This window comes from Furipterus horrens, unplaced genomic scaffold, assembly GCF_987537825.1.
Source record: "Furipterus horrens unplaced genomic scaffold, mFurHor1.1.pri manual_scaffold_5, whole genome shotgun sequence".
Taxonomy (NCBI): domain Eukaryota; kingdom Metazoa; phylum Chordata; class Mammalia; order Chiroptera; family Furipteridae; genus Furipterus; species Furipterus horrens.
The window spans coordinates 13,160,246-13,304,424 of record NW_028327175.1 but is presented as its reverse complement, the minus strand read 5'-3'; the positions used below and the strand labels follow the sequence as shown (position 1 = coordinate 13,304,424).

The window sequence follows — 144,179 nt, the reverse complement described above, 5'->3', positions numbered from 1 at the left end:
TAGGAATTTATGATCAGATCATCCTGTGAGGTTACTTTTGGTCACTGAACTTGTCCATAAACCCGAGATGTGTTTTATTCTTAAGTGCAAATTTTAATCATGCTCCTGTTTTTCTTTCAAGTTAAAGAGGAAAAAGCAAGTTTCTTCAGAAAAACCTGTAAAGAAGCAAAAGACGGGTGAAACTTCAAGAGCCCTGTCGTCTTCTAAGCAGAGCAGCAGCAGCAGAGATGATAACATGTTTCAGGTAAAGTTGGCTATTTTCTTAGATTCAAAGGGTTTATTATCTGGCCTGATCTGAAGAATGATGAAAGTGCCTTAATCTAGCAATGCAGGATCTATTTTATATATATTCTAGTTCTCTTGACTAAGGATATTCATTGAAGTATAAGAACAAGTTAGTTGAAATGAAAGTAATTTATATGATGCTGGATTTATCTTTTTATCAGTTTAATTTGAGCCAAATTGACAACATACCTGGGAACAAGATTACAAATGCTCCCTATATGATGCTAGATCGTTAAAATCTAGAAGCCTTTAGTTTTGCTATATTTAAAATAATGTGAATATAAAAACTAGAAATCCCAAAGAAGAGATTGAGAATTGCACATAGTAGTTTGGAGGAGGTAGGTCTAGTATTGGGCTCTGAAGTATCCCAATGTTACGGGAGAGGGAGCAGCAATAGAACCTGCCTAGTTTGGGCTTGATAAGAACAGAAAAGGTGAGTGGGTTTATTAAAATAGCCCTCTGTGTATGTACTGTGGAGAATAAGGTGGAATAGCGAGGTAAGGCGACGGAAGTTCTGTTCTTGGGTGTCTTGTTTTAGGGAGACTTGTGATTGGCATCACTGTACAATACAAGAAGGTGCTGTGGGGAGAGGCGGTGGGGATAAACGAATGCAGGTGAGATATCTTGGTTCATTAATTGTAGGTATTAATCTGTATATGAGGTGATGGGGGCTTAGATGGTGTTTCCCAAAGAAGAAATAGTGGTGATTATGAGTTACTGATGAGGAAAAATGGACTAAAGGAATGAAACAGTCAATGAAGACTGATTTTAAATTTGAGAGACCATAGAAATGCAGGTTTAATCAATAGAAATGAGGAAAAGAAATTAGTTTTAATAGCAAAGGTTGTTAAGTTTGGCTTTTTGGACCTGATCATAAATGTGATAAGCAAGAAAAGAGGCCTGTGGCACTTGGAGGGCTTTGTTGGGGAATGTTCACAGGCATGGATCATCGTTATAGTTGACGAAGTGAGTGTAAATCAGAGGGAGAAGAGGAGGGGACTGAGGCTGGGTCTTGGTGGCTGATGTTCAGGAAGGAAGGAAGAGGGATGTAGGCCAAAGGTGAAGGAAGAACAGAAGAGCCTAGTCATGAGAGCAAGAATAGGATAGGGGTTCCAAGAAGGGGGTCTTCATAATTTGTTGAGGCCAAAATGTTGGACAGAGTGAGAGTGCAAACATTTGATAGAAAGTGAGGCTAGTGTGCACAGGCGCACACAACACACACACAGGTATGATGTGTATTTATCTCATTATACACACAGACGTTTACACAATTTTCTGAAGGTCTTGAAAGAGTGCCAGGACTACGGTGAGAATGGGAAAATAGAAGTTTGATATTTTTACTTGCTTTGCCGTGTTGCATTGTTACATGTCTGGATAAAGAAGATAAGTCACCTGATTACTTAGTACTGAACACTGGAAATATGCTAAGAGTCCAGGTGCATTGATCAAACACCAAAAATGGTAACAGTGAGGAGATGATATGTTCATTATTTGACTGTCGTACTCATTTCATGATGAATGTATCAAATCCTGTTGTACAATTTTTATTTAAATATATGTAAAAAATACATAATGCAGATGAATTATTTAGTTATGGGTTTAGTTCTCTGACTTCTGTATACCTTACAAGAAGTAGAAGCAGACTAGGTTAATTTGATAGAGAACATAAGTTGCTGTTTGAGAGAGTTATGAAAGAGTCCTGTTTCTTTACTGGATAAAAACTGGAATGCTTGCTGTATTTCATTCAGGCCTTCCTAAGTTCTGGATACGCACCAGTGAACCAAGTAGCTGGGGGCTGTGGTTGCATGGGATTTATGGGGATAAAAGTTACACGGTTAAACATACGTGCAGTCCTACCTTGGTATTCGTCAGCTTCAAAACTCATCAAACCCTGTACTCTTTACATTTTGACAAGAAAAAAATGTTTCAGCGCTCTGCTTTTGCCCAGGACTCTGCGCTTGCTTGGACTTGTATGAGTCACGATGCTGCCCCACAAGAGAAAATGTTTCATTGTTTGGTACTCGTCACAAGTTCTGGAAAGAATTAACGATGAGTACCGAGGTACCACTGTATAATTAAAACCACGAGGGCTGCCCTGGCTGGTGAGGCTCATTTGGTTGGAGCATTGTCCTGTACACCAAAAGGTTGGGGGGCTTTGTTCCTGGTGAGAGCAATTATCTAGGTTGTGGGTTCAATTCGCAGTCGGGGAGCATACGGGAGGCAACCAGTCCATGGTTGTGTCTTGTCTCTCTGTCTCTCCCCCTCTCAAATCAATAAACCTAATGTAAAAAATAAAAAACAAAACAAAATCACCTGATGCCCTGACTGGGTGTTTCAGTCGTTTGGAGCATTGTCCTGTGCGTCAAAAGGTTACAGGTTCCATCCCTGGTCAGGGCACATACCTCGGTCACGGATTCCATCCCCGGTTGGAGCATGTATGGGAGGGAGGCAACTGATGACATGTTTATCTCTTCTCCTTCTCTTTTTCCCCTCTCCCTTCCTCTAAAAATAAAATAAAATTATGAAGGCAGAGAAGTAAAAGGGCAGATTATTATGAGAGAGAAGGTGCTCTGGGAATCTTCTAAGGAAGTGGCATTTGACACTTAAAACAGGAGGATCTCAGGCCAGGTAGCTCAGTTGGTTAGAGTGTGGTCCTGATACACCAAGGTTGTGGGTTTGATCTGGGTTTGATCTGCTCAGGGCACATACAGGAACCACCCCCCACCCCCTTAAAAAAAAAAAAAAAAAAGGAGGAGCCAGTCATGTGAGGTGTATGGGAGAGGGACTTATTTTCAAAGTAGAGGAAATTGTGCAAATACCTTGAAGTAGGAAGGAACTTGGAATGTGCAGGAATTGTAACGCCCTGGTGCCTGGAGCCCTGAGGGTCGGGTGAGGGTGCAGATAGGAGATGTAGTTGCTAAGGAGGGTGAAGGGCCAGACCTTGAAGGGCTTTCCTATTGGGAGGCCATTTTTAGGAGTTGAGTTTCATTCACAGTGCAGTGGGAAGCTATCTTAAGGGGCAGAATGAAATGTAAAATCTGCAAAAAGAATATCCTTTTCTTTTATACACTTTCCTCCTGTGTAGAATGAAGGGCTGCTCTGGAATATTTTAACTTAATGTTTGCAATGCAGGTAAAAACTTTCAGGTATTTGGGCAACTATGTTGGGCTTTTCTCTGATCAGTTCTGTTCACCGTATGCTTACGTTTACCTGTATGATAAATAGACCACCTCTGGCCTATTAGCGGCTTTTATTTTGTCATTCAACTCCTAATTTTATACAAAAAGAAACCCAAGACCCACACTTAGAGCTTTTATTCTATTAGAGCAGATTTGGGAAAACGAGATCTATTTTAAGGGGGTGGTTAGCTCACCAAAAAAAGTGAGTTCAACTCAATTTGGAAATCTTCCCGTGCCTGATAAGGCTGTTAGACTCCTTACCCTTTTGAAAGTCCCTCTTGGAGGAGCATAGGCTTCATTTTTAAAGTGACTTTTCACAGACCTAGTAGGGTAGACCTTCTAAGAGAATATTTTTAATTTTGTTGCCATTATAGCTTTTTCCTTGAAATGGTATTTTTGCCATAGAAAAGTATTTTGGTCATAATACTGAATTTTAATTAGCCTAAGAGCACATTAGAGTACATTGTTTATATATTATAAAATAAGGACTTTATTAGTACTAATGGTCTGATAATTAGAGAGATGAAGGATGGGACTTTTGGAAGGAAAATCAGTTACTGTTCATTTTCTTTTGTAAAGTGGGTTTTTATTTGTTTTGTTTTGTTTTTGTTTTTTTAAAATAGGGGTATATATTTTCTATACTTTTTATTTACCAAGGAAGAAGTACCTTGAAGACAGCTCCCACAGGAGCTTTTTAGACATTGCTAGATACCTGTAGGTTGATACTTGTATATGCAATTATCAACTTACACATGACTGGAGATCAAACTTCAACCTTGGCATATGGAGATGATGCTCTAACCAATTGAGCTACCCGGCCAGGGCCTCATCTACCTGTTTTTGAAGACTCTGTTCAGGTCTTTTGCCCATTAAAAATAAAAGGTCATTTGATTTGAGTTCTAAGAGTTCTTTATAAATTTTGGATACAAGGCCTTGGTCAGAAAGACATAATTAAAGTGAATATTTTCTCTAGGTCTGGGATTTGCCATTTTATTTTAAGTATCTTTAAAAAGCTTTAATTTTGATTAAGTCAGTCTTTAGCAATTTTTCCTTTTTTGGTTAATACTTTTTGTTTCCTATGAAGATAGATTTTCCTACCTGAAGGCTGCAAAAATTTTGCCAGTGTTTTTTTCCTAGAACTTTGTAGTTTTTAGCTTTCATGTTTAGGTCTGTGATCTGTGTAGAAATAGTTTCTCTGTGTATGGTCTGAGATAGGGGATGGCACTCACTTTTCTCTCCTGTGTACAGACAACTGATTGTTCATTGCCATTTGTTGAACAGACTGTTCGCTTTCCATTGTATCATCTTGGGTCTTTGTAATGAAAATCAGTGAATATGTAAAACAAGTATCTATTTCAGCCCTCTGCTCCATTAATTTATGTTTGTCTTTGGCATTACACTGTCATAACTACCATGTGTTTATAGTAAGTTTTGAAATCAGGTAGTATAAATTCTTTTGACATTATTCTTCACCTTTAGAATTCTTTTTGCTATTCTTTATATTTTGTATTTCTGTATATATGATATTTTAGAATCAGCTTGTCAATTTTTACCAAATAGCCTACTGGGATTTTGATTGGGATTGGGTAAAGCCGAAGATTGATTTGGGGAGAATAGACAACTTGACAATATTGAGTCTTCTACTTAAAAATATGTACAGGGTAGCTCTCTCCATTTATTCAGATCTTTTTGAATTTCTCTGTTTTGTCATTTTAACTTAGAGGTCTTGCACATCTTTTGTTAAATTTATTCTTAAGTATTTTGTATTTTTTTGATTGTATCATAAATGTATTAATTTAATTTTCCAGTTTATTGCTAGAAAAATATGCATAATACATAACATGTAAACATCGTCATTTATATATTTACTTTATAATATGTGTTATGTATGTATTTTTTGAGACGTCTTAGAACTTTATGTGTTGATAACGATTATGTCTGTTGAGTTACATCATCCTTTTCATTCTTTCATTCTTTTTTTTTTTTGCTTTATTGGTATGATTTCCAGTACAGTATTGAAAAGAAAGTCGTGAGAGCAGACATCCTTGCCTCGTTCCTGATCCGAGGGGCAGTCCTCCTCCTCCTCCTTCCTCTAATGCCGCTGTTGCTTAAACTCGGAGTGAATGTACCTACTGCTGTGGTTTTGCTTCTCTGCTGTGGGAGAATGAGTCGTGGGATAAATGGCGCATTTTTCTGTATGCCCCATTTTTATCTGGGGATTACATTAAAACTTCATGTTACATAAACACTGATACCTTGAGCGACAGTGTACAAAATGCACAGTAAGCTTTCGATTATAAGTGACTCAGATTTTGGTGGAGCAGCAGTTAGTCTGTGTCTCTAGATTTTCCCTTCCTTCCGAACCCACAGCTGGTGTTCTCTGGAATGTTACCAAATTTTAGTCTTAGTTTACTTACCTTATCCCTTTTTCTACTTTGAATAGTTTCTTATCAGACATAAGTCAGTTGAAAGTGATGAGGGAATTCAAGTTGTAAATTCACATAAAGTTTTGAGTAGTGGGTGGTCAGCCATGTTTGGGAGGAAGAAAATGCCTCTTGTTATGTTAGTTTGCAGCAAACAAAAAATATTTACACATTATTGAAATTGTGGATGAGGGCACTTCTCAGAAGTTTCTAGAGAGCAAGGGTGAAAATTAAAGTAGCTAGCTACCTTTCTTGTGTGTTTAGTGTGTTGTATACTATGCGCTTTACATGAAAAAAAAAATGGAGTGCTTGCTACTTCCAATTTAAGACTGGTAAATGCCATTAATATACTTAAAATGTGCTTTTTAAAAAGGATTGCTTGCAGTGTGGATTTTTAAACTGCTTTTCTGAGATTTTAAAGATTTAATCCTGTTGTTTACAGGTTTTGGATTTCTCAGTAATATGAGCCTTGCAGAAGAGAAGCAGTAGTAGTATGCTTTTTTTATTTTTATTTTTTTTGTTCTTGGTCTTTGTTTTGTTTCTTGTTCTTGGTCTGAGAACCTATAAATGCCTCAGAATTTTCTGGTGGTATTTCAGGTCCTCTTCAGCACAGCTCAGTCTAGTCAGCCTGTCCTTGAATATAAGTGTTGTATCTGTCTGCTTTCTCCCTTCTATGTTTTTGTCACCTTTTTTCTCCCTTTTATTTAATTATCAATCATTTTTCAAGGTGAAACCTTCACCATCTAAAGTCTCTTCCACTTGCTCAAGCCTGCACTAAACCTGACTTACATAATCAATATTATTTTAGCAGGTTTTTAACATTTTAATTTTATTTTTTCAACAAGCTCTTGGGCTTATTGTAAAAACCAAAATAAAAATGTTTTAGTTCAGTGCTATAGCTGCCTAAGATACTTGAATTTTTAAAAAATGTTAAATCAATGTTAGAAGTCACTGTTGACAGTTTCACTATGACGATTATTTTGGTCTGCCTCAATTCATTTATTGAAACAGTTTACCTTGACGCAGTGTGATAGGTGTTAGGGGATACAAAGAAGACTGAGTGAAAAACGGGCTGTTAGAACTGACAGTAAAATCACGGGCGGCAGTAGAGAAGGCAGTGGGAATTCAGTTGGTAGAAACAGCAGTTCTCCTTTCAAAGTTTAGCACTAAGGGGAAGAAGGAAGCATGAGGAGAGTTGTAAAATGTAGGTTAGGGAAAACGCTGTATAGAAGGAGGCGGGGACACATGTTTGGAAATGGGGGAGAAGAGCCATTGGAAAGGGAAAGAAGGCATATGCCAGGAATGGGATATGAAAGGGAAAGAAGTAAGAATTGAGGACAATGTGGGTAGATGCAGGGAAAAAAGATTTGAAGGCACCTACCTGTGCCTCAGACCTAAAGGACTTGACTTGCTCCGTAAAGCGGTGGCATGCCCCGGAAGTAGAGGGCACACCAGTGGGACAGGACTTACTTGAGAATGGAAAACTAAAGGAAAATGGGTAAGACCAAGCTGAGACAAGCAGCAGCAGTCTAAGGGGATGTAGGCAAGGTGGAAGTCCTGAGTGTGGGCTTGAGTCCTTGGCACAGCTGTGACGGCTGCAGCAGCGCTTGGTGTCCCGATGAAGCAGTGTGATCATCAGAGACCCAGGTTGTAGGGAAGGGACACAGCCAAGCACAGGGCTTTTACATGATGCTGTGTTTTAAGTAAGCACAACAATCACAGCTAGTTCTAAGTAAGAGTAAAGAGTAGGTTTAGAATGAGTAAGACAGAGGTAAAGGAATTAGAGGTTTTGATCAGAAAGTGTGGTTTTGTAGTTGAGGTGCGACAATGTATTACAGTGTTAAGACTTCCTGCAAAGTGCTTACGGGACGTTGTTGAGTAAAGCCTTTTCCATTCCTTTGGAATTTATAGTTTGTGTTAAAGAGCAGTATAGTTTTTGAAAAATAAGTTTTCTGTGGACAGTATTAAGTTCTCATATAGATTGCAAGTGAAGTGTATTAAAGATGTTATTTGAAATGAGTGTCTAAAGGGAAAAACTTTCTCTTGTACCTGCTGACTCTGGATTCTTATATTCAGAATGATTGTTAAATCCAAGGCCTGTGGTTTCCTGTGGTTGTAGTTTATACTGCAAGAGTTTGCTTTTAATGATTTTTACTGTAAAAAAATCTGTCATAAGAATTTATTATCATAACCATGTGTTTATAGTGTTGTGAAACAGATCTCTAGAACGTCTTCATCTTGCAAAACTGTTACAGAGTTAAACATAACTTCCCTTTTTGCTCCTTGCCAGCCCCCCCTGGTAACCACCACTCTGTATTTTGTCTGTGAATCTGACTGCTTTAGGCGCCTTGTGAGTGGACTCAGGTATATATCTTGTGTCTCTTTTGGTGACTACTTGCTCTGTCACTTAGCATAATGGCCTCAGGCTCATCTGTGTTGTAGCCTGTGACAGAACTTCCTTTTTTTAAGGCTGAATAATATAACATTGTAGGTGTAACATTTTTATTCATTTATCAGAAGATGGACATTTCAGTTGCCCCATCTTTTGGTTATTATAATGCTGCGGTGAGTATGGATTTGCAAATAAATATCTCAAGATCCCGCATTTAATTCTTTCAGACCTGTACCTGGAAGTGAGGCGGCTGGGTCATTGCTGGATCTTATGTTCTGTTTTTCTGAGGAACCTCCATACTGTTTTCCATAGCAATTTGCACTATTTTACTAATATTTCTTTTAATATAAAATGATTGGAAATGTGAGATGTACTTTTAAGTTAGTTACATCTTTTTAGCAAGATTTCTTTTTAATAGTGACATTTCCTTGGTTGCAGTTTTGATATTGAGAGTAGTAGTTATTTTTGTGACTGAAAATAGAGCAAGTATGCCGTAAGTTATGAATGTAAATATGGACTGTAGAAATGAATACCTTTTAATATCTTGTTTCTTTGCAGATTGGGAAAATGAGGTACGTCAGTGTTCGGGACTTTAAAGGAAAAGTCCTAATTGATATTAGAGAATATTGGATGGATCCAGAAGGTGAAATGAAACCAGGAAGAAAAGGTGAGATTTTGTTACAGAACAGGAAGCTGGGGTGCTGTTGCCCGCCGCCACCCTCTAGGCAGAATTCCAGAGGCAAAGGTTTGGTGATAAAGGAAAGGAGTCTATTCAAAAGCTGTCACATAAGCCCATCAAGTCATAGCTGTAATTACTTAAGCCCATCAATCAAGGCTAAACTCCTGGGTTCTCCTATCTTTTTCCCTGTTAGTTTCTATAGGGTTAGTTTACAAACTAAGACAACATAATACACAAAAGCTACACAATTTTGGAAGAATGACAGGCTTCTGCCTCAGAGGTTGTCCCTGCTAAAACACCCAAAGAATAAACGTGCTACCCTCTGCCAGGCCAACCTGACCCTAGGCTGTGCCCAGAGTTTCTTCCCATCCAAAATACCATCCCTTGGGAAATGCAGGCAGCTGCAGCCTGATCATCCAGGCATCCTCAAGGACAAAGAGCCTAAGAGCCTGAGCCAGAGCCAGAGACTGAGCCAAAGAACCAGCCCTCTTTTTATTTCCATTGGCTCAGACGGCTTCAGCTTCTCAGCCAATCCCATCTGAGACTTCTTCCATCGCCTCAGCAAACTCCTCCTATGGCCCCTCCTATGCCTCTCCAGTGATCTTGATCAGATCTCTCTGTATCAGTTCAATTTCCTGAATTTGGTCCTAATACTGAGACTGAATAAGAAATTAAGTGACCTACCTTGTTTGAAATGAAATCTTTGCAGTGTACTAGGAGGAGGTCCTCATTTGGTTGGTTGACTTCTGTAGTCTTTTCTTGGGTATGACACTTAGCTTTTTCTTTTAATGAGGTGCCTAAAATATAGTTGTTGGAATAAAACCCAGAAAAAATAGTACTGGTACTATCATTCCAGTTGGCTGGAATTAATTACATTAATTCTGAAGTAGAGTAGGTATTGTCTAGAAGCTGTAAAATCAGGAATGGAAAATCCTGGTTCATACAGTGTTTCCTTTCGTATATTCTCTAGGCTGGTGTTCTTTAAGTGAGTTTTTGTCTTCCTTTTTGCTTCATCTAGCAGTGTAGAAGTATGCTTTAGTAATTCACCAAATAGCTAGAGAACATTGTGCACCAACATAAGTTTGTTTATCTGGGTAGTTAGCTGCGTTAGGTTGATCCTTAGCTAATGAAAAAATACCTCCTTATTTTCTTCTGTTCTGCTTGCTTGCCATTATGAAAGGGAGTTTGCGTCATGTATTTTTTAGGTTTATTAAACTTAACCTTTATGTTTTTATATTCTACATTTTCTTGTTCAGCCCACTTCTGGATGGGTCATTCCAGTTGTTCCATTGTGGCTAATACCAGAGTTCATTCTTGTTCCTGCACACATTTACTGAAACAATTGGATGAGCTTTAAAGTTCTTCCTAGGTGTTGTCCCAGTACATTCTCTTCCTTCCTCTCAGGTTCATGGCCTCTCAGTGGTTTTCTAAGAAATATATTAATTCTTCAATCGTAGTTTATTTCTCTTTGTATGGGTCAGATATTAGACTACTGAAAATTTAAAGTACAAAGTTCTTTCTGTGTATAGTTTTATAACTTATATATGACAGACATGTCATTAAGCTAATAACATTGTAAGTGTTCACTTGTGCCCAAAGATCTGCTAAGCTTTTAATTCAAGTCATCTAATTTAATCATACACAACAACACTTTGAAGTATAAGTACCATTTTAATGGTGAGGAAACTGAGGCTCAGAGGTGATGTAATTGTATTAAGGTCTTGTAGTTAGTGACAGTGAGACTGGGATTTGAACCCTGTGACAGCATGACTTCAGAGTGTACGTTCTATCAAGTCCTTTGCAGATCATATCCCAGGGGTTTTCCAGAGTGAAATGAGTGCTCCTGGAAGAACTCAGCACAAATCATTTGCCTAGAATGCCTGTGGAAATTGTGAGCAAGTGTTGGCACCAATGGGATGTAGAAATGGGGTGTCATACCAAGTCTGGGCCTGGCCCCCTAGTTTGCTCATTTGCAAGCATTTGTGAGATACATCCTTTAAATCATCATTTGTTCTCCCTGGGTATAATGCGTATCAATATCCTGTAGGATGCAGTGTCAAAATAAAACTGGATATAAAATCGATCTTCTCAGGTAAATGTGATGAATCTGTGATTAACAAATTAAAGAGAGTTTATATCAGTATTATACCATTGTACCATACAAAAACGGTCATTTTGATAAAACAGTATTTTAATTAGAAGTATGAAAATCCTTAAGAAAGCTTAAATAGATTCTCAACTTTTGATTTTTAAAACCTTTTTTTAGGTATTTCTTTAAATCCCGAGCAGTGGAGCCAGCTGAAGGAACAGATTTCTGACATCGATGATGCCGTAAGGAAACTGTAAAGTCAGAGCCACACGAAACTTGTACTGTTCTAGCTGTTTTAATTTGTCTTTTTACATTGGCTTTTGTTTGCTAAACGTTTTTTCCCGAGCTATTGTATATTTGGATTGCAGAACAATTTGTAAGAATCCTTTTTTTTAATGTGCATTATTAAAAATGTTCTGAATGAAACTCATTGTCAACTTCCTTGAGGAGAAGATTGCTTTGTGCCCACCATCTAGTGTAAAATAAAATCAAGTGATACAATCTTAACTGTTGTGGCCTTCTTTGAGCAGAAGAATTGGTACTATTTAAGGCCAAAAGTTCATAGACCTTTTTATTTCAGACTTTTACATTGAAAAGGATTTGTATTGTATTGAATTTATTATATACTTTTGATTCGTAAAATCCATAGTTGATCTGTCTTCTTCTAAACAAATGTCCAGTGATACTTCACTTTCCCCTTTTTATCTTAATTTTCCTTAATATAACTTGTCATGTTCAGTTTTCATTTTATTTTTGCTCTTTTTCTTGACTATATTATGCTAATCTGGAAAGTCTGTGAAACTGTCAATGTTATCTCAATAAGGTACTTGTAATTAAAATATTATATGAGAACTACAATCAGTAATTCTACTGTATTAATATTAGGAGATATAGTTTGATAAACAACATGGCTTGTATGAAACCTGAGCAAGTAAGTATATGTCATTACCTGTAGTGTTCTGTGTAGTAGGTATCTTATTGCTTATGCAGAAAATAATGACTTAGATGTCTGATTTGTTTTCACTTATTAAACATGTTCATCATAGGATGATGTCTATAAAATCAGAAATTGTTAAATTAGACTAGGATTTAATAAAAATTGTCAAAGTTTCCTGGCCTAACATTTTATTTTATAACATTGAGTATGGATTATATATAGCCAGAGATATCACTGAGCTTTACTGTTATAGTAGGTAATTGGTCAGTGTTTAGGGGAAAGAGCATATACTTGTGTTTTTTGGCCTCTGCTTCAGTAGACTTAGTTCTTGTTGCAGTTCATCTACTGGACTTAAATGTTACGAAGTGTTAGCAGGCACTCTGGTAGCATTCTCATTGAACCATGATTACAAAGCAGACACAGACAGAGGCATAGATTTCAGGGGCTTGGCAGCAATAAATAGGGCGTGGTGTGGCCTCAGGAAAAGAATGTACGGGAACTCTTGCTGAAGTTAAAGATGGCAGTGAAGATGAAGTAGTTCCCTTCACACTAAAGGATATTTTGATCACTTAGGACACAATTCTAGATAGAATAGTAAAAAGAAAGGTATAGACTAGACATGTAAAAATTTCTTATTGACAAATTATTTTTTGGTAGCTAAAATACAATTTAAAACGATTACTGTCATATCAGAGAGTTGCACTACTGTACCAAGTTGATTACTAACTATGTCGAGCATTTTATAGAATCGTCAAGGACTTGATTTCAAAACCATCTGCTGGCCACATAGTTACGAATTTTTCTGGTGGCTATTCTAAGTTTTTTTAATATTACATTTTTAGGTGTTTTTAGTGTTTTTAGCAGTAATCCTAATTGGGGTGTAATTGAGGAAATAAATTCTCTTCTAGTATTTTAGCCTTCATCAAATAGTAGGTACTAAAGTGTGCAAATAACTTTTTTATTGATAACTTTACCCGTTTTTGGAAACGTGTGTTCTGTTAACTTAATTTGGCAGATTATAAAGTATTCCCTATATATACAAAATGGGTAGTTAGAAGACAGAATACTGATTTTGGTGTAGATGAAGGGAGAATAATGGTTGCATTTCTCGGTTTAAATGAATTTAAGGGGTGTATTTTGCATTTTGAAACAGTCTACTAAATAGAGAGATGGTGCTGAAATCTATTATTACAAGGCATTTTCTAGCTGTTTAGCTTATTTCGTTCAACCCCTCATAATGTTCTGGCAGAATTTGGTAAGTCGACTGCTAAATTCATTTAAATAATGTTACTGGATATGCGATGTATAGAAATTATTAATCTTGTGTGTAAGAAAGGATGAGAACTGGGTTACAGTAAGAGCCAAGTTAACTTGTACTGAAAGAAAGAGTACTTCTGTTTTCTGTTTCACTTTATGTTCTCGGTAAGATTTCAGGAAGAAAGCTTGGCATTTTGGGGCAGCCATTTCTTCCCTTGTAATGTCAAAATTAGTTTAATTAACACCAGGCCTTGCATGGACTCCACAGTGGGGCCTGTCTAATGGAGTGTTACTCTTGGTCTTTTTGAAATACAAGCAGCATTTGACCAATTTCCAGTGCTCTTGGTGTATTGTATTAACAGAACAACCACTAAAAAAGAAATACTGTATATAATGTGATCTCTTTTGTTTTGCTTCATAAATGCTTAAGAACTTCTTTTGAAGATTGTTCCTACCTCATTAGCTAGTCCAAATGCCTGTGGTGATCAACGTATGCTACATACATAATGCTTTTGGAAAAAAGACTTATGAAAATAAAAAGTATGTACATCTTGGCCTTGGCTATTGAGAGGAAAAGAAAAAGAATTGAGAATTATCTGTTCCTGACATGGGTATGATAGAAGAATACTATACAAGCTTGAAATATTAAAGTGCTGGCTAATATTTAGGTATTTCTCTTGTTATTCTTTGCTATTCACTTTTTATGGAAATCAATCCAGTGAAACACTCAAGGTTTTTTTTTTTTGTTTTTTTTTGTTTTTTTTTGGTGTGTGTGTTTTTAAGTGGTTTTCCAGATAAATTCTAAGGGGTAAACATTTACATAGTCACAAATACGTAATTCTGTAATTGTGGAATACCTGTGCTTTGTTTGGTATATCTTCCATGGAGATGTCAATGAATATAATACTCCATCTGTGAATATTTTAAATGTTGAAATAAAAAATAAGAAGAACGCCCTATGTGTCATCCCAGTTTCACAACCCTGAAGATGAATTGCTAAGTCATCTGTTGAATGGGTTTTAGTAACACAGAATGGCTTCCTGTGTGAATGCTTTTGGAAATGTGTATTAGCCTTAGCATGCTATCTTCTGAGTACCTCTGGGACTGGACAGTCCACCTAATCCAGATGGAAAAATGCAAAGACCAAGGAGTACGCAGCCTCCCCCCCCCCCCCGAATGTTTTGTAGTCTGATTCCTTGGTATACTTAACTGTATAATGGACTTCTTTGTGTATTTCAAATTTACATATTCATTTATAAAGTGTATTTTCCCCTTCTTGATTAGTGCCTTTGCTTAGTTATGTATGGAGGTCTCATTACTGTTTAGATTTCTGTCTAGGGAAACTAACACAGGTTAAAAAGGTCCGTGGATCACCACTTAGGACTTATGTTACCCCCTCCTACTGAACTGTCAAACATCGACTCAAAAATCCAGTCCAAAAAAAAAGTATTTGGAATCACTCACTTTACACTTCTGTAGTATAGCTCCAAGGTGTAATGGGGCTACAAAAGGGGTCTTAAAAGCATGAAGCATTTAAGAATCTATGTAAAATTATTTAATGTATAATAGTTCACCCAAGACTTAATGTCCATCTGAGTAAAAGATTCTGTTACTCAGAACTGCCCCCTGTCCGCAAGGGCTTTATATGATCATGTTCAGACCTTCCCAAATATGCTTTTTATAGCCATTTTAGTTCTAGATTAACAGTGACCTGCTGTTTCTGACCAAAGTGAAGCACATCCTTGCTCTTCTAATTTCACTCTGGCTTTTGGGAGTTTTAAATTACTTTCTGCTGGATAACTTACTTCAGGTGAAAAGTGATTTAGGCCACTTCCATTTTTTAACTGCCAGGAAAAAAATCACTTATCCTGAATTTCAACACTTGGATATTATAACCACTGTAACCTTTCTGGGTAAGAAAAACACTATACAAAGTGCTTTTCCTAGGACCTCCCCAATTCAGAATTTACCTAGGATTGTGTGTGGAGTAGCTCATGTGTCTTGGAAGGTGATACGAAGTTCCACTTTGGCCCACTTCCTAAGTAAGCCGGTCTTCTGACAGCTCCCACTCTGGCCTTTTTTTTTTTTTTTTCTTACAAATAATTAGCCATTGCTGGACTGATACAGAGAACTCCCATATAACTCTTCACCCAGAGACCCCATTCATATTCTGCCAGTTGTCCCAACAGTGTCTACTGCAAAAGCTTGCAACTCACGTGATTGTTAGTCTTTCTAGTCTTAAGTCTGACACTGGTCCTCAGTTTTTCCTTGACCTTTACAACCTTGACATTTCAGAAGGTTGGTCATCCGCAGGTCACTGTTGACAAGGGCGGGAGGGCAGAGTCTGAATGGGGGAAGGACCCAGCAGTGTGGTTGCGAAGGCTGCAGAGGAGTGGGTTGGGAGCTAGGGAAGGGTGTCGGGTCTGTGGCTGGGCCTGTGAGTTAAGCGCAGTGTGTGGTGTCTAAGGGACAGTGCAGACTTGGCTGTGCTCCGTATGGGTTTAAGTTGACCTTGGTGTCGGCCACAGTTGCAGTCACTTCCCACTTCTATATACTGGTTGTCTTCCTCAGTGCCACCTGAACCATGAGTACTTTAAATAATTTTAAAGAAAAAATATATACCTACTTCACTGTAACATCAAGGATCAGATCATTTTGGTTCTCAAACCACTTTTCCCTCCTACACTTGAGCTTCTCAACGTTAGACCATGGACCCGTCCAATAGTGCGTGTGCGCAGCAGCGCAGGCGTAGGGCACGAGCCAGTCAGGAGCCTCCTGTTTCTTTTTCGAGGCCTGAGCCTTCTTTCTCTACTCACCGTTGGCGTTGGAAGGTGAAAAGAAGAAAGAACATTTTCATTTATTCACACTAAAGTGACAGAAAAGGAGGAAAGGGTAGTGATAGAGTGCATGGCAGAAGTCTGAAGATATTGAGGAATTTGCAGATTTTAGCCTCAGTTCAGGATCAAAATTAATCTGATGTTCAAGTTTGAAGACTAAACCTTTATTAACTCAAAAATAATTTCAGAAGCCTTATGGGTTTCCTTAAAATTATTTATTCAGAAACATATGTTTTTTGGTATCCAAGCAGTCCCAAGTAGCTCTTTTTGATCTGTAATTTTTTCTGAGTGTGGAGAGGGGCTTCTCGCTCATACAGAGTCATTAACTGGTAGGCAGAGCGCTTAGAAACAATTGAGAACATTTTCAAAACACTGAGTTCCTGTAACGCTGCTGCTTGTATTTTGAAGTGGAAGGGGCAGCTATTGCTGTAAGAAGTACTCAAAGCAGTGTTGCCAGCAAGCCATTAGAAAACTGCCTCCAAAAGGTTGGTCGGTGTGATACATTTAAAAGAAATTTAAAAATGCATTGAAGTCTGGGTTTTGCAACACTTCCAACTCTAGCTACCTGCAAGGGGAAGAAGTACTTAACAACTCTTTAATGTAAATATCAAAAAGTATTTGGGTTAGACTATCATCTGGAAATTGTATGTCAGGAAAGGTAGAAGCACTGTGCTATAAGTTCCGTGAGAAGGTGCCCCAGTTCACATTTTACAGGTGGAAACTGAGGTTTCCGGAGAGTAGTTGACTTGGTTGTAGCAACACAAGTGGCAGAAGCAGAATTTGAATCCACATCTGGCCAACTTCAAAACCCGAGACAGTATTTACCTCACTATGTGCCCATATTACAGACCTTAGACAACGGACAGTTTTCTCTTGGTTCATTGATTTAGCAAGTACTCTCATCGAAGTACATATTTCCTCACTTATCGCGGGTATTGCGTTCTAGACCCCGCCCCCCCCACCCCCCGCGATAGGTGGGAATCTTACATTTATTTTAGTATTTATATATATTTTAAGGCTTTATAAACCCCACACACTTATAAACCGTTCCCAGTCCCTTATTAACCTTTTCCACACTCTTATAAACACTACTTATGTTCTTAAACATATTCTACACTCTTAAACCTACGTAACTTTAACAACATACATATACAGTATTGCAAAATCCTGCGATAAATAATTAAATATAACTTAAAAAAAAAATCCCATGGTACAATGAGGCCGCGATAAGTGAACCACGATATAGAGAGGGACTGCTGTAACCCTCATTCTCTGGCATCATAAACTAGGACTAGTGTCTGACCCAGTAACTCTTGTTCAGAATTTCTTAAAGCCACTTCGCCCCATTCCCTGCAGCAGTAGAAAGGGCAGTTGTCCACACTTGCATTCCCAGCACGTGGCTGGGTGACTGCCAAACCCTTAAATCAGGGCTAAACTCTTAAGAATGTCTGCTGGTTTTAACAGTTTGATTTTGCCACTGGCCAAAATTCCTGAAATAGAGGTTCAATTATTCTTGACTTTAGGGACTAGGATTTTTTCTTGGCCTACTTTCTTATCAACTTCTAGGTGCCATGGGTGGGCCTCCAGTTCCATAACCAGAATTAGTCCCATTTCCTGTTAGAATGACAGGGCCTGGCCGGCTCCAGGAGGAGAGCCTATAAACTAAGGTATTTTAGGACTTCCCCAATCTATTGTAGGAGCCAGAGAGCATTTGTGGGAGGAGTTCCTAAGTGTGTTAGACCAATGGGTCATAGATGGGTGTGGGCTCACATCTAGTAATCACTTGAAGAATGTTTGCATTCCATCTTAGTGACCTTGCACTTGATTCCCCTCACCACATATTTTGAAAAATTATAAATCTACAGAAAAGTTGAATAGTAAAAGAAACACCTTTATATCTTTCACCTATTTTACAACTTTTTTTGAACTGTTTGAAAGTAAATTACAGATACATACATATACATATATGCATACATATATAAACATTCACACATGTATACATAATATACAAATCTTTTTGGATGAACTATTTGAAAGTAAACTATAGACATTATTTCAGTGCTGAGTACTTGAGTATGCATTTCTTAGGAATAGTCATGTTAACACAACACTTAATGGAAAATACCATATTTTTTCGAAACGAAAAAGTTAATCACACTATTTTATATATTGCCAATCTCTTTAATAGAAATTTTTGGATTCTCTTATCTGCTTCTGCCGATGACATTTTGTAATACATTATTTGGGCAGAAGTATGTGAAGAAAACTCAGCCTCACAGAAACATGTAGTTAGAAACAGGAGGAGTGTTTTAAAATAGGCTTTTCAGATAGTTGTGGTTATTTTTTGATAACCACGAAACTCGACAAGTGATAGTTTCTTAAGGGTTAGTTGCACTATGTGACTTGCTTGGAAGGTCAAGTCCCACCATTGACAACAAAAGTTGTCAGTTGTCTTCCCTGAAGTGACAGGCTTGGTTTGTTCCTTTTTGAGAAATGCCTGCCAAGTCCACATGTCTTAACAATCATAGTTTGTCAGTCATTGCTACAGGTAAAGATGGTGCTCCATGGAAAAGAACGAGAGTTCAGTTCACAATCCAAACAACTGGGCTTATGCTTTCCCTTGAGGCGGCCATTGAACTTCAATATACCTTTCCCAAGAGTAGAGACTTCCTTCTACCTACCCTCACAATTATCACAACTTGAGAAAAATTCAGTAATTTTATCTCATATTCAGTTTATATTTCAATTTCCCCAATCGTCCCCCTAAATGTTCTTTGTTTCTTCCCCTGATGCAGTATCTGATTAAGGTCCATGCCCTCCGTTTGGTTATTAGTGTCTTTTAATCTAAAGTAATTATCTACTATTTTTGTTTTCCATAACACTGACTTTTAAAAAAGAGTCCAAGCCAAGTACTGTGTTCCACAGTATGGATTTGTCTGTTTCTTCATGATCCAATTCAGGTTTCATGTCTTTTGCAAGAATACTACAGAGGTGAGTTTTGAAAAAAAAATCTCACCCTAGGACATTTTTCATTGCTTTTAGAGAGAGGAAATCAGAGGGGGGAGGGGAGAGAAACATTGATGTGATTGAGAGAGAAACATCTATTGGTTGCCTTTTGTACGTGCCCAAACCAGGGATTGTATGCACCCGGACCAGGGATCGAACCTGCAACCTATGTGTGTGCCTTGATGGGAATCAAACCTGTAACCTTTCTGTGTATGGGACAACCCTCCAACCAACTGAGCCACACTGGCCAGGGCCAGAGGTGCGGTTCTTACTGCATGAGACCAGGAAGCACATCAGGCCAGGCTGCTTCATCCTGTTTGACCACTAGGTTAGCTAAGGTGGTTTTTGCCAGATCTCTCCTTTTTAAAGACACCTTCCCTCACCCTTTAAATTTAATTCTTTGAAAAGCATGTAAGTTTTGGGGACCCAGGGTGGAAGGGAGGAATGATTCCAATGAATTTGCAGTGGAAATGGCCCTTCGGCCATCTTAGGCTTCTTTGGCCACTGAACCAATTGGCAGGGTGTTTGAACAGACTGAGATGATTGATCTGGATCATCTGGAGGAGACTGGGCTGTGGAGAACTGTGTTTGAAAACCAGGGGATTTATTGGTGATCTTTTTTACTCCCTTGATCAGTTGCCATGGTGAGTGAAAAACTGCAACAAGTCACAAAGAAGACTTCAGACTCCCCATCTGGTAAAGCCAATATGCTGGGAGAGGTTCATGGGTCCGGAGAATGGGCAGTGTGAAAAGGCAGCTACAGTGACCCTCACAGACCTCTGAGAAAGACATAGCTGTGTTTTAGATTTTTTGTCTCCCTCTGTTTTCTTTGAAATAAGTTATATGGATAACACCAATGTTGGCTAAAGTTGTAGAGGTGAGAGTATGAAAAAATCAATACCAACTTGCAGTGATGTGGTAGGTGATAGTGTTACAGAGAGAAAGGGGGTTCTTTCACGTGGCGCCGTGGTGTAAAACCCAACAACCAGGGGTGAGGAAAACAGGTCTTTATTTACAATATTCCAACCCGGGGAGGCTGGGAGCATTTCAGCTCAGAGCCCTGTTCTCCCACGGGACCCAGCACTTCCCTTGCTCCCCAAAAGGCTATAAGCCAAAAACATGCCCAGAGTTCCCAATCTCTTATCTGTCAGCTGTCTTCTTCAGGACCTGGGGTATGATGTCATCAGCCTCCGTATAACAGTCCAGGAAAGCCTGTGCCGTGTTTCACTGGATCATGCATGGTTCTCTCTGCCCTTTTGAAGCTGCATGGATTTCTTTCTTTCTAAAACTGTGTGGTTCTACTCTCCAAAATGGCTGCCGCCTTATTTTTAAATTCCTGACTGAGGCCTGTGACACAGTGGGCGTGGTAACTGGTTCTGACCTTCACGGAACTTGCACAGACTCCATGTGCTCTTTCCTTACCATTCTATGGTCAAAACCCCTCCCATCTCCTTGGGACCTTGGAAGAACCAAAGCCATTTGCATAACTAAGACACTAGCTACCAGCTATAGATATGCAAAGGCATCTTGAAAGAAGCCCCCTTCCCCCTAACCTCCAACCTCCAGGCTCTGGGGATTTTTGGTGACCCCTGCTCTGTAACAACAGAACTTCATGCTCACTCTGTGATGGAGACTCAGTCCTTCCACATATCAAAGACCAGAGAAGATGCTGAATGCAGTAAGGCTTGGGCGGTGCCTTGTATATACTCTGTCTTTCCCTCCAGACCCATCATACATTGTCCTCTGTCCTTGGAGGCTGACGTGTATGGATTGTACCCTTGGGCTGTGCTCTAGTTTCTTGCTGGGCTTGGTTCGTGGTGAAAGAGTGACGTGGAGCAGGGTCAAGTCAAGCTGGCTGTGTTTCCATCTCTGCCCACTGAAGGTGACTTCTGTGTGAATTTCTTCTTTTGTGTTCTACTAACTGCTCCTTTCCCTTGCCTTTTGGCTGTGGGATGGTCACAGTTCTTCCATTATTACTACCCCAGGGAGATAGCATGGTTACCCTAAGCCTTTGTTCACATCTTTGTAAATAGCCTATTTTAATAAACATACTCTTTTAATTAGCTTAATTTGAGTAAGTCTTTTCAAATTGGGAACCTGACTGATAATGGGGTAAGCAGGATTAGCAGAGAACTATTATTGGGATGAGAAATCTGTTACCTGGCTTTGAAGATAAAGTCAAAGGAAGATCAACTGAGTGTATCTTCTAACCTGCTTTTGGCTTTGCAAAGGACTTTGTTCAGCTATTTAGTGTTTGTTCTTTTTGCGCTATGTGGCCTCTACAACCAGTCATGGTAATGTAGGGATACTGTCTTTCTGTTGGCTGTGGATATCATTAAGAAGTCTTTGCAAGGCATCTGGCCTCTTGACTGAGTCTGTTCTATGGGCTGATTTCAGTCAGTTTGTTTTCAGACTTCTATTCCGCCATTGCACTGCCCTGCAGATTCGGGGAGATGTAGGCATTGAAAAAGATTTACAGACTTCCTTTGTAATTTGGCCTGGATTAGTTGGCTCATTTCTTTATTATTGGACAAAGGATCTCAAATAGAGTCTTCTCGATGGTAGTAGTACTAACAGCTTTGGTGTAGATATGCCTCTATTCATGCGAGAAGCCCATAGACAATTAGCAAAATATCTTCATTTGTATAAATCAACTTCAGTATTTACAGATGTCTCATTCAAGGGAGACTGAATTGCCTTCTCTGTGGGCTTGACAAATAGGAAAGGTATGACACCAGACCACTCTGGAAAAATTTGTAGGGTAGGAAGTGTCTCATTCTCAGTTGGAGATGCCATTCCAAGTCCTGCAGGCCAAGTTCAGGAGAGGATCTCTGGGCACCACCTAGTGGCCATCTAGGGAGCAGCAGAGCTGCTTAAATTATCTGTGGTCGGATGTGTCTCATTTCCAAACCATTGTGGACAAATACTTTTGTAAAATACAACAAAAAATTATTAGAAAAGTTATATAACAAACAAATACACACATAATAGAAGTCTCAATTTTTATTATTAGGTTCAACAAATAATAACATTTTAATAAATATAATCAGAAGAAACAACATGTAGGGAAAAAGAAAAACTGCACATCATTCATTGCAAGTGCAAACAAAATCAAACTTAAAATTAGAGTAAAATAGCTACTTCCCCATATTTAATGCCTAGTTACAGTTTTGAACAAACACCGTATGTACCAATATGTTTAGGTTTCGTACCAGATATTTGTACACATATATACCAATATTTCATTTATGTAAAAAATTTAAGTTTTTAATGTGATAAGTAACTGTTCTTGCTTATTAAAACAACTAATGTAGATTGAATTAATAAAAATGTTGCAAGGGATAACGTTTTGTTTTAATAACATACAGAGTAGAGAAACCAGCTCACAGAGGTCTATTAGTGGGAGTGGGAGAAGATACTTTAAAGCAATCTCAGCATATTCAGGATATTAATTTAATTTTTATGTAAAATTAAGCAAGTAAGGTTATATTTTCAAAAGTCATCTTTGATCTTTCATAAATAGTCAATTTAAAAATTTATCTTGTATTGTTATAAATTATCTTTTGATAAAAGAAATAAATTTCAGATCCATTTTTGGCTATTGATAGAAAATAAATTCAAAACATTCTATCCTGTATCAAAAGTATTGGTAATTGTTGTTAAATTATGGTAAATGTTATTACAGTCTAGGTATATAAGTTTTGCCTTTCAAAATTATAACTTCTGTTTTTGCCCTTAGATCTAATTTGCCATTGGAGAAAATATGGTTGAACAAGTAACATCTTTAAAAAATAGGAACCAACTTTTAAACTAAGAGTTTGTTCCTGGGTTCAAACATTCTCAGCAGAATTCCCTTCTTAAGTAATCACTGTACCTCCGCAAGCGAGACTAGTTGTTTATGATCGGCTTCTCTATTAGCACATATTAGAGAGAATATTCTTTTTTTTAAGTATATTTTATTGATTATATTGTTACAGTAGTTGCAATTTTTCCCCCTTTGCTCCCCTCTGCCCAGTACTCCCCTAACTTCCAGCAATCCTACCCCCCTTAGTTCATGTCGGTGGGTCGTGCATATAAGATCTTTGGCTTCACCCTTTCCTATATTATTCTTAACATCCCCCTGTCTATTTTATACCAACCGATTATGCTTCTTAGTCCCTGCACCATTTCCCCATTTCTCCCCCTTCCCCCTCCCAGCTGATCACCCTCCAAATGATCCCCATACCTATGATTCTGTTCCTATTCTGGTTTGCTTAGTTGGATTTTGTTTTTTAGTTTCAGCTGATAGTTGTGTGTTTGTTGTCATTTTAGTGTTCATAGTTTTGGTCAAGCTGTATCGACTCCGTCTTTCCCTTGGACCCTTCAGCTGCGAAGAGAGGGGGGGTCTGCTGCATGGGCAACAGCAGACCCTCCATATTACCCTGCCCAGGCTCTGTAGCTTCAGCGTCATCGCAAGATGTCGATTCAACACGGGAGGAGACAGATACCATGTCACTCCCGAGTCGGACTGCACAGCCATTCTCGGCGGTGCAGATAGACTGTTAAGAAGCTACACCATCGTCTCTCGAGACGGACGGCTGCCGACGAGTTTTGGTCTTCTTTTTCTTAAGTAAGTCCCTTTGACATTTCATATAATAATGGCTTGGTGATGATGAGCTCCTTTAGCTTCACCTTGTCTGGGAAGCAGTTCCTCTGCCCTTCCATTCTAAATGATAGCCTTGCTGGATGGAGTAATCTTGGCTGCAGGCTGCTTTTCATCACATTGAATACTGCTTGCCAGTCCCTGCCTGCTGCAAAGTGTCCTCTGAGAAATCAGCTGATAGTCTTATAGGCACCCCCTGTAGGCAACTCTCCTCCTCTCTGTTGCTGCCCCCAGGACTCTGTATTTATTTTTCACCTTTGGCATCTCAATCATGATGCGTCCTGGTGTGGTCCCCTCTGGGTCCAGCTTGCCCGCGACCCTCCGTGCTTCCCAGACCTGTATGTCCATCTTCGTAAAATTGGGAAGTTTTCCTTATTTTTTTCAATTCTTGCTTCCTCATTCTGTACTGGTTGACTGTTTTTTTCTTTCTTATATTCAAAATAATTGATTTGAACCCTGGTTTCCTTCTCTTCACCATTGGTTTTGTGTGGATTTTCCTTTGTTTCACTTAGCATAGCCTTCACTTCTTCTCTTATGCGTTTGCCATACTCAAGCATATCTGTCAAGCCTGTGAGCATCTTTATCACAAGTGTTTTGAATTCTGTGTCTGTTAGGTTGTCTATCTCCTCATCTGTTAGGTTGGCTATCTCCTTGTCACTTAGTTCTTCCACTGGAACATTGATCTGTTTCCCCTTTTGGGCCATACTTCTCTGTCTCCTCATCCTGACAGGCTCCTGTGTTTGTTTACCTCTGTGTCCCAGGTAGAGCTGTCACTCCTGTTACGTTGTAAGGGGTAGAGCCTTAGGGATTCATCAGTACAGGGTGACCTGTTTCACCACGTTGTGGCGCTGTATGTCGGGGAGGGGTCCAAGGGGGAACAATGCCACCTGCCCAGTACTCACCCCTTTTCCAGGCACCTCTCCCACTTCCGCAGCAGATTGGAGCCCCTCTAGCTGTTGTCCTGGCCGTCGTTCCCAGAGTGGGTGGGTCTGCGAACATTCTAGGACTGAGGGGGCCCTTTAAACAAGCGGACTCTGCTGAGACCGGCAGTTTCTGCTTTCATTCCAACCCCCAATGATCTGCACAGTCAGAAGCAATGAGGTTTGATTTTCCCCGGTGCTGGGACAGTGAGCTGCGAGGTCCAGTGAGGAGCTGGGAGCACTCCCCAGGTGTCCCTCCTGACTTTTTAAAACGTGTGACCGCACTTTCTGCCAGCCTGCTGCTGTTGCCACTGCTGATGGCACCACACCTCGTCCTCTCTGCCCCGGCTCCACCCCTCCTACCTGTCTGGATGAGTATTTCTTCTTTATATCTTTGTTTGCTGGACTTCCATGCAGTTTGATTTTCTGGAACTTCTGGTTGTTTCTAGTTTTGAGGTAGTTGTATTTCTTCTTAGTTGTGGAGGGAGACGCAGTGTGTCTGTCTACGCCTCTGTCTTGGCCGGAAGTCGAGAATATTCTTGATGTCAAAGCATTAGCTGTTATGTCATTCACAGTATGTGTTATGTCAAAAAACCAATAAACATTATGATCATCCAACTTTAAAAAAATAGCAAGAGTTTCTTAATGAAGAAACTACCTTGTATTGATTTGCAAGGGGAAATACAAGAGAATAAGAGATAAAGAGGCATTGATCTCCAATGATTTAGGGAAAAATAAGGCAGACAAAATTATAAAGCAAACTGGTGAAATGTTAAAAATTGGTGAATCTTGGTTAAAGGCTATGTAAATATTCTTTGTACTATTCTTGCAACTCTTCTGAAAGTTTAAAGTTATTTCAAACAAAGAAAATTTAAAAAGTAAAAAAAAAAGATTATTCAAATAGGAAATAACCAGACTACCAAAAGCTTATGTCTACTATCATGATTGTGAACATTATTAAATCCCTTAATACAGTAAAAAAAAAAAAAAAAAAAAAATATATATATATATATATATATATATATATATATAAAACTTTTCTACTTTAGCTGGTAGTATAAAAGCATAAATTAAAAATTAACTTGCTTACAAGTTAAAATAAATGTGAAAATTACAGGTTATAAAAAGGAAAGCTTACTTTTTCTAAGGTTTCTATATGCTTTCAGTCATAGTTGATAAAGAAATGTAAAACAGTACATATTGTGATGTGGTCCTGCTGTTTATGCGTCCTCCTTGGTGTGCAGTTACCATGTGAGTGGGCAGCACCTGAATGGACTATGCAGTTTGTAACAGACCCCATGCTTTGAAGTTGTACCAATGTCAAGTTACTATAGGTGTTTCTAGATACATTCCCTCAATTTCTGTACTTTAATCATTCTGGACCATACCACACTTAGATCAGCACTGGTGTAAAGGATACTGTAAGGAAGAATCCTATTTTCCTTCTCTATACAGAACACTGAGTTCTCCACATATATGGGTTTTTTTCCCTCACACCAAGCAATTCTCCAATTCTCTGGGAATGCCAACGAGGCATCATATAATTAGATTCAGTCCTGACACTACAGAGAGTTAGCATCAGATACCACAGGTTAAGGGCTTAGTCCCTCAGGCCTAACCTGCCCACCCTGGACGCAGGCAAGTCCAGGTGGCCACCTGTGCTTCTGTCAGACTGGTTAGAAATCAAAGGTTCAATAATTTGGTGGAATGACTCACAGAACTTAGGAAACTATTTACTACATTACCAGTGTATTATAAAAGAATACAATTTGGGAATAGTCAGATGTAGGGCAAAGTATGGGGAAAGGGGCTTGGAGCTTCCATGTGTTTTCCAGGTACGCCACCCTCTCAGCATCTTTACTACCTGCTCACTGACCCAGAAGCTCTCCATACACCTTCAATTAGGGTTTTTAAATATATTATTATTTTAAATGAAGTCTTCATTACTATAGGTGAGATTGATCAAATCATAGACCAATAGCGATTAATTCAACCTCTCCCCTCTCCCTGGAGGTGCGTGGAAGTGGGGAAGTTTGAGAAATGGGATGTAACAAATTCATGGGATGGAGACCACAGAACTCCATCCATGAGCTGGCCTTACTGTTATGGACTGAATGTGTCTTCCCCAAATCCTCATGTTGAAGCCCTAACCCCCAGTGTGGCTGTATTGGGAGATGAGGCTTCTAAGGAAGTAATTAAGATTAAACGAAGTCACAAGGGTGGGGCCCTGATCTAATAGGATTAGAGTCCTTATAAGCAGAGACACCAGAGAGCTCTCTCCCTCCGTCCCTCTCTCCTATCTCTTTCAAAGAAGAGGTCATGTGAACACACAGTCAGCTGCCAGTCACCTACAAGCCAAAGGAAAAGGCCTAAGAATGAAACCTGTCTTGCCAACCTTGAGCTTGGACTTCTCAGCCTCCAGAATTGTGAGACATAAACGTCTGTTGTTTAATCCATCCAGATTATGATTATTTTGTTATAGTAACCTAAGGTGACTAATACAACTGCCCTAGCTGTCCCCACACATGACCTTCTTGACTCAATACTGTTTATATTGCACAATGAGGTCTTTTTTTTTTATAGTGAGTGAATCGTCGTCGGCAGCCGTCCGTCTCGAGAGACGATGGTGTAGCTTCTTAAGAGTCTATCTGCACCGCCGAGAATGGCTGTGCAGTCCGACTCGGGAGTGACACGGTATCTGTCTCCTCCCGTGTTGAATCGACATCTTACGATGACGCTGGAGTGTCCTCTCCAGTGAAGCTGAAGCTACAGAGCCTGGGCAGGGTGATATGGAGGGTCTGCTGTTGCCCATGCAGCAGACCCCCCCCTCTCTTCGCAGCTGAAGGGTCCAAGGGAAAGACGGAGTCAATACAGCTTGGCTTCAGGTGCGCCGCAGGAGTTGCCGGTGTTGACTACAACGTCAAACCGCCTTAGGGACTCCGGCTCCGGATTTTCTGTCGGGGTTTACTCCCTTAGCCTTTCCCCTGAAGAGGTATGCCGCAAGGCAGCGGAGGTTTTTTGGAGTCAGAGTTTTCCTTCTCTGATGTGCCCTGACTGGAAGATCGAACCAGCGACACTTAGCTCGCAGGCCGACGCTCAATCCACTGAGCCAAACCAGCCAGGGTACAGTGAGTGAATAAAATAATTTTATATTATATTTTTTCAATATGTGAAGATTTTGTTACAGGATTGGTCTATGTATACACCAGGCATTCTCACATATACAATTTCTATATTTTTATATTCAATAATTATATTTTATAATAATATTTTTCCTCTTAATGTCAGTAAGAGGGTCCCAAAACCTTGGGTGAGATTGTCAGGAGCTGGGAGAGGAGTTATTCACTGGAGACAGACATCCGCAGCACTCATGTGCTCCAAACACAGTAATTAGTGCTCTGACTTTTAACAGTGGCATTTAGTTTTGCCTGTGTGGTTTTTAATGACATGTAAATAGCATTGTACAGCATGCATTCTTTTGTATCAGACTTCTTTTACTTAGCATTTGGTTAATGAGATTCATTCATGTTGTGTGTGGCGTTATTAGAAGTTGCTCACTTCCATTGGTTTTAGTCTTCTGCCCTGCCCCATTTCCCTGCATATTGTTTATGTTCCATGTGGGTAATTCTATTCAAACCTGTTTCCTCTTCTGTGGGTGAATAAATCCTCCTTGATGTCTTGTCTGGTTTAGGACCCATTTGTCTGGCTCCCTTGGAACGGCAGTTTAATGGCTGGGTATCGCTTTTCCTTCATTTCTCTGTACACTGACAGTAGGAATTTTCACTCAGAATTTTTGCTCCCGGATTTTCTGCTTATTTTCTTGGCCACCATTTTGTTATTTTAGTGCCACTGCTGAATGTTGGGTGCTAAAAACATTAAAAAAATTATTTCTTCAGGTAGTGGAGAAGGGAGACTGTGTTCTTGTTTTCCTCTGCTATCTTTGCCTTTGGACAGCTTTTGTTTTTAGCCACAATAGATGCAGGTGAGATAAGTGTAGAACAGGAAATTTGAAAAGTTGTGGATACTCATTCTCCTCAAAAATCATAAGCTGTTCATTATTTTGCCAGAAGGTGGTAGCAAAGTTACAATCAGACCTTGGGTAAAAAATTTTAGTGTCAACACTTAGTGAAAACCAAAAAGAAAAAATGACGAAACAGGAAAACAATGAAATGTCACCTGTTTATTTAATACTTGATTTTTATCTTGTAGAACTCAGTATTTTTTTAAAATCAATGACCAACTTCTGTTATTGTGTGTTAAGTTTTTCATCTGTGCATCAAATCACAAAGCATAAATAGATCTTTTTCCTTTTATCAGTCCTTTGGGCACAGTGGGTACTGAACACCTTGCTATCTAGAATGTTGCTTTAGGAGTTCCAAACATCAAAATAAAAATTATGAAGAGGCAATCCCCATCCTGTGGCTCTAGTCCCTTTGGTCCATGGGGGCTGGTTACCTCTTTTGGTAACAGGAAGATTAAATTGCTACAAAATGGGGAGAAAGCTGCCTGTGTTAGCTTAACTACAAACGTAGGACTGAAGACAGTCCAGGCTCCTGCATAGAGAAGTCTCCCATCTGAACTGCATACTGAGTGGGCCAGTTGGTTGTGAGTTCAGTAATATACCCTCTAATGACGAAAAAAAAAAGTATTAAGTTTCACAAACTCTTTGTACTCAAATATATTTTCTCAGTTGAAATCCTCAGCTATTTTATTGAGTGGAAAGTCTTGAACTGAAAGGGTTCAAGAAGAATAATATTGCATTTCCTTACATCTCAGGAAACACTTTTTATGGGAACTTGTCAGATTGTCTATTAACAAACCCACTTTATTAGACATTGATAAAGTCTTTTCTTCATGTGATATTTTACACAAGAACATTTCAGGTATGTTATTAGATGTGACTGATCTTAACAAATCCTATTACATTTGTATCAACTAGTTACACATTATATTCATAGTCTTTTGTGAATCATCGCCTTTTTGTTTAAAAGATGGCCTATTTAGAGCCTTTGTATAGGTACATTCCTGTTTTTGTGACAAAAACCTCTAAAACTGTCCCAACTGAAAAATAATGGTTATCAGAAATGTTTTGTTTTAGTGTGAGTAACCGTTACTGTATTTGCTTATTGTAAAGATGGGCATTTAGCATTCAGTGCAGTTTTCAATGAAAAATAATACAAAATAAATAAAAGCAAGTTACAATATAGTAGGTACAGTATTATACTATTTTTACATAAAGATGTACATGATATGTGCATAGAAACAAATTTAGAAGGCTATCTATCAACTATTAAGAGTGTACAGTAGTGGAATATTATAATCTTTTTACTTTCTGATTTAAAATTTTTTTTCTAAAGATACACAAATATTTGATAATATTCTTTTAAATGAAAAAATGTTTAAAAAATTTGTATTTAGTTCTCTAAGCCATTCCCCCAGCTCCATTAATAGGGCATAAATGCTTTGGACCAAAAGGAAAAAGAAGAAAATTACCAAGTGTTAAGACCTATGATTGGTTGGGCATGTATCACATGCATGATCACAGTTGTTCCCATTTTTATTGTTGAAAAAACTGAGTGTCAGCAAAAATAAATTGCACTTGTGCTTGAAGTCACACAGCTCGTGACAGATCCTGCCCAACAGGTCTGCCCAACTATAAGTTCTGGACTTTCCGCTGAATCACATAGTAGAACTCAGTTTTATTAGAAAAAATAAAAAATAAAACAAATGATTGTTACTCCTCAAGTTTGATGAAGTGAATGATTATTAAAATTATTTAAGATTCCAAGCCTCTTTATCAAACTAAATTTCTACCCTGTTAATATTACTCTCTATTGAGTTAAGAGGTCAAAAATAAAATTAAAATTAATGGTAAACTAATGAAGTCCACTGCATTCAATAAATTTTCACAACAGTATGCCATCTGGTGTCAAATTGCAACATTCAACACATTTCCAGCAGGAAAACGTTGGGAAAGAGAAAACCTTTTATGGCATAGTTGTTTCAAAAAGGAAAAGAAATAATCCAAGAAAAAGATGAAGATGAGGACTGAGTAAGGAAAATACGTTTGTCTCTTCTTCTTACACATGTCTTTGGGGAGAGAAAGATACGGATGGGCTGGAGCAGAATGTTAATACACCCAGCATCTACCAGCTGCGATAGAAATTCCTCCCTGCCTTTGGAGGGAGTGGACTTGGAATGTTCTGTTCAGTCTTAAAATTCTGTCATTCTGTTTCTATTGAACAAAATTCCACAGACTCCTCTGGCAACAGAGCCTCTGTTTGCAATGTCTCACCAGTCTCAGAGTCAGGGAATTTCGTGGAAGTGCCCCAAAACGTTACAATACATGGCGCACCACCAAGAGTGTGTACAGGGCAAGGGGTTTTCAGTGAGCTGGGTTGTGGGCTGTGAGAACCAAGAATTACAGACTGCTTCTCTGCATCGGTGAACTCATGAAGTGTGAATTCTCACCCCAGCAGTGCCACTGTTAAGGGAAGGACCAGAGCTCAGGCACTGCGTGTGTTTTGCCTCAAGCTGCAGGGCCCCCCTGAAGTCTGCATTGGCAGACTTAGCTGCTAGGGATTTCGGACGCCGTGTGAGAGCCCAGTGGTTAGTACAGAAGCCACACGTCCACCTTGGTGCATTACATGGATCAAACTTGCCTTTCAAGACACCAATGTGTCGTTGAATGCTTTATGACTCATCTGAATAGCGGCACTGGTGTTTGCTTTCAGAAGTGGCTCTGTGTTTTACAAGAGGTTGGCTTTGTTTGCTTATTATATAGTGTCGTCTTCTTTAACGTGTCCTCGCCGGAACACAGACAGGATTTGGAGACAGGAGACCTGGATTTCAGTCTTAGATGTGCCACTCGGCAGCAGGGGGGCCGTTGTCAAGTTGCTTAATTCCTCGGAGCCTCAATTTTCTCATCTGTGGAAAGAGGATGGCATTGGTGATGGCGTGGTTGATGGGAAATGAATGTTTTCTCATATGGGAGTGTATGTGGGATTACTCTCTCTTCTGCTTCTGGGAGCTCAGGACAACATAGAGAGTCAAGCAGTCATCAAAGCAGCTCCCTATTCCCAAACGCGCTGGTGTTCAGACCTTGTCCTCCAACTCCGTGTCGGCTGGAATTTGTTTTATAACCACCCAGAAGAAGGGTGTGCAAGGAGCCAGACAGGTGAGGAAAATGCGTGGGGAAGGCCCGGAGGGCTACCGGGGCGGTGGGGACTGGGCCAGCTCCGGGACAGTACTCTCTGTCCAAAGCGCAGTGGTCACCGCCTTCAGCCAGTTGTGGCGTTTGGAAATGCAGGCTCAGGAGTGCCAGATTGTTCCTTTCTTCTCAATATCGGTCGTGCACTTTTACAAATTCAACACTGCATAGGTTAAAAAACAACAAAAGCCAAAAACATCTCCCCAAATGTAAACACATTGGAGCCTTGACATGGCCCAGGGACCGTCGTCGGCAGCCGTCCGTCTCGAGAGACGATGGTGTAGCTTCTTAAGAGTCTATCTGCACCGCCGAGAATGGCTGTGCAGTCCGACTCGGGAGTGACACGGTATCTGTCTCCTCCCGTGTTAAATCGACATCTTGCGATGACGCTGGAGTGTCCTCTCCCGTGAAGCTGAAGCTACAGAGCCTGGGCAGGGTGATATGGAGGGTCTGCTGTTGCCCATGCAGCAGACCCCCCCTCTCTTCGCAGCTGAAGGGTCCAAGGGAAAGACGGAGTCGATACAGCTTGGCTTCAGGTGCGCCGCAGGAGTTGCCGGTGTTGACTACAACGTCAAACCGCCTTACGGACTCCGGCTCCGGATTTTCTGTCGGGGTTTACTCCCTTAGCCTTTCCCCTGAAGAGGTATGCCGCAAGGCAGCGGAGGTTTTTTGGAGTCAGAGTTTTCCTTCTCTGATGTGCCCTGACTGGAAGATCGAACCAGCGACACTTAGCTCGCAGGCCGACGCTCAATCCACTGAGCCAAACCAGCCAGGGCTAACCCACAACATTTCAAATTGCGCAGGTGGCCCAAACCAATTGGTCCGGAACAGCTTCTGTGGAATGGGCTTCCAGGCGGCGCTGGGCGGCTGTAGGAACGCTGGCTGTAGGAGGACAGAGCCGGGGTGTGAGGCTCCAGCAATGGGCAGACCAAATAAAGAGGACTGTGGTAAGAGTAGTAACACAGCGACAACAAATCCTTGCTTTTTTTTTAAGGGTCAAAAGTCAGAGACCTTTCTAATATACACGCAGGCTGATAGAGAGCTATGGCAGGGATCGATCCCCAAATATGGCGACCCTAAGTAGAGGCAATGATTTCCCCCAGGTTTTAAAGTTTCACTGTGTCAACATTCCATAACTGCTCCAACTCGCCCGCAGACGAGGAAGAGGAAGTGTTTCCACAGCCCAGTGCACAGACCTTTGTGAGTTGTCCCTAAAATTTCATTGTGTAAATGCAAAGTTAAAGCATGGAAGACACCTCAAGATAACAATACAAACGTTTCCATCGAAGGAATGGATGTGTGTGGAATGGTGTAGTTTATTTATAGAAATGCCCATTATTTTAATGAATGATCATTCTGGTATATCTGTGATGAAAGTTATTGCATATCCAATTCAACCCATTATTCTGACTTAGGTGGGTGAGAGACAGCTTTAAAATGATCAAAAGTAAAGGGTATCATGCAGAAAGTATCTGTTTTACTAATTCAACACTACCAAAAAAACCAAAAAAATCACTATATCTTAAAGTTCCAGTCTTTTTAACCGTCTGTATGTCTAGGTTGCATTTACTGTGTATTTTTGGTTCAGATACTTCAAGAAAAAAAAAAAAAAGGTTTATTTGCACTTCAAATTCCTGGGTTATGTCTTAGTCATGACTCATGTTCTGCTGATTGTCTTAAAATTTCTGTTTTATAATGTTTTTCTGACCGCATGCCAGGAATGTTGTAAAGAATAACCAGATTGAGAAACCTTAGTCAAACTGAGGCAAACATGAGCAACCTTCATCCAAATGAGAAAGAATTCAGTTTTCAGCTGAGATTTCAAGTGGCTGGGCTTTTGTTTTGTTCAATTTCATGACGTAAGCTAACATCTACTGAGTGACTATTGCATACCCTCTATGAAGTGCCCTTGGGTTGGGGTGTAGAAATAAATTCAACCCTCTCATCTTTGCCCTCAACAAAGTTGAAATTCAGAAATATAGTCATTGATAGCTTTCTTTTGAAGTTTAACTCAAGTTGACAAATAATGGCTGGGGACCTGTTGTGTTCCAGGCTACAAGCTAAGCATGTACGAGTCCCTACAGGGTACAAACGAAATATATAGCTTACTGAGTAAGACTGTAGGATACCAGCGAAGTGTTTACAGTCTTGAGAATTAGATTCTCTCTGAGAAGGCGGATGCTTTCTGGAAAAGGAAATGCTGTCTTCCTTTGATCATGGAGTCCCTGCCCTTGCAGCCTTGGATGTGCACTGTACTTTGTTCAAACTGTTAGCAGTTGTATAGAGATGCCTTGTTTCCCAGCATGGTCAGTCCTTGGACACCTTGCTCAGCCTGTGAATACACTGACTTTTAGCATGCACCTCAGCAAGGGGCAAGACTGTCCAGGAGCTAGGGGCCTGGCCTTCTGTATTAGTCTGCTTGGGCTGTTGTGACAAAGTGCCACAGACCGAGTGGCTTAAGCAACAGAAATGTATTTTCTCACAGTTCTGGAGGCTAGGAGTTCGACATCAAGGTGCCATCAAGATTGTTTTCTGGTGAGACCTCTCTTCCTGGCTTATAGACGGCTATCTTCTGGCTGTGTCCTCAGACGGCCTCTTCTCTGTGGGCTGAGGGAAAGAGATCTCTCGTGTCTCTTCTTCTAATAAGGACACCAGTACTATTGAATTAGGGCCCCACCCCTGTGACCTCATTGAATTTCACCTCTTTAAAGGCCCTACCGCCAGATACAGTTACATTCGGGAGTTAGGGCTTCAACATATGAATGTTGGGAGAGCTTAATACAATCCATAACAATTTCTTTTATTTTACGTATCAGATCATTTTATCTAGGAAACAGTAGTGCCTGTAAGTATCCTCCACCCCCAATTTTATAAAAAAACAACAACCAGATCCTTCAGTGTGAACACTGAAAAGGTACTTCTCTGGAGAGGAAGAGCAGCTGGATCCTAGAAGTCCTGTTTGGCCCCCAAGTTCTACAGTCCTAAGGGGGATCTCTCAGATACCCCTGCCACCACCTCCACTCAAGGTGGCTTCAGGGTGGGAGTGGAGAGTATTGTTTCCCTTTTAACAAAACCGGCCTTGGCAGGGAGGCATGACCCTTCCACTCATGACCTATATCACAGCTGAGTCAAAGTCAGGTCATTTCAGAAGGCTTTCTTAAGAGCTAAGAAGTGGCAAGAGGCAGAGAATTACTTTCTGCCATAGAAAGCACAATAATCCTTTGGCAAGATCTTCCCTGTGTATGGCCCACTGCATGTGCTGCCTTGCTCCTTAGTTCCTAGGGTATTAAAGATACCTAAACCCTCCATGCTTTACCCCAAGAGAATTCCTAAGCTCCTTTTTCCTATTTATTATTTCCTCCTACCTGTGGTCCCAGCAGGGACCCCTTCTCTGCAGAGAAAGTCATGCAGGCAGAACCCCAACATGATAACCATGTCACAAAACCCCTCAACATTTCATAACAGGATGGCCCTTTGCTGATTGTCAACCACGGGCATCCACGTATCTGGGGATGTGGCTATAGGGTGAGTTACCTTTAACTTTTCAGTGCTCCAGATTAAGCACCAAGATGTGCTAGGCGCCCTTCGTGGTACAGATTACTCATGTGTCATCTTTCCTTCTGGGTCCTAGTTGATCTCTGTCTGCCTTAAATGTCGATATATTCACCAGAGCATCATCCTTCTTTCCAAATGACAGACGTATGATGCCCCCAGTATAGAAGTCAAAAGAGATGAGACCAAGTACTTATATCAGATATTGGAGAGTTTATTTCTCATAATTGCTATTCAGCCTCAGACAACATGAAAACCTATCCTAAGACCTGACAGGCTCCCCCCAAGTCACACAGCAGTCCTGAAAGGACTAAAAACCACATTTACACCTAGACATTAGGAGCATCAAATCTTTGTGAGGGTACGTTACAAAAATACCGTTTTACACACACGCATTTTTATCTACCAAATAAGAGTTGATAGAAAACATTTTTGTCTAGGAAAGGAGAATTTTAGCAACAAGAACCAAGGTTTCATTTATTTTCCTAAATTGGTTGAATCTGTAATTCTCAGCTTTCTGCCATCACTCTTGAAAACAGTGCCTGGGTCTGAGTTCTGGGACATGATGCCAGTCCCATACCCAGCTCCTGATTCTCAGCACACAGGGCTCATGACCCATTGGATGGATCCACTTGGCATCTACAGCAGTCCCTCTCTATATCGTGGTTCACTTATTGCGGCCTCACTGTCTTGCGGGATTTAAAAAATATTATACTTAATTATTTATCACAGATTTTTCACTATATCGTGGGATTTTGTGGCACTGTATATGTATGTTGTTAAAGTTACGTAGGTTTAAGAGTGTAGAATAAATGTAAGGTTCCTACTTCACGGGGTGGGGGGTCTAGAATGTAATACCTACGACAGGTGAAAATCTGCGAAGTAGGAACCTTACATTTATTTTAGTATTTATATATATTTTAAGGCCTTATAAACTCTACTCACACACTTATAGATGGTTCCCAGTCCCTTATTAACCTTATAGCGAAAAATCTGTGATAAATAATTAAATATATTTTTAAAAATCCCGCGATACAGTGAGGCCATGATAAGTGAACCGTGATATAGAGAGGGACAACTGTATTTGTAGATTGACTTCAGCACTCCTGATTTGCTTCTGTAGGTGTGGTCCTTGGACTTTTCCTTTGAAACAAATTGTATCATCTTACTAGTTCCCTTAGTTGATGAGTTAAATAGACTCTTGACACATGTTCATTTTATATCTGTATGAGAGTAATAAACTTAAGCCCATTTCCTCAAAGAAAAAAATTATAGAAACTTACAGAAAGTTAGAGCACTGTCTTGTGATCTTTGTTGAGACACATTCAAAAGGAGGTGTGTGTGTGTGCGTGTTTTTTTTTTTTAATAGACAAGGATAGAAAAGACAGGAAAGCAGACTCAATTTTCTTTGAAAAAATTTAATTTCCATGCTTCTAATTTTTACTACCATGGCATTGTGGTAGCTATGAGCGAAACCTTTTCAGTCCACTGATGTTCTTGAATTAAAACAAGCGTCTCAATCATCCACCATAGAATAGGCATTTTTCAAGGTCCCCCTGTATGCACAGCAGTGAATCAGGTAGTCCTGAGGGATGCGGAGGTGGGAAGTGACGCGCTCCTCACCTCCAGAGGGTGAACAGTCAGGACCCCCAGTGGGTTGAACAGTTTCTGCAAGGAGCCCAATTCAGTAGTGCAGCCAGCTTGGTGGCCTTGGTGAGGAGAAGGGGGACTGTGAGGTTTAGAGTAGTTTGGAATGAGTTGGGCTGTGTGCCTCTTAGGACCCGATCTGATGGCTGGTTTACACCTGTGGGCTCCCCACGTTCAGAAGGAGATGCCAGCAAATTGCTTAAGTGACTCAGTGAAAAGAAGAGCTGGGAACCCAAGCTTCTTGATCAAACATGGCTCATTTGCAGGAGGATGGGGCAGGGAGAGGAGAAGTGGGTAGAAAAGCAAATGTAGGAACATCAGTACAAGTGCAGGACACTCTAATGGACCAATGGAATTGATGTGAAATGGAAATCTCAAGGTAAGTGCACCGGTGAGGACAGAGAGTCTCTGGCACAGTGCCTGATAGATTTAGAGCATTTCCCCTGGAAATGACTCAAAAGACTTCATGAGATTATGAAGTTGATTTTTATCATGTATAATGCTCTATAGCACTTTTAAATCTCTGCATTCTCACTTCTGCTATTAATCTCTCCCCAGACCATCCATGGGAATTTCCTCCCCTCATTTAACCTGCTTTTGAGTTTTCCAAGCTCAGCTCATTCTTCTTTGATCTGTAAGGTGGCAGTGTCTAACACAGTCAGTAGATGTCACTGTCGAATAGTTAAGGTGTCCACCCAAACCAAGCTCTTGGGTGGGAAGCTTCAGGTTCCCTCTGATGGATTTGCTCCCTACTTGGTGGGCTCTGCAAAGTCTGAAATCTGTGCATAGTGTTTACTTCAGACAGTGCTGTGGCCACCTTTCCATTTCAGATGTGATGCTAGAGACAGGTTTGTGTGGAGTCTGTGCTCGCCAGCTTTCTCCAGCGCTGGAGGCAGCGCATTGCCTCACGCACCAAGAAGCCACAGCTGCCCTTCAGGGCTGACTCAATGGCATTTAATGGTATCTGCCCCTGGCCCATCGCCCTCTGGACTTAGATCTTTAAGTTGTAGCCAAAATCTTAGCTGTGAGGATGGAGACAGGATCAGGTACCGCATGGTCCTGAGCGTAGGAGACAGTCTGAAAGTGTCCTGTCACTTGATAGCAGACAGACACTCTTCATCAGCTACTCAGGACTCCAGGCGCCAGGAAGTAAGTTGAGGTCAGGGAGTTTGTTTTATCTACTGATTTGGAAAAATATTTAGCCTCCCTGGAACAGGGATGTGCATTCCGTATGCCTGAAGCCATAAAATTTGGCAAGTCCCATATCAGATGCCGAAAACTATTATACAACTCAGTCTAATTTAGATTGTAAGGCTGCCAGAGTGAACCAAGTCTCTCCCTTGGTCCCAAAGTCCCCTCTGAAAAACTTAGGGCCCAGTAATCAATATCCATCCATAATAATAATGATGATGGGGATAATAATAATATCCATTGCCTAGATTTGACTTACAGTTCAAGAAATACAGCCTTGGACAATCAGAAGCTAGAATTGGGCCCAGAGGGACATGTGAGTACTTGTGCAACAGTTTGGCCAACCTGCAAATGAAGACGAAGGCATTTGACAGTGTGAATGTGAATGAAAACATCTCCCAGCCTTGTGTTTCTTCCCCAGTTGGCTCTGGCAACCAGAAAAGCCACATTTCTTGTAATTTTTCAAAGAAGAGACCATTGCATGCCTCAGATAATTTGTATTCAAATTGCCTTTAATTTTGTGTGGTGTATGTGAATCTTTAAGAGCAAGCCCTTGAAAGGTTGTTCTCTGGGAAAGTAACACTTAAAAACAGATAAGCAAACTCAAAATCAGTATGCCTAATACTTGCTTTCCAAATGGTTAATAATACCTGTATTATATTTGCGGATATGTGTATAGAATTGTGGGAAGAGCATACGTTCCCAACTTGTCACTCAGCAGATCCTTCGGTCTTCTCATCTTTATGTTCTGTTCATCACAACAAAGTGTATTCTGTGGAACACTAGTTTTGTATGCTAGGAAAAAAAGGTCCCGAGAAAGAAAATGGGAACTGAGATTAAACAGTATGGGAAGTGCTAGGCTGAATAAAGTTCAACTGGCTTTTTAGTTGTAAGGTCACTCAGAGACTTGAATATATTAAAGTCTAATGATGCTATCAAAGAGGGAAGCCATATAAAAATTAAAACACTGAATATCAAAGAGTTGCCCAAACTTATCTATATAAAATTTTTCTCCTAGAGCATCTCATGGAATTCAGGAATTTAGAGAAATAATGACTATATTCCTCAGGACTCTTCAGATTGCAAGTAATAGAGACCAAACAGTATTTATGGCAAAAAGAAGAAACCATTTGCTCAGGTAATCAAGTCAAAGGCAGGACAAGGATGAGGATAGCCTTGGACAACTGGAGTAGCTTATAATAGTATTTATTGTGCAATGACCACATGACAGGCACCGTTCAACATGCTTCACATGCATTGATTCGTTCAATCATCACAAGAGCCCCATGAGTTAAGTACTATTATTATCTTCTTTTTACAAAAGTGGAAACTCAGGTTCAGAGGGGTTGTTTCCCAAGGTTACCCAAGCAGTCTGACTCTAAGCCCACACTTGGAACCACTATGCATTGTGTGTCTCCAGGGACTTAAATGCTGTCAAAGTTTATTTTTTCTGTGTAACTCTTGTCTCTTCAGGTCTATTGCATTCTCTTCAATCAACTTTCCCCATGAGATTTGAAGCCTGGCTCCCACCTCTTAGTTTGCCCCCTCCCTCCTTCCTGGGAAGGGCTCCTCCCACTTAATGTTCTATTTAAAACATTTTTGAGAAAGGCTATGATTAGCCCTTGACTGGAGGTCACCTGCCCAATCTTGGTGCACAGATGGGCATTCTAATCAGCTCAGTTCACATATCACTACAGTGGCTGGGGAGTAGAGACTAAGGATTAGCTGCATCTACTATATCGCCATGGTCTTAATGGGGTCATGGGGAGCAGTTCTCTGAAAGAAAGAAGACATGTTTTCCAGAAGGGGCCTTGGGCACTGGTATTCCAAACTCTGACGCAGCCTGAAGTCTTTTAGGATTGAATAGGATGTGTATGGAGAGCTGTCAGTTGGGTGCCTGGCCCAGGAGTAGGTTGTGGATCCATCGTGGCTACTCTCTTCTTCAGGCTGCAGAAGTGAAAGAACTTCCTTTTAACAGGAGTGCAAAGCTAAGCAGGTGGAAGAACTAGCTAGGAAGTGGGCTTTGTATAAAATCACAGTTAGAACAAGATGTGACTATTAGGGCAAGGTCTAAGTCTCAGTGGCCAGGCCAAGCTGGATGCAAACAAAACCAGGTCAGAAGTCCAGGGAATAGGGCAGCAAGATCTAAAATTGTCATAAAGCACAGACATGCTCTGATCCAGAGGGCCAGTCTAAGTGAGAGGACATAGGCAGGAGTCCAAACAGGCAGGAGGTCCAGCCTGAAGCGAGGTCTGCATGGACCCACTGGGGCTGGAGAGCGGGAGCCCAGCTGGTGAGGTCAGGGAGAAGTCCTGAGATGTAGAACCGGAGACAGTAAACAATGCCTTGGATTCCAAACTCAGGGACTGACTACGGAGCCAAGTGATGCCAGAGAGAATTTCCTCCAGTTCCTAGAAGGGAAAATCAACACAAACAGCACACTGATTTACTTAACCAGTTATGCCTACACATTCTAAGGTCATCTCTGACTGTTTGTAGAAACAGGTTGTCGTTGTCATATCCCAAACGACACCACACTGATGTCATTGGCTTTGGTTCTGATGGGCAGTCTTCTTCGGGTCATTCTGCATGCCAGCTGGCTTATTCTCAGGGTCAGGGAGGCGTGGTGAGCCTCCTCTTTTGTGATGACCCATAAGGGGGATCCTCATTACCTTTGTTGTTGTTGCTTTCATACTGCTACTGTAATAAATTACCAGAAACCCAGTGACTTAAGACATATATGTATTATCTCACAGTTCTGGAGGTCAAAATTTAAAAAATGGGTCTTGTTGAGCTAAAACCAAGGTGTTGGGACACCTGCAATCTTCCTGGAAGCTTTGGAGAGGATCCCTTTCCTTCCCCTTTTCTGCTTCTAGAGACCACCTACATTCCTTGGTTCATGGCCCCCTCCTCCATCTTTGCAGGTGGCAGCCTAGCATCTTCCAGCATCTCTCTAACTGATCCTCCTGCTATTTGTTTCATCAGGACCGTTGTCACTTCAGTGGGCCCCATTCGCCTTCCAGATAATCCAGGACAACTACCTCTTCAGAAGGCCCTTAATTTAATCACACCTGCACCATTCCCTCTGCCTTGTGAGGAAACATATTCATGGGTTTCAAGGATTAGATTGGGAAATCTTTCGGGGGCTTTTCATCAGCCTACCCAGCTGCCATGTTCACCTTTGAACCTCCAAACAGCTTTAGCTGCTTGTCACGTGCACAGATTATTTCCATGATGTTTCCTTCGGTCTGTTCCAGATGTTATAAGCACCTGCCTGGGTACCTCCAGGGTGATAGCTGCACGCCTTGGATGTATCAGCTCTCCTCATGAAGGATGACAGGGCTGTTGCCCCCACAAGGTGGGCTTCTATAAGGGTTGTCGCAGATGCTGGAGGCCTCAGTCATCCAGAGAGCCCTACCAACCGTTGCATTTTTCTCCATGAGGGGAAGAGCTGCTCAGCAACCTCGAGTCCCTGGTTACAGCCGAATAAACCCCCTATACAAATGGGATGGTATGTCTCTCTGGAAAAACTCTCATACCTGTGCTCCAGGAAAAATGCAGAATATTCATTACCATCTTGTTTGTAATGGTGCAAAACTGCCAACAACTAAAATTTTCTTCATGAGTAGAATGGATAAGTAAACTATTGATAGATCCTATAGAAAACAACATGGATGAATTAGAAGTATGTATATTGATATGGAGAAATATTTGAAATGTAGTATTACGTGAAAAAATAGAATTATATTGTTTATATATACAGGATGTAAAAGTGTAACAATGTGCTTGGGATGGATGCTCCAGCTTCAGATGAGTTGGTTCTGTCCCTGGACTGGAGGGATGGGGAATGGCATAAGGTAAGGCCACAGAGAGAACAGCAGCCACTTCGGTAAATTTCACTTTTAGAAAAAAAATGTTGAGGTGAATATGGCAAAATGAAGATATTTATTAAAGCTAAGTGGTAGGGACTAAGTGTTTATTATATCATTCTCTGTACTCTCCTGTATATTTTGAAATATTTAATAATAAAGTAGTAATTAATTTAAAATTATAAGCATAAGATATAGTGTAGTTATTTGGATTGTTTAAAAAAGCAATTGTTTTCTATAATTTAATGTTAAAAATAAGTTGGAAGTCGTCCCATTATGGAGTCAAAGGACATACTGCATGAGTTATAGCTTTTCCATACTGTGCCTTAACTAAACATTGACTTAGCGCTCAAACGTCAAGCTCTGCAATTGTTATGGAATTAGTAATTTGCCTCCTTGTCTTTCTAAACAGCACGCTCAGTGAGAATGTATTCTCTTGTTTTCCTTTTATACAAATGTCACTAAAAAAGGGGAGAATGGGGTTTTATACTAACATTAATTCTTACTGAAAACCTCTCTAGTTGGATAATTTCAGCATGAACTTGCAGGGTAAAGTCAATGTTCCAAAATTCCGCAACCCCCCCCCCCCCCAGGGATTTATGCAACAGACATTAATTTTCTCTGTGGAACTAGATGGAAACCCGTGCTAGGTGAAATTCTTATAATGAATACAGAGTTACCGTTTCACTACATTAGTATCGAATATCCAAATAATGATATGAGAATCCAACTTCACCAGGCCTACATTTCTGCGTTATATGTAATCTTATAGGCAAGTTTAAAAGTTACTGTCATTTAGGAATTTAATTCAATCCTCCTGCCCATTTTTTTCTGGTCACCTAGTACTTTGTGCAGTCTTTACTCTTAAGTATCACCTTGTCCTTTCTCCAGGCTCTTCATCTGCATCGGAAATCTGGGTCTATTGTCTCTACTTTATTTACTCCTCTGCTCACCCCTCTGTATGTAACCAATCTACCATTTTTGTTGCCCTCCCTTCCCCTGCCCAGATGTCCTTACTCCTATGGTGCTGTCACTATTTGCTGGGCTGCCTTCCCTCAGAGAGATGCTTCTCACCTCTGCCCCAACCTCCCACCTAGTGTGCCCCCTGTGGGGACACCCTCCTCTGCATGGTAGCACGCTGACACCCCCCCCCCCCCCACTGGGCTGTCCCCATGTGTGAACACTGTGTCTTCCTTGCTGAGCTCTGACACCCAGCTCTGGCCATAATGACTCTTCCCTCTTGTGGTGCCGAAGTCTACCTTGTTCTGCCCCACCTGATTGCTTTAGGACTGAATTGTTCAAGAAGAAAAGAGAAGGGCAGTGGAAGGAGGAGGACAAAGGAGCAGGAGGATGTGGAGGAGGAAGAAGAGGAAGAAGAAAGGGAGGTAAATGAGGAGAAGGAGGAGGAAGTGAAGAAGAAGGTGGAGGAGGAAGAGGAGGAGGTGGAAGAGAAAGAGGAGGAGAAAGAAGAGGTAGAGGAGGTGGAGGAGAAGGAGGTAGATGAGGAAGAGAAGGTGGAAGAGGAGGGGGAGAAAGAAGGTGGAGAAAGAGGAGGAGGGGTAGGAGTAGGAGGAATTATATGTACTTTTTAATAATAAAAAGCCCCTAACCTTAACCCCATTAAATAAATGTTGAGCCGTTTTTAAAAATAGCTTTTTGAAAACATGCTACATTGTTGGTCTTCTCTGGAATCCCTGTGTCTCTGCTTCGCCCTGGCTGTCAAGTCCTCTTATGTATGTCCTAGTTCCTTCCTTCTGGGCAGTCCAGAGTACAATCTCAAGGAAGTAGGCTTCTCTCAGCTTCCTTTATCTTCCTCAGTCTTCATTGTAGCAATGTACTATGATTTACCTTCATTTTCTATTTTCAACAATCCCACTTCCACCCCGGTCTTCTTTTTCTAAATATGCGTGTCAGGAATAACATAGGCTTACCGGAATAAAAATTCTCAGGCTTGCCAAAAAGATGTATAGCAGTCTAGGTTGGTTGCTAGAATTTGTTTACCAAGAACTTATGGCTGAATGTCTATACATGTTTATTCCTGAGTCTGGAACTCTTTTCCATAATTATTTTTGGTTGTATGACTTGGCATCGTACCTGGCACAAAACAGCCAAATCAGTGTATGTTTGTGGGATTGTAGCAAGTGGTGCTGATGGCTATTATACTCCTCAACATTTGAACACTTGAAGATCTGTGACTAGAAAAACTGTCATTTCAGTCTGCTGGTTTTTAAGTTATTGAGTAGGTTGTTCCTTTGTTCTGGGGGAACTAGTCAGGACAGGCCTTCAGTAATGAAAAGTGGAGCAAAGACTGCCTTCTGGGAGGGAGAGGTATGAGCCAAGTGATTTGTGGAGTTCCGTACAAGGGGCCACCCCTTGTTTCTTCTTTCTGTTCTGGTTGAATGTTTATTTCTTCCTTATGTTTTGAGTCATTGATTTGAATCTCGGCTTCCTTCCCTTCACTGTTGGTTCCCTGTGGATTTTTTAAAATTTCACTTAGTGTAACCTTCACTTCTTCCCTTATGTTGTTGCCATACTCAATGAGTTCTCTGAGCATCCTGATCACCGGTGTTTTGAATTCTGCATCTGATAGGTTGGCTATCTCTATTTCATTTCGTTCTTTTTCTGGAGTTTTATTCTGTTCTTTCATTTGGGCCATATTTCTTTGTCTTCTCAATTTGGCAGCCTCCCTGTGTGTGTTTCTGTGTATTAGGTAGAGCTGTGTTGACTCCCTGTCTTAGCACACCTATTAAGTTGTATGGAGCAGAGCCTTATGGATTTGCCAGTATAGGGCAACCTGTTTTACCTCTTTATGGCTTTGTGTGTGGGGAGGGCTCAGAGAGGGGACAATGCTGCTGCCTGGCTACTGGAGGTTTGTCTCACACTCTTCCACTTCTAGTCATTTCACTGCCTTCCCATATGCAACTGGCACCCTTCCCACTGTTGCCCTGATGCTGAATGCCAGAATGGGTAGGTTTGTGTACATTCTTAGTCCACGTGGGCCCTTTAAATGGATTCTCCTGAGAAGCCAGCAGTTTCTCTCACTGCCCCAACCCCCGCTGGTTTCTACAGCCAGAAGTTATGGGACTTTATCTTCCTGGCACTGGAACCCCGGGCTGTGTGGTCAGGCCTGCGGCTGGGATTTCCTGCTCCCAAGGTATCCCTCCTGATTTTTATCAATCACATGTGAAAGTGAGATTGCCCATTCTGCTGTCGCATCTGCCTCTCCCCCCAATACCACGACTCCTTGCCTCTCCACCCCCATTCTGTGTCACTGCCCCTCTTACCCATCTGGATGAATGTGGCTTCTTTAAAGCCTTGGTTGTCAGACTTCCATGTAATTTGATTTTCTGGCAGTTTTGGGTGTTTCTTGTTTTGAGGTTAGTTATGATTGTTTTTGTGGTTGCACGAGGAGACAAAGTGTGTTTACCTATTCCTCCATCTTGACTGACAATTTCTAAATCAAAATCTTTTATTAAAAAATTTTTTTTCTTTACATGAGAAAAAAACGAGATGGCAATAGAGCTCCCTAAAGGAAAAGCCACATAGTTATTTTTTTCCATCAGTAAGAACTTAGAAACTAAATGTCAATGTACATGTAAATTATAACACATAACAGGAAAAGGTGTCCCAATGCATAGCAATGTTAGCTAATATATAATGGATAGACTCTATTTAACTTTGTTCTATTTTTAGACAAAAGTTTCCTGAATGATGTCAATAAAAATTTATATTTGTTCTTTAAAAAGAAAAACAACAACAACTGTTTTCTAAATGCTTTGGACCTTTCCTTTAAGAACTGCCTTATGGTGCATTTCCTTGAATACTTCCCATAATAGAAACCTTTCTCCTCTGGTTACAAATGTGTTAAAGTTATCATAGCAGGTGTTTTGTTTTTGCCTGCCTAGCACCCATGAAGCCTTCTTTTGGTTACTATTCCTCTGTTTTTCTTTCTTGAATGTATGCCTGAGGAAACTGTGTATCGTTGTGCCCCATCCCTGCTTTCGCTTCATCCCCCGGCCTAGGGCTGGACAGTGTGGGGATCCAGATGATGTCAGTCAGACTCTCACTGGAATTTGAGGCTTGAAGCAAAGTGACACAAGGACTGAAAATAGTTGAAGCTGATTCATCCCCATGGTAGAGGCCCAAAGAGGCTGTCTCCTTCCTCCTATGTTAGTACTTCGTTTTACCTGGATCCTGTCTTTCTCAAAGGCTGATCCACTATTGCTTTAATTCTGTAGGCTAATCCTTATCTTTCAACAGATCCCTTTAACTTTCATTAATTTAGCCAGAGTCAATTCTGTTACGTGCAACCATTGATGGAGTCATGAGAGTGCAGCCCTGTTAGTGACAAGGTCAGGAAATTTTGTTTGGGGTCAACAAAATAATGTATAAATCAAGTCATATTTGTAGGATTTATTGGGACTCCTCGTCTGGCTATTCATTTTGTAAACACTTATTGAAAAGAGCCATGGGGACTAGTGTCTTTAGAGTCAGAGATGGTTCTCTACTTACCAGTAGAGAGCATATTACTTAAACTCGAAGCCTCAAGCTTCCTCACAGATAAATTGGGAATAATAATAGTAATAACACAGGGGAACAATTTTAAACATGATTCCTGTTGATTTCAATTTTTTTAGCTGCTTTAGACTTAAATGGGCATGCTGATTTCAAAACTGCAGTTAGTTTTCCTCTATCACATCAAGTCTTTTCTGTACAGCTTATCTTAATGCGACCACTCTAGGCTGGATCAAGCCTGAATCAAGGGAAGCACTAGTGTTCTCCTACTGGATGAGAGCAAACCTCCCTCAAGTGGGGAGGGGTTGGGGATGACCTTGGACACCAGCGACAGGTTCATACTTGCCTAGGCTACTCAGTTCCACATGAGACAGTGTCGTAGAGGTTGCGTGCCACTCTATATAGTGAATCATATTCCAAAGTGTAGTCCAAGTTCTTGTCTGTATACAAGGAGTTAGCAGAATTTATTCTTTTATTTACATACACACTTATTTTCTTTTCTTCAGATTATATCTGCCTCTGCTATTTCTCATCATAAGTGCCTAAACAACCCTGATTCATTTTGTTCTATCTGTGGCAGTTTTACCATTCCCAGTCAAAGGGCAAACATCAGTGCATTTGTCAGGCAAGCCTATTTTGCATATTTTAAAGTAAAACTTGGGGATCAAGATAAGTCTTGGGCCCCTCACAAGGTGTGCAAGCAGTGTGTCGATAGTTTATGGATGTGGACAAAGGGAACATGTGATAAATTGCCATTTGGTATACCTATGGTTTGGCAAGGGCCCAGAGATCATTCAAGTGACTGTTACTTTTGCATAGTGAAAATATCAGGATAGAACAAGAAAAATAAATGTAAAATAGAGTATCTTAGTTTACCATCAGCTATATGCCCAGTGCCTCATTCAGCTGAAATCCCAGTGCCAGTTTTCATTGAACTACTCTCTTTCAAAAAACAGGAGTATGGTGAAGAACTAAGTGACAGCAACAATGAAGATTTTGAAATAGAAGATGACTCAGTTTGTAAGGGATTTGATCAGCATGAGTTCAATGATTTGGCACAAGATTTGGGACTATCCAAAAAGGCTTCAGAACTCCTACCATCAAGACTGCATGAGAAAAACTTGCTTGAAAAAGGAGCGAAGGCATCCTACTTTCGATCAAGAGAAAGTGCATTTCTGCAGTACTTTCGAAGTGACAGTGGCTTTGTGTATTGCGTAACATACATGGTTTAATGGAGGAATTGGGAATTCTGATCTAGAACACAACTGAATGGCAACTGTTCATCGATAGCTCAAAGCAGAGCTTGAAGTGTGTCCTCCTCCACAAGGGCAATTTAGTTGGGGCAGTCCCAGTTGGCCATTCAGTTTGTTTTCATGAAGAATATGAGACATAAAGAGAGTCATCGATCTGTTGCAATATCACAAGCACAATTGGATCATCTGTGTTGACCTTCAAATGGTCTGCTTCCTTCTTGGTCAGCAATGTGGATACACCAAGTATCCCTGTTTTCTGTGTATGTGGGACAGTGGAGCTCGTGAGAAGCATTGGGTGGAGTCGAATTGGCCTCCGAGATCTGACCTTAAACCTGGTGATCCAAACATTCTACATGAGCCATTTGTTGACAGAAAGAACATTATATTCCCACCTCTGCAAATAAAACTGGGTCTCATGAAGCAATTTGTTAAAGCTTTGCCAACTGAAGGAGACTGTTTCAAGTATCTCATTTTGGCATTTCCTAGCCTGTCTGAAAAGATAAAATACCTTAACATGTTTGTTTGGTAGCAGAACTTTACTACTTGTACACAATTTGACTCACAGTAACAATATATAGCCTTTATATGATTAAAATAACTCTAAATAAACAGTATATTCAGGTAATTTTTTTCTTTATTTTCTTCTGTATGTATATTTTGTATGATTTTTGGGAGAAAGGGAGGGTATCCTGTACCTTAAAAAGTTGATGTGATAAGAGAAAAACTGGGGTCATTTTTGGATTCAGATGCCAGAAGTTAGTCAAAAACAAGTGTCAGATCTAACTCAATGAAAATTGTGTTCCCCAGTGTAATAATTGTAGTTTAGCAGATCAATGGGGGGGATTTACCCAGGCCAGTCAGCTACAAGAATTGTCTGTGACCACTTACCACCAACCTCCACATAAAAGAAGAAGTTACATGACTGGTGTGGTTCAGTGGTTTGGGCAGTGTCCTGCAAAGGAAAAGGCCATAGGTTTCATTCCCCATCAGGGCACATACCTGGGTTGCAGGTTCAGTCCCGGGCCAAGCACGTATGAGAGGCAACTGATCGATGTCTCCTTCTCACATCGCTGTTGCTCTTCTTCTCTTTCTCCATTCCTTTCCTGCTCTCTAAAAATAAATAAAATATTTAAAAAAAGAAGAAACCAATCCATTATTTTACTTTATCTCTTTGAATAGAAATAAGAGGTTCCTGGATTTTATATGATGAAAATATGTCTACGCTACCCAAATGTAAATTTTACCCACTGTGACTCTTTCCCCAAAGTCCAGTAACTGGACATGTGACAGATGTGTCAACCAAAGCATCTGTTGATCTGCATAGCTCTGGCAGCTTAAAAATAACTGCTGTTGAGAAACAGAAGAGTGCCTGCTCACAACGAGACCGGGACACACAGGGACTTCTAGGAAAATGAGTGATTCACCAGGAGAGGATAAATCAAATAGAAATAGAACCCAAGGGATTAAGTACATAGTAAAAACATTTTTTTTTCCTGCAAAATAAGTGTGGTTGATTTTTTTAAAGAAATGACTTAATAAAATGCTGAATTTAGAAAATTTAGAAAATTACGTCAAACATTAAATGATCGTTGAGTAGCCCTTCTACACACTTCAGGCTCAGAACAAAATTCCAGAAAGTTCTTAACATAATGTATTATAACACAATAACATATATCATACTGAGGAATGACAGAATCATGATGCCTTGGTTCTTGGCTTCACTTCATTTGATGGCAATGGGCATTCATTTAACTTTGCAGGCCCTTCATCCATGAAATGAAAGAATTGGACTGGTCAGATTCTTCTAGTTCTAAAAATCTAACATGTTAACAATGTACTTGGTATTCTTTCTATGACTATTCAAAGCCCATCTTTAGGTCTTCAAATAGACACCCCCATACAGACCTTTCCTCTTAATTTATTAACACTACTTAATATTTTAAAAAAGATTTTATTTATTTATTTTTAGAGAGAGGGGAAGGGAGGGAGAAAGAGTGGGAGAGAAACATCAACGTGTGGTTGCCTCTCACATGGTCCCAACTGAGGACCTGGCCCACAACTCAGACATGTGGCCTGACTGGGAATCAAACCAGCAATCCTTTGGTTCATAGGTCAGCAGTCAATTCACTGAGCCACACTAACCAGGGCAGTACCTAATATTTTTAATGTGTCAAAATATAGACACATGTTCTTACATTTTATAATAGAGAAATGAAAAAACAATTAATGGCTAAAAGGAAATCTCTCTGACAATGGTTTCTCCATGCAAGGAGGGCGGCTTGTGTTCAGCACAGTTACAGAGCCAGGGGCCACCCTCTGGGCTGGCAGGTTGAGGCTCAGAATTGCTCTCCAGTCTGGGAGCAACAGTTGACATGGGCAAGTTCAACCCTCATTCAATGTGGTCTGACCCCATGTGGAAGGAAATATTTTTTATATGTGGGAAAGAGGATGATTTCTATCACATGTTCATTTTTATGTCTAATTTAGCTGAAAGGAAAAGAAACTAATCTTGGAGAAATAACAATGAATTATTTGATGTTTAATCGGGTGGAGATAGCATTTGTAATTGTCTAAACAGATGCTGGCAAACCAAACAGCCCCTGGAAGCTGTCATGCAATTATTGACTATCAAGTTATTTCTCCAGATAGGAAATATTTTAGACTTTTCAGGCTGTGCAGTATCTGTCTCAAGTACTTAACTCTGCCATCATAGCATGAAAGCAGCCGTAGACAGTCCATCAAGAGTGGATATCTCTGTGTTCCAATAAAATTTTATTTACAGAAACAGAAATTACAGAACTGTTGTGGCAGACAGCGGAAAAATAGAAGGCTAAGAGAAGAGGACATGCTAGAGCGGACATGCACTCTAAGGCTAGAAAGTCCACAGGCTAATTATATTCTGGGGAGGGCCCAGTGGACAGACATTCATCAATATATTAACAAATGTTCTGGTCAGAGTCACTAAGATTCTCATTGGTATTTGTCCCTGTAGAACAGGGCCGATGAGAGGAGGTGCTGACATCGAACTGGGCTTCCTGATAACAAGGAGATAATAGGATTCAAAGATAATGAAGATCAGCTGGTCTTTAATCATCAGAAGCAATGAGGCTACAAAATTGGAGTGACATGAGGGTGAGTGGATCTGATCTCTAAGAAGGCTACCCAATTGGTTAATAGAAAATGTCTAGAAGCAAGACAGATGGCAGGCACTATGGGTATTGCCTACTTTATGCAATCAAGAGAAATCAAAGGTAGATGATGAAAAGGCTGAGCGCAGCCCAAAAGTCCTGATCCCTTGCTCAGTTTGTAGACCCAAACTGTTTTAGGACCCAGGACTTCTGAATTAAGGAGAGGCTCTGTCTCCAGGAGGAAGAACCCTGGAATACCATGGCAAATGTATATGGTGACAATTCCCCTGTCCTTTCCCAGAGAGATTTATGGCCATTTACTAACATAACCAATCAAACATTTCAGCTGCTCTCTGGGGACCCAAAGTGTTTTTGTGGACCACATTTATCCTGGGGGCAAATGGGAGACCGGGTAATAAATGGAGTCCTGACTCTGGTCCATAGTCGGTCTGCAGGGTTTTTAGACGCCCCAGTAAGAAAAGTCTTTAAAATACCTTTCTCTGTAACAGGAACAACAAAAGGAAAATACATACCAAGTTTTAAGAAGCCACAAACAGCCTAAATTACATATTACAAGTTACTCAACCTACCTTGATGTGATAGAATTAGCTTTGGATGTATTGAACAAAAACTCAAAAGGATGGTGTAAAAATATATGAGTTTATTCACTTTTGTAAAAGAAGCCTGCAGTTCTATCATTAGGGACTCAGACCCCAGTTTTTCTTAGCCTGAGGACTCTGTCCCCAAGTACCTTTCATGGTCTAATATTACTGCTATAGCTCCAGCCATCATGTACAATTTCCAGGAAGGTAGAAAGAAAGGGCCAAGGGACTCCCTTTAAAGAGACTCCTAAAATATTTTTAACCAACAAATTACACTTCCATTTGATTAGCCACCCTTAGTTTCACATGGCCATACTTAGGGTCAAGGGAGGCTAATGAATATAGTGCTTTTAATAGAGAAGATTGTTGCCTTGGGTAAAATGGGTTCTGTTGGTAAGGTCAAAGGGGAGAATGGGTACTGGATAGGTCGCTAGCCCTCTTCGTCACAGACTGCTTCCATGACTCAGAAGCCCCATCCAGTAGTTGCCCTCCAGCTCCAAAAAGCCGACAAAAGCTCAAAGCCACACTGCCTGTGTTTTCTCTGTACCTCTGTGTTGTCTCTCCAGTTTTCACGTGGAAATGTCATTGTAGAGCCCATTACCTTGGTGCTCCATCTCTTGGGCTTGCTCAAGCCAGAAGAGCCAAATATTTCTCTGGACTTGTAGCGCTTGGTTTCAGTTTTGGCCGGAGAATCATACCTCTTCTCTAGGTGACTCAGAACTTAATCATTTTAGTACAGTATGCTGTGGGTGCTCCTATCAAAAAGATAAAAGGTAACACATTGTTGGTGGGAATGTAAATTGGTACAGCTATTATGGAAAACAGTGTGGTAGTTCCTCAAAAATTTAAAAATAGAGCACACATATGATCCAGCAATCCCACTTCTGGGTATATATCCAAAGGAAATCGATCAGTATTCCAAAGAGATATCTGCCCACCCAGGCACATTACAGCATTATTCACGATAGTAAAGATATGGAAACAACATAAATGTTCTTCAGTGGATGAACAGATAATGAAAATGTGACACACACTCAATATAATATTACAATGAATATACAATGAAATATTATTCAGCCACAAAGAGAAGGAAATGTTGGCATTTGGGACAACATGGGAGAAACTGGAGGGTATTGTACAAAGTGAATTATGTCAGAGAAAGGCAAATACTGTATGGATCACAGATGTGGAATAAAGAGAAGCTGATCTTACAGAAACAGAGAATAAAATGGTGATTGCCAGGCACTGAGGGAAGAAGAAACAGGGAGATGTAAGCCAAGGGTATAAACTTTAAGTTATAAGAAGTTCTGAGGGTCAGTTGTGCAGCATGGTGACTATAGTTAATAATATGACCTTGTATACTTGAAAGTTGCTGAGAGCAGATTTTAAGCCTTCTCACTACATACACACCAAGAGCTAGCTAACTATATGAAGTGATGTGTACGCCAGTTATCTTGATCTTGGTAAATACTCCACAATGATATCACATAAGTTCTGCACTTTAAGTATGTACAATTATATTTGTCAATTATTCTTCAATGAAGTTTGAAAAAAAGACTACCAGTTCAAAAAATTAAACAAAACCAATGTAATAATGTAGAATTTTCACATAATAATTAAGATCTATCCATGTCATTCTCTGTGAAAATAAGAAATAGTGTAATACAACTTCTATATTGAAATAACATGCATGCACAAGAAATACTATTTTTTGGTAATTTAGGCCCATCTATGGCATATATTAAAAACAACAAGAGAGTCTTATGGAGTAAAAGAAATGTGAAGAGACAAATGAAGGCAAGAAATTAAGGTAAGACAAGAACCTTGCAGATTGACACTAAAAGTGCCAAGAACTAAGGATATGATTAATTAAAAAATTTGTACCTGAGATTAAAAAAATCCCAAAGCAATTCATGAGAACACAAATGATTTAGATATTGAGATAATTTGTACACTTGAATATAAGAAACTGCCCAAGTAGAAAGTCATTTCCATGTCATATCTCAAGACTTCTAAGAGTCTGTAAAACAACAGATTTGAGTTAAAATAACTCTTACCACCCCCCCGCCCCGGCCCAGGTAGTTAGTACAGTGAAAAAGAAACAAAGGCCAAAAAGAATATTTTTGTAGGACGGAGGAAGAGCAAAGAACATTTAATGCCAAAGGAGTTACCAACAATTGAAAAATAACAATGATGGGGGTGAGGGTCTGGATGAAAAAGGTGAGGGCATTAAGCAAAGAAAAAAAACTCATACAACAGCCAACAGTGTGGTGATTGACAGAGGGAAAGAAGAGGGTAAATGGGGGATAAATGGTGACGGAAAGAGACTTGACTTGGGGTGATGAACACACAATACAACATACAGATAATCTATTATAGAATTGTACTTCCAAAACCTATATAATTTTATTAACCAATGTTACCCCAATAAATTCAAAAAATAAAAAAAAATAATTAAAAAAGAAATGTTCATAGGTCTTCTTTAAGAAGAAGAAAAAAAAATGAATAATAAAATGGCAATAAATACATAGCTATCAAAAAAGAGTTACAGCCAAGATGGAGAGGCCTAGGTAAACAAGCTATACCTCCTTGCACAACTACAGCAAAAATTACAACGAGATTACAAAACAAGTATCACCCAGATTCATCAGAAAACTGAGCTATGTGCAAGTGTGACAACCAAGGATTTAAAGAAGCCACACTCATCCAGATGGGAAGGAGGAGTAGAGACATGGAGAGGCACAGAGAGGAGAAGAGGCACTGAGATGGTGAGTGGTGTAGAGAGATGGTGGAGTGGGCAGTCCCACACTCATGTGTGGTGGGTAAAACTCAGGAGGGATACCTCAGGAGTGAGTAATCCCAGCCCCAGCCCAGACCACCCAGCCTAGGGGTCCAGCACCAGGAAGTAAGTCCCCATAACTTCTGGCTGCAAAAACCAGTGGGGGTTGGGGTGGTGGAAGAAACTGCAGGATTCTCAGGAGACTCCTCTTAAAGGGCTGACAAAAGTCTCAGGACTTACACAGACCCACTCGTTCTGGGATTCAGCACAGGGGTTACAGCTGGAAGGGCACAAGTGGACTAGAGGGAGAAAGTGAAGTGGCTGGCAACAGGGCAAGTGCCAGGAGACAGCTTCCTCCCCGCAAAACTCCAGAGGCCAGGCAGCTTCATTGTCCTGTCTCTAAGCCTTCCCCCACACAGAGCCACAAAGAGGTGAAATGGGTAATAGCTGTGCCCTGGCAATTACCTAAGGCTGTGCCACATAAACTTATAGGCGCACTTTTCTACAATAGGCCATGATACTAAGATAGGGAATCAGAGCAGCTCTACCTAATACATCAAAACAAACATAGAGATGCTGCCAAATTGAGGAGACAAAGAAATATGGCCCAGAACAAAACTCCAGAAAAAGAACTAAATGAAATGGAGATAAGTAACCTATCAGATGTAGAGTTCAAAAGACTGGTTATCAGAATGCTTAAAGAACTCATTGGGTACTGCAACACCATAAAAAAGACCCAGGCAGAAATAAAGGTTAGGTTAAGTAAAATAAAGAAAAATCTACAAGGAACCAACAGTGGAGAGAATGAAACCAAGAATCAAATCAATGATCTGGAACATAGGGAAGAAAAAAGAATTCAATCAAAACAGCAATAGAAAATAGAGCCTCTGGGACATCGCCAAACGTATGAACATCTGAATCATAGGGGTGCCAGAAGGATAAAAGGAAGAGCAAGAAATTGAAAACTTATTTGAAAAAGCAATGAAAGAAAACTTCCCTAATTTGGGGAAGGAAATAGACATACAAATCCAGGAAGCACAGGGAGTCCCAAACAGGTTGGACCAAAGAGGACCACCCCAAGACACATCATAATTAAAATGCCAAAAGTTAAAGATAGAGAATCTTAAAAGCAGCAAGAGAAAAGCAGAGAGTTACCTACAAAAGAGTTCCCATAAGACTGTCAGCTGATTTCTTAAAAGAAACTTTTCAGGCAAGAAGAAACTGACAAGAAGTAGTCAAAGTGATGAAAAGCAAGGACCTATATAACCTAGATTACTCTATCGAGCAAAGCTATCATGTAGAATGGAAGAGCAGATAAAGTGCTTCCCAGATAAGGTAAAGCTAAAGGAGTTCATCATCACCAAGCCATTATTACATGAAATGTTAAAGGGACTTATTTAAGAAAGAGAGGAAGATCAAAGCTATGAATGTTAAAATGGCAACAACTTCACAACTATCAACAACTGAATCTAAAAAACAAACAAGCAGAACAGGAACAGAATCATAGAGAAGGAGATCATTTGGAGAGTTATCAGCTGGGAGGGTGAAGGGGGAGATTGGGGGAAAAAGTATAGGGAACAAGAAGTATAACTGATAGGTACAAAATAAACAGGGGAAGTTAAGAGCGATACAGGAAATGGAGAAGCCAAAGAACGTATATGCATGACCCATGGACATAAACTAAGGGGAGGAGGATTGCTGGAGGGGATAGGGGTACTGGACCAAGGGGGGGCAAAGGGGAAAACTGTGACAACTATAATAGCATAATCAATAAAATATATTTAAAAAAGAATCACATACAGAAAGAAAGAAAGAAAGAAAGAAAGAAAGAAAGAAAGAAAGAAAGAAAGAAAGAAAAAGGGAACAATGTCAGCTTGATGAAACAATTTTCTCCACTACCGTCAGGATGAAATTTGATGTTAACAACATGATCACCAAAAATATGAGAGGGCAAATGTTAAGAATTTTTCTGATGTTTTCCTCATGGCATTCTATTCTATTTTAGTCTCATGTATCAGCTATCCAAGATTTAATACCTAGTGGAATATACTTGCTGGGAATTAAAAAAATGAATCTTCCAACATTGCACATGGTGGTAACAAAATTTTTTCTCATCACCTTTAATTTCTGCTTATAGCATTACAAAAAATAATATACTTATTTTTTTTTACATGACATTTACCCACTAGCCAAGAAATAATCAAGTATATTAAGTATGAGTGATGAGTGCTGGTATATCAATATGTTAAGACCTCAAAGTTGATATTTAGGATCTTTGGCTTTTTATATTGTTTGTATAATCACAAGATGGTAATAATTGAATATTCTGAAAATTATTTTAAAAGTTTACATATATGAAGTAATGTATATATGCTAATTTCTCTTTTGGATTTGTCACTGTTGAAATAAAAGTTTAAGTGCCTACCACCTATATCATTCAAGGAGAGAATGTAGGATTAAAGGAGAAATAACCCTCTCCCTCATGGAGTTATATTCTAATGGATTAGTGCTGGTTAATTTAGAGCATGAAATGTTCAATATTGTGATGTAGTAACACCAGGAAAATGATTTTTATAAGATGTTTTTGAAATTAAATATCTTTTTGTCCTGCTCAATTGTCTGTTATAACATGATTGATTATCTCAAAAATTCAAGTATAGCAGGTCAAATCATATCCTCAAGCAAAACAAATGAATGTCTGGTACAATAGGTTTAAGCTAGAACACCATAGTTCTTGACACACTGTAGATGTTTAAAAGGTTGAATTAAACAAGAGCATTAAGCCGTGGGCCTTACATCTTTATAACCTGTGTATTTAATACATTAGGATACATTTTATTTTTTAATCATTATTAATAATACCCTTGATCTAGAAATTAAATACATTTTTTCCTGTACAATCCTCTTTTGCTGCCATACAATCTACATATTCCTCCCCTCAGCTTCAAAGTTCTGCTCCTTTGCACAGCCACTTCTAATTTTTCCTTTAAAAAAAAAAATCATATCCCTGTCTCCCCTTGCTCCTTTAAGTTCCCTAAGGCTGGAGGCAGCCTGAGTTTTTGAAGCCTTATAGCTCTGATGGGAGCTTTGAGGCAGCGAGCCAAGCTCCTGTTATTTTTGTGGAACTACATAGTAAGAGGAAAGAATATTGAACCAGCTCTTGTCTCCAACTTACCAGGAAATATCCAAGTATGGGAATGCAGGGCCAATATCAGAGTAATTGCCAAAGCGGTTCCCCCAGGAAAGCCAATGTCACCAAACCAACATTATTCAATAAGGCCTATTGTGATTAGGCAACAGCCAATTCCAAACAACACATACATAGCCATACCATTTTGGGTTTTCAAGGATTCCTTTATTTCATAAGCATTTATTGAACAGTTACTTGATATATAATACTCTTTACCAGGCATTAAAGAAACTATAATATCAAGAACTGCCATGTAGTCATTTCCTACTCTATTTGAAGCACTTCGCACCCATCATTTCTGATCCTTACTTCTGCAAGAGCAGGAGGATATTATTATCTCCATGTTAGAAGGAAGAAAATTGAGGCAAGTGAGTCGTCGTCGTCGGCAGCCGTCCGTCTCGAGAGACGATGGTGTAGCTTCTTAAGAGTCTATCTGCACCGCCGAGAATGGCTGTGCAGACCGACTCGGGAGTGACATCGTATCTGTCTCCTCCCGTGTTGAATCGACATCTTGCGATGACGCTGAAGCTACAGAGCCTGGGCAGGGTGATATGGAGGGTCTGCTGTTGCCCATGCAGCAGACCCCCCCTCTCTTCGCAGCTGAAGGGTCCAAGGGAAAGACGGAGTCAATACAGCTTGGCTTCAGGTGCGCCGCAGGAGTTGCCGGTGTTGACTACAACGTCAAACCGCCTTAGGGACTCCGGCTCCGGATTTTCTGTCAGGGTTTACTCCCTTAGCCTTTCCCCTGAAGAGGTATGCCGCAAGGCAGCGGAGGTTTTTTGGAGTCAGAGTTTTCCTTCTCTGATGTACCCTGACTGGAAGATCGAACCAGCGACACTTAGCTCGCAGGCCGACGCTCAATCCACTGAGCTAAACCAGCCAGGGCCTAGTGAGTAAACTGAAGGTTAAAGAGGCGAGGTGATGTTGGTGAGGCTTCCAAATGTGTGCTGTTGCCATGGGATACTTCTCCGAAGACTGCATCTCCACCCAGATGTACCTCCCTGTAAATGGAAAGAAGATTGAGCGTGATTGGTAACTCTGTGGAAACTCAGATTGGGGAGGAAAATGTTGCCCAGCTTGGAACCATTAGGAAAGGCTTGAGGAATAAAGTAGGATCCAAGAGACCAGGACCCAATGGTTGCATTTTGCCCTGAGGAAAATGTTCTAAAATCCCATTTTTTAAATGTACCTTCTCAAATCCTTTCTGGAATAATGCAGTGTACAACCAAATAAGCCGATTAAATACAGTCAATTTTGGTGTGTGTGAAATTTTAATTCAGATTATTGGCGTTCATTGATTTTTCTCCCATGTCTTGAATGGTCCCTCTAAGATGCCAACTGTATATTTAAAATAAAATCTCAACACTCATTACATTATAGAAATGCTCTTGAGTTATGTGTAATATTCTTTCATCTTTTCTGCCTCTAGGGGGAAGTGTGTTTTCAACAATTTGGTCCCCAGAAGGTATTTTCTTTGTAGGCTACAGGCTTCACAGGGACATTCTCCAGTGTGACTTCAGGGATGATTTTACAGGGAGAAGAGATTCTCTTTGAAAACCTGCAAGGGCTTTTGCTTGAGAGTGGCCACCAGGATTCTGAGGGAGAAAGTCATACAGTCACAGTTGGTGGAGAAAACTATGACAGCATTTCTAACACATTTCAAAGAATCACATGTTGAGATTCCCTATATAATGATGTTTTTCCTGGTAGCAGAGGGATAAATATACACTGGTTCCATTTTATAGAGCTAAAAAACTAATAATTGAATACTTCATAGAAAATGTGCCACCTTATTTTAGGAACTTAAAGTTTAAAAAATATGGTTTGTGGATATGGATGAAAACATTTCTAAGTCTTATAAAAAGTATTAGTTTCTGTCACATCATGTTTAGGGCTAACATTGTCTTTAGGCTTTCATTTGGCTATTTTATCTTGCAGCATTACTCTGTAATTCTTTTGTTTTCATTCAGCAATCGTAGCCTGAAAGAATGCACTTAGTGAACGGGTTAGCAATTCGTTGAGTGTTAAAAAAAGTGTCCCCTCCTTTTTTTTCCATTTCAGTATTTTACAGATTGGAAAGGAACAGTATTTTAAAATTGAGTCTAAAGGATGAGTTACTTTCTTTTTTCCCTTTTTTCCTTTCTGGGTTTTACTCATTTTCATGATTATAATGTTTAAAAATTCTATTATAAAATATTAGCAATCTTACTGTGTTGTACATTCTGAAAACTTCACACAAAAATAAAATTTTGATATAAAGAATGTTATTACTTAAAGAGAAAATTAGCTTTGTTCCCTCTTTTACATGGTGTAATCGGTGGGACAGGCTTTATTTCGAATCCAATTCCACATGACAATATTCTCAGGAGATGAAGAATGATTAAAATACCATTTATATTCTTTGGGCCTCAATTCTTTAACTAGAGAGTGCTGGGTGTCAGGCTGGGTGACTCCTAAAGTCTTTTCCAGCTTTAAGATCGCAGAACTCCTGACATTCATAATATTTACACAAACTTCCAGCTGCTTGGGAAAAAAATCTAAATTGGTGAGAAGTGAACTCATAATATTAAAACCTGTATATTTAGATTACTTGGTGGGTCGTCTTATACTCCGTTGCCCATTTTCATTGAAAAAACTTCGGGAGAAAATCCTAATTTTTGCTTTTTGGAAGATTTTAAAGGGTGATCTGAGCACCAGCAAGAGCAGTAACCTGGCGTTTCTGGTTCTGCTGTGCAGTGGTGCAGGGGCTCTTTCTGTCCGCAGCCTGGTTTGTCGGTGCTCTAGAGTGACAAGCTGGAAGAACTCTAATCCAAAGGCCACCGAGAGGCCGATACCCAAACGTCAACTCACTGCCCTGCGTGTGACCCTCGACTCCCCGGGCAGCGCCTGCGAGGGGGAGAGGCATTCCAGCCCAGTGCCACCGAAATCCCAGACTCCGGAATAAGCCCATGCTCCCCAGCGTGCAGAATCGTATCGCCATTGGCCGGTGCTCCTCGGACACATGGCAGAGCCCGCAGTAATAGGAAACCCTGGTTCCTTGACGTTTCCTGGCAACCAGTTTGCAAATCCACTAAAACCCTTGGATTTAGCCATTGTTCTCTCTCTCTCTCTTCCTTCCTTCCTTCTTTCTTTTCCTCGTTCTCTCTTTCCTTCCTCCTCTCCCTCCCTCCTCTCTTCCTCTCTTCCTAGGAGTTCAGGGAGGATTTAATTGCTGTGAAGCTCTAAATTTCAGTTTCCACGGTGTGCTTATTACCTTGTCCCTGGATTTAAATTTTGTACAGATAGATGCCTCTTTTGCTCCTGGTTAGCAGCCCTAACGAAATAAATGAAAGTTCTCTTACGAGTCAGAGGTTCCTACATCAGGAGTCACAGTGCAAAATCTGAAGTGTAAATGATCCAGAGGATAAAAAGTTAGCCATAATTACATTTTCGGTTCCAGAAAGACCTCTAAGGAAGGTTCTAGTAACGGCGGTGGGTGCTGATGCCTGAAATTGCCACATCTCTGGAGACCCCAATTTGCCTATTCACGGCCATGAACGAGAGCCAGGGCGACTGCTCTTTCGGGCCTCGGCGTTTAAGCAAACAAACAAACAAACAAACAAACAAACAAACAAACAAACAAGAAAATGCCTGGGACTGGGGCACCAGGGATAACAGTTGGGTTCAAGTTTCTGCCGAAAGAGGGCGTTAGTCTAAGACTAATACATACTTGTTGACACAACGCCCAGCAGTCAAATGAAAGACATTTTAAAACATTTTCAATTTATTTTAATTTGTGGGGCTTAAGTTTCAGAATTCTGTCCAATGTAGCACGTTCACATCGCAAATGGCCGTGTGTTAGTTACCACATTGAGAGGGTCAAGTTCCATTCGGACCTGCCCTGCAACGCGGCGGACTCCTCTGGCTACGGACCTCTCGGCGGCCGTTTCCACCCTCGTCTCCACTGCGGCTGTGGCTGTGACCAGTGGCAGGACTGGGTCTCGGAGGAAGGACCTTCCCGGGCACTGCAGAATCCAGAGCACAGTCTCGCGCGCTCCCGAGGAGACGCTGTTGGATTTCCGAGCGTTCGGGTTGGAGCGGAGCATGCGCCTGCACGCAGGGGACTCTCGGGGTAACAATTTGGGGAGGTCTCTTTATTTAGTTACCTGGTTTAGCAAACAAAGCTCGGCGGACCTCTTGGAGATGCTTCTCAGGCTTTTTGTCACCTCCAGAAGCCGAACTTTTCACTCGCCTTTGGGAGCAACAAGTTTCGCTTTTCTGCTCGCAGTACGCCTGCAGAGGGTCTGTGCGCCGGGACACGGGGATCCCCGCAGCGCAGTGACTCTAGCACTAACCCTTGCTCCGCAGAGGGAGGGGGCCAACGCTGGGCTGGGGAAGAAGGGGTGCGACTAACGCCCCAGCAAGCAGGGCGTTCGAGGTCTGCGATCTAGCTTCCCGCACAGGGTCCATGGTCCGTGTTCCCTTACCTTGCGCCAGGGGACAGGGAAGGTCGCGTGCCTGCCCCGAGTTTGCGCGTCCGGAAAGAACGTGGCCTGACTGAGAAAGAGGTGAGAGCGAACCGGACCTACGGATTTTTGCACCGAAACTACCAGTTTTTAGGACCACCCCTTTCTCTAATCCTGTTGTTTATTTTTGCATGATGTGAACGTGCCTGCGCGCATTTCTGTACTTTCGAAAGCATTTCCTTTTTAAAAGCCCAATGCTGGAGAGAGCGTTCCTGTGTTGGGCCAGGGATAGGCGGGGACCCCGGAGGCGGTGCGGTGCAGTGTGGTGGGCTCTCCTGTGGGTGCAGACATGGGCTACTGTGGCTTTAAGGAAAAGGCCGAGGGCTAGCGAGGAGTAGGGATTAGGGACAGGGGTGGGATGGGAAGGGAAGGGGTGCGGGGAGGAGCCCTGATGTAAGAATGTTAATGAGAGGCTCCCCCAGCCCAGCCCCCACCACTCCCCACCCCCACCTCCCCACCCGCTGGAAATACAGGCCCGTCCTTGGCGCGCCATGTGTGGTAACATGCTCCGCCGCTGCCACGCTATTTAAACGCTGGTTATGGATCCAGGAACCGGCGCGAATCAATGAGATCAAACGCGAGGGAGATGCACCGTCAATTACAAGCACTTGGACAAGTCTAACTTTTTTTCTTTTACAAATATGCTTTCAAAAGCTACCTTAGCAACGCCCAAATAGAAGCAACCTCTAAGCAAAATAGTATATATAAAGGGAGGGCGAATATATATATTTATAATAAGTATATATAAATATTTACAGGAGTACAGGTTTACACCCCGTGAACTTTTTCTTCTTTTTCTGGTCTTTCTTTCCTTTTTTTTTTTTTTTTTTTTTTTAAACGAGTGACATTGTAAAGAAGGACTCTTCTCTATGTTTTGGCGAGTTAGAGAAGGGGGTATTTTATTTTCTTAGAGCGTCCAAGGGGGCGCAGGGACCTCGGAGAGAAGAGTGGGGAGGAAAAAGGAAGGGTGGGTGGGGGGCAGAGGACGAGTCGGCAGTGAGGGCAGGCACTTTGCTGCGGCACGATGCCGTCCCTGCTGGTGCTGACTTTCTCCTCGTGCGTCCTGCTTGGCTGGGCGTTGCTAGCCGGCAGCGCGGGTGGCGGCAGGGGCGAGGGCCCGGGCAGCGGGCGCCGGGAGAGAGAGGCGCTACCCCCGCAGAAGATCGAGGTGCTGGTGCTGTTGCCCCAAGACGACTCGTACCTGTTCTCCTTGGCCCGAGTGCGGCCGGCCATCGAATACGCGCTGCGCAGCGTGGAGGGCAACGGGACTGGGCAGCGTCTTCTGCCACCCGGCACTCGCTTCCAGGTGGCCTATGAAGACTCAGATTGCGGCAACCGCGCGCTCTTCAGCCTGGTGGACCGCGTGGCAGCGGCGCGGGGCGCCAAGCCCGACCTCATCCTCGGGCCGGTGTGCGAATACGCGGCGGCGCCGGTGGCCCGGCTTGCGTCGCACTGGGACCTGCCCATGCTGTCGGCCGGGGCACTGGCCGCCGGCTTCCAGCACAAGGACACGGAATACTCGCATCTCACGCGCGTGTCGCCCGCTTACGCCAAGATGGGCGAGATGATGCTCGCCCTATTCCGCCACCACCAGTGGAGCCGCGCCGCGCTGTTGTACAGCGATGACAAGCTGGAGCGGAACTGCTATTTCACCCTCGAGGGGGTCCACGAGGTCTTCCAGGAGGAAGGTTTGCACACATCCTCCTACAGTTTCGATGAGACCAAAGACTTGGACCTGGACGACATCGTGCGCTACATCCAGGCCAGTGAGCGAGGTGAGCGGGAGGGGACTCTGGGCCCCTGCGGGTGGTAATCCAACCACTCTCTGTGGCTCCCCCTACACACCCATCGCTCCTGTGTGGACCCCACTTCCCCTCTGCGGCACCAAGGACTGGGAGGGCGGGTGTGTGGGGACTCGCCCGCGTGTGCTCTGTCAGGCTGCCACGACCTTTAATCATCATCCATCGCTGCCCCGGGGTGTACGTAGAAGGTCCCGGGGACGTGATGGAGCCTGGGGGAGGGGCGTCTTACTTGCAGCTTCGACAGGTGCTGTCAAACCGCCTGCGTTTTTTCTTCCTCGCTCCCCCTTGCCTGCACCTGGCTAGCGATTAGGGGCGCACTCCCAATTAGGGGCGCAATCCCGGTGCCCTGCTCCGACTAGGATCTGAAAGCATGCGGAGGCCGAAAGAACTTGTTGCCCTGTCCTTTCCAGATGTGCGCCCCCTCCTAGCGCGGAAGCGTGTGTGCGGACTCACTACAGCCCGTGCGCAACCGAACGGCTAGCTTGGGTCTCCGGGTTTCCCCAGCTACTCCTTCCACAGATTCCAACTTTCTTTTAAAGGCTCATTTACCGCCCTTCTCATTCCTTCCACGGCCCCTCCAGCCTCTTATGAACGAGCTTCTGTGGTTTCCACTAAAAATGCCTTGCTGTGTCTGGACTTAGGCGACACTCACTTCCCCGGGTGTGTTGGGCATCGCGGTCTCTAAAGCGTGGGGAAGGAGGCTCTGCGGGAGCTCGCTCTGGAGAAGCGGGTGCTGAACCTCCTTTCCACGTGCTCCCCAAGTTTTCTCTGCGGGTCTGTAAGGGTTTGACTAAGCACCAGACTGGACGAAGAGCTCAAGGTTGAGGGTGGTGGCCATGGCTACGGGGAGTGGGAGGAGAAGCGGGCAGTGGTGGATACATAATCACGAAAGCCCCCAATGTGGTTCATTTCACTGCAGAATAGATTGCGAGAATGGCGGGATGAGATCACAGCAAAATGCAGTTCCCTCCCTCCCGGTGTCAGGTTTGGGGTGCACAGAGCTGGAGGAATCCGCCTTTGCTCCGGCTGGCGCCTGGATTGTGAATAATGCAATCGCAGCAGAACTCCCCACAACCCCACGCCGGGAGTGGAGACCGAAGTGGAGAGGGGCTGAGCCAGGTGCGGGGCTAGCCCACGACTTGGCAAGGCAGGGGAGCTGGGCGCTGGCTGCGAGAGAGAACGCAACCGGAGGCTGAAGGTATCAGGAACAGGTGAGAGTGGGCAGGGGAGCCCTGGAGGCTGGCACTGCGGCCACCTCGGACTCGTAGTGAACGCACTTTGCCGAGCGAGGAGGCGGGAGGTGTTGACAGTGGAGATGAGTGGCCAAGTTTTGAGCTTTCGAACTCTAGGCTGTCTGCGCCGAATTCCTGCCAGCTAAGCAGGCGGGGCGCGCGGGCTTCGCTGATTATGAAAAAGGGTACTTGTATCCAACGGCTGCGGATTCGCCCCGCCCCGCCCCACTGAGAAACCCTCATGTACTTCTTATCCCCTAGTCCCCAGGTTACTGCAGACCCTTGCAGACCTCGGGTTGCTCTGGCTCCCGGAACCCGAGGTTTCGGCTCTGGGCTTTCCAGGGCCCTGGGCTAGGAGTTGGAGACTTCCCAGGGCTAACTGGGGATGGGGGTGTGTCCCCCTACCCGCGAGATCCGAGGTCTGCCAACGCGTCTGTGCTGCTGCTGCTCGGAAGGGCTGGGATCAGGGCCGAGGGGCTCTGTCATTTCAGATGAGGGCAGATCATGGCCACGGCCACGGGGCCCCTCAGCCTCACAGAGGCGGTTGAGGGGAGGGAGCAGGGAGGGCAACGTTGCCCCAGGGAGCCTGGGGCTTCAGAGGGCTGGGACGATAGTCTGCTGCTGCAGATTAGTTTTTAAATTCCAAAAGCCTCTTAGATGTTCCCAGTCTCTTTGATTTTTTTTTTTTTTCTTCCAAGTTTGAATTTAGTGGCAAAAGTTTTCTTGGCTGACCTGTATATTTTACAGGTGACGAAGATTACCATTCCTACTCTAAAGAATATTTCCAACAGTGACTGGGCAGACATTCAGAAATACAAAATAGTTTCTCCCCTAAGTCCTCCTTTCCTCCCTGAAATTACCTAGCCTCAGGAGAAGAAGTTGCTTAATAACACAGTTCTCTGTGGGGATCTTTTACCTTTTGCTAATCACTGATACTTTACTATAAGCAGTTAATGGGTTAGATTGGGGTTCAGTGGAGTTTGATTTCCATTGTCTTTGTTCTGGCTCAGGCATTCACTGGAGAGGGAGCTTGGGCTGCTACTAAATCGCATTTCTCCAGGATCCTCAGATAAAGTGGGGGGTAGTGGGGACATCCCCATCTTAGGGATGCTGGGAGGATTAAAGGAGCTAACACATGGAATGCGCTGAAACAGTGCCAGGCGCACCAGTGCTCAGGAAACGTGTGGTTTTATTAGAGTGGTTATTAGTTTATAGATATGAAAATCACCTGTACTAGAAGGTGAGGCCCTGTCCTGGGGAAAGAACCCTGGGGAGAGAAGCAGACGTTCTAGATTTGGCACCTCCATTCAGCAGCTGCGTGGCCTGAGCAAGTCACTTACCTCTTCTGAGGCTCAATTTCCTCCTCTGATAAACAGTGAGTTTGCATGAGAATCAGACCCCTTCAGACTGATGTTCAATGGTTCTGATCTGTGCTCACTCAAGTGTAAAAATGTAATTGACTGGGTTTTTGTATTTTAAAATTCTATATTAAACATCATAGAGAGTCTCTACCTCCCCTTTTGGAGATAACATTTTCAGCACTTTCTTGAGACTTAAGTTTGTGTTTGAAATCAGATCACAATTTTTTAGAAAAATTTTATTTATTTATTTTTAGTTAGAAGGGAAGGGAAGGAGAAACAGAGGGAGAGAAATACTGATGGATGTGTTGCCCAACAAGGGACCAAACTTGTGACCCAAGCATGTGCCCTGACCAGGAATCAAACCAGTGACCTTTTGGTTTGCATGCCCAACCAACTGAGCCACACCAGCCAGAGCCAGATCACACATTTTTGAATCGCTGAAAGGGGAAAAACTGAGAATGACACTGTCTCAAATAGTAATATGACTAAAAATTCATTTGGCTTTGTGTTGTACTGCAGAAAGAAAAACTAAGGGATATTAACTATTCTTTCATTTTAGGGGTTTACCATTGAAGTCAATAATTAAAAAATTTTTTCTCTCATGTCTTTAGCCAACATATAATATCACTGAAATACCCACATCTGAACATGTTATTTAAAGAAAAAAGATCTTTTTTTTTAAAATCAATTCAATTATGCAGTCAACTAACTACTGCCCTAAATATTCTACACTCAGTGATAAATTTATTTGTAAAAAGGCAAGTTTAAAAATATTTTTTCAAGCAACAAAAGTCAGCAGTTGCTTTGTCTATATATGATACAGAACTAGAAGTGTTTTACATATAACATTTTATGTGAAGAACTGTAGAGTTACCTTATTATTTATTAATAATGTCATCAATATGGGCCTGCATAACAATTGTAGAGATATGAGTATAGAGTCACTTATTTTTAGAATTAGGCTGGGGGAAATGACCCAGTGGTTGATCAGCAGAATTTTAAAGCAAAGAACCCATGATTAAGTGAAATAATTAACACACAGAGGAGAAAAAAGCAGCACTGTAGGCTGCCCTGTGGAAATTCTAAAAATCTTTGGAGTAGACAGAACTTTATGAACAACAAAAATAAAGGTGCAACCTCTATTCTGCAAAGAAAACCCCTTGCTATGTAGTGTAGAAACAGCCAGAGAAATGGTTTTTCTTAAAAACAGATTTTATTTTTATGAAAGTTATACAGCTATGTAGTTTAAAAAGAAAATTACATGTGTCATTAGGAACAAGAATTTCCCGTCTCCTACTCCCCATTTCTCACTTCCCAGAGACAACTATTTTTCACTTTTGTAGCTGTTTCTGTAGGCATTTGACCTCATACCTCTAAATCACATGTTAGTTTTGATTTTTTCAGTTTTAGGTTTTATCTCTTGCCATCCCAGTGGAAGATGCTGATTTAGTTCCCTTCTACTCCCTGTTAACCACACACTCAAGCTTTCCTTCTAGTCATCCTTCCAATATGATTGTATTATAACTTTTGGTTAGCTCAGCACTATTTAGTGTCTACATTATTATTACTTTCTAAATGCTATTTGTAGTTGAGCCATATAGGCTACTACGATGACATTTCCTTTCTTGCCCTACTTGTTTTCCTTGGGGTTAAAAAAGTCTATTTTTGTTTGTTTGCTTAGTTTCTTATGGACATATAACTAAATCATCTACCAATGTTATATTTTAAGTCTCCTGAGCTGCTCCAGTTTAGTTGTTTTCTAAACATGGCTGCACAGTTGTAATTCTGGGCTCTTTCTTCAACATCCTCCTACAACTTCCACCCCCCTCTCTCCAACTAGATTCTTCTGTGTTGTTTATTGGTTCATACTCTTGTTTTGATGGAGCACATCCTCCAGGAGCTTTCCCAGAAAGGATAAATGAGAGCTAAAGTTTCAGACTATCAATGACTGAAAATTTCTTTATCTGACCATTATATGCAATTATAGAATTCTAGGTATGAAATTATTTTCTCTCAAAATTTGAAGGATTATCTTTTAAATTCTAATGTTGCTATTAGGAAGCTAGAATTGATTCAGCTTCTTTACCTATTGTTTATTGTATTTTTTTTCCTGGAAATTTTAAGACTATGTTTGGTGTTTCCAATGTTTTTACATTCCATTGTGATATATTTTTATGCCAGTATTTTATTTTACACACTTGAAGATATTGAAGGGTAGGCCTCTTCAATCCAGAAACGGATGTCTTTTAGTTCTGGGAAGATTTCTTAAATTATTTCTTTTTTAATCTTATCCCCTTCATTTTCTCTTTCTAGAATTTGGTTTATTTGAATGTTAGATCTCCTGGATTGACACCCTACTTTTCTTATCCCTTTTCTCCTATTTACTCCCTGTCTTAAAAGATTTTTTTTCTCCTACTTAGATATTTGACTGTTCCCAAAGTGACTATTGAGATTTGGTTTTTCATTTCTGCTATCATAGTTTCAATTTGCAGAACATGGCACATCTTGCTTTGCTCCTGTATAGTCACATCCCCTTTCTCTTCCAGGTTTAGATTTAAATGGAAGATGGATGTAGGAGTCATACAGACAATATGAAAATACTGTTTTTACTCTTGATAAAACCTATTAAGAGAACATGGAATTAGATCTGCTGCCAAAGGGGCTGCTTGTTACTTTCTCTCAGAATTAGGCAGGTTCATTCACCAAATTACAGATCAGCTGTTCAGCTGCAGATCCCCCTCCAGGACAGGCCCCTTACCATATGACACAAATCACCCATACTGTATGCTTTCTGAAAGCAGACACATCTCAAAGAGAAAGGAAGAAGGGCTGAGGCCAGTGTGCCCAGTTTTTTCTTTCAGACTCACCAATCAGACAGTTCACTCATTTTCCTCTGGGGAGTGGGGGTAGGGAGGGGTAAATGAAGGCACATTGAGAGATGAGTGTCACCTTTTTAGAGGTTGCTCCAAATGGAAACCTGAGACTGGGGAAAGGTATGCATACCCCCAGCTCGGGTATGCTTCCTGGAATGATTTTGGGTTTCTGAATTTACTTTTATAGCCACCTCTGCACTTTTCTCTGCAGTTCTTAGAGTGATGGCAAGAACGTGCTGCAGGAGTGAGAAGCCTCTTACAGAAGACACTGGGGGAATCAGGTAGTGGAGGATGACAGGGAATATTGCAAGTTCTTTGACAAGTTGGAGAAAATAGAGCAGAAGGACAAAGTCTATTCAGAAACCTAGAATCAGACCACTCCCTTTTAGAATTTTAGCAAATTGAGCCCCCAATTAGTATTTATATGTTTAAATACACTTAAATACAAATGAAACTGTCTTCGTCGACATCCACTTAAGCAGTTTCTAGGATTAGCTGGTGCTCTTTTCTCCTCTAGAACCCTTATTGACTCTTGGTGAGTTCTGGCAGGTAGTTCACTTCTCCTGAGTATGACTGCAGACCTTTCACACTTGTCCACATACTTTCCAAGAGCTGTCCCCAAATCTGTTTATGCCAGTTGTGCTTATTTTAAGTATGCAGTTTAATGAGTTATGTAAACTGATGAAACATGAGTAGGAAGAGAATGCTATTTTAATGAAAACTATTTTAATCTTCTGATAGACTATATCAAGGCAAGTAGCTAAAAATACTTGCTGTTGAATTAGGCTTGAATGAAACAACCGTGAGACTAGGGATTATCCTACAAATCCAGAAGGATTCTACACTCTGATTGCATCGTCAGCATCTTTAAGTACTTGCTCCAACTTAAACTGAACCATAATGTGCATTATGGGTTTGTTTTATGCAAGGAAAACAATACCCTATCCATGAACTTGGAAGTTAAAGACTCCTTTTGAGAGTTAAACCTCATGGTCAAAACACAATGGATAAGGTCTAAAATAATCAAAGTCTGCTCAGATAGACACAATGCCACTTGGGTCACTCTTGCTCAGTCCAAATAGGTACTGGACTTAAAGAAAGAATGTGTCAATCAGAGGACTTGGTCTTGATAGTGATAGGGATAGAGAGATGGAGGTGAACCAGGACTGAAAAATTAAAAAAAGAAGTGACAGAGAGGCTAGTGTTGGACAGAGCCCAGCCAGGACTTAAGGCAGCTTGTGCTCTGGCCTGAGGACTCAGCCTGTTTGGTCCTGGGCCGGATATATATCTCTTAGATGGACGCTTAGGATTGTCAAGCCCTGATGCTTTTAGATGCCTGAATCATTCAGCTGACTTTCCTGATTCTGATTTCATTCTCACTAACACCCCAATCCTAGGTACATGCTGACACAAATAAAACTCGAGAAATTTTGGTCCTCATTGAATTTCAGCAATCTGCATTTTAGATTTTCTAAAAATATTTGAGTTATGTTATTGGGACTTTGTTTTCAAGCAATGACTCTACTATTTATGTGCTGACAGAATGAGGTTCTGTGTCTGGGGATTTAGAGGCAGACTTTGGACTATGATTAATTGATCAAAAAATGATGACGGCTGCCTGGCAGACCATCTGCCCGAGTCTACTGGACCCTCCTGGAGATGCCCCCTCTTGGAATCCACACTCTTCAAACTTGTCCAGCTTCTGCCCCTTATTGGCTATTTTGTGGGACACCTTGGCTCTTTTTAGTTTAAGGGACTAGAATTAAAACAGTGCGAAAACAAGGGTCTAAGTCCTAATGAGTAACAAGGCATTTCTTGGAAAGCTTCCTACTGAGCTATCTTGGAATTTCATTATGTAACCTAAATACATAACTATATTTCCGGCCACAAACAACACCTACTCCAGCAGTGATAGCTCTTTATGAGTTTTGTATTGTTTGAAAACAAATTTCTCCAGAGCTTTTGGCCTGTACATGGAGCTCCTTTGCACTAAGGAATGTCAGAGTCATGATCTAACACTAAACGAAGGTTGCAGTAAATGAAACATCAACAAGCCCTAACCCTCCGCGTGGGTTGCCAAGACAGCTTTGGCACCACGTGAAGTTTGCTTTATGTCTTTCAGCACCCATGCTTTTACAAAGAGCATACACATCTCCGAGAGCTGGCATGCACTCTGATAACATGGGTACAGCACCCAGGCCTCTCCAGGTCTCTCCTCCGTGTCTGCAGCAAAACACCATGGTCCCCGGCATGGGGACAAGGGTCATAAACAATGATCAGATTAATTGGGTTAACGGCCAGGTCCCCACTTCACTCCAGCCTGTTGAAGCTCTTATGAGGCAGGCAACAATATTCTGGGGCTGCTTAAAGCCTGTCAAACCCGACAGTGTGGCTATAAACTGAGAGAACATGGGCAGGGACCCGGAATTTCATTACTCTTTCCCTATGTGTGCTGAGACAGCTTGAGAGAAATTTTCAGAATTAAGACAGGAGAAAGCCTGTGCCACTCACTGCGTCTTCTGATTTGCTAAATGAAAGGTCTCCCTAAAACCATTCAGTTTGCTTTTTCAGGAAAATGTATTTACCCTGCGATTAAGTAAAAAAGCAGTTGACACTCCTCACTGTCTTATTTTGGGCAAATCTGGTGATTCTTACAAAGTATTTTTGAAAACTGTTTTAGACTTTTGGAAAAGATGTAAGAAATTATATGGAAAAAACCTCTGTATAGACGTCACCCAGATTTTTATCAATTGTTAACATTCTGCTTTATCATTCTAAACCTCTCCCTTCCCTCTCCCCTCCTCTCTTTTCCCCTCCCTTCTCTTCCCTTCTCCTTCCCGCCCCTCCCCATCCCTCTCCAAATATATGCACATATATATCACACACAAATATTACTATCTTTTTTATGAACTTCTTGAAAGCAAGCACAGCCATCATGCTCCCTGACCTCTAAATACTTGTGTGTCTCCTAAGAAAAAGGATATTCACTTATATATCCACAGTAGAATTATGAAAAGCAAAAATATTAACACAAATGTAATACTATTATCTAATTTACAGACCTTATTCAAATCTCTCCAGTTGTCTCAATAATTGATAGCCATTCTTTTATTATTATTTTTTTAAGGTCCGGGATCCAACCCAGGATCACATATGGCACCGAGTTTTCTGTCCCTTTAAGTGTCTTTTAGTCTAGAACATTTCCTTAGCCTGTCTTTGTTTTTCATGAAATAGACCATTTCAAAAAGCACAGGCCAACTCTTCTACAGACTGTTCCCAAGCTGGATTTGCAGTTGCATCCTCCTGATTAGCTTTGGGTTGCCCATTTTGACGGTTTTGGTCCTGGGTGTGTGACATCAGGAGACTCAGGAATCTGTTCCCCTGGTTGGTAACACTGGCTCCCGTCCCTTGCTTATGGTGACATCCACTAGCTTTCTCCACTGTAAAGTTACTCTTCGGCCTCTGCGTAGCTATTGTAACATGTAATTTGTGAGGATGCTTTAGGATGGTTTAAGTACCCTGTTCCTTGTCAGCCGCCCCCCACTGGTTTCAGCATCTCACGCATGTCGTTTGCTCCTCCCTCCCCAGTGGTCATCATGTGTGCGAGTGGCGACACGGTCCGGGGCATCATGCTGGCGGCGCACAGACACGGGATGACCAGCGGAGACTACGCCTTCTTCAACATCGAGCTCTTCAACAGTTCCTCCTACGGTAACTCAGCGTCCAGCCGCGCTCCCCTCCCGCGGCTGGGGGGTCAGGAGGGGTCACAAAGAGCCAGCAGTGTGAGTTACGAACACAGATTCGATTTCCGTAGCTAGGATTTTGGAAATCTGTGATTCGGAACATGGTCACGACTTCTCCTAAGTTCCCAAGTTTTTCTTCTCTGAGAACCCAGATAGAGGAAAACCAACCCAAACCAAACCCAAACCCAAACCACCTCCTGTGCTCCTGTGATGCCAAGGGATTTGTCTCCAAATGGTCATAAATCCAGGCCCTAAAGGCCCCTCCCTAGTGTGTTTCCAGCTGTGGGTTGCCTCTGTGATTGACTATTGGAATAATTTTAGTGAGATTTGGGCAGCATTTTTTGTTGTTGTTTATATTTTTATTTTTGATTTAATCTTTATTGGATTTTTTCCATTACCATTTAGTCCCTTTATGCCCCCCTCCCCCCTAGCAATCAACACACTGTTGTCCAGGTCCATGAGTCCTTTTTCTCTTTTGCTCAGTCCCTCCACCCCCTAAGCTCCCCTCCTACTAGCTATCATCCTGCTCTGCATCTATGGGTCTATTTTTCTTGTTAGTTCAGTTTGTTCATTCCGCATATGAGTGAAATAATATGGTATTTGTCTTTTTCTGACTGGCTTATTTCACTTAGCATGATGTTCTCCAGGTCCGTCCATACTGTGCAAAGAGTAAAATTTTCTTCTATTTTACGACTGAGTAGTATTCCAATGTGTAAGTGTCCCATAGTTGTTTTATCCACTCATCTATTGGTGGACACTTGGCCTGCTTTCATATCTTGGTGATTATAAATACGTTGCAATGAACATAGGGGTGCTTATGTTCTTTCAAAATAGTGTTCTGGGTTCCTTTGGATATATTCCCAGAAGTAGGATTGCTGGGTCAAAAGGCAGACACATTTTTAATTTTTTGAGGTAACTCCACACTGCTTTCCATAGTCGCTGCACCAGTCTGCATTCCCACCAACAGTGCAGGAGGGTTCCCCTTTCTCCATATCCGCACCAGCACTTGTTGCTTGTTGATTTATTGATGATGGCCATCCTGACAGGTGCGAGATGGTATCCCATTGTGGTTTTAATTTGCATTTCTCTGATGGTTAGTGACATTGAGTAACTTTCATATGTCTATTCGTCATCTGTATGTCCTCTTTGGAGAAGTGTCTACTCAGGTCCTTTGCCTACTTTTTAATTGGGCTCTTTGTTTTTTTGGTGTTAAGTTTTGTAAGTATTTTATATATTTTGAATATTAACCCCTTATCAGATGTATTGGCAAATATGTTCTCCCATTCTGTGGGTTGTCTTTTTATTTTGTTGATGGTCTCCTTTGCTGTACAAAACCTTTTCAGTTTGATGTAGTCCCATTTGTTTATTTTTTCTTTTGTTTCCCTTGCCTGGGGAGATGTATTGGATAAAAAATATCTATGAGCAGTGTCTGAGATCTTGTTTCCTGTGTTTCCTTCTAGAGTTTTTATGGTTTCTGGCCTAACATTTAAGTCTTTGATCCATTTTGAATTTATTCTTGTGTGTGGTATAAGAAGGTGGTCTAGTTTCATTTTCCTCATGTATCTGTCCAATTTTCTCAACACCATGTATTGAATAAACTATCTTTAGCCCGTTGTATGTGCTTGCTTCCTCTGTTGAACATTAATTGACTATAAAGGTGGGGGTTTATTTCTGGGTTCTCTATTCTGTTCCATTGATCTATGTGTCTGTTTTTATGCCAGTACCAGGCTGTTTTGATTACTATGGCCTTGTAGTATAGTTTGCTATTAGGTAGAATGATTCCTCCAACTTTGTTCTTCTTTCTCAGGATTGCTGTTACTATGCAGGGCCTTTTGTGGTTCCATATAAAGTTTTAAAATATTTGTTCTAGTTCTATAAATAGGTCATTGGAATCTTTATAGGAATTGCATTGAATCTATAGATTGCTGTGGGTAGTATGGACATTTTAATGATGTTAATTCTTCCTATCCATGAACATGATATGTGCTTCCACTTATTTGCATCTTCTTCTATTTATTTCTTCAGTGTCTTATAATTTTCCAAGTACAGGTCTTTTACCTCCTTGGTTAGGTTTATTCCTAGGTATCTTATTCTTTCTGTAGGAATTGTGAATGGGATTGTTTTCTTAATTTCCCTTTCTGTTATTTCACTATTGGCACATAAAAATGCAATTGATTTTTGGGTATTGATTTTGTTTTCTGCTACTTTGCTGAATTCATTTATTAGATTTAGTAGTTTCTTGGTGGAATCTTTGGGGTTCTCTATGTACAGTATCATGTCATCTGCAAATAAGATAGCTTTTGTTTGTTGGAAAATTTTTGATTACTGCTTCAATTTCAGTAGGTGTAATCTGTCTATTCAGATTCTCTGTTTCTTCCTGATTTATTTTTAGAAAATTGTATCTTTAATGAATTTATCCATTTAGTTAGTCCAGGTTGTCCAGTTTGTTGGCATATAATTGTTTGCAATATTTTCTTAGAATCTTTTGTATTTCTTTGGTGTCAGTTGTTATTTCTCTTCTTTTATTTCTGATTTTATTTATTTGGGTCCTTTCTCTTTTTTTCTTGATGAGTCTGATTAAAGGTTTGTCAATCTTGTTTACCTTTTCAAAGAGCCAGCTCTGGGATTTGTTGATCTTTTGTATCATTTTTTTAGACCTTATTTTGTTTATTTCTGGTCTAATCTTCATTATTTTTTCCTTCTACTCACTTCAGGCTTTGTTTGTTGTTCTCTTTCACGTTCCTTTAAGTGTGAAGTTAGATAGTTCACTTGAGGTTTTTTTTTTTTTTTTAAGATAGGCCTGTGAATTTCCCTCTTAGGATGGCTTTCCCAGTGTCCCACAGATTTTGGATTGTTGTGTCCTCATTTTCATTTGTCTCAAAGTATCTTTTAATTTCTTCTGTGACCTCATTGTTAACCCATTCATTGGTTAATAACATGTTAATTAGCTTCCATGTCTTTGCATGTTTTTCAGTATTCTTGTGATTGATTTCTAGTTTCATAGCATTGTGGTCAGAGAAGATGCTTGATACAATTTCAATCTCCTTAAATTTATTGAGACTTGTTTTGTGTCCTAACATGTGGTCTATCCTAGAAAACATTCCATGTGCACTTGAAAAGTATGTATATTCTGCTGCTTTGGGGTGAAATGCTCTGAAGATATCAATTAAATCCATTTGATTTAATGTGTCATTTAAGGTTGCTGTCTCCTTGTTGATTTTCTGCCTGTAAGATCTATTCATTTAAGTCAATGGGGTGTTAAAATCCCCAACTATGATCATATTTCTGTCTGTCTCTCCCTTTATGTTCATCAAGATTTGCTTTACATATTTTTAAAAAATAATTTATTTATTTGTTTGTTTATTTTAGTTTTAGAGAGAGGGGAAAGGAGAAAGAGAGGGAGAGAAATATCACTGTGTGGTTGTCTCTCACTCGCGCCCCCGACTGGGGACCTGACATGCAACCTAGTCATGTGCCCTGACTGGGAATTGAACCAACAACAGTTGGTTCGCAGGCCGACGCTCAATCCACTGAGCCACAGCAGCCAGGGCCTTTGCTTTATATATAAGGTGATCCTATGTTGAGTGCATAAATGTTTGCTAGGGTTATATCATCTTGTTGAATTATTCCCTTTATCATTATGTAGTGACCTTCTTTGTCTCTTACTACAGCCTTGGTTTTAAAGTCTATTTTGTCAGATATAAGTACTGCTACCCCAGCTCTTTTTCTTTTTCATTTGCATGAAATATCTTTTTCCAACCCTTTACTTTTAGTCCGTGTGTATCTTTCAATCTGAGATTGGTCTCTTGGAGGCAGTATATATATTGGTTTCTTATCCATTCATCTATCCTCTGTCTTTTGGTTGGAGCATTTAATCCATTCACATTTAAGTTGATTATTGATAGATGCATATGTAGTGCCATTTTATTGTTAGACTGTCTTCCTTTTTTTTTTTCCTTTCTCTTTTTCTTCTTAAAGCCATCCCTTTAACATTTGTTGCAGTACTGGTTTGATGTTAACAAACACCTTTCATTTTTTCTTGTCCAGGAAGCTCCTTATTTCTCCTTCAATTTTAAATTATAGACTTGCTGGGTAAAGTAGCCTTGGTTGTAGGTCCTTCATTTTCATCACCTTGACTATTTCACATCACTCCCTTCTGGCCTGAAATGTTTCTGTTGAATAATCAGATGCCAGTCTAATTGGTGCTCCCTTGTAGGTAACTCCCTGCTTTTCTTTTGCAGCTTTTATGATTCTCTCCTGGTCTGTAAGCCTTTTTGGGTCCAATTTATTTGAGACTCTCTGAGCTTCTTGGACTTGTATCACTTTTTCCTTCACCAGATTAGGGAAGTTTTTGGTCATTATTTCTTCAAATACATTCTTGATCCCTTGCTTGCTCTCTTCTCCTTCCCATGATGCAGATGTTGTTACGCTTCATGTTGTCCAAAATGTTTCTTAAACTCACCTCATTAAAAAAATTTTTTTTTCCTTTTGCTGCTCTGCGTGGGTATTTTTTTCTGCCTTGTCTGCTAAACCACTGATTCTATTCTCTGCTTCATCTAACCTACTGTTTATTCCTTCAGTGTATCATTTATTTCAAATGTTGCATTCTTTATTTCTGAGTGGTCCTTTTTTATGGTTTCTATGTCTTTTTTTCATGCTCTTGAATATCCTTATAGTCATTACTCTAAACTTCATCTGATAAATTGATTGCCTCCATTTCATCTAGTTCTTCTGGAAAATTCACTTGTTCTTTTATTTGGGGTCTGTTTCTTTGTCTTCCCATTTTGGCTGCTTTGTATTTTCCACCTTAGTTGTTCAACCAATCAGCCACTAAACTGATCAGTTGTTAATATAATCAAGCCAAAAGCAGCCTTGCTTCTGAACAACAGGGGGGGGAGGCAGAGTAATTCCTGCAGAAGCGGGTATTGCTTCCCCTCAAGCTGATACCATTCAGAGAGAAGTGCTCTGCCTGAGACCAATGGCTCCTGCCGTATGGGGACTGACTCAGCACAGGGATCCTGGTGACTGCTCCCCCAGTTCTGTCCCCAAAGCCACCTTTCCCAGACTTACCTCAAGCATCTCTAGTCCACTCTGCCCTCCCTTTGTCGGTGACCAGGGTAAGTGGCTGGAAAAAAATTTTTTTGTGTTTTGTCCCTTACAGAGACTCTCTGTGACTCCAGCCATCTGTCCTTGGCAGAAACCCTGCTGCTTTTCACAGCTGGATGTTATCCGGGTTCCTTTCCAGCTCTGGTGCTACAGGCTGAGGAACCCATCTTAGGTTTTAGACCCCACACGTCTCAGGGGGAACCTTCTGGCCACTAAGAAATATCCCTCTGGCACTTCAGCTACCACCCATGGGAGCCCAGCCAGCCCTATTGCACCTCCTTTGTACTCCCTACTAGTCACATTGTGGTGAAGTGGTTTCTTTTGTCTATTCATGGTCATAAGGCAGTGTTCAGTTGGTTATTCAGGATGCTTTCTCTACAATTTAGTTGTAATTCCAGCTTGGTCCTGGGAGGAGGCTAGTGTAGCTCCCACTTACCCCTCCACGATCTTGGATCCCTGGGCAGCATTTTTAATAGAATGGAATAGACTAGAATATATCAATATAATAGAATAGAATATGTTAAAGTGTGTCACATGGAGCATATATATTGTTTCAGAAAACATTTATTTTAGTGATATGATTATGTGTTTGTATGTATATTTTTATGCATGTTACCCATATGTTTGTAATGGGCCACAATTACTGTAAACTGAAGTACAACACTTTGAAAGTCACTGCTCTCAGAGCCCCATCATTTCTGATGATTGCTCCTTATGCTTCTCCCATATAGATGTTCAGGAGCCATCAACATATAGGATTGAAAGCATTTAATTTCTTAAAATGGATCTGGGGAAGTTTTCAGGGTACCTGTGATGGAGGGTGTTTAAGAAGTTCATTGAGTTCACAGGTACAAAACATTTCCCCCAAACATGGTTAAGGCTCTGTCTGAAGTAGACACTGTCAGGCCATGGTCCATTTTCTCAGATGCTATTCTTTGGCAGTTGAGGAGCACTGGAACTGTGTGTCACAAATGGCCTACTCATGCAGAGCTCCTCTTCCCAGCTCTGGCTGTTGAGATAGAGTTAGACAGGATCTGAACCTTACAACACACACCTCAGTTTCCTGCTTTGATATCCTGGTTTAGTTAAGCAATAGATAATTGTGCATAAATAGACAGTAAAACACATGTCTCATGGGGAATCGAGAAAAGTTGGTGAAACAAAAGTTGCCACTGCTTCCTTATAGTGGATAAAATTGGAGAATTGAGGCTTTCAGGATAAATACCTGGTGTTTTCCTCCTTGCATGATTGTCTTCCCCCTAGTTTTTTCACAAGCAGAGTGGCAGTTTCACGTCTTCACAAAAGATCAGAATGTAATTGCATTATTGTTGGTGATATTGAATTCATTGAGATAGTGACAGAGACTGGTGAAAAATGAAGAAAACATTTATTCTGAATTTTGCAAGTTGGCAGCTGCAAACATAGGGTCTGGAGGCAATGCATGTGAATGCACATTATAAACGGGCAAATGCAATACAAATATTAGGTGCTGGCATTCCTTTCTTCTACAGTTAAAGCTTGTCTTACTTTTCCCTGGTCATTTCAATACATGAGTATTATAGAAAATTTGGGAAACATAGAAAAGCACAGGGAAGAAAATAAGTTACCATAATTCTGTTACCCAGATAAAAGTACACTGATAATATTTCAAAGTATGTTCATCACCCATGTGTGTGTGTATGTGTGTGTATATACACACAAAAATATTTTGTGTATATATATTTTGTGTGTGTGTATATATAGACACAAAATATTTTGTATATATATATATTTTGTGTATATATATATATATACACAAAAATATTTTGTGTATATATATGTATATATATACACACACAAAGTATTTTAAAATAAAATTGCTCTATTTATAGTATGGATACACAATCTTTTATAATGTTGACATGCCATCTTTACTTTTTCAGTCTCCTGTTTTTAAATGTTTGTGCTGTTCCCAGCTTTTTGCTCTAAGAACGTGGCTATATTGAGTTGCCCTGAGTGTACATGCACACACGCATATTTATTCTGTCAGATAAATTTCTAAAGGTATATTTTCTAGGTCAAAAGTTATATACATTTAATTTTTGATAGATATTGCCAAGTTGTCTTTTAGAGAGGTTTATCAACGTATACTTTTGCAATGATGTATGAGATTGTCTGTTTTCCTACATCCCTGTCAACCTTGTATCACCTAACTTTTAAATTATTTTATTAATTTTAATTTATTTTTATGTCCATAAGCAATGATTTGCATTTTTCTTCATTTGAATTCTGCAACACTCTTGTTGAGTTCATTCTTAGGTATTTTATGTTTTCCAGTTATTATTATGAACATGGTCTTTTCCAACTGCCTTTTGTAACTGTAGTTGTTATATAGAAATCTATGAGTTTTGCTTATTTTTTTGCAAGAATTCCACATATTAAACCCATGTTTCAATAGTTTTTATGTCATTTTTAAGTAACAAATTTTCCCTTTATTCTGATAGTTAACATTTTATTTTTTTCTTTTCTGATTGCATTGACAATTTCCAGAATAATATTATATAGCAATGGTGATACTTTAATTTCTGACTTTTTGTCTTTAAGTACACATACATGTATATGACTTATTGTTGGTGATTTTGAGCCAATTTTTTAAAAAAGATTTTATTTATTTATTTATTTTAGAGAGAGGAGAAGGGATAGAGGAAGAGAGGAAGAGAAACATCAATGTGTGGTTGTCTCTCATGTACCCCCAACTGGGGACCTGGCCTGCAACCCAGGCATGTGCCCTGACTGGGAATTGAACTGGGGACCCTTTGGTTCACAGGCTGGCACTCAATCTACTGAGCCAGGTTTGGGCCGACATTTAAAGCTTATTTTTCTGAGTTCACTTTTTCTGCTTCTTGGAAAATTACGTAGTTATACAGTGCACAGTGTGCTTTTCTACAACCTATAAAGTATCCTCAGTGTTTCGGGATTAGATTTCCTTTTTTTTCCTTTTTAAGCCTCATTGCTCAGGTTTTGAGCTCAGGCATCAGTCTGCTTGAGAGTATGTGCCATGCACTAGCTCTTGGCACATGGTTGTGACCTTGCCCTCTCATGCAAGCCCTAGTTTTCTCTAATGGTAATAATAATAGTATTTACCACATGGTGTCAGGCTGAGTAATAAATGAGATGATGTATGTGAAATACTTAGCAAGCTTCTTGAGTCGTTGTCGTCGGCGGCAGCCGTCCGTCTCGAGAGATGATGGTGTAGCTTCTTAAGAGTCTATCTGCACCGCCGAGAATGGCTGTGCAGTCTGACTCGGGAGTGACACGGTATCTGTCTCCTCCCGTGTTGAATCGACATCTTGCGATGACACTGGAGTGTCCTCTCCAGTGAAGCTGAAGCTACAGAGCCTGGGCAGGGTGATATGGAGGGTCTGCTGTTGCCCATGCAGCAGACCCCCCCCTCTCTTCGCAGCTGAAGGGTCCAAGGGAAAGACGGAGTCAATACAGCTTGGCTTCAGGTGCGCCGCAGGAGTTGCCGGTGTTGACTACAACGTCAAACCGCCTTAGGGACTCCGGCTCCGGATTTTCTGTCGGGGTTTACTCCCTTAGCCTTTCCCCTGAAGAGGTATGCCGCAAGGCAGCGGAGGTTTTTTGGAGTCAGAGTTTTCCTTCTCTGATGTGCCCTGACTGGAAGATCGAACCAGCGACACTTAGCTCGCAGGCCGACACTCAATACTCAAGCTTCTTGAGTATTTAATTAATATTAGCTATATTTATTATTAGTCTTAGTTTACTTCGACTATTACACATGGAACTTTCAAAATAAGTTAAGTTTGCACCCTTTTCTGTGGTATAGTTTCAGAGATTGATTTAGGTAATACATTGTTATCAAATTAACTGACTTTTATCTAATACATCCTAAAGACCGGGAGGCATTGGGAATTATATCTGCAGGCAAATAACCAAGACGCCCAACAATAGTGATTTAAACAAATGTAGAGGTCTATTCTCTCACCTGTAAGAAATCCTGGGCAGGCATGGTGGTTCCATCATGTCACCAGGGATCCAAACATCTGCTGTTCCACTCACTCAGTCTCAGTGAATGGCTTCCATCCTCAAGGACACAAGGTGATTGCTAGGGCTCCAGGGATCGTGTCTTAATTCTAGTCAAGACAAAGAGGGGAAGATGAGAGGCAAAAAGAGATCCTCTCAGGTGACTGAATTCTGTTGGGAGAGCTCCTTGCAAGCCCCACTCACTAACTTCTGCTTATATACCCTTGCCTACCCCCAGTGTGAGGGGACCCAGGGAATGTGTGCTTTTAGCTGAACTCACTGTTACCCCATATCATTTTAGGAGTCTGTTACTCAGGAAGAAGGGAGGATGGACGTAGAGAGGCCACTGTCCATGTTGGCCACATACCCTGAAGCACCCCCCTACCCCCATCAGAGTAGAGGCGATAATCAGAACCTTATGGCTGGCAGAGTGACCTAGAGCAAGGGTCAGGTGTCCATCAGGGAAGGGCCTTCTCTGAGACCTTGTGCCCTAAGAATCAGATATATGTTCATGAAAAGTTCTTTAACATTCTCTTCTCCATGTGCTTCCTCACACCAAACTCTGTACCCATTCTAGAAAAAGATTATATTTTATTAATACTTATTTGATACTGAGTTTTTAAAAAAAAAAGACACACTGACAGTGTATTCCTATTTCCTGATTACTAGATTCTTGGGTCTTGATGAGCACTCAAAAATATTCTCATATCTGTCCAAATCATATTGTTACAGGAGTTCAGAATATATTCTGGGGGAAAGCAAAGGATGGAAAATAAGATAAAAAAAATAGGTTTAAAAAATCTAGAGAGAAGATGGTTTATATTGTCCTGGAGAGTTTTTAATAGAACCTATTGACATTCTCATTCATTGACTTTACCTTATTTGGATGTAAGTTACATGCAAAGTTATTTGAGCAATCAATCCTGCCTGAGACTGTTAAGAACTTTGCTGACCTCTTGAGAACTCAGAGGGCACTAATTAAGGTGAGGATGGAAGTGCAGTACCCCTAGGTGATGCATGTGAATCATTTGACTCAGTAGAAATGGGAAAATGGCAGAAAAAGGGAGGGACTGAATTTATTACATTTTGCTATCAAAGTGATATATGCACATTTAAAGCCAGTTTGGGACAATGAGAAAGGAAAGAGAATTCTGATACAATATTTCAACAGCTGTTAAGGCACATTTAGGCACTTCTCCTTTTTATCTTTCTTCCTGTTACTTTTGTTTTTAACAGTTCTTTTCTTTTTTTGTCATCCCACTACATTTGCAGTTTTAAATCTTGGAAGGCCCCAGACTCTGATGAACTGTATGTGGCGCCGGCACGGCACCGGCATTTGGAATCTGACGTGTGCCTGAATCCTGCTTCTGTTGTTTGCTAGCTAAGTGACCATGGGCACGTTAATCTCCTTGAGCCTCAGTTTCCTCATCTGTGAGATAGGGCTCATACTTAAATACACCTCACAGAGTTTGTATGTGGATCACAGAATGAAATGGTACAGGCAAAGCCGTCCATAATGGCGCCACCCAGTAAGGGGTGGGAGTGACCAGACCAGCCTGGCTCATGCGGAGCATGTAACACCCGGACACCCGGACGGGGTAGGCTGAGGCCAGGAGACGCAGTGCTCTGCAGCCAGCCTGGCTGAACTCCAGGCATTCATTTCCTGGACGTGTTCTGTGATGTTACAGCTGGCCATTCAGCCTGCATTGATCAAAGGCCTACTGTGTGCCGGGGCCGGGGCGAGGGGCGAGAGCTACAGGATGACACGGTTATCCCAATGTGGGGACCGCCCGTTGCCAGGCCAGCTCTCAGGCCACAGGGTCGCTGAGCACAGGGCTCGGTGCTGGGCAGGCCATCTCCTCTTTCACAAATATTCTGTACTCTTCTCACCTGAAATGTTTAAAACCGAACAGAAAAAGCCAAGCCAAGCCAAGCCAGGCGAATTCGTTTTCCTTTATTCCTGAACCAATTGTTAAGAATCACCTTCTCCGCCCTACTTTTCATGAGAAGATTTCTTTCTCCTCTGCTTAGTCCCTCATTCGGGGCCATTGTGGGAATATGACATTAGTACCCACCACCTCTCTGACAGTGCTGTCCCGAAGGTCACCAGTGACTGCCCCATTGCCAAAGCCACTAGCCTTCCCCAGGCCATGCCTCACGCCCGGGAAGCAGTGCTGTCCTGTGGGAACCTGCTGATGCCAGCTGTGTTCTAGTCTGTGTTGAAATGTAGCAAGTGCAGCTGAGACACTCAAGTTTCAGTTTTAGTTAATTTTAATTAGAGTTTAATTAGTCACACATGTGGCTAGTGACTACTCTGTTAGCACAGCTTTAGAACATCCAACATCGTTTCCCCCCATTTCTGGAAACACTGTTTTTCCTAGCTTTGGGGGCACAACATTCTTCTGGTTCTCTGTTAGCTGCTCCATCTCCTCCTACTCCTTCTGCCCACGAAAAACAGCATCCCTGACATGCCTGCGCTCCACCTCCCCCTCCTCCTCAGCACTCCCTTACACAGTGCAGCCTGTCCCTGGTTCTAACTCTAAGCCATATGCAAATGACGTCCAACACTCTCTTGAGCCTTCACTCCTCTTTCTGTTTAGACATTATTTCCCACCCCGGCCTGGTATTGTCACGTGGGCATTCTGTAGCCAGTCACCTTGGATTGACCATGACCCTCATTGACATCATTATAATTTCCACATCCACCTCCTCCTCCTGACTCTGCTCTTTCCTCTAATGACAGCCCACTTTCCTCTCCTCTTTGCATCATGGGTGGTGCGCCCCCTCCCTCTGTTATCCCTCACTCCCTAACTCTTGTGGCGTCTTCAGATTCCTCTCACACAGACCTCTGTTTTCTTCTCCAAGGCTCTCCCTCTTTTTGATTAAAAAAGCAGTAAATATTTATTGTTGAAAATTTCCTAGATTCAAAAAAACACAAAAATAGAAAAGAAAAAGAAACAAAAGAAAAGGAAACTAACCCCCCAAAGAACTGTGTTTAATTTGGGGTGTGTGTGACGACATTTAAAGTCTCGTAACCTCTTGCCTGATTACTGTGACTGTGAACCCTCAGTGTCTCCCCACTCTAATCCACTGCTAGTTCCCAAGGCATGGCTCTGCCGTGTCGTTGTCATTCTTCTGTTCCACTCGTAAATCTCCAGAGGCACCCAGTTGTCTATGGAACTAAATTTGTCCCACTCACAGGGCGTCAACACCAAGCCAACCTCTGCCCCGTGGGGAAGATGTTACTGGCACATTCCAATGAAAACAGCCACAAAAGCAGGAAGTCATAGTATCGGTTCTGTCTGGGACTAGATAGCTATTTATTTTGGCTTACGTTTGTTAAGCACTATTGTTTCCATTCTTTGTTTTTGTTTTTTTCTAGAAAACAAAAATTCCAAGTTATTACCTCTTAGGGTATGGCTGACAAATTTATTGTGCTGGATTTCATTTCTTTCAAAATAAAAAAAAATGTTTTTCCCATTTTAGTAACTGAGATAGTTGCTGTTTCCAGTTCCGGTTGTACTTTCTAATTACACAGCAGAGCATTTAGTGGGGTCGATCAGGTTAACTATTCCCAGGAGAGAACTTTTCCCAGAGCTGAGAAACTCTGACCTGCTTTGCCTAAGAAATATTACTCCTGCTGAGTCTCGATACCTCAAATCAATTAAAAGTGAATCAGTAAATATCAATTGCATGCTTATGAGAAACAGGTTCCTCCATGGGATGAAGATGTTCTGGACATTTTGAGACTCTGTGGTCTTCCTGATGAGTGAATTTGGCCCCTTCACGAAGGCCACGATGTCTGTGTCTGGAGCGCCCTGCTGGGCTCACCCTGGCCGATGGCAGAGACGGGCACATCACTCACTCTCTGCTGGCTTTCGCGCTGAGGCCTCCTCCGCATCTGGGAGGTTTTGTGTGGGAGGAGCAGGACTTTGTCAGGTTCTTTTTGGTGGCTTGAAATTGAATCTTGTGCTCCCTGATCTAGCCCTTAATGAATTTTGTCCTTAGCTCTGTCTTATTTAGCTTTTAATAGCTTGCTGGCTACTGGGTGTCACGCACACTTGCTCCTTAGCCTGTGTCTTAGGCCCTGTCAAGCCTGCCTTTCCACCCTCCCCTCCTATTCACACAGTTAGGACCAGCTGATGCCTCCTCCTCCTGCCACGGAGCCTTCTTTCCTCGGAGCTGGCTGTCCTCCTCTGTCCTCCTCATTGTTTCCTTGTATCCCGGACTTCCCTTCCACACCCAGTAAGCTGTGACCCTGTAATAACTTCAGTTGTTACATACCTGTCTTTAAATCCTTCTCTTGAAGGTAGTGGAGACTTTTTGAGACACTTACGCTGTCCACTGTGGTGGCTACCACAGACCTTTGAACATAGTTCAGTTAGTCCATGTTTGTCTGACTTGAGCTGTGATAGAAATTCCAAGGCCACCAGCTCTTTTTCTGTTAAGAGTAGAGCCAGAGCCCTGGCCTCACACTTCAGAGCCATCCTCGCTGCTTGGTCACTGGGCCCCGGGCACCTGCCACAGACTGGGGGCTCAGCGCTGACCAATGACTTTGGTGTTGGGCTCCAGAGTTGAAGTCCTTGTTTTATTTCTAGATCTCCAGGGATCATAATGATAATTCATAGAAACAACAGCTTATTGTCAAAAGGTAGAGATCCACCATTTCTTTTTGGGGCCCCAACGGCCACATACATCTAAAAAATGAAATCATAAAGAGAAGAATAATAATTTTTATTCATGTGATTTGCCTTTGGTTTTGCAAAGGGAGAGCTGTGAAGCAGCAGGGTACCCAGATTCTCATGCCTCAGTTTCCTCATCTGTAAGATAGAGATGATAATTGTACCACATCATGGGGTCTTATGAGGATTAAGTGAGTTTCTAAACATAAAATGCTCAATAGAGATTATTGTGTCATTATATATATGCTCAATACTTGTTAGCAATTTTCACATTATTACTATTGATGCACTGGTAAACACTGTCCAATAAATAATTGGATGATGTTGCCGGAGCTAGAGATACAAATCCTCACATTCATCTAAACTACTTCTCACTCTGGAGAGATTCCAGCACTATTTTAAGAACTATCCATAATCTCAAATGTCTTTGTTTTAACAGCGCCGACTTTATCATACTAGTGCATACCCATTGTCACACAGGCCATTACTGCCACCACATCTCCATGACATCAGTTTATTGCCCTTTGTTGACCTCCACAGATGTCTGTAGGCATTAAAACCCTAGTGCGAATGAGGAGAGGTAAAACTTCCTTCCTGCTCCTGCAATGCTGCCGTTCTTGGGGGCTGAATATTATAGCCACGTGGTTATTATAAGAGAGTTAACTCCACAATGCTTTCCTTTCTCTCACATCTCAAAGGCACGCATGTCCAAAGGGCCTTCTTCTCCTCTGAGGATTGTGACATTGTCACATCATACCCAAGTGCAAAACTCTGACAATACCTCTTGCCGTGGCTGCCAAGAGTGACATGTAGAGACACATCGCAGTTGGAAAGGGAGAATGGGCCCTTTCTGGTGACCGGCTTGGAATTATAAATATTTTTATTTCTCCCGTAGGAGATGGCTCGTGGAAGAGAGGAGACAAACAGGACTTTGAAGCGAAGCAGGCGTACTCATCCCTCCAAACAATCACTCTACTGAGGACAGTGAAACCTGAGTTTGAGAAGTTTTCCATGGAGGTGAAAAGTTCTGTTGAGAAACAAGGGCTCAATGAGGAGGATTACGTAAGTGCTTGATTACGGGCCGAGACCTTCAGCATTCTGAAAACAGTCTTCTAATTAAATCAGAGGTGACAAAGTGTCCCATTCTGAACCATTCAGAAATTCCTAGGTTCATGTCTGAACGCCACTGTGCCTTCTGTGTGTTTTTTTTCTGGCCAGCTTTCCTCCCTCCCTCCCCCACCCCCCCCACCCATCACCCCCACCCTGCACTTACGCTTTTCCAACTGCTGCAGGAAGGAAAATTGCTTTTTGTGGGCACTTGCGGTAATGCTGAGCAGATGTCTGTAGACTTCCATCACTTAGTCAGCCCGGAGCGTGTTGGGGGAGAAGATGGATGAAAGAGGGCCAAAGGTTTGCATACCTAATTTTTCCAAAGCTTGGTGGCAGAAGACGTTTTGGGTTTTAGGAGACTCTTTCCTTTGGCAGCCGGTCTCAGCTTCACGGCGAGGCTGCTTCTCTCCTGTGGCTGCGTCGCTGCCCCTTGGCTGCAAGCTGTTTCCTCCCCAGCTATTCCAGAGCTTCCCACTCAATTAGTGCTGTTGTTACTGAGGCGCTTTCCGGGAGTGGGCCAGAGTCAGAAGGTTAGGCCGGGCTATGGATTAACAGAGGGACTCATCGCATTGGTGGCGCGCATTGGTGGCGCCCGGAGACAGCTGGCCACACCTCACTGGGTGCCATGGTTTCACTGCCTCCGCTGCACTTCGCTGTGGGGCCCCTCACCCCTCCGGGCCGCTCCAGAACGGCTCACTCCACAGCGTTTGGACCGGAATAGGAGCATCTTCTTATTATTTTTTCAAAATTTACTTATTTATTTAAATTTTCAATTACAATTTACTTTCGGTATTATTTTGTATTGGTTTCAGGTGTAAAGCATAGTGGTTAGACAACCATATTCTTTAAAAAGTGTCCCCCTGCCCCCGATATTTCCAGTACCACCTGGCATCGTGCATAGTTGTCACAGTATTATTATGTTCCCTCTGCTGTCCTTTATATCCCTGTGACTATTTTGTAATTACCAATTTGTACTTTTTAATCCTGTCGCCTTTTATACCCAGCCCCCAAACCCCTCCCCTCTGACAGCTGTCAGTCTGTTTTCTGTATCTTGGAGTCTGTTTCTGTTTGTTTGTTTATTTTGTTCATTAGATTCCACATGTAAGTGAAATCATATGGTATTTATTTGTCTTTCTCTGACTGGCTTATTTCATTTAGCGTAATATTCCCTGTGACTGTTCTGTAACTACCAATTCGTACTTTTTAATTTCTTCACCTTTGCCACCCAGTCCCCAAAGTCCCCTTCCCTCTGGCAGCCACCAGTCTGGTCTCAGTGGGAGCACCTTTTTAATGACAGATATATGGCTTGGATGGTCCCTGCATTAGCCTCAGACAGACTTCCATCCAGAGCTGGGATCTAGCACTTTCTACCTATGTGATCTGGGGCAAATGACTTAGTCTCTCTGATCCAAATTATTTTTCCCTGTTGGGAGGATTACAGATAAATCTCTCTGAAGCATTTAGCATTATCCCTGTCAAAAAGTTGGAACTCAGTAAGTGATGTTTCTTTTATAGTATTGTTATGATACCTGTCTTTATAAAAAATTTTCTATCAAATGACATACAAAGGGTCTTATAAGCATATCTACTACTGTCTTAGATATTACACAGTATGCATACATCATTTAAATTCCCTCTTGCCTTTCTAAGTCAGCACTGTCCAGGATATAGGCAGTGTAAGTCACAAATGAGCCACATATGTAATTTAAAATGTTCTGGTAGCCACATTTTAAAAAGTTAAAATAATGAGATAAAATTAATTCTCTAAATTTATTAATTATTATTATTATTTTAATTCTCGCCAGAGGACATTTTAAAATTGCTTTGAGAGAGAAAGAAAGTGGGAGGGGGGGAGAGAGAGAGAGAGAAACACTGATGTGAGAGGGAAACATCAATTGGTTGCGTCTTGTAGGCTCCTCAACTGGGAGTTGAACCCTCAACCCAGGTATGTGCCCTGATGGGAAATCAAACCTGCAACCTTTCTGTGCATGGGACAGTGCTCCCCAACTGAGCCACACCATCCAGGGCCAGGTGAAATTAATTTCAATGAGACATTTTATTTAAGTCACATATAAAAATATTATTTCAACATTTAATAAATGTAAAAATTATTAATGAGATTGTATAGCCTTTTTATTGTACAAAGTCTTTGAAATCCAATGTGAATTTTACCCTTATAGCATATCTTCAGCCAAGGGCTCAACAGCCATATGTGACTAGAGGCCACCGTATTGGAGAGTGTGATCAGAGTTATGACAGAAACAGGCCTGCTGTAATAGAGCCCAGGCTCAAGGAGACCTGTGGTCGTGTTGTCATCATCCAGACCCTTTATCCCAGGAATATGGAAGAACACAAAGGACACTTTAGTAGTGCTAAGGTGGCCTGGGCCAAATTGAAAACATCTGTCTTTTATATATGTCCTAGAATTATTTTACTTTACCAGGTTTTATATTAATTTGATGGCTTAAAAGCCCAACAATGTTGTCATTTTTGTCTGGCACCCTTCCAGAGGTTGTTGAAGTTCAAGTATTTTGGTGCAGGTTGTTCGACATAATGATACTCGTTGGGCAAAAGTTGGCCTTCCAACAAACTCCTGGGTAATTCTTTTCGGTTATCAGTTTTTCTGTACTCGGAATATTAAATCTTATTTTAAGGGTAGTCTAAGAAAAATCTTATTGCGAAGGTATGCTTACTACAGAGATCCATAACACACTCCAAACTGAGTGCTTTAGAGAGTATTTTTATTGTAGATTACAATACTGTTTTTCTCTGATGGTGGGATCATCTAAAACAGACTTTATAAGTAAATAAAGATAATTTATGTAGAAATTAGAGCTCATTATAATAACTTACCACAGTTCTGAAGATGTGTGTGTCTTTCACAGCCATGATGTGTTCCTCGGGCTCTTGTGCACCTGCTGCAGACACACATCAGGTCAGTGTAGACAGGTTGTTGTGGTGACCATCATGGAAGAGGGAGATGTGGGTGCCCAAGAACCAGGAGCTAGTGTGGCAGGGACTCCTATGCACCACACCTTGATCAGGTAGCAGGAGAGGCTTAACAAGACTAGCAAGCCTCGGTAGTCTTCATTCTAGGGCTCAGTTCTTTTCCGGGTCTTTCTGCTCCTCTACCTTGTACTTATCTGCTTACCCAGAACTTAAGTTCGTGATACCCATCGTGGGCTCTTCAGCCCCCACTCTGGATCTCACATCCAGAAAGTGATGGGCTGCCTGATTAAGTTCTAAATTTTCTAAACCATCACATAGGGACAAATTTGTTTCTTTTCAATTCTGCTGACTATGCTTAATTAAAAGTATACTTAATTGAGTATGTTCAATGAAATAAAGTATAATTAATTGATGGACCTGGCTGGGATCCCAATACAGGATTGATTATGAGCAGCGATGGTGGGCATCCTTGTCTTGTTCTTAACTTTAATATGAAGAACATACAATAGATTTCATATCGAGTCAGCATGACATTTACTGCGGGGTTTTTGGAGAGGCTTTATGAACTATGGAAGTTCCATTTCATTCCTCGTTGGTGATGTCTTGTTTGGCAAAATTACACATTCTATTAGGGTAACAAAAACAAAACATAGCAAACATCACAGTTTATGTAAAGTAAGTTAATGGAAAGCTTTGGGCACAGGATTTTATTGCAGGCATTATAAATTGTATTATATCCCTAGCTCTTTGTCATATTTGTTAGTATCACATTCATCATATTAGCATACTGGCAGCATGTGATCTTCTCAAAATGTAAAACTCTGAAACTTTAAAATTTTTACAAGGCTATATTGAAATGCTGGAAGGATGGAGTGGCCATGCTTTTTAAAATAAAATTATTATTCTATATTTTTAACTTACCAGATTTTGGTGAATTCATGAAATTTTGTTTCCATAAAGTTGATTTCCTCTCCCTTCCACCCCCCTCTTCTTTTCTCACTTTCTCTCCTTCCTCCGTCTCCACCTCTTACCCTTTTAAATGTTGACTTTTTAACTGAGATAATTGCAGATTTACATGCAGTTTTAAGATGTCATACAGAGAGATCGTTTGTATGCATGTCCAGTTTGCCCCAATGGTAACATTTTGGAAAACTATCCATGAGATCACAAGTGGATATTGACACTGATACAATGTGCTGATCTTACTCAGCTTTCCTCAGTTTTATTTGTACGCATGTATGTCTTTGTGTATTAAGTTCTATGCAATTTTATCACCCATGTAGTTGGGGAGTTTGCAGTTATCAAATACCTTTTCTATATCTATTGAGATAATCAGATTTTTCTTTATTCTGTCATAATAGTTTGCTGTATTCCTAGATATTTTCTCTTCCAGTTTTATTGAGAAAAAATCTATATAACATTGTATAAGTTTAAGGTGTACAATGTAATGATTTGATATATGCATATATTGCAGTGATTGCCACAATAACTTTAGTTAACATCCATCATCTGCATAATCACAACATATTTTTTCTCTTAGCAACGTTCAAATATACAATACAGTATTGTTAACTATAGTCATCATGCTGTACATTAGATCCCCAGAACTTATTTATCTTATACATGTAAGTTTGTACCTTTGATCATATACATTACTAGATTTTTCTAATTTTAATAATATCCGCACTCCTGGAATAACTCTGGCCTCTCTGTACCTGAGCGTCTCTATTTCCCAGACCATATTTTGGAGAATATAATCATGGTTGGCTGACTCTACACAAGTTTGCCTTGGTGGAGCTTCCAGGCTTGGTCATCCCAAAGGCGATTGCAGCCTGTAGATTAGCGTCTCTGGGTCAGATACCTACTCTTGCTTCGTTCATCCCTGGTGGGTGGTTGGGTGGGTGCATGTGTGTGGTGTGACAGAAAATAAGATTGCTTAGGGCTGGGCTATCATGGGGGCTGTGGGTGTTGCATGTACTGTAGTGGTCTAGTTACTAGTACATGTATCTTATGACAGTTTCTCCACCATTTCTATGGGCAAAATGGTAATATTTTAAAATGTACCTTTATCCTCCTACTGGTGAACCAGGTGGAAACCAATTCCATTCTAATACATTATATTTTATTGGGGCCCCATGGCCACCACTGGAGACAGTATAGCCTCATGGTTAAATGTGCAGGCTTGAGAATTCATAAACGTGGCTCTGCCTCTTACTATTTTTTTTTAGTAATATTTTATATTTGGAGTTATTATGAAACATTTACTGAAAATTCACAATTTACTAGATAGAAGGAAAACTCTGACTCCAAAAAAACCTCCGCTGCCTTGCGGCATACCTCTTCAGGGGAAAGGCTAAGGGAGTAAACCCCGACAGAAAATCCGGAGCCGGAGTCCCTAAGGCGGTTTGACATTGTAGTCAACACCGGCAACTCCTGCGGCGCACCTGAAGCCAAGCTGTATTGACTCCGTCTTTCCCTTGGACCCTTCAGCTGCGAAGAGAGGGGGAGTCTGCTGCATGGGCAACAGCAGACCCTCCATATCACCCTGCCGAGGCTCTGTAGCTTCAGCTTCACTAGAGAGGACACTCCAGCGTCATCTCAAGATGTCGATTCAACACGGGAGGAGACAGATACCGTGTCACTCCCGAGTCGGACTGCACAGCCATTCTCGGCGGTGCAGATAGACTCTTAAGAAGCTACACCATCGTCTCTCCAGACGGACGGCTGCCGACGAGTCGTACAAAACTAATGCAGCAATGAGAGACAAAATTTATTGTGACTGTAATGTATTTATAGAAATTCAAAGTTACAGAGTACAGTCTGGATGTCACCAAGAGAGCACTGACAGGCTGCGGCAAGGCCATCTCATAGGCATTGTTTGCTTTGGTGACTTCATGATGACCCAGGCCATGGTCTTCAATCTTAGAGGTCTACAGCTTGATCTTGGTCATGTCTCAGAATTCATCCAAGTCAGATGATGGCACTATGCTGATTATATCATAAACCTTGAAAATCACAACTTCCCAGTGCAGGACAACAGGAAAAGCAGGGTAGCATCGTGAGTAAGCTTTGTTGTCTTCACTGAATAAACTATTTTACGAATGCACCAAGAAAACGGAGTCATACTGCAATCCCCCAAAGACTAATTTAGGGTGGAAGAAGTATATTCTACTCTGGAGGAGGAGGGTACGACTTCAGGCCGGGTGATGCAGGAGAAGGTGCAGAGGGGAGAGAGATACTACCTCTGTTGGGGGTCCCTTCCAGATAATCCCACTGTGGAGCTAGAAGGCAGTGCTCTTTTGGAGGCTTGGTTTCCCACATGTTTCTAGGTGGGAGTGTGGATCTCCTGGAAGTACAAGTACAAGGTTGGTCCCCCATAAGGATTATAGGACCTGGGCATTAGCTTTTTCTGGTGAACCCTAGAGAGGTAAAGAGACCTGAGACTGCGGCGGGTCCCCTCCAGCCACAGGGCTTCCTCCTGGCTTCTTTCTTGCCTCTTACTATTCTTAACTTGGGCACATTTCTGAAATTCTGTGCCTTAGTTTACTGACTATAAAATGGGGATAATGCTTTATTAACTGAGAAGGCTGTTGAAAGAACTTGAGAATTATATATGCAGATAATATTTAACACAATGCCAGGCCCGTAGTAAATATTTAAGGGATGGCAGCTGTTATTTCTTTTATTTTTGTTTCTTGTACTCTGGACCAATGGATATGATGTTCTTGCGTGCCTAATGTAGCCAGAACTCCTACTCACCCTTCAGATCCTAAGTTAGACACCACCTTCTCAAGATAGTCTTTCCCAGCTCTCCAGACTGTCTCATGGCCCTCCATCCTTTCCATCATGGCACATGTCTCAGGTTGTAATCCCTCACTGTAGGTGTGGGGTTTTCTAATTAACGTGGGCTTCTTCTACCAGACTGTAAACTCTGTGGAGTAGAAACGTGTCTATTTCTGCTCATTCTTGCATTCCCTTCCTGTGTGCTTGGCACATAGGAAGCCGCCAATAAAATGCTATGCACATTATTTTAGTTATTATTGAACCAGAGAACATAGACTCCAACACCTTCCTTGTATAGTGGTGGAAACTGAGGCCCAGGGAGGTGAGGTGGCCTTTTCAAATGTAACCAGTACACTGCAATCAGTACAACAACTTTCGGGGTGACAGAGTCTTGTGCCTAGACCTTGTCAGGCCCATAAAGCCAGGAGTTCAGTTTCACGTACACTGTGGAAGATGGTGTTTGGGGTAGTAATGAGTTTTCATAATGGGGGCTCTCAAGTTAGAATTAAGCCCATTGGAGAAGCCCTCAGCTGTTGGTGGGGTGCTCAGTGGGGTTCGGACAGTGTTTGCCAAGCGTCTGCCTGGGCTTCTCTGGTGGTTCTTATTTGGTGGCCCACATGTGCAGTGACTTTCACTCCAGCGTCTCTTAATGGAGGTGTTTGACCTCTGCCACGCAGTGGCTCCACTTCTAGCACCGGTGTTTGGTTTTAGAATGCGCTGTGTGGTGGCCAGGCCAAGATTAGTTGCATCCCTGACTCTTGGTTCACTGCCTTTGTTTTTCCACTACATCAGTCTGACCCCTTTAAAAACAATGTGCCCAATATGGGCCGAAGATTAAATGTCTCAGGCCCTACAAGTGAGTCTGGCAGGCAGCACAGGCTGAAGTATGTCCTTCCTTTCGTTGCACCCTGCCTGCCCAAGTACACACTTCTTAGATGTCAGTTTCTCTTGACTCTTTCACACACTTGACAAAGTCTGGTGAGAATTCTGCCTCCTCGTCATCTGCAGCGACCTGTTTTCTTCTGAAGTGTAAACCACATTTCCTAGCTCATCAGATGCTGCTTACTGATGCTCTTGGGAGCATGGCTTGGAGCTTGATCCTATACCATGCAGTGGTCCCATCTGGGGTGGGGTCCTCATCGCCTAAAAATACTTAAGCAGGTATATAAAGATCCATGGCCGTGAATTCTGGGTGGAGCCCACAGGAACTCCACTCCTGTGCTAGCATGGACATAAAAGTCATGCACCTCGGTGTAAAGCACTCTGACAAACTGCCACTCACAGAGGTTGAGACAGTTTATCTTGTAGCAGACCAGTCATGGTGCAAGTGTGAAAATTTTCACGTTCCCTGAGAAATGAAATGAAACAAGGTAGAGTGGGTTCATTTAAATAGGAAGCTACTTCCAAATTTATCCAAGGTTCCATGACCTCTTTAAGTGGGTGATGGTTTCTTGATAACAGTTGTGTTAATTCTTCATAATTACGTACAAAATTTTGTGTGTAAAGTGCACATGCGTATATTCCTGGAGAGAGGAGCCAACACCCCTCATGTGATTCTGAGCGAAGTCAGTGTTGCAAAGAGATAGAAATCATTGAACAAGGCCATGGCTGGCCAACATGCCATTTTCCCAGGTACTGTATTGTCGCAAGCCTGGTGTATTCACATGGTTAGGGTGCAACATTGTGCATGCGGGGCGGTCTTGAAGAGAAGAGTCACTCCCCTGGCATAAAATGAAGAACACCTAAATGCCCTGTTATTTCCTAACCTGACATTGTAAAACCATTCATTTTATTTGGGAGATGAAAGAGATGCAAATTCATTTCTTCATTTCTTCCTTCTGGACTAGGGAGTCAGTTCAGTCTTTCCAATTTTCAGTGTTTTCACATTATGTCTTTAAGGTAGACTTAAATTTGTCCCTGCTACTAATTCTCAGTTTATTTTATTTTTTGCCTTTTTTTATTGTTGTTCTTTTACAGTTGGCCCAATCTTCCTCCCATTGCTCGCCCCAGCCTTGCCCCTCCCCCACTCCCACAGTCAATCCCCACCCTGTTGTCCGTGTCCATGGGTCACTTATACACGGTCCTTGATAAATCTCAGTTTAGAATGAGCCAATGTTGGAGACATCTTTTCCCCTCTGGCAGTCTCTCTGACTTCTTGGTCCTGCTAATCCCACTCTTGGCCTTGCCCCATTCTCCCTATTGTGGTTGGCACTTCTGAGCCCATTTACTGGCTGGCCCTTTAACAGTTGGCTCTGCCCTTGGGTGAAGTTCACCTTCCTTCCCTGATGTTGTTGTTGTTTAAATAATACATGATTTTCCAGACAGAATAATGAATTTAAAAAACCACACTGAATTAAAAATAAATTCATAGTACTATAAGAGTTAACACAAACATGTCTCTTGTTCTTCACTTCTTACTCCCATTTCTTAGAGGCAATAATTCTTAAAGTTTTCATTGACTTCTCTCCGTATTTCTAAAATAGCCGATTTATATTGCTGCTTTTGATATTAAAAGTTTTGATATTATCCCTTGATTACCTTATACACTTCTCTACCAATACTTTTCATTTTCCTCCCCTCCTCTCAATATTTTATAAGATAGTTTTTCATTAAAGGTATATTCACAAAATAAAATCTGAAGGAAAACATGCCCCCCATATTCAGATTTTTTAGTATTATTATGCTATATATACTTATATTTAAAACAGAATCATGTAGTGTTCTATGATTAGATTTTATTTTCTACATAGCTTTTTGTTTTCTCTGGAGTTAATAATTTTCTTGTTTTTTAATTTGCTTTCATGTAGCCTTTACTAATTCATTCTCAGTCCCTTAATCAAAAATTTTAGATAATGATTTTTTTTTTCTTTTTCTTTTTCTCAGCCCTTTGTCTTCCTGCCCTAGTTAAGGGTAATTGCTTCTTCCTTCAATATCAACCTTGGTTCTCTCCTGTTTTGGACCCTCTTTTTCTTGGATATCAATCTCCTTTGTTGAAATGTCACCTTAATTTTGAAGGAAAAGGAGGGTATAAATGAAAAATGTTTTGCGACTGTGCATATCTAAAACATTTTTCTTTTTGTGGTTGTTTAGTTGGGTATTAAAGTTTTAGTTTGAAGATGATTTTCCTTCAAAATTTTGATGTTATTGCTGTACTGTTTTGCAGTCTTTGGTGTTACCATTTTGATTATTCATCTTTTTCATGCTACTTTCTTTTTAGTTATCTCTAGAAGCTTTTAACATTTTCTCTGTATTGCTTTTTTTTAAAGCTTTTATGCATTTATATTTAGAGAGGAGAAGGGAGGGAAAAAGAAAGGGAGAGAAACATCAATGTGTGGCTGTCTCTTGTGCACCCAACTGGGGACCTGGCCCATAGCCCAAGTATGTGCCCTGACTGGGAATTGAACCGGTGACCCTTTGGTTCCCAGGCCAGTGCTCAGTCCACTGAACTACACCAGTCAGGGCCTGTATTGTTGATTGTATCAGTCAGGGTCTAGTCAGGAAAAGAGAGTCTACACCAAGTAATTCAACAGAAGAAATTTAATGAGAGAAATTAAGGTGTAAGAAGCGCTGACATGCCCAACAGAAGAGTAAGGCAAGCCAGAGATTAGCAACAGCAAATAGTTATGACTGCCTCTAGAGCTAGAGGGACCAGGGAAGAGACAGTTTTACCAGGATCCAAGAGTTAGGGTTCTCATGGGAGCCAGAAGCATGGAAGAAACAGCCTCTGCCAGAGATGCTACCTAAGGCAAAGAGAGAGCTCGGGAGAGATAGCCTGGCTTCCCCTTTCTCTGGCTTTTCCACCAGTGCTCCTATTGTCCGAACCAACGAGAGGTCAGCTGGTCGGGAAGTGCAGCCTGGCAAGGTCTCCTCTCAGAACAGAGGGAAGCAGAGGTAGGGAGGGGCAATGAATGAATGGGAGCTCAAATAGGCAGACAGTTGGCTCACCGGTGTTCTGAAATGTAACAATGATGTGTGTGGATATGGATCTTTTAAAAATCTTTCTGCTGAACACTTTGTTGGCGCTTTCTGGAAATTTAAAGGTTGGATGTAGGCTCTCCTCAGTTAACTCTTAAATTTTCTCTCCTGTTTTCCAACTCTGCCTTTTACTTTCTGAGAGATTGCCTCAATTTTATCCTCCAAAATGTCTATTGAATTTTTAACTTCTGCTATCATAGTTTTAAATCCCAAGAGTTCTCTTTGATTCTCTGAGTGCCTCTCTTTAAAAAAAAATTACCTTGTTTCCTGGATGCAGTATTTTATTTTTCTGAGTTGACCCTTTCATTAGTTCTAGACTGCACGTCTTTCACATTTTAAAATTGGGATTCATTTTATAATGGGTGGGCTGCCATAAGTTTTCTTCCTAAGGACATGTGAAACAAAGGGGCTTCTTATAATTGTGGGTACCTTACATTTGTTGGTAAGGTTTTTAAAAATGTTTTCTTTTATTTCTTGCTTTGCTTATTTCTTTCAAGTTCCTTTTTAAAATTGTATTTTTGATTTCTTTCTCTTTCATATTACAAGATTTTCTTAAACTGTTGGTAATCTATAGCTGTCTGCTTATGTTTAAGGATGAGCCGTTAAAGAGCTCTTCAGAATGTATGTGTGCAAGGGAACCGACCTAGTGGTGAACTTTATTGTAGGGTAATAAGGGCTCAAGCTAGCTTTTTCAAGGGGTAATTCCAGATATGATAATTCAGAGGTTATTTCTCTAAGGCTGGTAAGTTTCACTAAAGAATTATCATCCAAATCTTTTCTTGAGAGTCAGACATTCCGGGAGTTGCCCTACAGTCAGGCAGTCTCGCCTTAAGATGGCAGATTTTCACTCAAACCTCGATTTTCGTTTTATGCTTCATAGGTTCTCCAGCTGTGCCCGATACCCACCCATTCCGATCTTAATGTCAACCTCTTCAGACAATACATTTGTTTGTCTTCTGCCTGGGGGGAAGGGGCCGTTTGTCCTCTGTAAGGTTTGGGAGTGAAGGGGCATTTAAGTGCCGCTTATACAGATTTTCAACGAATCTTGCTGTTTTCAATTCCCCCTCCCCCGGCATCCCCACCTCCAGAGGTGACCAGTGTCTCCATTTCTAGAGCCTCTGGACTGGAGGTCCTCGCTTCTTGTTGGAGTTCTCCGGCATGCGGATGCTCTGGTTTTAGTTTCTCAGGTCTATTGAGTCAGTTACCCCTTTCCAACTTCCAGAGAGGCAAAGAGAGTGTGTGTTTGAAAGAGGGAGCCGGCATGTTTTGTTTAGTCCAGAATAGTCTAGCTCCTCTAGAAATTCCCATTTGGTTACAAGTTCCCTTCTAGTGGCTGCTTTTTCTTGACTTACTGCTAGCTCAGGATTTACTTTCTTGTCCTCACAGACATGCCTGACTTCTATGATTCTTTAAAAGCAATTGTACAAAAGCAACATATAGTAACAATAATAGGTTCTCACTAAGAAAAGGGTTGTTCTTTTACAGGTTTGTCATACTGGTGTATGAACACTTTACTTTATGTCAAGGGCTAAATGGTTTCCTCCAACACAGCTTTTATGCCAATTTCATTGAATAAAAGAACACTTATAGGAGCATCATCTAGCAATCCTGTTGCCCGTGTAAGGAGAAGTATAGGTTTTAAAGTGGATTTTTAAATAGCCAAGTTGACTCATTTTAAAGTTAAAAAAATGAGAAACTTACATAAAAACAACTGGACCTGTCTGTGTCCTTGCAGGTTGTTTGTAATTTAACAACAATGCAGCAGCAGAAAATTTACACCCTTTCTAAAATCTCTTAGGACTCTTTTACTATAAAACAAAATACTTCAGGAAAAAAATTGAAACACATTTGCAGACATAAATGTTAAGAGAGTTCCCGTGTGGGACTCGGTTCCCTTCTGATGCAACCTTCCATAGCAGAAGCCATCTTCTGAAGAGGACCCACCTCCTAGTAACCTCCAGACAGCATCCCTGCAGACAGAGCCCAAGGCAATCCAGCTGAAAGTAGTTGTAGGAGAGAAGATGGAGAGAAGGCAGAGCTCCTGACCCTAGACTAGCACAGTGGACTTGGGCCAAGAATGCCCTTGGCTGGGTCCCTTTATTCTTAGGGTTTCCTCTGTTGCAAACCCAGGATCTGGGCTTTCCCATCCTCAGGTTTCTGTTATGAGTTGAAAGTGTTTTTCTAACTTTAGTCTTAATTCAGAGGCTGTATTCCATTGCCATTGTCTGGGTATGGAATTACTTATCCTTTATGGAAAGACCACCCTCACCTAACCCCCACCCCACCATTTTAGAAGAATTTTATCACAATAGGGTATTCTGCAGCTTGTGACATGACAGCAGAGAGCTCTCTTGGAAATTTTCATTACTCCAACTTTAAAATCCAAAGGACCGGCTTTTCTTCAGCTTCAAACTGGTCAGCATTCTATGGTGTGTAACTGCTTGTATGTGCAGAACTCAGCTTGTGTACACAAAGTAAGTCATCACAATGTTTTCTGTCCAATTTGCATTTGCAAGGATACAGCTGCAAGTGTAGTTTTGCAGACACAAAATTAGAGCCTAGTTTTTAAGATCAAAATGTTAATTTAGTATTTCTCTAATTCATCTCAGAGACGACTTTTTGTTGTTATTGCTGTTAGAGAAAGGTATTTTAGTTATAAACAGTGTGTAGAGTCCATGTTTTATGAAATAATGCGCATCCTGAGTACTTTAGCTTTCAAATTCAGTTTCGTACTTCTTAATGCGACCTCTGTTCTTGTCGTGGGGTAGAATTTGGTAAATGCTGTTTTTATTTCTAACCAGGTATTCTGAGCAGGGGTGATTTTATAACCTTGGATATTTGCTCGTTTGAGGTTAGCGGGCCACCCATAGCTTGTTTTTTCTTGTTATTTAAAAGTTGAAAATTTAACTAATTATACAAATATTCCGGCAGCGTTGGAAGCAGGCGGCATTATCAGGGTTGTGGCTTCTAGCTGGGCTTTCCCTCTCCCCCAGGTCTCCCTCTGATACTACGTGTGAAATGGGAGCTGGGGAACAGGGGATTTATCTAGCCAAGGTATTGGAACAGGGACAGGGTTTAATAAATCATTGTTTAGATAGGCCAGGCATTACATTTTAGAAAGTCCAAAATGTTGAAAAACAACGGTCTCATTTCCTTCAATGAGGAGAAGGCCCAGCAGTCAAGCTGTCTAAACCAGCTTGTATTTTGTCCCTGGTTTTCCACAGAAGCAGTGTGGGCGGGGACATTAGTTGAAAAATTATCAGCTCATCAATAAGATCTTCGCCAGACACTTCACCCCTTCTTGTCTTACGTAGTATCATTTAATTGGTACTGTATACTCTTACTGAAGTTTTAAAAAGTTAGCTATTCAGTAAAACTACTGAAAGAGAAAAATGCAGCAGATAAAGGCCTATTTGCCCCTTTTCTGGTGAGACTGCACAGGCAGGCTTTTGTGTCTGCCAGAGCGTCATCAGAATAGAAGGCGATTCCCCCTCCAATGTCACCCCCCCCCCCCCCCCCACTGCCCTCACCCCCTTTCTTTAAAACCAGCCAGAGAATAATTTGTCCAAATGAAAAGGCCCTTTCAGGAGCGGGAGAGCTTTGCTAATTGTATTTGAAAGAATAAAAGCAAACCACAAGTTGGCGTTTAACAACAGAAAAAGAATGAGTTCACATGCCAACATATTAATAAGATTAGTTTTATTAGGAAAATGTAATCAGGCAAGCCAGGCACTGCTGGAGGAATGACTTATTAAAAGCCATTCTTTTTGTCAAGCCAAAGAAATAGGAGTTACCTTTCAAAATATGTTGAAATAAAGGTGTACTGAAATCTTAAAAAAAAAAAAAAAAGAAAAATCACCCTCATTTTCTTGAAATAAAAGGGAAAATTGCTTTGACGTTATTTCTTTCTTTATCTTTTAAACAGTTTTATTTGTACTAAATTAGGATATTCAGAAAACTTGGGAACCTCCTGATTATAGATTTTTATTTATTTTTTATTATAAATAAGTATCCATTTGCTGTGATTTCCACATTTAAGCAAATGTGAATTTATTAATTGCAAAAACATATTGAACTGGTGTAATCTGAAAATGTTCAAGGAAGAACCCCCGTACCTATGACAAATGACTTTTTCAAACAATAGGTTTCCCTTTGACCTTTCAATAGACCATCACTGTGGGTTTTTCCCCCATTATGTATGGTAATGTAATTTCAGTTAGAAAAATATTTTGCAATAATATGCTCAAATATGCACGACCGAAATAGCAATGCAGTGTGGAAATACATTTCACAATTGAAAGGCTAAGTTGTTACACTCCCCACCCCGTACTGTCACTGCTTGAGTAGAAAGGCATTTCAACATACTCGGTCAAACTCTTTACCATGGAAACACAAATCAATTTCTTTTTAGAATAGTCAGGTCACTTAAAATATGGACTGCAGACCCATTACCAGTTCAGCCTGCAGAAGGAACACCCATTGGTTCAAACCATTATACCCATTAGTGTAAGTGAAGAAGCTCGGGGTAAAATTATAGAGGACTGAAAGCTCAGATTTCTTTTTTTCCCCTTGCCTTTCCCCCCATTCCCAGGCCTCTGTGCTCCCGGGGCCTCAGCGTCTCAGCATCCCTCTTTCTCCTTGGCAAGGAACTCACTTACGCAAAGGTATTGGGGGTTTAGCAGGTTAGCTTCAGCAGGATATTGCATTTAAAGGAAGAACCTGGAAAAGGAAGGCTTAAAGTAAACAAATTTCAAGGTGCTATTTTGCTGTCAGTTGGATAGAGCAGCCAGGATTGATTCTTTCTACGAGAGACCTCTGCACTGGAAACAGCGCTGTAGTCCTGCAAGCCCATGGCTGGAGCAGCATATGGTGCTTTCAGAACCTGAACTCTGACACGAAGCTTTGCGTTTTACTAACAGGGCTGCAACAAAAGGACTCTGCATTTCACATCACTTGACAGGCACCAGAAGGGAATGCTGGTGTGTTCAGCCTTCCACCTTGGAAGAGGGGAGGCCCGCAGGGCCCTGCCAGCTTCGCTGGCCACTGCACTAAGAGAGAACTCTGGTGTTTGATGCTGACAGGAGCCACAGGTTTTTGAAGTCTTTGGGCAGAGTTCTGGTTCATAAGGCCTGGTCATTGATGCTGCTGTCTGTGTGGCTGGATGTGGCAGAGGAGCCCCAGGTCGTGGTTCAATAAATATTAATTGATGGTTATTAAAACAATCGATGACCCCGGGGCATGTCACCTTGTATGCCAGACACTTTCATCTGTGAAATGGAGAAAACCACACTGAGCTGCTCTTGGGAGTTATGAGAAATGATTGTAAAGGGTTTATAGGCTTAAGCCCTTCAAGTGGCAGTGTCCAAAGGAAACGGGCCAGGCTGCTGGGACAGAGCATCCCTGGAGCCTGCAAGCCGTGTACAGCAGCCCTTTTAAATGACATCCTCTCTGGGCTCCAGCCAATTGCAAAAATAGAGGAACTAGAATAATATATTGCTGGGGACTCAACCCACTTCCCAGTTAGGAAATTTGAAAATAGCTCAAGCTGTAGGAAATTATTTTGGATTAGTCTTTATCTTCTGATTTTTCTCCCTCCCCGGAGTGAAAGTTGCTTCATTTTGTGAAGTTCTAAAAAATCTCATTCCCACAGGCTGTGGTTTAAAGGGAGGGAGGAGGTGAGCACAGGATTTTTTTTTTTTCTATAGTAAACAATTTGACAATTGACCTAAATTTGGGGACCTGTTTGAACTATTTCCTTTACTCAGTTATCTCTATGTAGGATAACTACTAAATCATTGAAGTCAGATAGCTGTTTTTCTGCCTTGTCCTACAGACCTTAAAGAGATGTAATTTATTAGTAACTGGTCCTGTGTCAGCTTGGCAACCCAATTTGCCCACTGTTGCCCAAAAAATTACATTCATTTCAATTTTAGGCCATTTTTTTTTATTTTCTGTACTCAGCAGGGACATACGTACAGTAATCATATGCCCAAGAATTTCTTGGGTAGAACGGATATTAGACATAGTTCGTATGCCCTCTGGGTGCACATGTATTTTTGTTGACCCTTTGGCCCTGTGTATTGCCATGCAGAGAGTAAAGCCTGCAGATGGTTATTGATCAAACCTGCATGCCTATCATTGTGCTCTTACCAAGCCCCTCCTTTGGTCCAGGTGTTGTGCCAGCTCCTGTGAGGAGAGTTCACATTCTGTGCGGTGTCTCTTGAAGGATGGGTAAGAAGAGACGGGTACAGATGAGCCTCCCAAATGAGGCAAATAGGGAATCTGAGCTTAGAAGTAGGACTGCATTAGACACATCCAGGGAATAGCAGAACAGCCTGGCTGGAATGGAGAGATTTTGTAGAGGAGTTGTTTGGAGAGATCCCCTCCTTTTTGAAATCTGCCCCTCTTGGCTGCTAAGACACCACCGCCTCCAAGCTCTCTGCCTACATTGCTAGTCTTCTCTCATGACTCCTCTTTTCCACTTGCCCAGCAAATTATTAGTGTTTCCCAAGGTTCTTCCCTTGGCCTTCTTCTCTTCAAACACTGTTTCTGGGCAGCACATCTACTCACCTGGCTGGGATTTTCATCTCTGTGTGGATAACACCTGAATTTATATCGCCAAGCCCAACCTCCTGAGTGGCAGTCCCTGCTTCCAATTTTCCCCTGGCCTCTCCGCCTGAGCAACAGTGTGTCTACCCTGCTTCCTCCCTACCTTGTGACCTGCTCCATTCCAAGTTCTGCTGGACCACACATAGCAAGGAGTCAAGGAGGATGGACGTGAGTTCAAAGAACTTGTCTGCACGCAGAAGGAAGCAGCAAGTAGGAGATTAGTGTCAAAAAGAGATTTTCAAGGATTGTGACGGTAGAGCAGTTCCAGGTGATGATGAGGTCTAGGGTCTTGCTGCTCAAAAGGTTGTCTATGGACCAGCCGCATTAGCATCACCAGGGAAATTATAGAAATAAGGAACCTCAGACCTGCTGCATCAGAATCTGCATTTGAATAAGATTCCTGGGTGACCTGTATAGTCTCGGATATGTGTGTGAGAGAGTGAGCTGATGAAACTGAGTGGAGATGAAATTCATCAAATAATGGTGGTCAGGGAACCAAGAGACTGTGGTGTTGAATGAATGGATCATGCACAGGGACATTGAAACAGGCCAGTATGAATGCAATAATGTGGGTGGAGAGGAAGAATGTGAGCTGACTGCCAGCCTCTGTAATGCATTCACTAGGCCCTGGGAGTGAGGGAGGGTCCTTGTATCAGATGGCAGTGATATTTGACACAAGATTTTTGACATCTCAGTTTCTTAAGATAAGAGTCTCTGATTAGGATTTTTCCATATCTCAGCTCTAAAAAAACCATAGCAGGTCCTTAAATAATGATGATTAACATCATGAGCAGTAGGATCAAAGAGATTAAGCTTTGCCCCCTGCCCCTTTATGTCAATTTATAAATCTTTTTTTTTAAAGCAACCCTAGAACTGACTTTAACAATCTTGTATCTGATACTACCTTTTCCTTTCCTTTGATTCTATTTCCCTGACAATCTATTTTCCTTCCTTTGATTCTGTTTTGCTAGGGCAAACTTTCTTTCTCTCTTTTTTTCCTGCCTTCTGATAATGCAGATAACATCTTGGAATTCTTACATATGTTAGAGAAGTCATATTAAGTCTTCAAAAGAAGAGGCTGCTAATCTTGGTGCACTATTGCTGGGTGTGAGTTGGATTTTTAGGTAGTTGCCAGGCTTGATAAACAAATTAATACTGAGGGTAAAGGTGCTGCTTTGGAGACAGATGACTTGAGTCCCATTTGCAGTTCTGTCCTTACTCTCCGGGCAACGTTGAGTGAACCAGGCAACTGTTGTGGGCTTCGCTTGCCCATTTACACAATAAGCTGCTTGGACTATATGAGTTCTAAATTCCCTTCAAGTTGTCAACTTTTGTGATTCGGTAATTCTTTTGGGCTATTATGAAATGCCTATGACGTTAAAATAATGCATCTACGTAAGAAATGTACCCAGTGGTCTCTCTTGTTTTGTGGCTAATATACTTATTAAGCTCACTGTCATTCTATGTCTCAAAATATTGGGACTACCTTCATGATAGTCCTGATACATCTGCATCTAGAATACTCTGCGTAGTTTTGGTAACTCTCTTAAGAGAAACCAGTCTCCTTACATTAGTAGAGTATGTTAGCTCTAAATGTTAAAAAAAAAAGAAAAGAAATATAGTATCTTTTAATTCCCTAAGGGAGGGGAACAATTTTGTTATGGAATAGACTCAAAAAGATCAGTCTTCAAAATGTGTAAGATGTAGTAGGATCCAATCTGTGAAGACTATGGGGCATTTCTTGAAATTTGAAGACTTAACTGAATTCTCGAACCATAGACCTGAAGGGATACTTTCATGATAATTACAAGGAATGCCTATTTTTCCTGGTGGTTAGTAAGCATATGAAACTCATTACTTGCATAGTTTCCGAAAGCTGTCTTAAATGGGTTCCAGAATGATTTAGATCAGTTCATTATGATGGATCCCAAATGGGATTGAGAAGAGTGTTGATCACTTGGTGTGTTGTCCTATTCTTTTAGGTTGATATTTGAGGTCTTCTAATGTCTTTTTTTAAATGTCTTTTAAAAATAATTATTGGTTTAAAATAAAAAAATGGTTAAGTGATAGAAAACACAAAACTGGACAAAACGTGAATGTTGACCTTATTATTATGCATTTTCATATGTTCCAATAGCACTGACTATGGAAGGGTTTCCACAATTATACAGGCTTTGGTTATTCATTTAGAGAATTGATTAATAAAGAAAACATTTTATTATGGAAAATGTAAATATATACAAAAGTAGGGAGTGTAGTATAGTGTAACTCTATGTATCACTCAGCTTCAACAATTTTCAACTCAGTCTAATTTTATCTATAATCTTTCCCTACCATTACCCCACTCCCTGATAATTTTGAAGCAAATCCAAGGCTTTCTCATTTCATCTGTAAATATTTCAGTATGTATCTAAAAGCTAAGGCTCTTAATTATTTTATTAAAATACAATTTATGTACTGTGAAATCCACAGTTCATAACTGTACAACTTGATCAGCTTTAATACATGTGTATGTCTGTGCAGCTACCACTGCAATCAAGATCTGTGAGATTGCATGATCAGAGTTCCCTCATGTCCTTTTCCAGTCCATCCTCACCCCAGTAAGCCAAACGATGCAAATTATTGAGGTATAAACAAATAAAATGGTGTAAATTTGAAGAGCACAATCTAGTGATTTGATATACATATATATGTTGTGACATGGTTACCACAATAAAGTTAGTTAAATTGGTTAACACATCCATCACCTCATACAGTTAGTTACTATTTTTGGTGGTGGTGGTGAGAATGTTTAAGATGTACTCTCTTAGCAAATTACAAGTATACAATACAGCACCGTAAACTAGAGTCACCAGACTGTACGTTAGATCCCCAGCACTTACTCCACTCATTACTGAAGGGTTACACCCTTTTACCAACATTTCCCCATTTCCCTCACTGTCTGGCCGCTGGCAACCACCATTCAATGCTGTTTCTATGTATTTGACTTTTAGATTCCACATGTGAAGTTATACAGTATTTGTTTTTCTCTGATTTATTTCACTTAGCTTAATGCCCACCAGATTCATCCATGCTGTCACAACTGGCAGGATTTCTTTCATTTTTATGGCTGGGTAATATTCCACTGTGTGTATATACGTATTATGTATATGTGTAGTATATGTTACATGTGACATATATGTGTACATTTTCTTTATCCATTTATCTGTTGATGGACACAGGGTGTTTCCATGTTTTGGCTACTGTGAGTAATGCTGCAATGAACATAGACATTTCTATGTCTTTGAGAAACTAATTTCATTTTCTTCACATATATTCCCCAAAGTGGGATTGCTGGGATCATATGGTAGGTATATTTTTAAATTTTGGAGGAAGTTTTATACTGTTTTCTATAATAGCTGTACCAATTTACATTCCCGCCAACAGGGCACATGTTTTCCTTTCCCCCACATCTTCACTACTTGCTCTCTCTCTTTTTATAATAGCCATTCTAGCAGGTGTGAAATGATATCTCATTTTGGTTTTGAGTTACATTTCCTTGATAATTAGTGATGTTGAGCACCTTTTCCTGTACCTCTTGGCCATCTCTATGTCCTCTTTGGAAAAAAAAATGTCTATTCAGGTCCTTCACTCATTTTGTTAATCAGATTGTTTTTATTTTTGCTATTGAGCTGTGTGAGTTTCTTATATATTTTGGGTATTATTTCTTTATCAGATATACAGTTTGCAAATATTTTCTTTCATTGCATGGGTTGCCTTTTCATTCTATTGATGGTTCCTTTGCTGTGCTGAAACTTTTTAGTTTAATGTAGTCCCACTTGTTTGATTTTGCTTTGGTTGCTTGTGCTTTTGATGCGATGTCCAAAATGTCATTGTCAAGACCAATGTCAAGGAATTTTCTCCCTATGTTTTCTTTAAATAGTTTTATGGTTTTAGGTCTAACATTTATTTAAATCTTTAATCCACTTTGAGTTAATTTTGTGAGTGGTATAAGATAGGTGTTCAATTTCATTCTTTTGCATGTGGCTACCCAGTTTTCCTAGTACCATTCTTGAAAAGACTACCTTTTCTACATTGTATATTTTTGGTTTCCTTGTCAAAGATTAGTTGATCATATCTGTGTGGGTTTATTTCTGGGGTCTTGATTCTGTTCTGTTGGTCTACTGTTTTTGTGCTAGCATCATACTGTTTTGATTATTATAGCTTTGTTATATAGTTTGAAATTGGGAAGTGCGATGCCTCTAACTTTGTTCTTCTTTCTCCATACTGCTTTAGTTATTCAAGGTCTTTTGTGGTTCCATACAAATTTTTAAGGTTTTTTTTGTTTTATTAATGTAAAAAATACCACTGAAATTTTGATAGGGATTGTATTGAATCTGTGGATTGTTTGGGGGTAGTATGGGTGTCTTAACGATATCAATTCTTCTAATCCAAGAACGTGGGTTATCGTTTTCATTAGTGCCTTCAGTTTCTTTAATCAATGTCTTATAGTTTGCAGTAGACAGATCTTTTCACTTTTGTTGAATTTATTTCTAAGTACTTTATTGTTTTTGATATAATTACTCTTCTGATTTCTATCACCATATTTGTTTTGTCCATTCTTGAATTCATACACCACATACTGTATGAGTGGAATCATGCAGTATATACTCTTGTGTCTGGTTTCTTTCATCCCATCTACTGCTTTTGAGATTTTGCATGGTATTGCATGTATTAATAGTTGTTTTCCTCTCCTTTTAAATTATTGAGTAATAGCAGGTTGTATAAATATACCATAATTTGCTTATTTATTTTTCTGTTGATGGACTCCTCCCCCTGCCCGCTCCACCGCCACCTCAGTTTGGGACTATTATGACTAAAGGCACAGTAAGCATTCTGGTGTAAGTCTTAGACTGGGCATATGTTTTCATTTCTATTGTTCGCATGAAGACTTAGGAATGGAATTGCTGGGCTGTAGCGCAGATGTATGTTTAACTTTGTAAGAAACTGCCGGAGTAGTCTTGTTTTACATTCCTACCAGCAATGTATGAGGGTTACAGTTCTACCATCTCATCTGCATTTGGTGTCATCAGATTTTTAATATTAGTGATTCTGATGAATGTAAAATGGTATTGCATTATGCTTTTAAATTGCATTCTCCCAGGGACTAGTGACCTTTAACCCCCTGTTTATGTGTTTGTTGGCTACTTCACTTTTATGGTTTCACTGCTAAAATATTTTGCCATTTTAAAACTGGGTTATTTATCTTTTTTTTGTTATTGATTTAAGGAATTCTTTAAAAATATTCTAGTTATGTCATACATATGTAAAATAAATACTTTCAGTCTTTCATTTGCTTTTTTATATTTTTAATGGTGTTTTCTGATAAGCAAGTTTTAAATGTTGATAAAATCTTTTTAAGCATCTTTAATGTTTTTTTTTGTTTTTTTTTTTGTATTCTCTTTAGGAAAAATTTGCCAACTTCAAAGACACAAATATTCTCCTGTTTTCTTTCACAGATTTATAGATAGCTGTATATTTAGATCTGTGATCCATCTCAAATTAATTTTTGCATGTGCTGAGAGGTAGGAATCGAAGTTTAAGTTTTTCTTATATTTTAATCAATTTGTCCTATCATATGTGGAAAGTACTTTGTTTTCCCATTGAATTGATCAAATGCCTTTTCAAACTCAGATGACTATGTAAGTATGGATTTTGGACTCTTTACTGTTTCACTGATCTGTCTGTCTATCCTTATACTCATTTCATAGTGTTTTGAATAATGTAGCTTTACAGTAAATCTTGAAATCTGGTAAGATGAGTCCCATAATTTGTTCTTCTCTTTTAAGAAAGTTTTGCCTATTTTGAGTTCTTCTTTTTTGATATAAATTTTAGAATCAACTTGTCAATTTCTAAAAAAAAAAAAAAAAAAACTCCTGGGATTTTTGATATGGATTATATGGAACCATAAACTAATTAGGGGAAAAATGGACATCTTAAAACTATTCAATTCATGAATACAGGAAACGTCTCCATATATTTGAGTCTTCTTTAATTTTTCTCAGTAATGTTTTTAGTTTTCTATGTGGCAGTCCTATATATCTTTGATTAAATTTATTGATAATAATTTTATATCTTTTTGATACTTTTGTAAGCAGAATAAAAATTCATTTCCCAGTGGTTTGTTAGTAGTATACAAAAATACAATTGGTTTGTCTATATTAATTTTGTTCTTTAGAGAGGGATATTGATATGTCTTTAAGATCATGGGCTCCATCTGCTTTTAAACCCATCTAGTGAATATTTCTTTTTTCAATATTATAATTTCCAGTCCTGGAATATCTCTGCTATTTTTCTTTATAACTTCCATTTCTCTGCTAAGATTCCCCACTTAATCCTTCTCTTTGGCCATCTTTTCTTTTAAGTTCTTGAACATATTTCCATTAGCTGCTTTAAAGTCCTTATCTGTTAATCCCAATATTTGGATAATATCAGGAGAACTTTCTATTTACTATTCTTTATTGACTATAGATCACCTCCCCTGCTCCTATGTGTCTAGTTTTTGTAAATTTTGATTTTGTTCTGGATGCTGTGGGTGATATTTTATAGTGATTGTTTTCACTTATGTTCCTCTGAAGAGTAAATTTTATTCTAGTGGGCAGTTTTATTGACTAGCCATTTTGAATTTTTGGAAGTATGCTTTTATTTTATTTTATTTTTAAGAAGAAAGAAAGTGACTCTACTTTGATTTGCTTTTAGTCTTAGGATGACGCTTTCATCTTTGGACATAGTCTTTACCCCTAAGGTGTGGCCTATATAGAGTTTTACTGGGAAGGCTGAGGTATTTCCCAAGTTTCTCTAGCTGGGTGGTATTCAGGCTCCAGACTCTCTCCGGAGCAAAGGCGGTGGTCCACATGCTCCTCAGCTTCTTCAGCCTTCCAGGGCTGCTTTCTACTGGGTGCCTTGGGGTCAGCCCTGTGCCCGTGCAAATCAGGAGCCAACCAAGGACAGAAGAGGTTTATGGACAGGCTAGGCATGCCCGCCTTTGTGGCTCTCCTCTCCCCAGGACTTGCTTCCTCTTTGTGCGGCCTCAGGATCGGCTCTGCGCTCTAAAGCCCAGAAGCCTGTGACTTTCTGCTTCAGTTCTAGCTGCCCCCATGCCTCCTGGATTAGGAGTGCCATCCAAAGAAAGGCCATTTACATTTAGTTCTCAGGGAATATGGACCCTTCTTTCAAGGACCAGATCTCTTCCAGTTTCTGCCTGCTTTTGGTCACTTTCCAGTGACTTCAGTTAGTTCTTTTAAAAATATTTTGTCCAGAGTATACAATTTTTGAAGAAAGGTAAACTGATATAAACTCCTCCATTACTTACTAGAACTTTCTTTAAAAAATAATTATAATACTTTTATCACACCTGAAAGTTTCTAATAATTTCTTAATTTCATCAATAAACAGCATTCAGAATGTAAGGAATTAAGTTTCTTGTGAGGGAGAAGATATTTAGTTTTATTTGTTTTTTTTTGTAGCAAACCTGGGTAAAGATTAAAAAAAATAAGTTCACCCATTCACTGGTTGTGAATTATACTGTTAGGTTCATTATGAGCATCCGTATGGGTGTTGAACCTTAGAAGTCTTTCCCTTAGCTGTAGCTGCTGAACCAATTTTTATGGTAATCTCAACTTTGTGAGACCCAGTTAAGAGTAAGGAAGAATGTGAAAAAGGCCTTTGAGCAGTTAAAATGGACATATAACCTATCAATTTTGTCACAGGGGAATCTCTCAGATCCTCACTCAGAATCTATTTACCCATTTTAAGGACAGCTGTGTTGCTATTTCTTCCCCAGTTTGCAGAACACTAGTAGTGGCAAGACAAGAGAGGAAGATGACATACTAGAGGCAGGCACAGTGGGAGTAGCAGGTAGTGACAGGTGACAGTAGTCAACTTGAGTGAGTGCAGTCACCAAATTAGAGGCAGGGCTAGGTCCTGAGGAAACTAACACACCTACCATGTGGCTTGCACATCAAGGAGCTTGGTGGGGGGCGTCAAAATATGCAGGTCAAATAGACCTGTGAGGGAAAACGTACTCGTTTGCACAAAGTGTAACACGGAAGACAGGAGGGGTGAGGTGGCTCAGGGGAGGCTCCAGCAGGAGCAAGTCAGAGTGGCTCACAGAAGGTGGATGTATCCGTTTGGGCCCGGGGAGAAAACAGAAGACACATGGAGAGGAAAGGAAAGAGAACCGAATAAAGGTACTATTACAAAGACGTGTGCACAGTTAAGGAAAATCACCGAAAGGTGGCAAAGGACCCCAGGGCCTTCAGAAGTGGGAAGCTGTTACCACCCCTAGCTCAGAAGGGGCAAGAAGGAGGGGGCGTTACTAGGACCGGCAGGGCCTGTGGCAGTGGGGAGAGCCACCTGTGGCATCTGGTGGAGGAGGGCAGCCCCTGACATCCTGACCTCTATCTCCTGCTGAATCCAACCAGAAGCCAGAGGACAAGGGCGCCCAGGTGATGTGTCCACATGGGTCAATCTTCCAGGGCACAGAGCTGACTGGAGAAGGGTGAAAGGTGGATCTGGAGGGGGTGACCTGAGAATGAATATCCAGCAAAGTTGGGCAGGAGTTTGCTTGGGATGAGACAGGGCCTCCCCTGGGGAGAGCGTTCCAAGCCCAGGGGCAAATGTGTCAAGGTACCTCCTCCCACATTAGGAGAATCCAAGAGCTTCCGTAAGGAGTAAGGCATAGAGTTCATTGCTGGCTAGTATTGAAGAGTGTTCTTCACCATCCGGAAGTAAGTATTTAGACTTAATTTTTTAGCTGTTGAGAACCCTGGAGGTCACCAGTGGAGAAGGCTGGATGAAGAGATGCAGAAAAATCAGCCTCCAAGGGAGAGAAGCATTTCAGGAGGGAAGGTGGGCCCCAGCCCATGTTCCGTCAGCATGGAAGAAGAGAGAGTATCCAGAAACACACAAGCCTGGTGTCAGCATTGTGCAAATAGCACAGTCCGCTCCAGCTGTGGTAGAGGCTACCGGACTGTTCATTGTCATAGCCTACATAGAGAGGGTCACGATAAGTTAGTATCGTCGTCGTCGTCGGCAGCCGTCCGTCTCAAGAGACGATGGTGTAGCTTCTTAAGAGTCCATCTGCACCGCCGAGAATAGCTGTGCAGTCCGACTCGGGAGTGACATGGTAGCATCTGTCTCCTCCCGTGTTGAATCGACATCTTGCGATGACGCTGGAGTGTCCTCTCCAGTGAAGCTGAAGCTACAGAGCCTGGGCAGGGTGATATGGAGGGTCTGCTGTTGCCCATGCAGCAGACCCCCCCTCTCTTCGCAGCTGAAGGGTCCAAGGGAAAGACGGAGTCGATACAGCTTGGGTTCAGGTGCGCCGCAGGAGTTGCCGGTGTTGACTACAACGTCAAACCGCCTTAGGGACTCCGGCTCCGGATTTTCTGCTAAGGGAAGTTAGTATCACATTCAGCATATTTCTGTTACCGAGGCAGGGAAGTATGTGGTCGATTTTCGAAGTGTTTTCATCAAAGCTGTTTATATTCAAAGAGTTTTGGTACTTGGAGAAAAAAACCTAAAAAAATCTGGAATATTTGCTTATATGAAACATCCTCCCGCCTACCCCTCCAATGAGACAGGGTAAATGAAGCTTTGCTACATTTATTATTATTTGTCAAGGTTATTATTATTATCAAGAATCAAGACCATATAGAATAAAGACCCTCCAAAACCAAGCTCATTATATTTCATATTGAGTGCTAGTCAGAAAACATTAGATCAGTAGGTTTTTATTATCTGGCCTGGTTGCTGATATGCTTGGAGCAGGCTGGTCTTTGAAGTAGGACCCTCATCTTCCACATGCAGCTTGTTTGGGTGCTCCTTTGGCATAGTAGGCCTTTTTATTCACAGCTGAAGCAGGGTCAACTTTAGCTGAGCCCATGACTTTTCAGAAATCCCGATGCACTTGATCTGAGCCATGCTGTGTTAGCCGCGGGCTTCCAGATTTGCTTCAGAGATGAGTTACAATTAGCTTGTTCCCTCATGTCCCCTCCCCTCCTCTCTTCTTCTGCCCTCTCATTCCCTCTCCAGGTGTGGGTTCTGTCCCTCCCCCCCCACCTGAAGGACATTGTCAATCTTCATATTCTTTTATAGGCTCTCAGTGGCCTTTCCAGCCCACACATTCAACTTGTAGAGCTACCCAAGTATTGACCAATTAAAAACAGAAGACAGAGCACAAAGCTGCTTTCCCACATTAGCTGGCAGAACATATGTGTCGGCATGATAAAGGACATTAGTAGGCAAGCCTGGTTTGAAGCCCTACTTAAGAACTTGCCCATCCAACATTTTCTGGAGTTTTGACTCCATCCACTGACCAAGCTCTCTGCTTTCTGTTAAGATGTTAGTCAGTCCCTCTCATAGGATGGTAACAGTACCCACCTGTGAAAGTTTTGCAAGCACTAAATGCAATGGAACTTAAATTTTATTTAGTTAAGCTCCTGGAATATAGGAGCTTCTCAGGAAAAGTTAGCTATCACAATTATTACCTGGAAGTAAAGAGAACTGCTTGACTTTATGCAACCTAGCGGTTTGTAAACCTGTTTAATCAGAATGCTGGTATTTCTAGAACATCTGTTAACATTTTAAGGAATGCTTTTGCTCTATGGAATACAACTTGGGGAACTCTGACTTATGAATTGAGAGAAATTGGGCTGCTGACTGTTCACGGGGAGTGGATAAATCAATAATGCTTGAACTAGGAGTTGGGGTTCTGGGTCTTAGCTCAGTCTTTACCACACCTTTAAATTCCTTAAATAGAAAGGGAGAGGTTTCATTTTAAGATGTAAAACGAAAATGGTAAAAGGTCACCCTTATCCCGTGTCTGAATATTCATTCATTTCTTCCTTGTTATCACCTCTCCTGGTGACTCAAGAAATTCAGGGGTTACTATGGGAAGTTCTCAGGACTGGATTAAAGGGATGAGCTAGAATTTACATGCTCCTTCTGATTTTTGCCTTTTAGAAACCCCGAGTCCAGAAGTTGTCCTCCTGTGCTTCCCTGTCTCCGTCTCCCCTTGACTGGCTCACCCCTCTTCCTGTCCTGGGTCTGCCTCACCGCCCAGCAGGGAGTGCTGCAGAGCACAAGCTTCCTGGTCTGCCTCTGCCCCTCTCCCATTGGTTCTTGAGTCAGGTGTTCACTCGCCTCAACATCATGACTGACAGGAATGAAGACCCTTGCGGGGGAGGCTGGTGTGTGTGCAGACTACTCGGTCACTAAGCTTTCCAAGGGCACACCTGGTTGGGCATCAGTGCCAAGGACAGACACTGCTCACTTGATCACCTGAAAGCTGGGGTGATTATGTCATTAAGTATGTGCATTTCTCAGCTAACCCTTCAAGAGTGATGGTGATGGAAAGTATCTGTATCTAATGTGTGTATGTGACGCATTAGGAGACAAATATATCAGATGACTGCATGTAACAGAATTTCCTGTGTGAGCATCGGGAGAAAGTCATTCTCATTTGCATGTGCGCCACACCCACCAATTCCAAGAGTCTAGTTGCATGGAGTTGTGCTCTACCTCGTTTGTCCTCAGAGGCAGGCCCTGCAGCTTTCCTTGCTGGTTTGCTAGCGTAAATGGATGCCATATGCGGCCCCTGTGCTCAGCACTGCTGTTCCATCCATTAAAGGGGCAGCCTCTTGCTGTAGTAGAGAGGATGAATGAGAGGCCATACTTGAATGAATGATCTTTCTAGGACTGCATCTGTTTAATGATCCATTTTATTTCAGATGATGAGAGAGAGAAAAAATCTGCCTCTATCCACTGGTGGCCACACTTCAACTTATAGGATCTGAGTTAATTTGTCAGTCTAGGACATTGCTACAGGGCTAGAGCTGAGCTCAGGGGGGAGACAGTTATTTGGGCAAGTTAGGGCAAGCCCCCATTCCAAGTAAGGGAGAAAGATGTCTGCTAGATGGAATGGAGATGCGTTGGTCACGCACAGAGCTGGACCCTGGCTCTCTCCCTGACCTGCTGTCTAACTCTTAGTAAGACACTTCCCCTTTGTATTTCCTCAGAGTTCAACCAGGATAAGGAGGAAGACTTTCAACTTCATTCTCTTCAAGGTTAAAAGAAATCAGTAAGCGAACAAGGGGGGAATTGCATGAAGGCAGGCCCAGTATAGAAGAACTAACATTACAGTGTCTGTCAGCAAGAGTAAGAACCCCCTTTTTTGATGTTGAGGTTGTGATGTCACTTGATTTATGGAGTTCCTGCTGTTACTCTAAATTGCAGATATAAAATTTTATGATTCAAAAGAAAATGGAATGAAAACAGATAGTATCTATACTTTTATTGTATGGATGTCACGTGCACCAGTGTTCATCAAATGCATAATATTCTTTAACTTTTGGCCTACCCATGCTGCATGTCTGGGCCACCTTCTTCTGTTGGCCACCATCTCCAGTGGCTTAGGAGGAGAGGACAAGGTTCATTTTCAGGGTCTTGCCACTAATTAGACAAGATGCTGCTGTTGCCATTGTTTCTGCTGTGACGGGGAAGGGCAGGTCCTGAACCCATCTCTGCTCTTACCGTCCTGCCATCAAAATTTCCCTCCCTTCCATCTTGTCTTCAATTCAATGGGAGGTTAAGAGTCATGTGCTTTCAAAACACTCTTGAGATGTGCTGCACATCACTCTCCTTTTTCCTTATTTGTACTGGGAGTCATGGTGTATGGGAAGGAAGATAGAGCCACCTGGTGATACGCTTGAGTTCATGTAAATACTGCAAGCAAGACCCTGGGGCAGCCTAGTCTTGCATTTACCTTTGGCAGCTTTCTCCCCACGGCCTCTGTGTGAGAGCTTTGAAGGCCTTCTCAGACACCCCAACCCCCTGGGAGGTAGATGACTGGTGTGTGGTTCACTTTCACTCTACAGAACAGCCGGGCCAGGCAACATTCCTGCTTATTTCTTTGGAACACAAGCATTGAGGGATTCCTCTACAAATTTGCCTCCCCAAAGAGAAATGAGAAAGACTCCACTCCTGTCGCAGACAGGAGCCATGTCGTGAATGACTGCTCTTTGTGCTCAGTTAAAATATGCAAGACTTCTCTTTAGCTTTCCCCATCACAGATTAAAGAAAAACATGAATAAATAGGTGTGACTGACAAGTACTACCAGAGAGAAAGGGCTGAAGGCAAAAATGGCTTTCTTTCATTTGACATGTCTGCCTCTGGCCAACTACAGAGGAAAAATCAAGAGAAGGGAGATGAACTGATGGGAGAGTCAATGGCAGCGTGCTGCCTCGTTCTGGCAAAGTTTCCAGGATGAGTGGAAGATGGCGCATGACTTCCTTCTTGTTTAAGTGGTACACAGCACGGACAGTGATTCCCTGGGGCTGCCCCTCATGGGGGTCCACACCGCACACGCCTTGCCTAGAGTCCATCTGTGTGTCCTTATGGAGCCGTAACTCTCTTTGGTTGAGACTGTAAACTCCCAGGGCTCATGAATTTATTGTCCTCTTTAACTGCTTGGTCAGCATGTAGCAGGGGCATGGCTGTACTGAGGGATTTAATGAAGACTATGGCTACCGACAGTGAGGAAGAGCTTCCTGGCTGGAAATGATGCTAAATACTAGAACACGTCGGTCAGAACAGGGAATCCTACTTCCTGTCCTCAGTAACAACAGTACAATCTGTTATCCAGGACTGAAATCAGAGGGACGGACCGGACAACCTGGCTCCTTTTCGCCTGGACGTCTAGTGGAAAGTGTTACAAAGGCAACATAATACTCTGGATTTTGTTCTCCCTTATTTATTTATTTACTTTTAAATTTGCACTTGCAATTTTCAGTGTCTGTAATGTGCTAACGGGCTTTCTTCCCATTTTAAAAACACGTGTGGATGTGGGAATGTTCTCCTCAAGAAAGGAAGTCTCTAGGGTTTTGCTTCTGGCTTGAGGTCCTATGAGGTAGGTGTTATGAAGCCTCCTCCGCAGCAGACTGGGGTGCCAGCAAACCTCGGTCGGGGTCAGCAGCTGTCCTGCTAATTTTGGCAGGAGAGGGAGACACTTAGTTACTTTAAAAGGAAAGAAAGTAAATTCTGCAATCCATTTGCAAATTAAGGTAAAATGAGTTTTCAGACCTGGGCATGTGTTCAGAAGCAATCTATTCTCTTCTACCATAAATCTGGTAGGACAAAAGTAATCCAAGTTCGTGCTTCTCAGCCAGATCATCATTCTTCCCATCCTGGGTTGTAGAGGGGGCAGCTCAGAGGGCACATCAAGAAGGAAGGAAGGGGGAGAGCCAGGTGAGGGCTGGTGGTGGGGAAATGTCCAGGGCTTCAGGGAGACTACAGTAGCATCGTGGCCTTGGGTGAGGATTCTGAGAAGGAGTCAAGAGGAGGAGGAAGAGAGGTGGACAGCTGATGCCCAGCGGCTGGTACTTTGCAACTGAAGCAGGGGCTAACTTAGACTCCCCAGGAACAAGGAGTATAAAGGGACAGCCCTCCGTTAGAGAGTACAGGGAGATTGAGGGCGAGCAGTGCTCCTTTGGTCTTCAAAATAAGGAGAGGGTCAGACCGGAGCTTTTCTAAAGCACCTTAAATCTTCCACATTGCACGACTCTGTGATTCTGTGACTTTCCTCTGTAGTAGGATGGTTTTTATACAATTCTCAAAGAGAAGAAAGAGTTCTGGAAAATTTTTTTAGTTGCCTGAGAATTAAGTTACACAGCTAAAGTTCACTCATTAAAACTCATTAACTCATCAGCATGCATGCTTTCTCAAGCCATGATGACTTCATGGTGTAAGTGAAAACTTCATATACCTTTGGAGAATTGAATTAGCATAGCCGAATCAGCAGAAAATTATCTTTGACTAGTAGATGTTATTTCTACACACTCTGCTTTGCCTAAGAAAATAATGACTGAGACGTAAGTTTGACAGCTAAGAGTGAGGGCAATTGCCTAGGATTTGCTTTCATGGTCCCAGGAATTGTTTTAGATGTTTTACATGCACTCGTTTATTTAATCCCCAGGAGAGCTCTATGAGATGAGTAGGTACTAACCCCCCATTACACCAATGAGGAAATGGAAGATTAGAGAGGTTAAGTAACACGTGAGGGCTGGGATTAGATTTTGGGTCCAGTAGCCAACCCAGAGCTCTCCTGTGAACCAGCACTCTCTTCTACCCCCAGTTTGTCCCAGAGGGTCAGTGCCATTGGCCAGCCTGGGCTGCACCCATACTTGGGTGGAATTAAGGGCTGGGCATTGTGGAAGTAAGAGAACTACCTGGGGTGTCAAAGCACGAATGAGGATTCTTAGTTTCCATTAAGTGTAAGACATGTTATACCAGTAAGTTGATTAATACAAGCTACCCAGGATCGCTAGGTTTATCATTCTCTCTCTTCAGACAATAACAACAGTAAAAACTGACAGTGAGCACTGACTCTGTCAGGCATCTTTTATAACTATTGGTTTGTTTAAACCTAACAGCAACACCATAAGATAGGTATTACTATTTCCCTCATTTTCCGGATGGGGAAAGCTGAGACCCAGAGACGTCCAGAAACACAGCTAGAAAGTGGCAAAGCTGGGTAGTGAGTAGAACCATTATTCTAGCCTGCCTCTCAGCAGTAGGCTTTGACAAACCTGAAATATTTCCTTCTGAGACACAAACAAGACTAACATCCTTTGGGGTGAGTGGGATAAGGCCAAGTACAACTGGACATTGAGCTGTGTCTTCCATGAATGTTTTTGTATTTGAACCAGGGGTGGGGCAGGGAAAAGCCCTCACTAAACCTCACCGTGGTTGTCCATGGGTCCCCCCAGTATGTTCTCTTGCATGGTATTCCATTCTTGGCCCTTTCTCCTGAAATAAGAAGGCTTTTTATTTATTTTTTTTTTGTACTTTTGTACAGAACATGTAAGCTATGCAGTGTTTCAGGATTCTATTTGCTTATTTCATGTTCAATGGACATTCGTCGTCGTCGTTGGCGTCGGCAGCCGTCCGTCTCGAGAGATGATGGTGTAGCTTCTTAAGAGTCTATCTGCACCGCCGAGAATGGCTGTGCAGTCCGACTCGGGAGTGACACGGTATCTGTCTCCTCCCGTGTTGAATCGACATCTTGCGATGACGCTGGAGTGTCCTCTCCAGTGAAGCTGAAGCTACAGAGCCTGGGCAGGGTGATATGGAGGGTCTGCTGTTGCCCATGCAGCAGACCCCCCCTCTCTTCACAGCTGAAGGGTCCAAGGGAAAGACGGAGTCAATACAGCTTGGCTTCAGGTGCGCCGCAGGAGTTGCCGGTGTTGACTACAACGTCGAACCGCCTTAGGGACTCCGGCTCCGGATTTTCTGTCGGGTTTACTCCCTTAGCCTTTCCCCTGAAGAGGTATGCCGCAAGGCAGCGGAGGTTTTTTGGAGTCAGAGTTTTCCTTCTCTGATGTGCCCTGACTGGAAGATAGAACCAGCGACACTTAGCTCGCAGGCCGACGCTCAATTCACTGAGCCAAACCAGCCAGGAACTCAATGGACATTACACTGGATTTAAATATTAGAACTTACCAAATGTTTCTTATAAAAGGAAATAAGGCTCAAAGAGATTTAAGTGACTTCCCCAAGTTCACATGAAGCTGTAGTTTCTTGAGGGCAAGGGCTACCTTACTTGATCCAGGACTCAACTGGGAAAAAATATTGGTTTAGACATGTTTCCATTTCTGTCTTCAGAGCATGGCAAGAAGTGGAGCTAGGAAGTGCTCAGTGCACTGAAGCTACTCAGAACACAAATTAGAAAGAGAAACTGAGATGTTATTGTTGACAGGATAGAGAACCTGAATGCTGGGCAAGCAGGAATGGCCTGTGACTCGGACTCCACTCTGCATCCTTAGCATTCTAGTAGGCATTCAATTGTATTTGCATATGAATGAATGGATCCTCACTCTTCTTTTAGTCATATTCCACATTCAGAGCATGGAGAGATCAGAAAGGCTGTTGAAGATGGAGAAACCTCAAGGGGGAGGCTGGACTCAAGTTGGCTTGAGGTAGAGAGCAGTGTGGGGAAGGAGGAAAGCACATGTGCAGAAGGAACTATGGGCAAAGGCTGATGTACCGGGAATACTTAACCTAGTCAACAGGTGCAGTTTTTTTGACTTCTGTACAATCTTGTCTGTTTTCCAAATTCCAAGATCAGGGAAGGATTTTTCTCACTAAGCCAGAGCCAGGAAAATCATGTCATAATTCTTGTTAGCGGCTCTCCTGTCCACCTGTGCCATGCTTATGGGCCTGGGGTCTAACTTGATAATCATTTTGATTCACTCATATTATTCCTCAACATGAGTCATTTGCTGTTTGGTCTCACCCAACTGGGGTTTCCTTTCCAGGTTAACATGTTTGTTGAAGGATTCCATGATGCCATTCTCCTCTACGTCCTGGCTTTACATGAAGTACTCAGAGCTGGTTACAGCAAGAAGGATGGAGGGAAAATTATCCAGCAGACTTGGAACAGAACATTTGAAGGTGAGGATTCAGTCTATTAGGTGACAACACTCTGCAGCCCAGTGAACTGCTTCTTGCTGATTCTGTTTCTGTTACAACTCTGGGACTTTGCTCCTCTCAGCTCTAAAGTCAGGATAATAAGTCAAGATCAACCCACCCTGCAGGCTTGCTGTGCAAATTTAATGAGATAAAGCATGTGCAAGTGCTTTGAAAGAGTCTCTCTGAAATAGGAAGTGGCCTGTCTCCTGATTTTTGGGCAACAACTCCATGCTTCTTAAAATTAAATTCATCACAAGCCTCATTCACAGCAAATAATCAGTTTGTGAAGAGTTCTGTAATCAGTTTTAACAGGAAAAATCCCAGGTATACATTTCTCTGTTTAAACCCGAGTGGTCTGAGATAAAAGGATGACTATTCGCTGTGGTTTACTTAAGAACACAAAGTGTAACAACCACCACCAAAAATGGCCCATCATCTCATTACTCAAGCAACCCATGTTGACGTTAAAAAATTGTACAAGAATGAGACTATTCTTGGCTGGAAAATTTAAACAATATAAGAATGTATGAAATGAAAAGTGAAAGTTTTCCTCCCCGCCCTTGTCCCCTCTTCCCAATGTGATCACTATTAACAATTCCCTATGATTTAGACTAAAAATATTTTGTGTCTTCTGCCAGCACAAATGTATTTTTATTATATCTTATCTAAAATGTTTAAGGGATCATACCATGAATGCCATGCTTCATTATAGCTTTTTTACTTGTATGCCAAGAATTTTCCATATGAGCACTCATAGATTCAGCACATTTTTTGATGATAGTTCCATATTTTTCCACCATAATATGGCTATGCAAGAATTTCTTTAACCAATCTCTAACTGATGGACACCTCATTGTTTACAGTTTTTGCTATTAGGCAAAATGCTATCACTAGCATCTTACACATGTTGATGAATTTTTGTGAGTATATCTAACAGGGAACCTTTCTTGTTATGTGATATCTGGGTCCAGAAGTATGTCGATGGCTTTCAAAGTACATTAGATATTGCCAGATGTCTCCCAGAAAGGTCTGTCAGCCTACATTCTTGCTAACAGTGTATAGAATGCTGGCTTCCTCTGACCTCACCTGCTCTCCAGGAAAATTAACATGAGACTCAACATGAGAATGATCCAGCTGCTGGAGCCCTGCAGGTATCAACTTCCTATTTGTTCATTCATTCATTCATTCATCCACCAAATATTCCTGAGGACCTACTGTGTGCCCAGGCACTGTTCAAGGTGCCAAGGATTTAGTAGTGAACTAAAGACATTCTCTGCAATTATATGAACTTCCATAGTAGTGGGGGGAACTGATGATAAACAAATATTGATAAATATGCCATTTCAGGGGCTATAAAATAAAACATGGTAGGGAGATAGAAAGTGTCAGGTGGGACTACTAATTTAATTAGAGTGATCAAGGAAGGTCTCTCTGATAAGTGGCAGTTGAGAAGAGACCTGAAGGAAGTGAAAGAAATTATGTTTGTGAGAGAGCATTCCAGAGGGAGCAGCTGATGCAGAAACCCTGAGTGTGTCTGGTGGGAGAAGCCTGAGTGTAGAGCATGTGAGAGGCAGGGTAGTAGGAGCCAAGGTCAGAGCGGTAGTGGGGGCTGGATCACAGGGACCTGGAAGCTGCGCCAAGGATTTTGGGAAAGCCAACAGAGGGTTTTGAAGGACATGATCTGTCTTGAGTTTTTAAAAGCAGTCCTTATGGGGGCCATGTGGAAAGTAAACTGTAGTATGCTAATGGGTATCATGTGAAAACCACTGACATAGAATACACATCACGGCACCAGAAAACCTGTATTCTAGCCGCTGGCTCCACCCTCAGTCCTTCCGGCTTCTCTCACCACCTATCACGAGGGGGTTGGACTAGTTGATGACTGACGGGGGTCCTTTCAGTTCTACATCATGCTAACTCTTCCTCTGAAACCTTTAATGCATTGGGTTAGGCCTATATTTATTTGCAATCCAACCAATGATGTTTTCAGAAATGGAAACAAGTACTACCAAGTCTAGATTTGAGGCACACATTTTTTTTTTTTCAGTTGGGACTCCTATCCAGTCCATTGTCTCATCCTGTTCTCAGTTATGAACAGGGGTGCAAAGGGGTCACATTCCGTTTAGAATTGTCCGGGCCATAGCTATGATGACCATTGGTAGATTTCATTTCTCCTTGGTGGTTTTAGTGGATGCCACACATTACTTAGAACTAGAGTGACATCTGCTTAACATTAGACAGATTGTCGGATGTGAACAAATAAGCCTCCAGGATTGTCTTGCTCGACCTCTGACTGTTTCAGCTGAAGTGCTGAAATCAAGTAGGATAATTCAGGGGGCATATTAGGACAGAGTCAAATTTCCCAGAAGTCGAGCCCAATATACCAAGAAGCTGGTGTGTGTGTGGACACAGTCTTGGTAGGCCACATCCCGTTCTTAACTGTTCCTCACAATTTGGGGTGGTCATTTGTTCTTGGTCACCTGAGGGAGGTTGTTAGGGAAGGGCAGGTGCCCACAATGGCTAGAATTTACTTTTGTGTAGAGGGCATGGACTAAATTTGCCCATAGGCCATCTTGATCTTCCATTCTAGGGCCAGGTCTACACAGGCAATATGAAATGAGTTCTAAAACAATCAACTGTATAGTTCAGCTTAAACTTAGAATCTCCTTTGACCAAATGTAAAGGTAACTGAAGCCAAGGTAAGTTTTCATTTTATTTGCTAAATAGAAATCAGGCTGAGGGTAGCCCACAAAAGAACTCTACAAAAAAATTTAATCTTTCTTTCTAAAATTAAAAACAATTTTAATTTTAATGGTCACCATAAGTGACCATTAAGTTCTCAAGGGAAAAATACCCGGGATGTTGTTTGACAAATTTAGATTTTATTACCAAGAAACCTATGACCAATGCTCAACCATGGCCAAGGAAGAAGCTAAATTTCCTCTGTGTGTGAGAGGTCAGAGTGACAAGGTAAATAGATCTGTGGCTCAAATCTTGAGCTCCACTACAGGCCCATAGAAATGAGAGAGGAAAGTCTCATTACTTACGTATAGGAAAATTTTGCTGTCGGCCTGACAATCGTACCTTATGTACAATACTCTCCGGTGACGTCTCACTTGCTAATTGGCCACCCTAAGGGATCGCACCTCATTTCTCGACAGAATTGTCATAGCTTAAAATGTAATGAGGTCTTGGAGTACTAGGGCCACCTTGTCTTATAAAATACTCTGCAAAAACACAGAACACACCATCATAAATGCCTCTGAACAGAATTAAAAAAGATTTTGGATAAGCGAAATGTTTGGAGATAAATATATATTTTTAACAAGGACATTACTTAAAAGTTGTGTAGGCTGTCAAGGATAAACAAGTTTGAGATAGGTGTGTTCTTTGTAACCAGTCTATATTAAGAAGACAAAACATTCAGATGAATGGTAGCTCCATTCTGTTTCTGGCAAAGTAGACCAAAGTCTGGAAAAATCGGCGGGCCTTCAAACCACAACCCAAGGACAGTAAACCCAAATACTTGCCCTCTCCAAACCACACTTGAGGATGGAACTTTCCCTTGGGATTGCTTTTCCCAGACATTCATTTTACTTCCGGAGAGAACCAGATCAATGGAAACACCAATTAAGAATTACACTGAGCTCTACCACAGTTTGAAATCACAGAAAACAAATAGCCTTTGTTACTTAGAATGTAGCTGATATTTGAACTCTATTAATTAGTTAATAAAATTATGATACAGAGATTTAATATCAACCAATGATACCTACTTGCTTTTATGGATTAGCTATTGTAAGCCACCATTGCTAGCCAAAGCAAATACAGGTCCTCCGTGTGGGCACGCAGGTTGCTCCACTCTGTTCCAGCCCTATATTTCACGGTTCCCTTCCACGCACACAGGACATCTCCTAAAAACCTCAGGGCCACTCCACTTCCTTCCAGCTTCTGTCCATTTGTAAATACTAACAAGGCTAGCCTTTCTGCCTCAAATACTCCCACTCTCTGATGGCTGCTTGTCCAGGTCACAGACTTCACCAGTTTTGTCACTGAGTCCTCCTCCTCTGAGTGGGGTGAGCACTGTCAGATGTCCCCTCCTAGACTCCAAGCATAGCAACAGCAGTGATTACAATAGGAGAAAACAGTTAACTTCTCTTAAACCTGTGTTGAAAGGGCCTTATCTGTTTCATCTCCTCAGTAGCCACAGGGCAGGGAGGTACTATTGTGATTCTTATATCCTGGAGTCCTTGTTCAAGATTACACAGCTTGTAACTGAGAAAGCTGGGATCCAGACGCAAACCTTGGTATCCCTCTGCCAACGAGCTGAAGCCCTACTGTTGGCTGCCCCGCTCTTGAGTGAGGGATACGTCAGATTCATCTTTGCCTCAGCAGCAGCATTGTAGTCAGCACTTAGTAATCACCTAGCAAAGGTTTGGATAAACACTGGATGATTTATTGTATCTATATGAGATCATGAATATTAACTAAACTTATGGTGGTAATCATTTCACAATATATGTAAGTCAAAACTTTATGCTGTATGCCTGAGACGCAAACAGTGATGTATGTCAATTACATCTTGATAAAACTGGAAAAAACTCCCTCCAAACAAAAACAAAGCAATGAATGAACATAAGTGGGATAAAGACGAGCTCTTCCTGAGCTCTGGGCTCCCATGACCCCTGAGGCAGGCCCTGTACTCTCCTGTGCATCAAAGGAACCCAGAGCAAAACACATTCACTGAGTCCTGGGCCCGGAATCGGTTTCCTTTTACGGTGTTTGTCTAGTCATAACGCGAACCCCTGACAAGTGTAGAAATGAGCCACACCTCCACTTCTCTGTCTTGGCAGTTTGTTTTGTTTTAAATTAATAGAAATCTCTGGGGTAAACATGCTGCTTTCAGGATTAGCCTTAATCTCCTTTTTTTTAAAAAAAAAAATTTCTTAAAGAAGGTCATTTATTTCTTTTTCTTTTCATTTTTAAATGGAGAAATGTTAAGAATTTAGGAATGCAGACACAGATGAAATTACAATGTCTTTCCAAATGCCAACAAAAATGCTGGGCGTCTGACGAGCGTCCCTGTGGCATGACTCTGTTTAAAAAATCCTGTCAACTCATTTTCTTGTTTTTGTTGGCAGTGGGCGGTATTTTAAATAACTAACTGGGCGCTCCTCTCATCTCGTCCTCCAGGTATTGCTGGGCAGGTGTCCATAGACACCAACGGAGACCGGTATGGGGACTTTTCCGTGATTGCCATGACCGACACAGAAGCGGGCACCCAGGAGGTAAGGACCAGGCTTCTGCCTGTTCAGATTCCAAGGAATGTGTTTGTCCTGGTATCCACATAGCTGTCCCTGAGGCCGCCTCCAAGTAGGGAGGGCTCACTTCCTGTTGAGGGTATCAGGCATGACTTCAGGAAATGGGTCCCTGTTTATCTCAAGCGGGGAAATCCTACATTTCAAGCGGCCACGAAGCCCACCTCACTCCTAAGATGCAGGACGGATCGTCGGATGAGAGAGGTCAAGTGAAACTGCCTATTTTCTCCTTTAAAATTGGAAAAAAATTTTTTTTTGGTGGGAAGTTACACGCTGGACATGTGTTAATATTTCAAAAGATGGTGGAGTTCCAGGGCAGCGTCGCAAAGAGAAAAGAATGTCCTGGACACAAAGATGAGTCCCTGATACTTACTGGGGTTTGAGCTCTCTGCCTCAGTTTCCTTGGCTGTTACGTGGAAATCATAATATCTTCCTTGATCTCCCATGACTATTTTGAGCACGAGATGATATGAAACCTAGAAAACTACTATGTCACCTTAAATGGTAAATATATAAATAAAGATTATACAACTATGCAGTGGTTCAGGTGAAATAACGTTACGAGGACTGGTCTGGATCTCATGTATATCCTAGTCTTCCCGTCTAATGGTCTATTCTAGGGCATTATGAGGATCCAGGAGGGCATGTGTGTCAAATCCTTGGGAAGTTCTCAGCATATGCCACTGGCTGTTGTACTTGGGGGGTTATCTAGAATTCCTTTTACCGGGACTCAGAATGGCCTGTGAGCAGGAGCTGCGCCTGGTCCAGGGAGAGGGGTGGACGTGCTGCAGGACCCCCCACCTCCCCCCAGCACTGTGCTAGTGCCCAGACAAAAGAGAAGCAGGCCCTGAGAACCTGATGGGATGAAACCTCATTTAAACCAGAAACCCAAAGAGAACCTTGAACTGCGCATGAAAGAGTACTGCTTTTGCAGGAACCAGAGGAACCAAGTGAAATAGAGTTCAGCCTGGAAATGGGGTGCAAATAGGGTACATTCATCAGTGAGGAGAATGTAATCCCTGCAGTCAGGATGGGGAAGAGCCTTCCCGCCAGAGGAGGCGCAGCAGGAAGTTCTTAAAAAGTACTCTTTCTTGAACGCTTTAGTTGTATGCGGAGCTGACTTCTCTCACAGCCACAGGAGAACGAGAACCTGGGCTTTCTGATTGGCGGACTGGGCTGCTGACCCCGTGGACTGCTCTGTGGCAATGGGCGGAGCAGCAGCCTCTCTGATCATTAGGGGAGGAGCCCTGAATTCCCAGATGCTTGTTTTCCCGTATCAGTTACCACTTTCCTTGCCTTGAGGAAACCACATTCTCCCTAAGTTAGGCCCACCTTAAGAGCACAGGGCGACTGTAAATCTTGACCTACAGAGTCCTCAGAAACACGCCATTAAGGTCAGAGTGAAGCATAGGGGAGCCCACCCTGTGCCTGCTTTGGAAAGAGATAACTTTGACCTCTCAGATTGTTGTTGTTGTTTTTTGCCTTTATATAGGTTATCGGTGATTACTTTGGAAAAGAAGGTCATTTTGAAATGCGGCCCAACATCAAATACCCTTGGGGACCATTAAAACTGAGAATAGATGAAGCCAGGATTGTGGAGCACACAAGCAGCTCTCCCTGCAAATCGTGTAAGTTCAGAGATGTAATTCTGTAATTTGCGCTGGGTTCCAGCACCTAGAATATCAGTGCAATGCCAGTTTCAAACATGTGTTGGTCCACAAGCTCACGTTCTGGAAGTTCAGATTTCTTTTTCTGATGTGGGAAAACCCATGGGAACAGTTCTCACTGACGTCCCAAATTCACCAGAAGCTTCTAGGTCTTTCTTCTCTTCCATCCTTTTCCAGATTGGTAAAAGGGTTCTCCCTATTTTTATATCTCTTACTATAAGGAAACTAAAGATCAGAATGAGACTTGCAAGGAGAGGTGAGTAAGTGAAGGACGTTCAGTATTTAAGTTTGCCCTTTCAGAGAAAATTAGAACATCAAATACTAGATGCCCTTATTCATCTCTGGCAGCAAGTCTCCTTCTGATTTTCAAAGCTGGTAGTTATCCTCCGACCCTTCAGAACCAAACAGATGATGCCTCTTAAACACCTACAAATTTACAAATTGGCAAATAAGTGTTAAATCTGTTAGGAGCAGCCTTGTCGTAGATATAGAAATAAATGGATGTTCTTATAAGGTCATTACAAATAGAAAAATTGTTGGAAATCATTGCTTTAGAAAGACCCTTTTATAAGCCAGTGAGGAAGGATAAAGCTAATATGGACCTTTTAGGCCAATTGGTCACTTTATGTTAATGTATGTGTCCACATTGTGTTTTGGGAACAGCCTTCAAACTGTGGGAAGCGGTAAGGCAGAGTAAGTGCAAAGAACAGAGTCTCTGGAGTTATTGGACCTGGTTTTGTGACCCTAGCAGTTTTCCTTCACTCTTCAAGTCTCTGTTTTCCCATATGTAAAATGAAGGAAATATACCCAACTCTTCAGACCATTTTGAGAATTAAATAAGATGATGCATTGAAGGCTGTACCCTGAACTCCTTATAGACAAGCTAGCTATTTATCATTTTTATATAATAACTGGGACACCACTGAACTTGACTGTTTCAAATGGTTATTCACATTTTCACAAAGCTATGTAGGACATTTTGACATGAAACTCTGGCTTTGGTGAGAGAACTTCTAAAAAGAGAACATTAACCCAATGAATTTTTCACAAAATCTTCCAGCACTCTGAAGTGTCCCCATCCATCTGCGAAAGTAAGAAGTGCTGGGTTAGTGCCGCAGTCTGTCCAGTTGTCCTCTGACTATAAACACCAAGATCTGAAAACTTCAGTGTCCAGTTTTCCTCAAATCCTTCTTGAACTGGTTTTAGTCCCATTGAGCTCAGTGCCTTTATAGCAGTGTTTGTTCATCTACTACTTTCTTAAGTGCTTCTTAAGCTTTGCACTTGGAAAAAAATGCAGGACTGCCCCAGAAATATCTCTTAAAAAGAAAGGACAATTTGCCTCAAGTGGGAAATTGAGAAACACCTTCCAATGAATGAAACTTCTCAGTGAATGAAAACTCAGAAAGGCATTTCTAACTGTTTCTCAAAATGAACTCTGATTATCTATGTTTCTTTTTTAAGCAGGTGGCCTAGAAGAATCAGCGGTGACAGGAATTGTTGTGGGGGCCTTACTAGGAGCTGGTTTGCTAATGGCTTTCTACTTTTTCAGGTTAGGACCTTATTATAGGTTTTAAAATTCACTCTGTTACTGCCATTGCCACTTGCCTTTGCATGATCCTTCTGTGGCTTGCCCATATCTTACTTTTACCCCAAAAGCATGGCGGTTAGAAGAACAAACCCATCTTTTGGTGTGACCCTTGGTTTGGTGGTCAGTGGGCTAGCATGCTAGGGAGAGGTGCAGGGGTTCACATTTCGCCCCCCGGTGGGCCACGGAGCTGCTGTTCTCCTTTGATGACAAATATTCTGACCTGCATTCCTACTGCCCACTGAATGTGTAAGTGGAGAGGGAACTTGGACAAAGGAGAAGTAGATTACCCGCTTCTCAGGCTTTGTCCAGGTCAGAAATGGGTGCCTGGTTCACCTTCTGAAGAGAAGAAGGTAGCTCCAAGCAGTCGACGCTCTCAGGCTGGTCTCTGCTCAGTGTTTGGAGAACCCACGCACTTCGTTGCCACTGTGACTAAGCCCCAAGGCTTGTAAAATTGTAATATTTCTGTGTGTCCAAGATACTGACAGTTCCATACCATGAGGGCGGTCCATTCCTTTGTAATCTTTGGTAGTTGGGTTTGTGGCTTCTTCTTAAGGCATAAGGCCATGATTTCTTCATTTCTGCATGGAAATGTAATTCTGGGTATATGTGACTCTTTGTGGGAACAATTGTATTCCTGTTCCTTTGGTCACAGTACATGTAATCTGATCTTTATCTAGGGCATATCCTGGGAGTCGGGGGAGCTTCTGTGGCAGAATAGACGAGACTTAACCCACCAGGCACCCAGGGAAGAAGGGGAAGGCTTGTTCTATGGCATTCTGGAAAGCAGGCCAATTTTCCTCCTTGAATAAGGGCATAATGCCTTGGGGCACACTACTTTAATCTCTGACCAGGGTTTCATATTCTGTCACTTCTCATTTATCAACTCAAGCCCAGATGTCCCTTGAGGGCATTCTTTGTAAGAGAACCCATAGTATTTTGTAGCCAAGTGAGGTTTTATTACTACATTCACTTTCTCTTTACCCAGGAAGAAATACAGAATAACCATTGAGAGGAGAAACCAGCAAGAAGAAAGTAACGTTGGAAAACATCGCGAATTAAGGGAAGATTCTATCAGATCCCATTTTTCGGTGGCTTAAAAGGAAGCCCCCCTTTTTTTTCCGGCCTGAGATTCTTTGAGGAGATTGATGAGATGAAAGATATCAATGGGACAGGAAGGGGGGGCTCCTGAAGAACTCATTCTTTTAAGCATTTAGTGATTTCATTGTAAAATTTCTTTAGAAGCTCAGGAATGATTATTAATCATCATATGCCTCCCAGCCTTTCATCTCATGACAAACAAATATAAGAATATCACGTCATTCTGTTAAACATTCATCTGGTTTCAAGGGCATGTGATTGGATTTATTTTTTGAGAATCTGATGTCTCCATATCTTGATGGCTTTTGGGGGCATGTCACACAAGGCTATAAAATGTGGTTCTTTAAATGAAATGTTTTATAGCTAGAATAAAAGCATTTTTACAAGTAGAACATTCTTAGAAAGAATTTAACATCCAACAAGAGGAAAAATGTAATGAAAAATCTCACGGTTAGGAATACAGAGTTCCTTTCTCTAGTGCTGGCCGGCCGATTTGAGTTGAGGATTGCTCTGTCCAATGTATACATTCAGGTCCTGACTTCATATCTTGAAAAAAGATTTCCTATCTGTCTTATTCAGTGTCTCATAAAAGCTGCTCAGGACAGTTGCAACTATTACTGAGATAAGAAGATTTATACAAGAAAAGCAAATCTAAAATGTTTCATTTTTTTTAAATGTAAAAAATCCTATTTCACATTAACATTTTAGTTTAAGTATTTTAATCTTTTATTTTGCTATTAGAAAATGTGTCTATTTTTTCACTTTGAAGGTTGAATTTCACTTATATTTGAAAAACATGGGTAAAATGTACAACAAACCAGCAATGATGAAAGAGACTTCTCTTTTTCACCCTGTCGCCCTATTCCTTTGGCCGTCCCCAATGCAAATTGCTGTTTTACCTACAGAGACCTAGAAATGTATTCAGATTACAGACTCTACATGAGTACATCAATTTACCTGTATTAAATGCAAATTGTGTTAGGGATAGACCTCTTCCAATTTTGGCCAAATGAGTTTCAGGATCAAGGGTGAACTTTACCAGAATTAAGTAGGATTTTATAAGGGGAGGCAGCCCTTTTTCCTCAAGAAAAACTTTATATAGGGTTAGAACTTGACAGTTGGCACAGAGATGATAAATTAAAAAAACTGATGCATAACTTTTTACCAAAATTTACAGTGATGATTTTAGTTAAAAGAGGGAATCTAAATAGCTACTATATTCCCTTTCAGTTAACTCCATAGAGTTTTGTAATCACCCACTAATAATCCGTATAACAGTGGCTGTGGGTGTGGATATAAGAAATTGGGACAAAGTTTAGTATTTACTGAATATCTACGTTGCACCCAGTGTGCTGCACATAGGTTTAAATTCAGGTTGCTACTTGATTTATGATTTATGGAGAAAATCGATGGTGAGGGAAGAATGAGTCATTGCTACATTAGCATACCACCTTGGCATTATGTCACTTGGTCCTCGATAAGATTTTGAGCATCTGAAAAATAGTTTTAAACGTTATCTTGATGCCTATAAAAGACCATGTGTAAATAGGGCAGTTTGAACAATTCCTCTAGTGGTGGAGGTTGTAGTTTCCACAGGTGACGGCGGAGGCTGATGAGTAAAAACCACATGTCTTGGAAGTTGGTCCCAGCTCGCTTCCTGGAGGAGTCAGCCTTTGTCAGTCCTACTTCGTCCAGTGAATGAATTATTTCTGGATGAGGCACGCCCCCTTTATGGTTTAAAAATGTTATTCAGGCAGCTGGAGTACATAATAAAAGAATTAGTGGTGATCAACGGAAAAAACTAGGTTGTAGGTGTCCATGTTGGAGGCAAAGGAAAAAGTACTGAGTTCAAAAAAAAAAAGATGGAAAAAGGAGGCAAGAAAGGCAAGCTGCAGAAACTCCAATATAAGAAGAGAATGTGGGAAGCAATATTCAGGAAAACAAAGCATTGAACAGTTCAGGATCCTCAAAGTGAAAACAGAACGGGAGGTTTGCATCCATTTTATTTGTATAAATTGAGAACTTATTTCTCTTTAAGTTTTATTTTTCAGTGATGTTTTTCATATATGTTAGAGATATTCATTTTCTTTTATGTTGTCTTTGTAAAAAAAAAATGTAAAGTTTGAGCCTATGTGCTTATTTCAGGGGGGAAAACTACCTGGCTGCTCTCTTTGGATATAAACATTTCTAACCTTTCTATAATCTATTATAAGGTCCATTAATGCTAACATTTTTAGAGCAAATATTTTTTATTTCTACTTTAGGAAGAGGAATAGTTTTAAACTTAATACTATTATCTCCAGATAAAATTGTAAAAATAAGTGAGAATTTAGTCTTAAAAACGGCAGAACAAATCATGAGGTTTTCTCATATGTGGATGCCATTCTCTTTCAATCTTAAAGCAATTCTAGGCTTCTTAAGATTGATTGTTTATGTCTGCCATTATTTCTTCCTTGAAATCATCATACAAGTTACCAAGTCTCTCTTACATTTTGAAAACTCCACTCAGTTGGAAATCTTTGCTAAAAGTGTAGGTGTTTGGCCCTAGGTTAACCTGGGTTCAGACCTGTGGAGATTATAATTTCAGAGTTAAGGTCCCAACTGCTAAGCAACATCTTTGACAACTAGTCATTTATGCTCCGCCAGTAGCCACATATCATACAGAAAAATAAATAGGGTGTTAGTTCTTAAATCATTCTATAAATTTTTACCCTGAAGTCCAGGGTGTTCAGGTTTAAAAAAGAGATACTTCATCAGCATTTTCTCATCTGGCCAAACATCAGCTGACATGGATACAGGTCAAAGTATATACTTTTTGTGTATACTTAATGGTGTTGGGAATAAGGGTAGGTTTTATGATCATCACTGTCACCTTCTCAGATTTTTTTCCCCTGGACTCAGAAAACACTTTCTGTTTTGAGTGCATATCTTCCCCCAGACTGACCACAGGTTGGTTCTATGAGGAAGCCCCTGTAAACATTATATTTCTCAGAAGAACCATTAGCTTGTCCTTTCCTGAACCACAGACGTGGTTCCACAGGCTTTAAAATAGTTCTTTACATTTCAGAAGTGATAGTTAATGGAGGGAGGGGAGAAATGTATGGGAACGAATTCCTGGAACTCAAAGACGTTGTGTCCAGACACTGTTCCCTATTCACAGGCTTCCAGGGTCATAAACTTCTTCAAGGCACCTGTGCCCTCTTGGCCCCTAATTTACCACTTTCCTCCTGGGAGTGTCTGATAGGCCGCTGGCAGTGACATGAAGGCCATTGTGAAGATCTCATACAGACAGGGACAGGAATTCAGGAAGTAGGTTCTAGTGGCCTCACCTTGTGTGAGTGGGTGTACAGTGGCTCTTTGTGGAAGGGTCCTTAGGAGACCAAATAGAATGGTATGCCACCGGTGTTAAGAGAGAGTTTATTAACTGAAAGGCATGCATACCTGTGTTGCTTGGGACACAAAGAACTCAGATGCTGAGTACATGCAGTCAGTAAGCCAAAGGACAACCAAAATTAGGTCCCTTGGTCTATGTTTCATGGGTTTGTTTAGTTATGCCCTGTGGCTGAGTGCTTTGTGAGGAAGCTGGTAATGAACTGAACTTCTTCAGTGGAAAAAAACTGAAATTGTCTAAAAATACGGCATATGTGTTAGGGACAGTGTGGCAGCCGAGAGAATGAGATGGTGCTGCTTAGGGGATCTGTTTCTTTTCCGGTTGCTCTTTAGAAGTACGGAATAACCAATAATTTAGTCCCTGTTCAACAGCCAGACCCAGCAAGAAGCTTAGGCCACACCCAGAGAGAAGAATCAGGAGCTTGATTCTCCAAATGAAACAGAAGAGGGTATAATTCAATGGCAAGCTGCTACGTCTTCCCCACCCGTTCTTCCCCACCCCTACTCACCAACCACATGGCTCCAGAGATGCATCAGCATCTTGTCCACACAGGCAGAAACATGCAGCGGGACCTCCACACTTCTGCAGAGGGAAAGAAGACAACACAGTGCTCGCTGGCTGTAGGAATGCGATCAGAACCCTGACATGAACTTGACCATGCATGCTCTCGGGGCAGTTCAAGCCCGTGATGTGCATAGACTCTAACAAACCTGGCTTTGGTTTTCAGCATGGTCAGCATGTTGATCTCCCAAATACCTCCCGCAGGCATACCCCACGGGTGGACCCGAGGGTTCAAATGACTTTCCAAAGGTGTTGAATTGGAGTTTGTTCAAATTTCTTATTAACCACTAATGTTAATTCATACCAAAGGCAAAGCACTTCTAAACAAGCTGATGCTGTTTATGTTCATGTTTTAAGCTACTTCAAACACAGAGGAAGTGTTGCAATGGGAGCCGAGTCTCTGAAGTAAAAATCCATATGTTGCACTAGCTCTTTGATGTGTCCGGTGCAGGATGGTTCCTACAGGAGAGATTTGAACAAGCAGAATTAAGTCTTGGCAAAAAAATGCTGTATTGCTCTGATTCACGTGTTTAGAGACCTACATTTCTATGCGACATGGAATAAAGGGCCCATTCACCAAGGGTAAGTCATAACATAGGCCAGCAAATTGTCTTTTATTTGCTAGGAGAACAAAGCTGTTGTAGCACATAGTAATTGGGCAGAGAAGGTTGAGAAAGGACATTTTGGATTTTGAAGCAGGATGTCCCATGTATTATTCAATACCAAATCTGAACATGTCCAATGGGTTGTGTCTGACTTACAAAGTAGCAATGGCGTGCCCTAGATAGCCTGGAGAGGCTGTGAGTGGGCAGACCTTTCTGCTGGGTCCTGGGAATCTGAGATTTGTTCCCCATGGGTAGTGGATAGATGGAACCGAGAAGCCTCGGTGTAGACACTGTGGAGGAGTCCTTCTGCTGCCCTTGTCTTCTGGGCCGTATTATTCATTGTTAATTTAAATACAAACCTACCATGAGTCTGGTAGAAAAGAAGTAAGAGCTGCACAGGCTACATACAATTTATTATTCTAATGTAAGTAGAACTATCTGCATATAATGTGATTTAATTTATTGTTGTGTAGAAAATGAGAATTAATGACTGTGGATATAACCCCTGTTTTGTATAATATATTTTATTTCTGGTCATTTAAAGTATCTACTTCACTTGGTGTTTGGATATAAATGTGTATGTGTTCTTGTAAATGTTTCTATTAAGCAAGAATGCCCCATGCTCGCAGTATAATGATGTGTTCTCATTAAAAAATACATCCCACAGAAAGTTTTCCTGTTTATAATTTAACCACCATACATGGTCCATAGCCATAGTCTCTGAGGACTTTGTTGCCCTAGGAGGAGTTTAAGGAAAAGATCAATTAGTGGGTGTGATGAACTCTATTGTTTAAATGGTACCTATGGAAAGAACTCAAGAATTTCTGCCCAGCAAAGAGAAATTTGCAGAAATAAGAAAGACATTTTATTAAAATGAAGGGTCAACCTTGAATTGGCAGGTAAGGGTGAAATCTTCATGAATAATAGTATCTTGAGTCTCTGCCTCTTGAGAGCATCACATTGTTCCACAGTTGGCATCATTGACTCAAGATGTCCCTTACTCTGAAGAAATCCGAAGTTAGTTTTGTCACTCTAAAGAGCACCGTGCTAAGTAGATTAACCAGCTTCAAGCATCCCCTGTTGCCTCTGGGTTGTAACAGTTGCTTCACCATCTGGGAAGTTACTCATGTTTTATTTTAAGCCCCAGAAACACATGGCAAGTCTCACGGTGGGGGCAATGCTCCCTGGTCTTGCTGCTGCCACCATGGCCATTGAGGTCTCCTGAGAGGACAACAGCCACTCGCACTGGGTGTGGATGTGTGAGAAGGTTCTGTGCAGGATGCTGACTGGGGGGATGTGAGTGGAAGTGGGGGACAGGCTGTGGGGGGCACTGCAGGGATGAAGGCAGGGCCAGGAAACCTCCAGGAAACACAAGCAGTCCACTTGGACTGCCAGCACAAAATACCACTGAATAGGGCGCTGAAAGCACACACATTTATTCCTCACAGTTCTGGAGGATGTGGTTCTCGGTGAGGGCTTTCTTCCTGACTTGTAGCCGCTGCCTTCTTGTCGTATCTTCTCATGGCCTTTCCTCTGTGTCTGTGTCTGCGTGCATGCGCGTGCGCATGTGTGTGCATGCATGTGTGTGTGTGTGTGTGTGTGTGTGTAAGATGTGTGGAGAAGGAGGGGAGATCTCTTGTGTCTCTTCTTATAAGAACACTAATCCTATCACATCAGGACCCAACCTTTAGGACCTCATGTAACCTTAATTACTTCCTTAGAAGTCCCATCTCCAAATACAGCCACATTGGAGGCTTAGGCTTCAACAGGGGAATTTTAGGGGAATACAAACAGTCAGTCTATAACACAGAGTATTCCCCCTACTTTTCCATACTGCCTTGGGGACTAGGGCTTCCTTGAATCTTTCCACCCCATGTCTTACCTCCCGATCCCTCCTGAACTTCACGTGCACTCAACATCCCACGATGGGCCAAGATGCCTCATGACTGTGGCTAGTGGGGGAGTGTGTCCCTTGGAGGAGCCCTAGGGAGCTCCAGACACCATTGATTTAGAGCCCCACCCTAACCCTAAATCATGGGCTTCTGGGATTGACTTAAATAGCAACTATTATTGGATTGGGAGAGGTACCAGAGTCTGTGTGTCTTAAAAAAAATAGCAATTTAACGAACCATCTATTAGCACCAAACTAGAACCAAGAAAAATAATTTCTTTTGTAGGCTTTGTGCATCCCTGACCATCTTTGGCTGCTGAAGCTCTATCATTCCCATTTCATGGAGGAGGACACACTGGAGCCAGACTCCTGGGTTTATAGCCTGGCTCTGATACTTGCGGCTGTGCAGACTGGGTGAAAATGGGGATAGTCATAGTCCCAACCTCACTGGACTGCCGTGAGGACTTCAAACTTAACACCCAGGGCAGCATTCAATAGAATAATTGTTATACTCTCCTGTTTCCTTGGAGAAGGAGGCATAACCCTCAGTTGGCCTTTTTGGAGGCCTTTCAAGGCAATTTGGCCCCAGGATAAATTGGACAATGAACAGCAATGAGGAGGAAGAAGTCCCTTTTCTGTATACTGTCCCCAATGCAAAGTGTCCCAACAAGAGGCAAGTAGGGGACAGGGATGGCCTCGTTGCCTCTGAAGCTCAGGGGGACAGCAGTTTCATTCAAATCTGCTTTCTCCATGGAACGGAGGTGGCACAGCTGGACCAGTGTGTCACACCTGCCGCACACACCTCCCTGGCTGAGAGGGACCTGGGAGCCGCTCCCTGAACTTCACCCCCCTGTGAAAACGACCTAGCAGCTGTGATGGTCAGAGCAGTGTTCGCTCCCCACAATGCAAAGGACCCTCACGTGTCTCCCCACGAGTTGCCCTCACTTCAGGTCTCCCTTGGGAATGCTGGGATTTGTCCCAGTGCAACAGCAGCATCTCAAAAGGGTGTTAGAGGATGGGGGCATTTCCCAGTGTAGACAAAAGGGGGTGCTTATTCCACTGCTGCTCCCATGGGCCAAGAGAGGCCAGGGGTCATGCAAGGTGGTGGAGAGTGACTGCAGCAAAGCCACCAAGTTCCAGATACTTACAGGAGCTTCTCCCAGGCCTAGAGGTCCCAGTGACCAGACAGAGACAAAACCACTCTTCCAAAATGGCCTCTGACAGTCAGAATGAGGGTCAGGTTAGCAGATCTGAGAGGCGGGATGCCAGGCCCTGTTACCCCCACCCCCCCATGTCTGATAGGACAGTAGCCAGTGCTGGTACTGCTGACTGGGGTGGACTGTCTCTCTGGAATGCTTGAGAAAAACCAGCTGTGTGTGAAAGACCCAGGTTCTCCGGGCAGGAGCATACTGAGTGGTGTCAAGGGCATTTTATATTTTCAGGCAAAAGTCCAGCAAGAGAGTGTATCTAAATAGAACTTGCCATCTCTTATTTTAAGTGAATATCCCTTTATGACTTTTCTCAGCATCTCATTCAGAAGGAAAGTGAAGAAGAAGCAAGAGTACACGCTTTCTCCATTTAATAATGGCAGCCATTTCCTGAGAGCGCTCTACGTGCCAAAGTTAGGCTAAGCACCTTAAGTGCGTTCATTGATTTAAACTATGTGGTTATCCATCTGTAGGCCCTATGAAGTGGGACCATGATCATTCTCTTCATTTTAGAGGTGTGTAATCGGAGGCACAGAGAGGTTAAGTAACTTGCCCAAAGGCTCCCAGCACGTAAGTGGTAGAGCTGGGTTTTGAAGTGAGGCTGTTGGTTCTAGAAAATGACTGTGCCAAACCGCCTAACCTGGTAGACTTTCAGTCTTCTCTAGGTAGACCTGGCTTCCACACCAATCAGATTCTGTTCATCTCCTCCCTTTTCACTGCCACTAAACAAGGTCTTTATCGCCTTGCCCCCAAAACGGCAGAGAGCAGCCTCCTAACTTCTTATTTCTGAATGCTCCTCCTTTACTCATTGTACTCACCACTGCCACATCCATCTCCCTGAAACATGGCTTTGATAGTGTCACTCTTGTGCTCACTGACCTTTAATGACTCCCAGTCCTCACAGGTCAGATTACATATTTTATGCCTGGTGTTCACAGCCCTCCACCCTCACTCCTGCTTTGTTCATTCATTATTCACCGTTCTTTGGTTCCGTTAAGTTGTGCTGAATTTGATGGACTCCCAGCCGCTTACTTGCCACCACTCAGCATTCCCTGTACTTCTCTGTCTGCAACTCCTTTGCCCCATTGTTCCTGGAAACCCTCGCTCTCAGATGGGTCCATTCTTTATCTGTAGCTCACATCTTGGCTTCTGTGTCAATGTCCCTGTCCACCCTAGCCCCAGGTGAGTCCTACCTTATTTTGTGGTGTTTATTGTCTCGGGGGTTGTGAGTGGGTGGTCTGCAGGTGCATTTTGTTTGTTCAGCCAGTGTTTTGAAAAAAAAAAATAAAAGGAACTTGAATGCCTTTGGATGGAGCAAATGTGGTCCAATTTGCCAGATTCCAGTGTTCTTACATCCAGTTTTCTTCACTAGCTCCTATGAGGGCTTTCGGTTTGCAAACTCTGCTTGTACAGTTAATGCGAAATCAAGTAGAGCTTGATGGTGGCATCTCACTATTTATCTTCTTAACATCATAATCTCCAAGCTGCTGGTCTTCAGAGAATTCCATGACACTTTATTTATTTTTATTTTATATTTGTTTCATGTGTACAGCATAATGGTTAGACAACTATACAACTCACAAAGTGATCCTCCTGATCTGGCCTCATATGTAGTTATTACAATTTATTTATTTTTTAATTATATTTTATTTCATTTTTTATTATTGTTCTATTACAGTTGTCCCAGTTTTTCCCCTGTTGCTCTCCACTGCCCCGTCCCCACTCCCACAGTCAGTCCCCACACCGTTGTCCACGTCCATGTGTTATTCATACATGTTCCTTGACCAGACACTTCCCCTTCCTTTCCCCCTTCTTCCCATCACCCCTGCCCTCTGGTCACTGTCAGAGTTTCCATGTCAGGTTTCCATGCCTCTGGTTCTGTTTCCCTTGTTTGTTTTTCCCATTAGGTTCCTCTTATAGGCAAGATCATATGGTATTTGTTTTTTGCCGCCTGGCTTATATCACTTAGCTAATACTCTCCAGTTCCACCCATGCTGTTGTGGAAGGTAGGAATGCCATCTTTCTTTCTGCTGCATAGTATTCCATTGTGTAAATGTAATAGTTTTATGATCCACTCCTTTACTGACGGGCACTTAGGCCATTTCCAGCACTTGGATATTGTAAGTAATGCTGCTATGAACACAGGGGTGCATAGGTTCTTTTGAATTGGCGTTTCGGGATTCTTAGGAAATATTCCCAGCAGTGAAATTGCTGGATCAAAAGGCAGTTCCATTTTTAGTTTTCTGAGGAAATTCCATACCGTTTTCCACAGTGGCTGCACCAGTCTCCATTCCCACCAGCTGTGCACTGGGGTTCTGGTAAAGGGCCCTTGCAGGGCTTTTTCTTCTTCCCCTGCGGAAATGCGCCCAGCAGGGGGCTCCTGAGCCTGGCCGCTCTGATCTGCGAAGCCTGGAATTCTGCAGGTGGGGGTTGGGTTCACCTGTCCGTGAGGGACCTGCCTGGCTGCAGCAAGTCTCAGGGGTTCAGCGTGCTGGGTTGGGTCCCACAGTCCCTTCAGCGTGGCTCTATCCCTCTGAGTTGTTGGCAAAGCTGCTGCGCATGTGTGCTCGCACACGCGAGCACCGGGTCCCTGCTGAGTCTGGAGTCTCGTCTCAGCGTCTCTTTCAAAGAGTTTCTGAGAGCCCCCACGTTGCAGCACCAAGCCCTGGGGCCCCTGTTTTCCACGTGCTCCCTCCTCCCCGAAATCACTCAGTCTCTTGGTCAGGGCTGGCCATAATCTATCAGAGCCCCCCACAGTCTTAGATAAAGTTTCTTCCTGGAACTCTCCGGGATGGCGCTGGGAAGAGTCCTGCAGCGATACCATGGCACAGGGTGCTCTTGCTGCTCCCTCCAGTGATTCCCAGCCTTGGGCGGACCCGAGTCCGCCATGATGTTTCTGCAGCCAGCACCTCCTTGGCCATCTCTCTCTGCCCCCAGGGCTCGTGGCTGCTGAGCTGATGATCCACAGCCTCCCAGAGTCTGCGCAGCCAGAAGTGTTGGGTTGGGCAGCGGAGGCAGTTGCTCCACTAAGAGAGCCCAGGCCTCCCACTCCTTAGTGCCTTTCAGGTAGGCAGACCTTTTCCCACTCACGCACACTCCCTGCACTCTTGTGTGCAGATGCAACCACTCACACACACTCTCACTCAGTCTCTGCTGGATTGTCGGAGTTGGTTGCTCTGTGGGTTAGCTGCAAGACCGGTCTGGGTCTGGGAGCAAGTGGGCAGACCTTCCAGGTACTCTGCAGCCATCTTGGATCCTCAGTTATTACAGTATTATTGACTGTAGTTCCCTGGCTGGTTTGGCTCAGTGGATTGAGCGTCGGCCTGCGAGCTAAGTGTCGCTGGTTCGATCTTCCAGTCAGGGCACATCAGAGAAGGAAAACTCTGACTCCAAAAAACCTCCGCTGCCTTGCGGCATACCTCTTCAGGGGAAAGGCTAAGGGAGTAAACCCCGACAGAAAATCCGGAGCCGGAGTCCCTAAGGCGGTTTGACGTTGTAGTCAACACCGGCAACTCCTGCGGCGCACCTGAAGCCAAGCTGTATTGACTCCGTCTTTCCCTTGGACCCTTCAGCTGCGAAGAGAGGGGGGGTCTGCTGCATGGGCAACAGCAGACCCTCCATATCACCCTGCCCAGGCTCTGTAGCTTCAGCTTCACTGGAGAGGACACTCCAGCGTCATCGCAAGATGTCGATTCAACACGGGAGGAGACAGATACCGTGTCACTCCCGAGTCGGACTGCACAGCCATTCTCGGCGGTGCAGATAGACTCTTAAGAAGCTACACCATCGTCTTTCGAGACGGACGGCTGCCGACGACGACGATTGACTGTAGTTCCTATGTTGGGCTCCACATTCCTGTGACTATTTTGTACCTTCTTACTCCCTCCCCTTCACCTTTTTTCACCCAGCCCCCTAACCATTCCCTCTGGCAACCCTCAGCTTGTTCACGGAATCTATGAGTCTGTTTCTGTTTTGTTTGTTCATTTTGTTCTTTAGATTCCACATGTA

At 41.7% G+C, this 144,179-nt stretch overlaps 2 protein-coding genes, 1 long non-coding RNA gene and 1 pseudogene across 4 annotated transcripts in view; 2 read left to right on the top strand and 2 right to left on the bottom strand.

Moving 5' to 3' along the window:
* The window catches only part of SUB1 (SUB1 regulator of transcription), a 16,571-nt gene extending 5,017 nt beyond the window's left edge, over positions 1 to 11,554 (top strand). The window contains exons 3-5 of the mRNA XM_090276192.1: positions 122 to 244; positions 8,838 to 8,946; positions 11,225 to 11,554. Coding sequence (XP_090132318.1) covers positions 122 to 244; positions 8,838 to 8,946; positions 11,225 to 11,304 — 312 coding nt within the window. The 3' untranslated portion in view covers positions 11,305 to 11,554. The remainder of the gene's footprint in view (positions 1 to 121; positions 245 to 8,837; positions 8,947 to 11,224) is intronic.
* A 49,781-nt stretch (positions 11,555 to 61,335) lies between these two features.
* LOC150008222 (uncharacterized) lies at positions 61,336 to 61,998 on the bottom strand. Its single transcript, XR_016511105.1, has 2 exons — positions 61,728 to 61,998; positions 61,336 to 61,629 (listed from the first exon to the last, which is right to left on the bottom strand). It is a non-coding gene; the product is annotated as an uncharacterized LOC150008222 (long non-coding RNA).
* A 1,098-nt stretch (positions 61,999 to 63,096) lies between these two features.
* On the top strand, positions 63,097 to 133,498 carry NPR3 (natriuretic peptide receptor 3). Of its 2 annotated transcripts, none has more exons than XM_090276191.1 (8): positions 63,097 to 63,862; positions 72,944 to 73,066; positions 87,805 to 87,971; positions 122,691 to 122,826; positions 128,038 to 128,132; positions 129,655 to 129,790; positions 131,291 to 131,378; positions 132,403 to 133,498. In XM_090276191.1, the coding sequence occupies exons 1-8, from the start codon at positions 63,112 to 63,114 to the stop codon at positions 132,512 to 132,514; spliced, it is 1,608 nt and encodes a 535-aa protein (XP_090132317.1). In that variant the 5' UTR covers positions 63,097 to 63,111; the 3' UTR covers positions 132,515 to 133,498. The 2 variants fall into 2 exon arrangements, with proteins under 2 accessions (XP_090132317.1, XP_090132316.1); XM_090276190.1 differs by having other exon boundaries at positions 63,108 to 63,862; positions 131,294 to 131,378.
* Positions 94,137 to 94,358, bottom strand: LOC150008221 (negative regulator of P-body association pseudogene; annotated as a pseudogene).
* Positions 133,499 to 144,179: the final 10,681 nt, after the last annotated feature.

Bases quoted from the DNA above. Each gene is read 5' to 3' on its own strand.
- NPR3 (XM_090276191.1), top strand. From the start codon at position 63,112: ATGCCGTCCCTGCTGGTGCTGACTTTCTCCTCGTGCGTCCTGCTTGGC. The intron at 73,067-87,804 runs GTAACTCAGCGT...TTTCTCCCGTAG, and splicing joins CTTCAACAGTTCCTCCTACG to GAGATGGCTCGTGGAAGAGA. The intron at 129,791-131,290 runs GTAAGTTCAGAG...TTCTTTTTTAAG, and splicing joins CAGCTCTCCCTGCAAATCGT to CAGGTGGCCTAGAAGAATCA.